Raw genomic sequence first — 141744 nt, 5'->3', positions numbered from 1 at the left:
AACAATGTTTAAAAGTAACCTTCTTTTAATAATCATGCCCATCTATCAACCCTGATACTGTCAGACTACAGTGGAGACTGTGTGTATTTTGAGGCCTAAAGGTCTCAGAAGACTCGGTACAGATCGAGGAGTCATGAGGCCTTCAGAACAACCCTAACGTTCGCTCATGAAGAGCTTAAAGAGTAAACAGATGAATCAGGCTCGATCAGGGGCTCTTATCTGCATTGTTTTCTCACCCGATCCCCTTAAGATCTCCAGTACGCACCAGAGCGTGTGTTTGCTGTCATCAGCTTCGTGCGTTTTCTCTGTTTGTTGTGCGCTTATGTACGGTAGGGTAGATGATGTCTTGTTTCTTCATCGAATGAGATCGATGACCCTGCTATGGTGTAGAGATAAGGTTAATCATGAGCCTTTCTGACAGCACTCATTATTTCCCAGCCATTTATCTTCAGGGATGAGACAAGCTCTTCATAGTCATCTGTGTTTAGTATATGGCAGTTCAGTCCTGTGAATGAGCACAGAACGCCTTCTGTATTCCTATAGTCTGCATGTGTAAAGTACATGTGCCTGTGAGTTTGAGGAGAGATAAATGAGAGCATTCTGGATCCGCATTGTTTGTGTGAATGTGTTGACATTTGGTCAATACAGTATTGGCATTCCAGTTAAGCAGAGGATTAGGCTGATAACAGTGTAGTAAATAGATTGTTTGTTGTTCTGCACACCATAAATCAGACAGTACTACCAAACACACAGAGATTAAAGTTTAGTATCGTCGTAATAGTGGAGAAAAAAAACAATTGTTTTTGCAGCATGGGCATGGCTATCAGGAATATAGGTCATGTGTTCATTTATTTAATAGGCTATGGTCACTTTTTAAGCAAATTTATTGAGTTTAGCCTAAGTATGAAATCCTAATTTGAAATCTCTCATGAGTAAAATAACTTCATTTTATATGATTTAGCTGTATCTCCAACTTCATATGATGTGTAATTTTGTAAAAATATTGGATTATCTATGCACTGCTTATTCTCATAATCAGGGGTGTTAACATTTAATCATTAATGTCGTTTCGCAAGGGTTAGAAGAAATGATCATCTATATGACACTAATGAAATCTGCTCTCTGTTCGGTAGAGGTTGGAAAAGTTATGAATCAAGAGATAATCAGTGTGCTATATAAAAATATGTTCACTAAATGAAATGGACATTGGTAACTCTTTTGAATTACTTGGTGAAAAGAGATGATTAAAAGAAGGGAAACAAACAATTAATGCAGTTTTTTACTTTAGATTCAATTTTATTGTCATTGAGATCCAGTTGTCATCTAACCGTAAATGTACATATCAATAATTTATAAATAAATATGTTCACTGTATGTGTATATTTACAATAAAGACTACTTTAATAGAGTGCAAGGTTATGAGGTGGAGAAGCATTGTCTAGGTCAATGCGAATGAACATGGATAGAGATTGAAAGAGCCGTTAAAAGAGAGAGTTGTGTCAACTCCATTCACTCCAATTGAACAGTTTTTACAGCAATGATGGATCATGGAGCCTCTCTTAAAGGAATAGTCTACCCTTTTGCCATATTAAACTATGTTATTACCTCAACTTAGATGAATTAATACATATCTATCTTTTTTCAATGCGTGCATTGTACAGCGCGTTGTGAATGTGTTAGCATTTAGCCTAGCCCAATTCATTCCTATGGTACCAAACAGGGAAGCCACCAAACACTTCCGTTTTTTCCCTATTTAAAGACTGTTACATGAGGAGTTATACTTGTAAGTATGGTGCCACAAAATAAAACTTTTTTTTGGTACCATAGGAATGAATGGGGCTAGGCTAAATGCTAACACATTCATAACGCGCTGTACAGTGCATGCATTGAAAAAAGTTAGGTATGTATTAATTCGTCTAGGTTGAGGTAATAACATAGTTTAATATAGCAAAAGGGTAGACTATTCCTTTAAATCCTCGAAAGTTTCTGTCAGCCCCATAGAGCCGCAGCAGAAAAGATTGAATGGTAACACTTTATATGAGGAACACTTATTGATTATTAACTATGACTTTTGCCTTAGTAAATTTACTGCTAATTAATAGCTAATAAGGTAGTTGTTGTAGCGTTTAGGTTTAGGTATTGGATTGGGTTCAGGGATGTACAATATGGTCATGCATTACAAGGCATTAATATGTCCTTTATAAGCACTAATATACCTATATGTAATAAGAAACTAGTTAAAAGTGAGATTTGGTCCCTATACTAAAGTGTTACCGATTGCATGTAAAAAAAAATAAGATTGCATGATTACTACATCTGAATTAAATCACTTGCATCAATACGTCGTAGTAGATAGTCAGGCTAGGACAAGCTATTGGATAGGGTTCTTTCAATTGTACATTGCGTTAATGCAGATTCATCTATTATTGTGTAATTACAAAGAATATTATATGTGTTGGTGATACAAAGTGCATATTTATGCAAAAAAAAAAAAATTTAGTATCTGAATTAAATTAACTGCAATAAATTAATCTTGTAATAAAATGCATATATTATTAAGTTCAGGGATGAATAAGAATTGAAAGTAATAAAGATGACATCTTCAATCAGATGTCAATAATAACAATAAGAAGAAAACGAAAATTAAGCAAAAAGGACATTGAGTTTTATTATAATTTACAATAAAATAAATAAAGATGTGCCTAACGAGTCTTTTTTAGGGGTCAAGCCCAGAATGGGCGAGACCCCTATTGGGATTGTTAGTTTTCTTATTATTATTATTATCTATTATTCTTCTTCTTCCGCCATTGCGTCTATGGCAGCCCATAGAACCGTACGTAGGAAAGTTATGAAATTTGGCACACTCAAAGAGGACATTCCAAATAGTCAACACACCAAATTTGGAGTGTCTATGTCAAACCCAATAGCGCCACCAACAGTCCAAATTTTCACTTACATTTTTGGTTATAACTTCTGACCCGTACGTCATAGAAACGCAATTCTTGTTTCTTCTGATTCCTTGGCTCATGCCGATTCGATTTTGTCCAATTTGCGTAAAGAATGGGTGTGTAGCATCTAGAGACACTCATGGCAAAAAGTTATGGAATTCGTGTCGATTCGCCAATCCGTTTCCGTATACCGCGTCAACGAATTTTACGCAGAGTGCGTAAAAACGGATTTGAGGCTGTATCTTCGCCAAAGTTAAACGTATTCACACGACACTTGGTAGTTTTGATGGCAGTCATGACCTGACGGTTCGTGCCCAGTTTCATCACAGCGCCACCTAGTGTTCATGAGATTTGAAAAATGGCTATTTTTGCTTATAACTACTGCAAACTTGAGTCTAAAATTATACAAGTGCTATTGTTAGATTCCTTGAGGCATGCCGAGTCAAACGATACCAAATGGTTTTCAGTCGGCCATTTTGGGGGTCGGCCATTTTGATTTTTAACTTTTTTTGTCGGAAAGTTATGAAATTTGGCACACTCAAAGAGGACATTCCAAATAGTCCCCACACCAAATTTGGAGTGTCTTTGTTAAACCCTATAGCGCCACCAACAGTCCAAATTTTCACTTGCATTTTTGGTTATAACTGCTGACCCATACGTCATAGAAACGCAATTCTTGTTTCATCTGATTCCTTGGCTCATGCCAGTTCGATTGCACCATATGAAGTCATTTCCGTTATGCTAATTATTTTGATATTTTGAATTGTTTGTAAAACCTACTTTTTTGAACTCGTCCTAGAGCTTTTGTCCAATTTGCGTAAAGAATGGGTGTTTAGCATCTAGAGACACTCATGGCAAAAAGTTATGGAATTCGTGTCTATTCGCCGATCCGTTTCCGTATACCGCGTCATAACATTTTACGTAGAGCGCGAACAAACGGATTTGAGGCTGTATCTTTGCCAAAGTAGTTATGATGGCAGTCATGACATGAGGGTGCGTGCACAGTTTTGTCACAGTGCCACATAGTGTTCATGAGATTTGAAAAATTGCTATTTTTGCTTATATCTAATGCTAGCTTGATATTAAAATTATGGATTTGTGGCTATATCTTCGCAAAAGTTTTGCACATTAATGTGTGCATTGCCAGTGGTTCAGTGGTTAGTGTAGGTTGTCTACAAATCGGAAGGTTGGTGGTTCAAACCCCAGCTCCACCTGACCAAGTGTTGAGGTGTCCATGAGTGGGACATCTAACCCCAACTGTTATATGTCATCAAAGTCATGAACAGAGGGTGCATGGAGCGGTTTGTCACAAGGCCACCTAGTGGTCACGAGATTTGAAAAGTGACTGTTTTTGTTTTTATACTGCAAAATTGAGTCTAAAATCATGAAATTGCTATTGTTAGATTCCTTGAGGCATGCCGAGTCAAACGATACCAAAACGTTTTCGGATGGCCATTTTCAATTACAAAGCATACCAACTTTTTCAAACTCCTCCTACAGCTTTCATTTGATTGGCTTGGATTTGGTACACACAATCTAGACTCTAGACAAAAAGTCATAAAAAGATTTTGATAGACCAGTCAGTTATTGTATAGCGCATCAACAAATATGATGGCGAGCACGCCGAAATGGATTTGAGGCTATATTTGCAAAAGTTCTGCATATTGATTTGTGTATTTCCAGTGGTTCAGTGGTTAGTGTAGGTTGTCTACAAATCGGAAGGTTGGTGGTTCAAACCCCAGCTCCACCTGACCAAGTGTTGAGGTATCTTTGAGCGAGACATCTACACCCCAACTGCTCCCGATGAGCTGGATGGCTCTCGCATGGCTGACACTGTATGAATAGGTGAATGTTTAATAACTTGTAAATGTAAATTGAGGGTGCATTGAATGTTTTGTTACAGCGCCACCTATTTCATCAGCAACATTTTTTGAAAGCCCTTGTAAACTTTTCAGTGCCCCCTAGTGGTTAAGAGTTTTGAGGCTTTATCTCCAGATCACTTTATTGTGTGTACACCATATTTGGTGGGTGTCATCACAATCATGACCTGAGGCACCATCTATTGTTTTGGTGCAGTGCCCCCAGTGGTCAAGTCATTTGAGGCTATATCTTAATATTGGTTAATCATATGTATATCAAATTTGGTGGGTGTCATCACAATCATGACCCGAGGCACCATCTATTGTTTCGGTGCAGCGCCACCAAGTGGTCTCAAGATTTGAAAAATTGCTATTTTTGCCTTAATCTACTGAAAACTTAGATCTAAAATCAAAACAGTCATTACTGATACTTCATTCTGTGCCCTTTTTGGCTTGACCCCGCCATCGCTGCTTTGCAGCTATATTTTAAATCTTGTTCTTTGTATATTTTTTAATCAATTTCTTGATTATTTAAAATGAAAAATCACAGTTCTTTGCCTCTAGGAACTATCTGAAGTCTACATGAATCGCATGATGCTCAAGCATTTTAGACATCCGTTGTCTTTCAAAGGCTCTGGATGAGATACATATACAGAGTCCAGTGAATTAGCAGGGCAAGTGGTACAATTATCTGTACAATTTAGGAGCAGCTATATATACATTTGGTACCAATGTGTACCTTTGAGGTACAAATATGCACTCTTTAGGTATGAAGGTGTTGTTTTTAAAAGGGGTACCGCCCCTGTGTTATCGTGTGTGTGTGTGTGCACTACATAGATGTTTTCTGCAATCAGTGCAGTTTCATAACCTTGAATGTGTGGACTTGTGTTCTGATGCACTGTTGTTTGTGTTAGTTTGTTTGCATGTCATATTTATTTTAAAATATGGGTCAGGCATTTCATTGTGTGGTGTGTATTTATATGTGTAGATGGATGGATGTCTGCATTGATTATCAGCATGTACTGTATCATTAATTATGTAGGGACTGCTCTCAAGGTCACAGGGCTGGAAATTTAATTACGCTGCCACTTTATTAAGTGGTCCATTTAAAAATGCTGAATCGCAGTAATTAATTTGGGGGGCAGTATTCCCACAGGAAATGAATACTTTCGCTCCTCCTCCCAGATTAAGGGTTTGTGTGTGAATGTAAATGAACATGCATAGATAATATGTCATTTCCTATGTGGTTTGACAGCTGCTTCATATGTGAGTTGTGGTGTTTATGCTATGGCAGGTTTTTCACAACTCTAGGACCACATAGACAAACACTCCGTCGGTCTAACACAGGGAATCGTGTTTGGGATCAACACAACCAGGATTCCACCCTGTAGTGCATTTCATGATGTTTCTTTGTGTTATAGTACACCAGAATTGTTATAAACTAGCTCTGGAAGAATTACTTTAACCTTTTAAAGGATTTCAAAGCATGCACCTACACTCAAAAAAATTATTCAAGCCCTTCTTAGAAATGACACATTAAAATTGTGTTCAATTAATTAAAAATATCTCATTAAGAGCAATAAGTATATATATTTAATTAGTCTAACACAAAATGAATATGTACTATAATTTATTGATTTCTTTTAAATTGCGTTAACACAATTAGTTTGAGTCTGGGTTCTGGAAAAATAATTTCCCAGCATGCTTTGTATGCAACTGCTTTTGGAGAGTAATTTTTAATTAAGTGTTATTTTATGCATTTTTAGGTAAAGAGAAAGATTAAAAGTGTTTAATGTCTGTTTATCTTATTGATTTAGAAGTGTTTGTGTATTTTATTTTTTTCAAATTGTTTGGTTACCATCGTGCAGAAGAGTGGCGCTTGTGGTTAGGTTGTGGATGTGACGTATGTCTCTCAATGAGCACTAATGCCTGTTTGGAGATCAGTCTTTTCTCACATGCTCATCCAGAGTATCATATGTTATTATTATTAGCATGCTAACATGTGCTTATGCTAATTAGTATGATATAAAAACGTTTTATATAAAATATCAGAATTGAGTGATTCAGACTACACTACATTGAGTTATTCAAACTACTCTAAATCGAGTTATTCAGACTACACTAAATTGAGTTGAGGCAACTAATTGAGTATTGCCATTTACTTTAAATTGAGTTGGACTAACTCAATATATTTTTATTGTGTGAAACAGTTTTTTATGAGTTAGGGGTACACATTCATATTGGATGGAAATCCTGCCCACAATTTTATTGAGTTAATTAATGTGTTATTGTTCTAATGCAGAAATTAACAGGTTTACTCTTTTATACTGCTCCACTGTTTCCCAAAGTGTGTGACATGATCTGGTGTCTTAATACTAAACAAAACACCCTATAAAGTTCAAGGATTTATACTGTTTATAACATTTGTTCTGGGTTTTAGTCCAAATCTCTGTTTTTAAAGTATAAGTAAAAGTGTTGTTATATGGCACTATATTTGTGCAATAGACAGGTTATAGGCAGCAATGTTTCTCATACTCCATGCATTTAACACACCAACTCTGATGCTCTGAATGTGGATAATAAATAGAAAATAAATGAATTCAGTCATACTGATAAATCATTAGCATGTGTTTGTGGTTTTTATTGTTTACTATTGTGTATTCTTCCTTATTGTCACACATTGTCATTACACAAGATTCTTTTCATTACACAAGATTCTTTTAAACTTTGTGGCATTAAAAATAGCAGGACGGGTTACAATTAACCCTAAAACTGAATAATGTCAGAGGAGCAGAATAAGTGGAGGTTAATCTGTCCTGCTCCAGTGGGGGAGGATCCTGCAGTCGTGTTCACAACCTAACAAGAGAAAAAACAACATCATGGTGCTTGTGGCTGCTGAGGATGACTTTTGGTACAATGGACAGACAAGCAGTCATCTGCAACTGGGAATAAAACAAAACAAAAAAACTACATTAATGAGGGGTTGACTTAATACATATTTTTATTAAAACTGAATAAGTTTAATAATAAAGGCGTTTCATGAAGGTTTTCCTCGACTTTTTCAAGAAATCATACTAAAAATCATATTCGGGCAAGTGTGTTATCAAGCGTTTTGATTTTAAACTTTAAAATCATACTTTTGACATAGTTTCATAAATTGCATTCATGATTCAAATGATAATAAAATGTTATTTTATTTTATTTTATGACATTTTGTTCTATGTCAATGACAGCTTTTAGTAAACCAAAACAAATGGCCTCAAATTATGTATTATTATGCAGTCTTAATGTTTGAGAAATATCCATTTTGTGCTTAATCACTCTGTTATATGGCAATGGGGAAATTAATTAGGCTTATCCCAGTCTCAGGGGCATTGTTGTGTTAATTGTTCTCATTGACTCGCATAATTATTTGTTTGCTGATCAAATTTGCATACTCTTGAAAATCCTGCTGATATATGGTCTAATGATTGCTGATAAACTCCTACTGTCTGTAACAGTTCATATGTTGTTAAATGCAACCAGATGTATGAGAGAGAGAGAGAGAGAGAGAGAGAGAGAGAGAGAGACTCTTAATGAAAATCAGCTTAACTCATGATTCATGAACAGTACATTGGTAGCATCCTCCCGCACTCTCTGGTCTATAAGAAGGGCCCTTGTGTTGCATGTAAATGAGAGATGCTCTGAGAGAGGTCAGAGTTCAGAGGGTGAAAGTTCCCAGTGAATCACAGGTTACTGAGGTCAGTGAGGAACAGTGTTGTTCGCAACCAGATACATTCATTTTTACTCACCCATGTGGTTTGGACAAAACTATCTGTTTTAATCTAACACAGGATCGTTTTTAAATTGTTAAATATTTGTTGTAATTAATTCCTGTGTTTAGTTTAAATCCAAATCAAAACTAGTTAGAAAAAAACAATTTCCTCACAGCAAAAGTAAATCAAAACCGTAAAAATGAATCAATCAACTGCAACTTTGTTTCTTTCCATTTTAAATATATTAAAAAATCTAGCTGACCGCTGAGAAAAATACAGAGACAGCACATCAGGCAAGGATAAATCTGACTTAATCTTACTCATTTAACAATATTGTTGCAGTTTCATTAGAGAGAGCCATTACGCAGCAAAACAAGAATTGAGATGCTAAATAAATGTTAACCAACTCTGCATGCCAACAAATAACTGAAGAAATGCATCAAATTGAGAGAAAAAGCAAAAGGTTTAACGCAAATGAAGTCTAAATAAATCTGTGGTGTAATGTTCACGTATTCTGATTTCTAAAGTAATTCAGTTTGACACAGTAATTAAATGAAGGAAGCAGCTTCCATTTCTGCCGGCCTCTCTGTATCCATCATCGTTTAAAACTCACCATCCTCCACTGCACACAAACACACGCTCAAGAGGAGATGAATAAGCTAAACGAATGCCATTATTCCAACACGCAGAGAACAAAACCATTGATCAAATTTGATGCGTTGGTTTGTGTTGAGCCCACATTCTCTCATTGTATCCAAATAATTGCATACCATGTTTTCATCTATTTACCAGGTGCCTTATTTGCATTCTCTTAAAAATGAAATCATTGCATGGATGTGTCATTTCAAAAATCTCAATAAACACTTCCATTCATTATGAAATATCAACTAAAGCACGGTGAAAATCTCTTCTAAACAATGATTTATCTGTGTTTTTCTATGTGTAGATGCTTATTCGGGCATCTACTGGCATCTTCATTTTTCTGTGTTAAGTATTACTAATGAAGAGCTGAATTTATAGTCTCATTTTGGTCTTTTGGTTGATTCTGTAAGCTGTAGTCTGCCCTTTCTTACTATAAAAATGATCAGTCAGTAAATTTAGTTAGCCTAATCTAAAGGAAACGTATTATTATTATAAGGTTTAAACACTGTTTTTTTGTGTGTCAGAAGTATACAAATTAATACAATAAAATGAGTTGGTGCATTTGAATTATAATGTCTGGGATAGAACATTTATTAATATTGCAAAATCTTTTTATTTTAATTTAAAAAGGATAGCCTATACCCAGGCCAGTTATTTGTTAAGCCTTAACTGAAATTTTGTAATATACATATTTATAAACATAATACATATTAACTTCAGTTTTCAATTTTTTTCTATAATTATGAGTACATTAGCATCCAACGAGGAAAATGTGTACTCTGCAGCCATCTAGTGGTATTTACTGGCAAACGTTGTGTGATCGACTTAATAAGGCGTTGTGCAGATTGTTCAGCTTGTAGCATCAAATATCGCGAGAGCCATTCAAAAGAACAGCTTTCGAATCGGTATCGCGGTACTTTGATGTCATGCTGACCAGACTGCGCAGCGCAGCATAGAGTCTATGATCATCACATCTAACACAAAAGGATTAAAACCATTATTTTATTGGCATATGTTATCCAAATAAATACAAATGTATTTAAAAGCAGGATACTATTTTTAATTTTTATTATCGAAAGACCGACATACGTAAAGATGCGTTTTCTCCTACAACTTTGGTACTGGAGCTTTTTGTCCCTCGTCTGTTTCCGTAGCTCGATACGTCCAAGTTTGGAAATTGAGGAAGTGCGCAGACAGCGGGCAAATCACAAAGCATCACCAAACATCCAACGGTTTTTTAAACAGTTAATTCACTTTCACACAGAAATACACTATGGCATATCAGCTTTACAGAAACACGACACTTGGGAACAGTCTACAGGAGAGCCTCGATGAACTAATTCAGGTAAAACTACTGAATCATAAGAATATTATCTAGCTTCAGTGCTAGCCAGCGCACTTTAATGTGTGATAGACAGATATCTAAATAAATACGATGGAATAGTTGCACATCCAGACATTCACGGTAATTTGTTTATTATATTATTCTTTCGTGCCAAAGGCTGTTATTTGTATTGATTGTAACGTTAGTGTTGAAGGCAGCCCATGGTAATGTGTTGTGTTTGTTAGTAATTGAGTGTTAGCCAAAGCCAGCTGTGATTGTAATTGAGCTGCTCTTTGGCAGAACACTCCGACAAGAACAAGTAACGAAACTTGTTTTATAATCAGAGTCATTATTTTAATATGTTTATTATGCTTACTTGTAATATGTTTAGCTGTTTGGGACATCAAGAACTGTTTGGGTTATAACACAAAACAGACTGTCTGTGTTTAATAACAACAGTCTCACTGTCAGGGTAACATACTTTGATGTTATGAAAACATCCATGATTGTGTCCAATACTATCAAAATTGAGGTAACGTACTTAAAAATGTGGCTGTATGTCTTTCAGTCAGTAATGATGCACCAGAAGGTTTAGGAGGTTTAATCGTGTCTAGGTAACGTTACATATATATTCTCTCAGTGTTTAAAAACAATTAACAATCTTTTTTTCATTCCACAGACCCAACAGATTACTCCACAGTTAGCACTCCAAGTGCTCTTACAGTTTGATAAAGCTATCAACACAGCTCTGGCCAACCGGGTCCGCAACAGAGTCAATTTTAGGGTAAATCTGTTCTGTTTTAAGACCTGGTATAAACACATGTTATTTGTTCACTCAATCCATTATAAAGCACCCTTAAAACAGTGCCTACTTTCCTGTCGAGCAATCAATGTGCTAAGACAAGGGTTGTAAACATGTGACTTATACATTAGCTAAAAAGCCTATTGGGGTACGGACCTTTTAATATACAGATAGCACAGATTATTCACTTTGAATAAGCGTTTATTAGGTAAATGCACCAAAAAAATGTTTTTTTTGCAGTGTTCTGTAACAATTAAATGCAGGTCTATGCCTTTTTTTCAATTAATGGTCATAGTAGACAGGTTTGGATGCTAATACCATGTGTAAAGGGGCCTAAGGTCGTACCGTATGTAAAATTAAATCTAAACTGTTCTTTTTTTGTCCACAGGGATCACTGAACACATACAGATTCTGCGATAACGTTTGGACATTTGTTTTAAATGATGTTGAGTTTCGAGAAGTGACTGACCTGGTCAAGGTGGACAAAGTAAAAATTGTAGCATGTGATGGCAAAAGTAAGACAAGAAGAAATATGACAACCTGTTTTTATTGCTTGATTTTTGTATTTTCTGGTATTTGGATGTATTGTTACCTCATGTCGTATTTCTCTGTAGACACTGGTTCTAATGCAGCTGAGTGAGAAAAAGCGAGAGAGCGAGGAAGAGAGGAAATTGCTGGCTGATGGAAAGGATGAAGAGAATTAAAGACAAGGCACACAGCAGCGAGGACTGTGTATATATAATTTATTACAAGAAACAGTTCTCCAGCCTTCATACAAAAACCTGCTCAGTGGAGGACTGACAAAAGTATGGAGCACACAAGGCCTTGGATGTCACGTGGATTTTTTTCTTTTTATATATAAATATATATAATTTTCATAGAATTGCCAATTCTTTTCAGTTTGTTACAATTTAGCTTATTCTCTAATAAACTTGTTTTAAAGGTTGCACATTTCTCCATGTTTTAACTCTGTGGAACCCTGGATGTTAAAAACTCACACTTTTATTAGTTGCGCATACCATTGAATGCTTTAAAGCCACCAAATTAGGACTGATTAGCATAAATTAAGGATAAATCAGTCAGAGGCGGAGGTGCCTTTAAATATTCTATTAAAATATCACATTAATTTAGTGTTTTTATTTACTAGGCACAGCTTTTTTTATTGATAAGTGTGTTAAGAGAATTCTGTTAACAATGGGGATGATTAAGGTTTAAATAGTTGGTTAAATAATGCCACTGAAGTGAAATCATGGTCAGGATTTCAAAATGTAAAAGTAATGTTGTTTCTTACTAATAACAAATTAGAAAACATACAGTATGTCATTTGCAGAATTGATTCCATCACCTGGAGTTCAGTAAAGGATAAACTGTTGTGTTTGGATTACGGATTGATGTGCAAATATGTATGCAATATTTTTGCTTTAGTTCTTAAATATTTTAATTTCTGGAAACTTTGAGCATCTCCAGCTAAATCTATTTCCTGGTCTACTATTACTTATCAGGTCATGGCTTAGCTATGCATAACTGTACTATATTTAGCATTAGACCCATTGTTGTTTAGACTTTTACCCAAAGTAGATTTACCTTCAATCACCATTTATTAAATCTCATGCATTAAAGAGCATCACTCGTAGGGCATCTCCATTAATCCTGATTACACACTCACATACTGTAGCTGAGGAAGAGCATCGTACAGTTTGGATTTCTGTGGCTTGCTCCAGTGGGACATTCTCAGAGGAATTCTTAGTTGTCAGTTTTGTTTAGTAAGGCAGGGTGGGATGGACATCAGAAGGTCATAAACTTGTGGAAAAAGCATCTGGCTCTGTTATCATGGAAAACAGAGGATTTGGAGGAAGAAGAGGCAAAGAGGGTTCATTTAAGCGTGCATCTATCAAACGTACCTCATCTGGCTCTCAGAAGGTATGAGATCTTTATTAGCTATAAACACCCCCAACTTTACCCACCACAAAGAACAAATTAACTTGTAGTGGAAAAGATGTGGGTTTTTTTCTTTTTTCGGGAAAGTAAGTGGTGTCTTTTGCACTCTTGGGCTGCAATGCATGCTGGAAGATTTGACAGATGTTGAAAGTTGATATCTAAAAGTTGCTTTTAACCCTAAACAGTAACTTGTGCATAGTTAAAAAAAAAGATGCCTTCTCTGTTGTTATCTTTAAAATAAGTAAATATTTCAGACTGTCAAATACATGGGCGCTCTTGTGAGAGCTTGCTAGTAAAACCGCACATATGCATACGGTACTGAACTTGATTTCTGCATTGTCCTGTAATCTCTGGTAATGGCAGAGTTATGAGCACTGACCTAGGTGCTTTAAATCCCACTTTGATTTTAATTCTCAAACTTATGTAATTAATGGAAAGTTCTGTGAAATGAGACCAAAAGTCAATGGTAGTCTTTCCATTCCCATTTTACTTAGAAAACCGATTACTTTTAGTTGCCTTTTATATTATAGTAAAAAAAATATTCAGGAAGTGTTGACTGGGGCAGTTTTATTTGCTTATTTTCTGAACAGAGCTCATTTATTTTAAAGGGATAGATGTCCATTAATATGAAATTTGATGAACTTAATTTTACTTATAGATTTTAGGAGAATACCTTTCTGGGTTTTTTCATTTTGTTTGATTTGGCCAAATTCATGAAGCTATTGTGTTGACTGTGGAAAAAAATTTGAATGGTGTTTTTGAAGCATACATTCAAAGTGAATTTCACCTTGAATAATGCAGAATTACATTACAATGACTACAAATAAATGATTGAGAGGTTGAAGAGAGCTCTTTTCCCCTCCTGGGAAATTCCACATCTGTTTCTGTTACTAAACCTTTTAGGATTTGGCAGAATATGCCCAAATCCAAAGATGTCAAAAGCTGCCGACAGATGTCTGAACACAAATCTACATGAACATGGGACAGAGGCAGATTATGTTTCTGCTCTTTGTGAATGAGAGAGCTTTTGCTTAATTTGATTCCCATTTGAGTTTAATATGGTGATGCCACAGTAACATTAGGTTGCAGGTCACCTCTCTGTAACAGGCAAAAACTCGCTTGCAGTTTCCAATACAAGCCGTTAGCGTGTGGCAAGAATCTTAGATTTTCATTTGAAAATTAGCACTTGAGACATTTCCATTTTTCATATGATCATAGCACCATCCTCAACAAATAACGTAATAAAGAGGTGTGGAGGGCATATGGAAGGGATTTGCAGATTAGAGATGGCTAGAGGTCCCCTCATCTCATAGTGGGCTGTAGTTTGGTGGTATTTTAGTAAATTGGTTCAGTGAAGAGGTTCAACCAGGGATAATCTTCAACAGTGGCCATGGGATGTTGAGACTGAGGTCCAACACAGTTCAGTTTAATAACAATAACCACCTCTTAATAAATAAAGGCCCCAGGCAGTTGAGATTAGGAAAAAACAGACAAAAAAAACAGGTCTATAGCAGACTTCATCAGAGGTCATTTGAGCTGGCATTACGATGTTACAGCATTGTGTGTTCACGCTCGTAATTATGGTCCTGTCAGATGTTTTACTGGAGGATGTGGTTTCAATCCATGGTTGGGTCAAAAATTGACATTTTCTAGGTTCAATTAATCACAACAGTTTGGTTTGTCCATATTTTATCCAAGCAGGTTGAAACAAACGCATCATTTCAGTGTTTATTTAAATAAAAATTCTGTCATTATTTCCTCATACTCATGTTGATCCAAACCTGTATGAGTTTTTTTTTTTAACACAAAAGAAGATATTTTGATAAATGATGGTAACCTCACAGCTGACGGTACCTTTTCAAGTTCACTTTATTTATATAGCACATTTAAAACAGCCATAGGACTGACCAAAGTGCTGTACAATAAAAGAGTTTAAGTAAAAACACACAGAGCAAATAATACTACACTCTAAAAAACCTTGGGTTGTTTTTTCAACCCAACTGCTGGGTTGAGCCAGTTGGGTTATTTTGTTGGGTTGTTTTATCAGTGTTGGGTAGTTTTTGTGTAACCCAACTTGTTGGGTTATATGTTGGGTATTGAAGCAGAGCCAACTTAATAGATACATATAGCTGTTTCTCAATATTACTTTCTCTAGTCCACAAAATGTATTTTAAACATAAGTTCAGGCGAGAATATATATGTATAATGTTCAAATTTGCAGTCGGTTTGTAAAGTGAACGCCAATTTTAAAGTTTAATTTCAAAAAGTCGGAATGTTACCGGCGCGACCACCGGGTGTCAGTGTTGTTCTTCCCCAGAGAGAACTCTTCTCCCTTCCCCCACACAGACACGTCAGACTCCTCCTGCCACAGCACGCTACCTGACGCGGGAATTTAACATCACTTCAGGATTCATAAACGGTTTTTCATCGACTTATCTTTGATTTATTTGAAGGAAAAGGTTTGTGTCATTGTTTTTAATAATTTAAACTATTTCTGAATGCAAAAGTATGCAAAATGATGGTTCACAAGACATAACTCTTATTAAAAGTTTTATTAGCGTCCGTTGGCTAGTCTGTAATGCTCAGTAAATCTATATGCTTGCTTTTAAATGATTTAAATATTTCGTTTGATCAAACGTTTTATGAAATATGTCTAAAATGGCTTGTTTTAATAATTTTAGAAACGTTAGAATGTAACGTATTCTAATGGTTTAGAAATTCAGTTTAAAACAGATAAAGTTAATATGAGGAGGAAACGTGTACGTTTTAAATAAATAATCGTTTGTTGTAAAAGTTGAAATCAAACTGATGCTTTTAATATCATGTTTAGATCATGAAACTTTAGCCTTGAGTTCACAGACAGGGTGTGAACTCTCATTTGGTCTGTAAGTTACAGACATTTTTATCTTTTTCAAATGTTTTTGATGATGCCCACTTAAATCACAGTTTTGGCTCTTTTCCTCAGACCCTGATGGATAAAAGATGGATATTTTCTCCTGGAGAAGCTAAAACAATGTCACTTTGAGGTTCTGATACCAGCTTTTACAAAGTTATTTACAGGTAACATGAAAATGCACTTGTTTTTTATTATTTAAAGTGATATGTTTATAATACAATGAGGCATGTCAAAGCATTTCTTTATTAAGAATCCCTGCTTATTTTGCTGTGAGTATGTCATTTTCAAAAGTAGGAAGGTTGCACGATTAAAGGAATAGTTCACCCAAAAGTTATATTAAACTCATGATTTACTCACCCCCAAGCCATTCGAGATGCATATGTCCATCATGTTTTAGACAAACACATTTTGAGATATTTTAGAAAATGTCTTAGATCTTTCAGTTAATCAAATGTAATGTTACAGGGTCCACTCCTTCACGTCCAAAAAATGTGCATCCATCCTTCACAAAAGAAATCCAAATGGCTCCACGATGATAAACAAAGGTCTTCTGAGGGTAATCCGTCCCGTTTTTTTGTAGAAATATCTATATTTAAACTTTATAAACAAAAATAACTAGCTTCCAGTAATACCGCCATCTTAGACTCCTCTGTATTCAGGACAGCTCTCATCTTAAATGCGGACGCGACCAAGATGGCGCCATTAGCAGAAGCTAGTTATTTTTGTTATAATTCTACAACAACACTGCACGGATTACCCTCAGAAGGCCTTTGTTTATTATCGTGGAGCCATATGGATTTATTTTGTGAAGGATGGATGGAAATATTTTTGGACTTGAAGGAGTGGATCCCATAACTTTACATTTGATTAACTGAAAGATCTAAAACATTTTCTAAAATAACTGAAAATGTGTTAGTCTGAAAAATGATGGACGTATGCATCTTGGATGGCTTGGAGGTGAGTAATCATGGGTTTAATATCATTTTTGGCCCAACTATCTCTTTAATTGTATACAATTGTCAAGCCCATCTCATCGGTAAAGCCGGTTCTGTGATTAGAAGTAAATTGCCATCATCTGAAAACAGGTGAAGTACCATTTACTACACGCAGCCGTAGTTCACTGACAAGCTAGCCCATATAGCATTCATTATCGCATAAATTTACATTAAAGTTTTATTGAAAATGAATGCATGATTTGTCATTTTCAGAGTTCACAAGACTTCTCTGTGTTATTCCCTGACCATGCCGAAAAGCTATTTGAAACCTGGGCACTGCATTTTACAGACAGAATCCTGCAACTTCCCAGCCAAGAACCAGGAGCATCAACAAATCACCTACAGGTACACTTGGGAATACAATTGTTGTTTGCTGAGTATTATGACAGTAAAGTTACTAATTTAACCACTTACCTGTCACTCCACCCTTTTGAGTGGGGGGTGAAAAGTTGATGTGTAGCTTCAAATTAATATAACTTTGGCATTTTTTGGTCTAAAAGACTAATCTTGGTCTTGTTTTAAAGAAGACAATGTAAGGTTTTTCACTGATGTTTCTGGATGTGAAAATATTTAACAGAAAAATTGTTATAGCAGTTTAAATATATTATAATAATTAAAAATAATGCAATAACATATTAATTTGATAAATAAAATTATAAAAATGAAAATTTTTCACAAAAGTAATAATGTAAACATGAGGCCATATGTCTCAAGCAGTTGTGATCCAAATTTTAAGATAAAATCACAAAAAATGAGGTTTGTGTAACACTTTTAGTGGTTTTACCAACAACGGCCACTAGATGTCAACGGTTTGCTGCATTCTCTTGTCACAAATTGATGAAATACTGTCACTGCATTATTATAACTGCTAAAACGTTTTGAAATATGAAAACTACATTCTTGGAGCTTTCCAATGATATATAGTTTGTCAACATTTTTTAAGATTTATAATATGATATTAGAATTATGAATATATAAAATTAATATGCATTCCTATGGGGGGTGGGGTCATGTATCTAAAAACTGTCACTACATTATTTCTTTCATCAGATGACCTTGAAATATAAAAACTACATTCTGAGAGCTTTCCAGTGATATATAGTTTATCAAGATTTTTTAGGTTTACAGTAGGGGTTTAGTGCTAGACATATGTAAAAACAAATTGGGCCTACATGTTGGCCTGTGACCTTTTAGAAATTGACACTCACTACGTCATTTCTTTCCCAAAATTTTGATGAAATATGAAAACTACACTCTAAGAGCTTTCCAAAGATATATAGTTTGACAAGATTTTTTAGGTTTAGGACAGGGTATTAGTGCTATACATATGTAAAAACAAATTGGGTCCACCTGTGGCCCGTGACATTTTAGAAACTGACTCTGACTACGTCATAATTTTCCAAAAATTGTGATGAAATATGAAAACTACACTCTTAGAGCTTTCCAAAGATACATAGTTTGTCAAGATTTTTAGGTTTAGGATAGAGTATTAGTGTTATAAATATGTAAAAACAATGTGGGCCCGCTTGAGGGCCCGTGACCTTTTAGAAAATGACTCACACTATGTCAATATTTTCCCAAAATGATGCTGACAAATGAAAACTACACTCTTAGAGCTTTCCATTGATATACAGTTTGTCATGATTGGATAAAATTAGTATGCAAAACACTGAAGTAATTGTAGGCATCCTACCGGTGGGATAATGCCATTTAGCAGTACATAAATGTTTTGAGGCGCACTCTCTTTAAAATTGAATCAATTACTCTCCCTACATAATTTATTTTATAAAACACTGCTGAAATATGTATTCTAGAGGCTTAGACCTTTCCAAAAATATATAGTTTGTCATGATTTAATAAACATTTACATCCAAAATATTGAAGTAAACCTAGGTGTTCCTCTACAGGAACAGTGACAGTTAAGTGGTTTAACCTAAACATTTTTCTCTACAGAACCCCATGATGATATTCCAACTCCTGTCTACAAAAGTGGGAAGAAAATCTTAAGTTTATGTAAGTAATGGAAGTATTGCACACTTTGCTTTGCAAGCAACCTAAAACATTTAATATTTTGTTTGTGAACTAGCAAGAAGACATGTTTACAAGTAGGCATAGAGTTAAAACTCGGCCAAGAAAAATGTTCTTTTACTCGCAACTCTAAAACATTAACTTTAGGGACAAACGTTAAAGGAATAGTCTACTCATTTTCAATATTAAAATATGTTATTACCTTAACTAAGAATTGTTGATACATCCCTCTATCATCTGTGTGCGTGCACGTAAGCGCTGGAGCACGCTGCGGCGCTTCGATAGCATTTAGCTTAGCCCCATTCATTCAATTATACCATTTAGAGATAAAGTTAGAAGTGACCAAACACATCAACGTTTTTCCTATTTAAGATGAGTAGTTATACGAGCAAGTTTGGTGGTACAAAATAAAACGTAGCACTTTTCTAAGCGGATTTAAAAGAGTAACTATATTTTATGGCGTAATAGCACTTTTGGGAGTACTTCGACTCGGCGCAATAACACCCTCCCTCTCCCATTATGAGAGGGAGAAGGGGAGCGGACTTTTCAGGCGAGTCGAAGTACTCCCAAAAGTGCTATTACGCCATAAAATATAGTTCCTCTTTTAAATCCGCTTAGAAAAGCGCTACTTTTTATTTTGTACCACCAAACTTGCTCGTATAACTACTCGTCTTAAATAGGAAAAACGTTGATGTGTTTGGTCACTTCTAACTTTATCTCTGAGTGGTACCATTGAATGAATGGGGCTAAGCTAAATGCTATCGAAGTGTCGCAGTGCGCTCCAGCGCTTATGTGCATGCACACAGATGATAGAGGGATGTATCAACTTTTCTTAGTTAAGGTAATAACATAGTTTAATATTGAAAATGAGTAGACTATTCCTTTAATGTCCAGCCCTGTATTCATTACATAATATATGCTAATAAAGTGTTGGCTATATTAAGTAATAAGGGCAAGTATGCAGGTTGTTGCAAAATCTAAAAAATCGGGCTTACTGCCAGGTAAAGTGACGTGGCAGAATCTGAAATTACTGTGAATCTGAGTTATTGGCATGAACAAAGAGTATATTGTAAGGTTATTGAAATAAAACAGAAATGTATACATTTCATTACAATTAAACTAGACACTACATTTGTGTGTATGAAATATGAATTGTTTGGTTTTGTATAATAATGCTGCATCATGCATTTAGCGTCTTTGCCTGCATTCTAACAAGTGTTTGTCTGTTTTCAACAGGTTGGGACCAACATGGTTGCATTCTTCTGAGAGGCTGAGGTGACAAAACCATTCCCATTTGTCCTTGGATTGGAAGATGACGATCTCTGCCATCAAGCCTTCGTTGTTTTTGACAGACAGTCACTCCAGCAATACACCCTCCTTGGTGATGTTGACATGCTTTAAACTTTTTTTTATGTTTTGGACATTCATTTTACTAAGCAGTGCACATCAGTGTGGGTGTTTTTGAAGACTGTTGTTTACGAACTCCCAAGAACGGAATCCCTTTCTATAAGAAGTCTGTGTAGTTATTTGTCATGCTAGGGTGATAACTCATGTTGATCATATATTGACTGTTTGTGCAACTTAGTGTTGATCTTATGTGTTACATTAACCATTTCTTATTACACGGTTCTCTAAAATGCTAGATTCTGATTGGCCAGTCGTGACATTCTACTTCTGCTCAAAACTAAAAACTCCAATGCTGCAAATCATTTTGACAGGTACAGTTTTATATTACACAAAAATTAAATATCAATGTCTATTAATAACATATCCGACATTAAATTTACAAATGATTAAACCAATGTGTTTGTGACATTTGTCCTGAAGAAACTGTTGGGGCTTTTTTCTGTGATGACCTGCTGCCAATACATTATCCCTTACTTGTACAACTTTTTACTTGATCTAATTGTAATGTTAACCGGGTATCTGTCATTTTAGATTGTGAGATATAATACTAATATATTTTTTTATTAGAAAGTTGATTGTTTGTGTAGGGCTATGTACTCTTTTATTGTTCATGTGCAATAAATATGCTTTTTCAATTAAATCTATGCTTTGTTATTTATAGACACCACAATGAAAGGTATGAAAGCAATTTAAACCACAAAATTTCAGCTTTAAACACATTAACCAAACGTTGGGTTGTTTCAACCCAACAAAAAGTTATTTCTACCCAACAGATGGGTTAAAAAATCAACCCAACTGGTTGGGTTGATTGTACAACCCAACTTGTTGGGTTAAAATAACCCAGTGTTGGGTTGGTCCAGATTTAACCCAACGTTGGGTTGCAAAACAACCCAAGTTGGGTTAATTTTAACCAAACGTTTTTTAGAGTGTAAGATAAGAAATAATGGTAAGAGCAAATTGAATAAAAAAACAATATAGTAATGCACAAAGGAAAAAGTACTAAAACAAGAAATAATTAGAACAAATTAAAATGAAAAGGAAAATTATTGATATGCCAAGGAAAACAGATATTTTTGGCGACACCACAACGTAGAGAGTTGCAATAATCTATGAAAGGTGATTAGGGCATAAGCTGCCATCTCTAAGGTTTTGTCAGTTAGAAAGTGCCTTTTGTTTGATTAAAAACTTAATCCAATTACAGTGGAAACTTATTTATCTTAAGGACTTGTCTAAGGGTGTTTTCACACCTAGTTCATTTGAGCCCTCCATACGCCCTCGGAGCAGTTCAGGGTGTATATGTGATCAAACCAAGTGACCTCAGACCCCCTAAAAGGACCCCAAAGTGAACCGAACTCAGACCACGTGGTCTGAGTACGATTCGCTTTTGGGTTCTTTTGTGGTTCGAATTCTTTTTGAGATGTGAAATCAATGAGGTCCCGGTCCGGTCCGCTAGTGTTGTATAAAACAAGCAAAAAAATCTGCCAATGGTAATGGGGTAAGCTATTTTTCTTGATTTTTTCTTGAATTTAGTGTTTAAGAAAAAGGTTCAAGATTTTCTTGCTTACCCCATTGGCAGATTTTTTTGCTTGTTTTATTCACAAAATCACTTACATTTTATATTTTTGCTGAAAAAACTAGACTTATATTCTTGGGTAGTTTTGCTTATCAAGAAAAAGCATCTTCATTTAAGAATTTTTAGATATTTTACTGAAAACAAGACAAACATACTAAGACATTTTTTTCGTGAAAATAATTTTTTGCAGTGCACATCACTAATTTATTTTTTATCATTAGCAGTTTATTCAGGTTTGGCATATGTTGGTATTGTTTAAGGATTGTTTAAGTTTCTCCCAATGACAGTTTTTCTAATTGTATTACTAAAAACACCTGCATTGTGTTAAGTGGAAGGCAAGCCATGGAAAGACAGTTCAGAATAAATGGTTAAGTTGATTTCAGCACTTTATTGTTTGTTCACCTTTATTTGCTTATATACAAAGATAAATTCCCACATATCTGCAATGCCTTTGATTATTTTATCAACTTCTCTGATGGCACACACACACGCACGCACACACAGACAAACAGCGCCTAATCATATGCATATTCCACATTTTATCATAAGTGTTTTAATGCAGTGACTTGCAATGGTCTTGGTCTTGACTTGGTCTCTGCCTGTCTTGGTCTTGGTCTTGACTCTGTCTCGACCCTTTAAAGTCTTGGTCTTGTCTCGGTCTCGGAGTGTCTTGGTCTTGGTCATGACTTGGTCTCGGTTTAGGTGGTCTTGACTACAATGGTCCGCTTCGCGTGTCATTTTGACATTGTATCAAAATCAACTGCTGCACAGAGAGATGGGGTTTTAGTTCTTATGAAGTTGTGATGTGAAAAAAAGGGTCTGAGATCACTTCAGATCTAAAGAGGAACAAAATATGAACTCTGTCCTCATTTGAGTCCACTATATTGTGAACACCAAAAGGACTGAGGTCACATTCGGCTAGTTCCTTTTCTGATTCACTTTAAGTGAACTGTTGGTTCTTTTAAAATGAACTATATGTAAAAACGCCCTAAGAAAACACCCAAAGTCGAGGTTGGTGTAGGACCAAACACAATCACCTCAGTTTTTTCGTCATTTAAAGACAGAAAGTTTGCGGCTTTTTACCTATTGACTTCCATAGTACGAAAAACAAATACTATCGAAGTGAATGGTTTCCGTCAACTGTGCTTACCATCATTTACCAAAATATATTTTGTGTTCAACATAATAAAGAAACTGATACAGGTTTAAAACAACATGAGGGTGAGGAAACGATGACAGAATTTTCATTTTTGGGTGAACTATCCCTTTTAGTAGATTTGACTGTATATTGTTCTAGTCAGAGAGAGAATGCTTTAGATGTTTTTACATTTTTTATGTCATTATCTAAACTGAATACATTTTCCCCAAGTGATTTACAGGCCAACTGTTAACACACATACATTCACATGAACTGTAAATACTGCATATGTAAATATAATCAGTTGCCCTTACAAATGATGCTGTTTTATTGTGCTTTTCTTATCAGTCATAAATTATTTCAATAAACAGATAAATTGCCAGTTTTCTCGATCACTCTTGTTTACAAAAACACTAAAAAGAACTAACAAAGATTTAGGATATCTTTTGGCTGAAATGACAGTCTAGTTTAAGTGACTAGTAAGTACATGTTTGAACCAGTTTAAAGGCAAAAATGTATCTTCTGTGTCTTACAGGTTCAGCGGGCATGGATTGAAAGAACATTTTTCAAAAGGGAATGTATTTGCATATTCCCCAGCAGAGAGCCCAACAAGTCAGTTCAATTTGTTTTTCTCTGTATAATTTAGATTATTCAGATCTAAGTGATCAAGTTAATAACTTTAACTAGTGCTACATGAAAATATATAAAATACTTTGATTAAGTTACTTGTTCTTGAAAACACTGCAGTAAACGTTTCAGCTCTGGTTGCTCACGGGTGCTTTTGCGGTAACTGTTGCAGGTGTTGTTGCGGTCAGCTTGTAAACCTGCATGTGGCTATTCTTCCTGGTTCCACCAATAAGAGTGCAGACGAAGGTCAGGGGGTACAGACTGATCCTCCCCATGAGAAATGGTCCATTGCTAAGCACACACAAGCCACGCCCACTGACGCATATGGCATCATTGAATTCCAGGGAGGAGGCCATGCCAACAAGGCCATGGTAGTCCTCTATTATAGTTTATAAGAACACTTAATCCTTAATATTGCCCTGAGCATTGGAGTCACCATCACTTTTTCCCCTCTGTTCAGTACATCCGTGTATCCTCTGATAGTAAACCTGATCATCTTCTGCATTTAATGGTGAAAGAGTGGCAACTGGAGCTGCCCACCCTACTTATATCTGTGCACGGTGGCCTGCAGAACTTCGATTTGCAACCCAAACTCAAGCAGGTGTTCGGGAAGGGTCTGATAAAAGCAGCCGTCACCACTGGGGCCTGGATCTTTACTGGGGGAGTTAGTACAGGTGATTAACTCAATTGTTAAACAAAAACAGCAGCAAAAATAAGATAAAAGCGAGTTACTATTGTGGAAGTCATAGTATTAATCAACTAAAACCTCCCTCATTTTCCTGATGCTTTATCATGTGATTTAAGTGTTAAGCAATAAATTGCATGTGACTCCACCACATGACGTGCATTACCAAATCATGTACAATACTTCATTTCATATTACACAGGAGTGATTCGGCATGTAGGAGATGCGCTGAAGGATCACTCCTCTAAGTCCCGTGGGAAGGTGTGTGCCATTGGAATTGCACCTTGGGGCATTGTGGAAAATAAAGAAGATCTGATTGGACGAGATGTAAGGCCTACCTGTAATTTCACAGGAACTTGTACTTGTTCTGCATACTGTTTGGGTGTATTAGCAGTGTCTTCTGTGTTTATGGTTTGACCAGGTGACTCGACCGTACCAAACCATGTCCAACCCCCTCAGCAAACTTTCTGTGCTTAACAATAGCCACTCCCACTTCATTCTGGCTGACAACGGCACTCACGGAAAGTATGGCGCTGAGGTCCGTCTGCGCAGACAGCTGGAGAAACACATCTCCCTGCAGAAGATCAACACACGTAAGTCAGCGAAACAACTTTTACAGGACAAACTTTGTTGAAGATGTAATAATTATTAAAACTAATATATGAAAAAAATGCCTATAATAAAGGAACAACTTTATAAACTGTTGTTAGAGTCCATGAATGTTGGATTGGTGAAGAAAGAGCCTATCTGTGACCTCCTGGGTTTCCCTTTGTCATCCTATGCCTGAAGTTCCCAACGGGCAGGGACGGCAAAGGGAGGTCCAGCCGTCAACTTATACTGCAATCAAATAACCATTTCAAGTATCTTTTTTATGTCTTATCAGGTTTGTACATGAGTACATATTTGTGTGTTTGTACAGGTCTGGGACAGGGGGTCCCTTTGGTGTGTTTGATCCTTGAAGGAGGGCCGAATGTAATCTCCATTGTGCTGGAGAGTTTGCGCGAGGACCCTCCTGTCCCTGTGGTGGTGTGTGACGGGAGTGGCCGAGCATCAGATATCATTTCATTTGCTCACAAGTATTCGGAGGAGGATGGGTGAGGAATACATTGATGATGATTCACATTTGTTTTGCCTGTTTAATATGTTTTAAGTTGTTGAACAGTTATGAGCACATTAGTGAATGCTTTTTTTTATAAAAGTGTTTTGGTGCACTTCTTAAATACCTTTTTACACTAACTTTCCTTTGCAAATAAAATGATCTCAGTCTTTAATGCATTGTTCTGGCACAGGCTGATAAATGAGAGCGTTAGAGATCAGCTTCTAGTGACCATACAGAAGACATTCAACTACAACCGAAATCAGGGACAGCAGATTTATCTTATGGTGATGGAGTGCATGAAGAAAAAGGAACTGGTAAGTGAATGAAAAATTACAAAATAACGCAATAAAGAAAACTTTGTGCCTTTTGCTATATTATACTATATAATACATGCAATTTTTTATGGCGCTGATAACAAAACATCATTGTTGGATTGTGTTATTTTACAGACCTGATAATAACAATCATTATCATTTGCTTTTTTCAGATCATGCATTATCCTGTCTCATATTTACAACAAATGTTTTAATTTCATCCCATTGAGCACTTTTTGTTACATAAAGATATTCAATGCTGTGTGATCTCAGCCACTAAAGTGATACACACAAATTTTATATTTGTAGTCACGTTGGAATCAGTTGCTAACATAAAAAATAAACATGTTTGTGCATTCTTACTCAATTCTTCTATGTGGCAATTCAGTGCCTTTTTAAAGTTTAAGGTTTTAAGAAAAATTCCACTATTGCAAAAATATGTTGTTTATTGTTCGTGAATTTTGCATGATGTAATAAAATGCATGTGTTTTGAAACAGTGGGGTGGTTTCCCGGACACGGATTAGCTTAAGCCAGGACTAGGCCTTAGTTTAATTAGGAAAAATCTAGTTTTAACAAACATGCCCTACAAAAAACATTACCTACTAGGGCACTGATGTATTTTAAGATCTTTCAGTGCAAGTTGTTTTCAGTTTGGACAGCTCTTACTGTACATTTATTTTAGTCTAGAACTAGTCTAGTCCCTGTCCGGGAAACCACACCAGTAAGTTCTAATGGCAACTATTTTTTTTTTTTGCTTTCGTTCAACTTTTTCTCTTCTATCATTTGATTTATGTCTATGTAAATATAAAGATATATACAGTACATCCATGTTATCTATACCAGTGGTTTTCAAACTGGGGGCCGCGAGATGGTGCCAGGGGGGCCCTAGTTTTATGACATTTTATGAAATACATTAATTTATCATGAATTCTGTGTAATTAAACCTAAAAAAAATAAGGCTACTAACCAAAAGCACTACTTATTTGTATAATTTAATGTTTTTTTATAAAAATGTTGAGCTTTAGAACAGTTTTTTGTCACAATTTTTCTTTTGGGGGCCGCAAAGTAATGCACCATACACAAGGGGGGCCGCACGCTGAAAAAATTTGGGAATCACTGATCTATACCATCCCTATACAAATCTAAAAACATCACAACAATCAAAATACATGAAACACATCCACAAAAAAGACAAATACATGTCTCTGTGTATTTAATGTGTTTATATTACACTCAAAAAAATTGCTGGGTTGTTTTAACCCATTGTTGTGTCAAATAAATAATTATTTTTTTGTTAATTTGACCCAATGCTGTGCGTGCGTGTGTGTGTGTGTGTGTATATATATATATATATGATGAACAGCATAGATTTATGCCAAATTTACTGCCCTAGTACCAGCTTTTATACTTTTTCTGAGAGTGTACAGTCTAATTTGTTATTATATGCATTTGACACAATTTTTACCATTGTGTTTTAACAGATTACAGTGTTTCGCACAGCCTCCGAGGGTCAGCAGGATATTGAGATGGCCATCTTAACTGCTTTACTGAAAGGTAAAAAGCGTGAGCATTCGACAGTCACATAATCTATACTAACAAAACAATTGGTTTTGCATATGCAACTTTATAATATTTCTTCATTTTTATTTTTATTTTACTGTTCCTCACTATAATGGGTGATTTTTTTTCTTTGGGTGTATCAGGCACAAATGCCTCTGCTCCAGACCAGCTGAGTTTGGCTTTGGCCTGGAATCGAGTGGACATTGCTCGCAGTCAAATTTTCGTCAATGGACAGCACTGGCCTGTAGGTGATGTCATACACATAGATACATGGCCCATAACACACAATTTGCCTGCGAGTGCAGTCCTTTTTAAAAAAAAGTAAAATGATGAACTAATGTGACCTAAGTTTGTTTATTTAATCTATGTTGTCAGCCTTCTGGGTCCCTTTCGACAACGTCCACAAATCAGCAAGATAAACCAAAGAGCCCAACCGCCAGCCGTGCCAGCAAGGGTAAACCTGTCAGAGGCAAGAAGGGCAAAGGTGCCAAAGGTAAACCTGAGGCTCCTGAGGAGACCGACCCCAGAAAACTGGAGCTGCGTAACTGGGTAAAACATTCCCTTTAGTCACTTTTACTTTTGTGTATAATTCAGAATGCAAGGCAGTACTTTTTGAACACATCTGTATACTGTTGGTTTCAATTTTGTGCATATGTGTGTTAATGTGTTAAATAGGTCCATTCTCTGGAGCAAGCCATGATGGACGCACTCGTGCTTGACCGAGTGGATTTTGTGAAGCTCCTCATTGAAAACGGCGTCAATATTAACCATTTCCTCACGATCCCGCGGCTGGAAGAGCTCTATAACACGGTCAGCTTGCAAACATGAAACATTTAAGAATCACATGTGCTCGGTCTGTTTGCAGTATTCCCTTTACTGTTACAAAGATGCAAATATAATGACAACACGGTGATGTGTCCCACATTTCCAGCTATTAAAGCTTTCACTGAACTCTAATCTACTCATTTTATGCAATATGGGCTTAAACGTGTCATTTGTGTGTTCAGCTTTCCATTACTGTATTAGTAATCTGTTGTTTAGAAAAGAGCACTTAGTCTGCGTACATCTGTGTTTTAGTAAAGCTTACTGAGCTTTTCTTTGAACTATGTACTGTGTTTTATAAGTCTTTTTGTATTTCAGAGATTAGGACCGATCAACACACTGCACTTTGTGGTCAGAGATGTGAAAAAGGTACATTTTATTATTAGTGTTGAGCTTGTATTTGATAAATGTCCCAGTCTGTGAAAACCACTTTTTAAGATTTACATAAAATCATCTTATATGTAATGTATGAAAAAATATCTTGATATCTTAAATATTGACATAATCTTGACATTTATTATTATGAGTCACATCATGTCAAAGACTGAAATCATAGTGAAATCAATGACTGAAATCAAACTTTGATGCAAATTGTATAACCCAGTTATGAGACTTTAGCCTGGCTTTCACAGACAGGGTCACATATTTTAAGTTCAGCTGTTAATACAGTAGCATAAATATATGTTTTGAACTTTTATTATCTCTTTGTTTGTTACTTGTAAACTATAGTAAAAAAAATATGATTTTAATCTCTTAAACAGTGTGTAAACAATGTGTTTTTTGGTGTGTGTGTGTGTGTTTGTGTGCAATCCTCATACATGCTCCCATAGACTGACCTTGCGCAATGTAACAGTATGTACAAGGGTTATTTTATGGCATTATGCCATTAATGTTTCTAGGGCAACCTACCACCAGATTACCAGATCACTCTGATTGACATTGGGCTGGTTCTGGAGTACCTCATGGGAGGAGCATATCGATGTAAATATACAAGGAAAAGCTTTCGTACACTCTATAATAACCTCTATGGACTAAAAAGGGTACGTTATCACAGCCTTTAATAAACTTTTACAAATTAAATATATACAAGAATATATAAATATTTATTAATCATATATTATACTTTAAATAATATTTTTTTCCTGCAAACACACAAAATCTTCCTTTTAGTTTCCACATTTTAAAGAGATATATTGCTTTTGCACTGTTTATTCCAAAGTTTCAGCCATTTTTATTTAATAATTTTTACTATTGATAGTTCTTTAAAGATTTTAAAAGCTCAAGCAAACATCTGACTGACATTCCTCTGTTCTTTTGCAGCCAAAAGCACTTAAACTTCTGGGTATGGAGGTAAGAAAAGTCACCACTATCTAGCAATGTTTCCCAACATGGAGGTCAGGGGCCACTAGGGGGCCTCAGCTAACTTCATTTAATTACTTAAAATAAAATAAAACAAACACTAAAATAAGTTAGAACTAATATATTTTGTTTTGTGATTGTGGGGACAATTATTGTTGTGGACATTGATGCGTGAAGTCTAAATAGGCGAGAACTGCCGCAACAGATTACTTTTGTACTTAAATCCTTGTAAAGTTAAAAAGAGACCTCTTATATTTGATTTCCCGAAAGACAAAGTGGAAAAAATTTGAACAAGATTTCTCACTTTTCCACTTTTTCCAAAGGTAAAAGAGGTTCAGTTTAAAATTATTAATGATATTTATCCTTGTAATGAGTTTCTCCGACACAGATTTAATATGGAATGTAATGAGTGCACTTTTTGTGAAGCAGACATTGAGTCTTTGGAACATTTATTTTATTTATGCAATTTTTCAAAGAAATTCTGGGATCCCCTTTATATTTGGTTAAGTTTGAAATATGTAATACCTGACTTTAACTTTAAACAATCAAATATTTGTCTTTTTCTATGAATTACGATCTTGAATTTTTGGTGAACAATGTTGTGCTGTTGGCCAATAACTTCATACACAAATGCAGATTTTTTAAGAATCCTCCTACTTTCGTACTTTTCCATAAAGATTTGATGATCTTCTTTAAGTCGTTAAGATTTGTGTATAACAAAAAAGCCCTTAAATTGTATAATCTTCTTAAGGTATTTTTTGATGAGAACCCCCTTGTCTAAAATCTTTTTTTTTTGTGTTATCTGTGTTTATTATGTTTACTTATATTTTATGCTGCTATTTGGACTTCTTTGCAAACTATTAAGATGTGTATCTTGAATGTTGTTTGGTTTTTTGTATGATTGTTTAAGCAATAAAAAGAAACCTTTTGTACTTAAATTTTCAATCTTGTTTCTTCAGGACGATGACCCAAGGCCCAAAGGGAAAAGGAAGATGAAGAAAAAAAAGGAGGAAGAAATCGATATTGATGTTGATGACCCTGAGGTCAGTCGGTTTCAGTATCCCTTTCATGAGCTGATGGTTTGGGCTGTGCTCATGAAGCGTCAGAAGATGGCGCTGTTTCTCTGGCAGAGGGGAGAGGAGGCCATGGCCAAAGCTTTGGTCGCATGTAAACTCTACAAAGCCATGGCGCATGAATCTTCACGGAGTGAACTTGTGGACGACATCTCACAAGATCTCGACAACAATTCAAAGTAAACAAATCCTTATATACTGTAACATTCAAAAAGAATATTCACTGTGATTTTAATTGAAAAATCTACTGGGATATGGTATTGTTATTGTACTGTAGGGTAGATTTGCTTTAATTGTTGTAAAGTTATGGCTAGCCAGAGTAGATCCGGTTCTATAAGCTCATTGGTCAATAGTAAATAAACACTTTACCAAGTATCACTACGCGAATCTCGTTATTTTGTATTACTTTTTGTTGCAAAGTAACGCTCTGTGAGGCTAATAACTTTTTAAATGCCCTTAAAGTGGACATTTCACAATACTTTTTTAAAATTTCAAATAAATCTTTGGTTTTCCCAGAGTAAGTATCTGAAGTTCTAGCTCAAAATACCAGATAATTTATTATAGCATGTTAAAAGAACACGCCCAGATTTTGGGAATTTAGCTTATTATAACGTATCCCCCAGAGTTAGATAAGTCCATACATACCTTTCTCATCTCCGTGCGTCCCGTAACTCTGTCTGACGCAGCCCCCGCTAGCTTAGCTTAGCACAAAGTCTGGAAGTGAATGGCTCCAGCTAGCAAACTGCTCCCAATAAGTGACAAAATAACGCAAACATTTTCCTATTTATATGTTGTGATTTGTATAGTCACACCGTGTACAAATAACAAGGTGATATGAGACACAGCGATCTTTTAACACTATACATACTGGGAACTATATTCTCAGAAGACGAAGTACATGGGCGGAGTGTTTTGGACAACTCTGACCGAACTCTCTGCTCCTCACCAGGGGCTTCTCGGGTGCTGCGAGCAAATCACTCCGCCCACATAGCAGTGCAAAAAAAGTTTGAATGTTAAAAAGCAAAAATGCTTTTGAGTCTGTGCCACAAGAAATAATATGGTATTACTGGTAGTGGTATGGTATACTTACTAGTAAAATTCCTAGATAAACTGCCATAAAAAATTTGTCAAATAATGGTCCCAAGCGGTCACTGGCAGTACTCTTTAAGAAGAAGGTCCTAATTTAAATCATTTAAGTACATTTGGCACCAATATACTTTTAGATAGGTCTACTTATATGAACTCACTAGGTGCAAATGTGTACTTTTTGAAAAGTGAACCACAACAGTAACAGCCATTCATTTGACAATTTGTGTGTACTATAGCATTTTTGAACCTTATCATAGTGAATTTTAAGGGATACCACACTAATTACTATAGTATACACTGTACAATTTACTACAGTTTACTTTAAAGTAGACAACAATATTTTTCATACGGGATATTGCAAAAATTTGTGAGATCTGAAGGGGACTGTACTATCCCCAGAATCTGGTAACTTATCCTTATATAGAATGTGTTTTTATTGACAAAAAAAGTAAGTTTTTGTTTGTTTTTTGCTATTTTCTATATCACACACAATGTCCCATACTTTTCTTTCAGGGAATTTGGTCAGTTAGCATATGAACTACTAGATCAGTCGTACAAGCACGATGAACAGGTAGCCATGAAGCTGTTGACTTATGAGCTTAAGAACTGGAGTAACTCCACCTGTCTCAAACTGGCTGTAGCTGCCAAACACAGAGACTTCATAGCTCACACTTGCAGCCAGATGCTGCTCACCGACATGTGGATGGGATGTCTGCGGGTGGGGAAGAGCAATGGACTCAAGGTCTGCAATAAAACGCACTACATTCAATAGACATTGGCTTTGAATGTAATTATTTTTCATATTTGTATAATTCCATATCATCTTCAGGTGATCCTTGGAATCGTCTTTCCTCCCGCCATCCTTCTCCTGGACTTCAGGACTGGTGACGATCTGTCTTATCAGAACTCCAAAGACAAAGAAGAGCTCAAAGACAAGGAGGATGATAACAAATCTGGCAAGGTAAAGTTATGTGCATACAGTCAGTGGCGGCCGGTGACTAATTTTTTGAGGGCGCTCGATGCGAAGTTCGTCACAACATGTATGTAGCCTGTCATGTGTGTGGTTTGTAATTTCAAAATATGTGTTCTGCGCGTCGAGTGATCCCATGTGCATCATGTGCATTGTCTCTTTTATCATAAATGGTTTTGACGCGTGTGCAGCAGGCACTTATTTTGACAAAACACATGATGCACATGCTTCACGACCCAACAAACACATATTTTGAAAACACAAGCAACAAACATGACCCTCCGAACACATATTTTAAATTTGCGCCCCTCGAATGAGCCGTCACAGGCCGCCACTGCATACAGTACTTATACTGTGGATCTTAAAGGGCACCTACTATGGCCTTTTTACAAGATATAATATAACTCTTAGGTGTGCCCAGTCTGTGAAGTTTCAGCTCAAAAAACCCCACGGATCATTTATTATAACATGTCAAAAATTACCCTGGTTGGGTGGGAGCAAAAACGTGCTGTTTTGATGTCTGTACCTTTAAATGCAAATGAGCTACTGCTCATCACTTCCTTACAACCAGACAGTGAGTGCTTTCAGTTAAATAGATCTGATTAAAACAGTCCGAGACAATAGTATCTAGTGGACAGAGTACAACTCGCTAAGGGTGTAAACTATGGTAATGCAGGAGTGTAAGTGGGTGGGCCTTTATCAATGTGACCTCACATTGATTAGAGAATCAAAACGGCACGTATAATGAGACTGCATTGGTTTAACAGGGATTAAAAAACAAGCAGCAGGTGGATTTTTTTCATGGTAGGGTGGTTGTGTTCACACACTGCCAACACACATTATTTCCATGTAATAGTGGATTTTGCATAATAGGTGCCCTTTAATGACGTGAAACTCTCAGTTTCTGTGTTTATTTTCAGGATGGCACTGTAAGCGTAGAAGCAACATCTAAAAAAGGTGATGAAGAGGATGGTAAAAAACAGAAACGTGTTCCCATTGGGAAGAAGATTTATTATTTTTTTAATGCACCGTATACCAAGTTCTGGTTCAATACGGTATGCAAACTTTCGAATAATATAAATAATATATCCTAGATTGAAAAGATAATGATAAAAAATTATAATAAAAATGTATCTCCTCCAGACTGCTTATCTGGTATACCTGATGTTATATAATTATATCATTCTGGTGAAAATGGAGAGATGGCCATCCTTACAGGAATGGATTGTCATCTCCTACATCATCACTCTTGGGCTGGAAAAAGTTAGACAGGTTAGCTACACAAATGTTTAAATGGTTTTACGGTTTGATGCTACATTGAGCGTTGTTACATTTGTATTTCCTTTGTTTCACACGTGTTTGTGTGCAGATTTTGATGTCAGAGCCTGGAAAGCTTAAACAGAAAATAAATGTTTGGCTAGAAGAATACTGGAATATCACTGACCTGGTGGCCATCTCCGTGTTCCTTATCGGGCTGTTGCTGCGCTTACAGAATGAGCCTTACATGGGTTACGGACGGGTCATCTACTGCGTTGACATCATCTTTTGGTACATTCGTGTCCTTGACATCTTTGGTGTTAACAAGTACTTGGGACCGTACGTCATGATGATTGGTAAAATGGTGAGAACTAAAAGATTAACATTAATTTAACTGGCTCACATGCTTTTATATGACCAATATCATATAATAATAATAATAATAATAAACTTTATTTTATAAAGCGCCTTTATAAGCAGCTTCTCAAAGCGCTGTACACAAGCTACACAACACAAACACAAATAATACAATAGCATCAACAATCAAAGGCTAATTTAAAAAAATAAGTCTTAAGTCTACCCTTAAAAATATCATAGCTCTGGACTTCCCTAAGATCACGAGGCAGAGAATTCCAAAGAACAGGAGCATATGAAGAAAAGGCCCTGTCACCCATAGATCGCAAGTGTGTACGGGGAATAATCAACAAGTTGGATTGCGAAGCTCGAAGTGTCCGTGTTGGGATATAGGGAATTAATAATTCAGATAGGTAGTCAGGAGCCAAACCATGCAGTGCTTTATATGTCAGCATCATAATTTTAAAATCTACTCTGAATCGGACTGGGAGCCAGTGTAAGGACTCCAGGACCGGAGTAATGTGATTGCAAACCCTGGACCCAGTCAATATCCTGGCGGCCGAGTTTTGCACATATTGCAATCTATTGAGTGAGGATTTTGAGATTCCAGCTAGAAGGGCGTTACAATAATCCATCCGAGAGACGACAAAAGAATTCATCAGCTTTTCAGCTACTGAAAAATTTAGCATAGGACGTAATCTTGCTATATTTCTGAGGTGAAAGAAGGACGACTTTACTGTACTCTGAACAAAAGAATCAAATGATAGCCCAGTATCAAAAATAACTCCAAGATTCCTCACTTTAGCCTGAATAGCCAAAACAGAGCCATCAAGAGACAAGGGTAAGGAACCGACTTTAGAAATCTGATGACGCGAGCCAATTAGCATAACTTCAGTTTTACCACTATTCAGACACAGAAAATTTTTACTCATCCATTCCTTTATCTCAGAAACACAGCCAGAAAGAAAATCAACATCAAGATGTTCACCAGATTTTGAGTGTATATAAATCTGCGTGTCATCAGCATAAAAGTGATAATGGAGGCCACGCGATCGCAATAATTGACCTAGTGGTGTTAGATAGATATTAAAAAGCAGAGGTCCCAAGACTGAGCCCTGAGGAACACCAGTTAGAACAGGGCTAACCTCAGACCTGAAACCGCCCATGGAAACAAACTGCGAACGATCAGTGAGATAGGAGTGAAACCACTTCAGAGCTGTGCCGGACACACCGAAATCTTGCTCAAGACGATTGAGCAACAGACTATGATCCACAGTATCAAAAGCTGCTCTTAAATCAAGAAGGATTAGAATAGAAATAACACCAGAGTCAGAAGCCATCAACAGATCATTGGTCACTTTGACCAAAGCCGTTTCAGTACTATGGAATTTACGGAAACCTGACTGTAATGGTTCAAACAGGTTATTAATTGTGAGATGGTTACGCAGATGAGAGGCAACAACACGCTCAAGAATTTTTGCCATGAACGGAAGATTTGAAATTGGTCGAAAATTATTAAAATCATCCAGAGAGACATTTTCTTTTTTTGGTACTGGAGTTACAGCAGCAATCTTTAATGCTGCTGGAACCTCCCCCATCTGTAACGAGTCATTTATAATACTGAGGACAATAGGGCTCAAAACATCGAAGCAAGATTTAAATAAACTTGTGGGAATAGGATCAAGCAGGCAAGTGGAAGATTTCATGCTTGTTACCTCCCTTTTTAGAGCCTCAAAGTCAAGATGTAGAAAATTGGTGAGAGGAAAACCAGTGAACCCAGACAAACCAGGTAGTGAAACAGTTGGAGCAGATACAGCTGAAATTTGTTTGCGGACACTATCAATTTTAGAATTAAAAAACTTAAGAAAAGAGTCACATAGCAGTTGAGAAACAGGCAGAGTAGCAGCAGTTTCAACTTTAAGCAGTGTATTTATAGTTTGAAACAAATATAAAAAATAATGCTGTTTTTTTAATGTGTGTGTGCAGATGATTGACATGCTGTACTTTGTGGTGATCATGCTGGTGGTCCTTATGAGTTTCGGCGTGGCACGTCAGGCCATCCTTCACCCTGACGAGGAGCCAACGTGGCGCCTGGCGAGGAACATCTTCTACATGCCCTACTGGATGATCTATGGAGAAGTGTTTGCTGACTCGATAGACCGTAAGACTAGAATTCATAGTAAGATTTTGTTTCCTGATTCATGTGTGGGTGATCCATATCATTCTCCTGTGAAAGTTAATGATTTGTGTCTCGTCTCATTTTCATGTCCTCATTTAAACTTCAATGGCATTTGTCCTCTACTGACTCATGTGTGATGCGCATGTGCCAGTGCTTGTGAGATTTTGAGGTTTGCATCTTTTTGTCATTCCCTGGTTGTTTCTTTGCCGCTTAGCGTTGTGCCAAAAAAATGTGCTTAAAATAAAAAGATGGTAAATAGTACTACAGTAATATGTACACATAACTTGTAATAAATTACTTGTCTGTATGACTGTCATAAAGTAATTGCAAATTATCTTTTTCTCTTTTTTTTTACATACTTTTAGTCTATGCAATGGAGATCAATCGTGAGTTAAATTTTTTTATTAAACAATTATATTTCATTATCAAACACTGCAGTCACGTAATAACAAATTCATCATAGTTTTGTCATAATCACTGTTTTGTGTGTATTAGCACCTTGTGGTGATAACATGTATGATGAAGATGGGAAAAAGCTTCCTCCTTGTATACCCGGGGCCTGGCTCACTCCTGCCATCATGGCCTGCTACCTGTTGGTAGCCAACATCCTACTGGTGAACTTGCTTATTGCTGTGTTCAAGTGAGTCACATAAATAAACAAAAAATATAACAAGAACCTTAGCGGTGTCCTAAATAGCCCCATATTCACTATTCCCTACATTTGTCCACTAACTTAGAGGTGTCAATGAAAACGAGTGAGTAACTTCGGACATGGAGTGCCCCAGAAGCTCTGTGGGGCACCATCTTGTATCAAGACACAGGAGTTTAATTGGCACATGTCTCACAGTAAATGGGTAGCAGCTAGCTGTTGAGTGTACATCGGTTATAGACTCGTTTTTGCGGTGCATAGAATTGAATGAGTGCCCATGATAAAATGTATAAAATCGCTCATACTGCAAAAAATGTCCTTCTTACTTAAAATTTTTGTCTTGTTTTCAGTAAAAATATCTGAAGATTCTTAAATTAAGATGTATTGTCGTGATGAGCAGAATTACCTAGGAAAATAAGTCTAGTTTTTAGACAAAAAATAAAATAATATTTTAAGCAAATTTGCCAATGGACCAAGAAAGATTTGCTTAAATTAAGTATTTATGAAAAAAGTAAACTTATTTCAATAAAAATTTTTCTTATTCCATAGGCAGATATTTTTGCATGTTTTAAACACTAATTAACTTAAATTTTATATTTTTTTGTCTAAAAACTAGACTTATTTTGCTCATCAAGAAAATACATCTTAATTTAAGAATTTTTAGATATTTTTACTGAAAACAAGACAAAAATACTAAGTAAGAAAGTCATTTTTTGCAGTGCATTTACAAGCAGACATCTCAGAAACACTTATAGGGTTTTGCATCTGAGCTCTTCAAATCTGTTATTAACACTATAATAGTTAACTCGAATATCATTCCTTTAACAGTAACACATTCTTCGAAGTGAAATCCATCTCCAATCAAGTGTGGAAGTTCCAGCGCTACCAGCTCATTATGACGTTTCACGACCGCCCGGTGCTGCCCCCTCCCCTCATCATCTTCAGCCACATATACATTGTGTTGAAATGCCTGTGCTGTCGCTGCAGGAAGAAACAGGAAGGAGAGCTGGATGAGAGAGACCGCGGGCTGAGTTAATATTCCTAAGTGCTGTTTATTGCTGCTTAAATGAATAGTCGATTTCACACACAAAGCCTGTAACCTGACCCAAAAGCCCTTTATCCACCCAAACAGATGAAAAACCAACAGATTACTAGAACAGATAGAGATTCTCATACTACAACTGGCAGCTGTTTTTTGTTAAGGGTTGCAATACGGTAAGAAAAATCAAGCAATTGGAATGCAATTTAAACGGTTTCATGTGTGAAAATGACTAATGATATAAAGGCCGCATTACTCTCTTTTTCCTTTTAAAATTTCAAGCATCTAGCATCACTTATATCTATACTTTTTTCCAGAACTGACCCTTAGTCCAGAGGAATTGAAGGGTCTGTATGAGTTTGAAGAGCAGTGTGTGGAGGAATACTTCAGAGAGAAAGAGGACGAGGCACAGTCTTCAAATGACGAGCGAATCCGAATTACAGCCCAGAGGTACTGTGTGAAAAACAAACAGTGTATCTGCCATTTAGATTGGTTCACAGAGTTATGAGTTATTCCTCTGGATTGCCTTTACAGGGTGGAGAACATGTCCATGCGTTTAGAGGAAGTGAATGAAAGGGAGCACTCCATGAAAGCCTCTCTGCAGACAGTGGACCTGCGCTTGGCTCAGCTGGAGGAGTTTTCCGGCCGAATGATGTTTGCTCTTGAACGACTGGCCGGGATTGAACGATGCGAACTGGTCCGCACCCGATCTGGAAGCTCATTAGTATTGGACCAATCCGGCTTGCATCGCCGTAGTAGCATTAACAGCGCCGATGGCTACAGTTTGTACCGCTTGCATCTTGACACGGCAGAAGACCGTGCAACGGCTGAGGATGCATCAGGAGACAGAAAGAGCCAGACGGTACCAGACAATCGTGGCAGTATTAGTAGCAATGAGCCCCTTCTCAACCCTCAGCAAGTTCATTCCTACGGTCCCACCTTGGATGTGATCCCTCATCAGCAGAGGACCCGCTCAAAATCCAGTGTGGACATTTTTATCTCTCCTTGTGAGTCACAAGATGGGGGCCTGAATTCCGAACCCCTAATAGTCCCACATGCTCTGCCCGATTGCTCGTTCCAGTCTGGAATGGTGGTAAAAAGGGGGAAATTGGACACAGCACTCTCACATCCTCTGGAGAGAGCACAGTCCCTGAGACATCACACAACTGAACCACACATTAGCTCACTTTGTTACACAAACAGATCCCAAAGCGGTACTGTGTGCACTTCCAAGTTTGGAAGTGGTCAGGGGAATACATGGGCTTCAGAGCCCCAAGGTGTACAGGATCAAGCAAGTAGATCTCCAACCTTAGGTCGCTGGCCCCCACGCTTCGATTATAAAGTTCATCCATCCTCATTCCCTCTTTCACCTTCAGAGAAATCGAAAGACATAGAAGATGAAGAAGAGGCTTTTAGAGAGGCAATGAGGATGAAAACAGAAACACATGTTGATGAAAGGAAGAGAGACATGAATGAGTCTGAGGCTAATAGCAGAATGGACGACATCAAGACAGAGAGAGAAAAGGAGAGAAAGGAGATGACAGACTCAGATCACTTGTATGTAGCAGAAGACAAAATGTATCCTTCTCTCAGATCTAAGAGTCTGAACACCAATCCACGAAAGGTAAAGGCTGTAAGAGACATCACAGAGAAGCCTCGGGCAGCCAGCAGCGTTAAGGACCTGGCTGGGGTCTTTGATGTCGGCACCAATGACCACATACACTCCAGAGAGAGAACAGGCACACAGACATGAAATCTCATGGGGGATTTGTATCTCCCATAGCAAGATGTTAAATCACGGTAAATAAAATGTAAAAGACAGTGCAGTTAAAGGGATGTATTATTTGCAGCTTATTTTAGCTCCTTTGTTATTTTAACTAATAGAAACTATTTAAATACATGAAAAGAGAGACATTTGTCATTTTATTCATGGAGTGTTAATGAAAAAGGGAGTTTAAATGTATGTCGTAAATGTATGAAGTGTCACGTTTTTTTAAATAAAGGGACATTTATCTTTAGTAGTAAAGGTGTTTCGAACTGAACTGTAAAAATATGCATTTTTGTCAAATCAACATATATTTTTATGTTACTTTAAAGAGCACCTATATCATTGCTTAAAAACGTTATTTTGTGTATTTGGTATAATACAATGTATTCGCATAGTTTATGGTTAAAAACATTTAAAATATAATTTTCCACATACCGTACATTTTTGTAGCACCAGATTCTCTTCCTGAAACACACGGATTTGAAAAGCTCTGTGTCCCCGATTGGCCAGCTTATCTGTACGTTGTGATTGGTCTGAATACCTCTGATGTCAACTGGAAATGTGACGCTCCTTAACACGTTTGAAAGATTCGCTCACAATGCAATGCTAACAGGAGTTAACTTACAGGCTGTGAGTCCGAAGCGGGAGGAATTATGATAATGTCGGTCTTGTCTACATCAGTGGTTCTCAAACTGGGGGCTGCGAGATGGTGCCAGGGGGCCCCAGTTTTATGACATTTTATAAAATAAATTAATTTATTATGAATTCTGTGGAATTAAACCTAAAAATAATACAAGGCTACTAACCAACAGCACTACTTTGTAATATTTCAATATGTTTTGTTTAATTAAAAGTTTAGTTTTAGAACAGTTTTTTGTAATAAATTTTCTTTGGGGGGGGCCGCGAAGGAATGCGCCGTACGCTGGGGGGCCGCACGCCGAAAAAGTTTGAGAACCACTGGTCTCCATCACCAATCCAGGCAGTAAACTGTTGCCTACAATCCGTGTGTTTGTAGTCCAAGAAAAGAGATTTACATTGGAGATGATAACTTGCGTCATCATTTACTTTGGGGTTTGTACCTTTTGCATATGGTTAACATGTCCTAATACACACTTACACACCAAAGGAAGTGTAAAATCGTGACTCTGACCATTGGTGCTCTTTATCTTAAAAATCTAAGTTAAACAATTTCAACTTGATTTTATAAGTTATGTCAACTTTTCACAAGCCAAAACATAAAATAGTAGGTTTACTTGACTTGCAAAACCAAGTTGTTTAAATGCTGCATTTTTTTACACATCATACCTCTTGCCTTTTAAAGGTGCAGTGTGTAACTTTTAGAAGGATCTCTTGACAGAAATGCTATATAACATACAAAACTATATTATTAGTGGTGTATGAAGACCTTACATAATGAACCGTTATGTTTTTTATTACCTAAGAATGAGCCATATTTATCTACATGCATCAAGGGTCCCTTAACATGGAAGTCGCCATTTTGTGCCGCCATGTTTCTACGGAAGCCCTTAACAGACAAACTTTTTTATTAAGTTGTTTCCGACAATGACGTGTTTGTCCTGTGGCAGCTACCGTAGCTTCTCTGTGTGTTTTGGTGAACTGAGCAATTCACAATCTCACTGCTAGATGCTGCAGAAATTTACACACCACACCTTTAACATTATAGTTACATTGTGCCTATATGACGAAAGAATTAAGGACCTCAAGATAACTTATAAAAGATATTTTATTATTTTTACATCATCAGTTAACACTGACATATTACAGAACAGACAAGAAAGTCAAGGAAGACATGTTAGAAAATGGGACATAAAAGGAGCATTAAACAGTTAAGACTTTGTTCATTTAGGAGGTCGAGTGCCGTCACAGTTTCATTGTAAAATATGCAAATGCGCCTGCATGCATATTCAGATCATGACAACAGGGCCATTAAGTTAAAATGGCATGACTTTGAGCAAGAATTTTGTCAATGGAACTCAAGCAATCGTTCACCTCTAAACATAAACAGTAGACTGAATCATTTTGTTATTTTAAAGATTTCAATGATATCTAAACCTGGCCCACATGGTAATCTCTGCAAGAAATTGATCCCCTGTCATTTACAAAATTCTGATCTCCTGCCCCTTCTGAGTAGTTTTATAATAAGACTTAAGTATCATAGCTCGTTTCAGCACATTTTAATTTGTTCAATTCCACACATTTTTCCCGAAATCAGTGCAAAAAAACAAATCAAGTGCATCCGTTCTGTCCATGCCTGGTAATATATCTATAAGCTCATGGGATGAGAGATTCAGGCTAGTACAATCCTGCATTATTTTAAGACAGACAGACTTTAGAGGCAGGCCCTCAGTGGTTTATGCAGTGAGGAGGTTCTACGAGAGAACCACACACACACAAGTAACAGTGCATGACAGAAAAAATACCATTGCAATGGTACTGTAAACACTACATGACCTCACGTTCAGAGTCTTATAAAAGGTGGATTTAAAAAAAGACCGGAATACTGTGATGACATGAATATGAGTTAGAAAAATAAGTATCAACAATACATCAGTCACACAAAAGCACATGCTTTAGGTGGCTTTTATGCAGTGGTAAGTAAAAGATGCATACGTATATGCGTAGAGTATAAAAATATAATACCATTAGTAAATGTAATACTGTATATACTAATATACAGGGCCTAGCTGGCTGCTGCTTCAACAAGCGTTATAAAAAAATGGTCTTGATCCATTCTCGTTATTCTTTAGTACTGTTTAAGAGATTAAAGAAATTTTGACTGCGGAAAAAACAGTATCCAATCACAGTTTGGATAATGTCTGTTTACTTACTGTTAATGGCATAAGGTGGGTAAAGCGCGGGGGAAGACTGCAGCTCGTGGAACATTGATTTTGATTCCACAGTTTATTGCGGCTTTGGAAGAGTAACACAAAACAACAAAGGAATCGTATTAAACTATATATAAAATGGACTTCAATACAACAAAACATAACATTCAAAATAATATATAAAATATATATATTGCATGTCCTTCATTTTGACCAATACATTTAACTATCCAAAGTCTTCTTTTATTGCCAAAAGCCTGCATAATAGCAAGAGTTTAATATTCTCTAATCTTATTGGATATTTTTCTTCAACAAATAGTGACAAAGCAATATATCAATGTAACTACAATTCAAATTTTGTCTAATGAATTATTAATCATTCGGAAAAAATAATAAAGTAGCTCTTTAGAATTCCAATCAGGCTACATTAAGCTGAAATATATCCATACTGGGTGGACGAATGATGGATATTTTGGTTTAAAGGGGACTTTTAGGAGTCCTTTTTCTACCGTAATCTTTCAGGCCTTTAAAATGTGTATTAATGAGAAGGCCAAAGCTCTCAGCAGCAGCTAACAGCTGAAAGTCCAGTGGTACTGTAAACGCTCACACAGACGCACACATACTGAGCTCACGCACGCACGGGAAAATGACATCGTTCACACAGAGGCCGCGGGAGCTGGCGGGTTAGAGCAGAGTGCAGCGGAAGAAGCTGGGCTTCTTGGATCGATTCTCTGTGATTTTCACTGCTCCTCCACCTCCTGAAGGGTTATTCTCATTCTGAATGCAAACAGGCAAGCGAAAAAAAAAAACTTAGCATTAGTGTTGGATATAAATGCACATGATTCATTTAAATTTTGAGTGACAAAGTAAAGGCTTTTTATATACAAGCGGGACTTAATATAACAGTAATGATATTAACAGTATGCTAATGTATCTTACATAAGATTTTAAACAAAGGTTGGATTTTCTAAAAGCATTCTCACCATTTTTCTATTTAGTCTGGTCATGATGTCTCTAGCAAGTGTGACAAAGGCCTAGCATTGAAAAACAAAGGCATAGGATCAGAGATTATAATACTTTCTAAAGACAGTAATATTAGGTTCTCCATTCATTTCAACAAGAAAATGAACCCCACCTCTTCAACATTTGTGCTGGATTTTGCACTGGTTTCCAGGAACTTGATTCCATAATCAATAGCTAACTATATAAAGAAAGAGACACATTAGCCTTATTAATGTAACGTGCTTTCTTTGTCGTATTGTAGTAAGATTTATTAACAGAAGAGATACAGTACTAATACTTTAGTCATTTAAAAACTACTATACCTTTTCTCCTCTTTCTTTTGAAACTTGTCTCTTGTCATTCATGTCACATTTATTGCCCAATACCATCCGTTCTACATCTGATGATGCATTCTAAAAAAAACAAACAAACAAACAAACAAAAACCAAATTACTTTAAAAGGAAAGGCACTAGTATCAAGCCCTTGATGTTAGAAATCACAAGTACAGCTGTATCTTGCTTTAACACTTAAAACGTTTTATACATAAAACCGCCAGTGGGTAAAATTTACCTATGCACATGACTACTGTTTTGTTATGGCTAAAAAACTTATTATGTCACTGTATTCACAATGTCTTGAGTCATTAATTATTTTTTGTCATGAACTATGTTTTTTGTCCTGTTGTTTTATGTTCAAGGCTATTTTAAGCAGGCTAGACTTTTTATCAGTGAATACGGGCTAAACTGCAATGACAATGAGAATTGGAAGGAAACAAATACATATTTATTTAATAAATAAATGTCATTAATTGTATATTTAGACACCCAATGCTATTTAAATACTAAAATTAGCCTATTTAGACAGTAATAAGCAATAATAAATTCAACACACTGCATACAATGCATGTACAGACGAGTTTCATCGGATGCACGTGCGTTGTCACGGTTACACGTCTGGTCGGAACTTTACTTCCGGTTTCTGTTTGTGTAATCATCTGACTAGTGGCATGTGGTGCTTTCGCACTTTCGGCGACCCGAGTCTGATTCTCGGATCGTGGTCATTGGCCGATCACATACCCCACTCTCCTCCCTGTACTTTTCTGTTCCGTCACTGTCGTAAATGGCTAAAAAATAACTTTATAAAAAATATAACTTAAAAAAAATAAACTACTCTAAAAGGACTTTCTTGTTATTGAGTTTATCGGAAGTTACGTGTGTTCCCCCGAAATCCTTTTGTTATAGTTGTTACTGCTGAAACCATCTATAATGCAATGACAAATTCAAGCACATTTTTACCCAATTCATTATTATTATTATTATTTTAATTATTTGTAATTTGAGTAAGACATTGTTAAAATATTAAAACATATACCCTTTTACTGTTTGTACACAATGATAACGTGGCAGCGTATGCGTGCGCATTTAGGCAACGGAAGTATGGCAAGAATCAGCAATGAGGCAACACAGACAGAGAAAATTATTTTAAAAAGTTGACTTTATCAACTTTTTCAACACAGCTACCAGATCCGTGTACTAAAGTGGAGTGGATAGTAGACGTTAGCAGATGGCCAAAAATAAAGTTGCCAGATACATAAATATGTATATTAGTAAATTATCAAACGCAACAACCAGACATTTTGATGCTGGGAAACTTCTGAGTTGCTACCACGTTAGAACCAATGGGGAATAACACCACTTCTGTTGCCTAAATGCGCGTGCAGGCTATTTGATCACATGAGCTGTAAAAGGGTCTATAAGTATTGCGAAAATGTCAGCAAAATTATAATCGCATTAGGTAAATTTGACCCACTGGCGCTTACAGGTATATTTTTTATCTTAATTATGTTTAACAACAGGGGATTGTAAATTAGACAATATAAGTAAAAGTCAATGATTGGTAGACTTGAATACTTTATTGAAAATCTATATGTACATTTGAAAAACAGCAATGTGTAAATTCTACCCTGTGGCGGTTCTAGTGTCAAGGTTATTTTATCGAACATCTTTGTCTCACCTCCTCAATGTTCCTGATCCAGTTCTTAATGTTGTCAAATGATTTCTCATTTGTGATATCATACACCAGCATTATTCCCTGTGGACGAGACAGAAAAGAGCAAAACTTAAGTATTAATTAAGCGTATAACAATTATTTAGTCCATAAAGGAAATATGCCTTACCATTGCTCCTCTGTAATATGCAGTAGTGATGGTTCTAAACCTTTCTTGCCCAGCTGTATCCCTTTAGGGAAAAATTAAAACACAATTGTGACCCAGTCCTTTTCTTTTGTGATTGACTGATGATTTTTGTTGACAAAAATCATCCTATATAAATGTAAAGAACATTGTCAAAAACAATTTTATTCTTATTAGTTCTCATTTTTAATCCACTTAAAAAATTGCCACATTTTATTTTATGCAACCATTCGTAAGCCCAGTATACACCGTGCGATTTTAAATAGTCCTTTAGGATTGTTATGCCGAGTTCAAACTGCACGATTTTCAAAGTAGTCGGGTCACAGGTCTTTTCATACTGCATGACTATCTGGGGTAGCGTTCAGTCACTGCTGTTTTTACACTGCACAATGGATCGGCGACAGGGGTTTTCACACGGCATGACTTTACCATAGGAAGAATCGCCGACAACTTTGTCCCAGTCCGCAAAACAACGTCTCACAGCCAAACGAACAAAGAAACAATGCAAGGTCGCGTGTGCAAGACCGGAGTTCTCACGTGACACTGCAGATTATTAATATTATTATAAAAAAATTGTAGCCCGCAAGAAGCTTGCCATACAAACTGCATGTGCGCTCATTTGTAGCAAAAAGAAAAGCAGCCCCTTTCTTAACCAAATGCATGCTTGCTGATATTATGGGCTGTTCCTCCCTGAACTTCCAGCTGTCCTGTATGTTGCTCTCTCATTGGCTGTAGGTCATGGACGATGTTATTTTCAGTCAAAACACATTTCACACGGCATGATTTTGAATCACAGACTGGTCCAGATATTTAGCATGCCAAATATCTCACGGGTGTCGGCAACTCGTCGGCGATTCTCTCAGATCGCGTTTTTGATAATTCACACTGTGTGATTGTCACTTGCGTGCACGAGCACCGATTTCCCTGTGATTTCGGGCATTTGTCTGCAATTTCTCAAAACCTGTCAGCGAGTCAAAATCAGGGCTAAAATCGTGCAGTCTGAACTCTGCATTATTTGCCACAATGTGCGAACAAGATCGTAGTTAAATCTATGTCACACTGTATGATCTCAGTTTCCATCAATGTCAGACTGTACAAGTTTAAAGACTTTTAAAAATCGGACGCACGCAAACAAACACGTCCATAGTTTTACATCATCAGTCGGTGATGGCTGGGCGAACACACGTTGAAATGAAGGCTAGCAAACCGAAACAACATCGAGCGTTAATTTTAAACATGACTTGTCTCGAGGCTGCTTCCTTTTTTATCCCATCATAGTACAGTGGCGATGTAACATTGTACAAGCACTCTTTATCTCTCCATGACACCTCCACAAGTTTCTCTTTCTCCTGTTCAGTCCACCTGGCTCTTTTCGACATTTTGGCTGCTTTCCACTCTAGTTTTAGACACCCACTCTCAAACTTCCCTAAACACTTCCCCTCAGGGGAATCCCTGTCACCATTTTAAGGTGCGTTCCACTTGGTCAAGTGGACTAGGGAAGTTTATATGAACAGACCCTCACTCGCTCGATTTTGCACTGTTCAAATGATGGAGGGTTAAGTAGTTCACATCTGTAAGTTAGGGTGTTCCATTTGAACCAACTTCAAGTGTTCCACCAGTAGTGGGCACTCGTAAAACGTAAACAATGACATACATCCGAGTAAACGAAACTGAAGGAACGTCATAAAAAAGAACTGGAACACAACCCTAGGCTGTTTCTCAATATGCGTTCTTCAGCAATCTTGCGTCCTTGTGTTTTCACTCTACATCTAACTGTCGAAGTTCAATTCCAATTCTCAAGAACGCAAGTACAGAGGACGCATGAAAATACCCGGATGTGTTCTTGATATCGAGGATGCTTCAAATGCAGACTTGCGCACTGAAATCGTTTTACGCCCCAGAAGTCATTGCGGCAAAATAATGGCGGGGTCAGGTGACCAACTGGAAGATCTCTCACATCTCAATTCTCACAAGTGCGTTCTGTGTTCTCGCAACCTCCTGAGTTTGTTCTTCTGAGGTCGCCTGGCAAGACCGATTTCCACGGGAACGCAAGTCCGTTCTTCGTGTTCTTGGAATTGAGAAATAGCCCTAGTAGTCTGCGGTGGTTTGATGATGTCGCACCAACAGCTTCATTGAGTTCTGTGCTTCTATTGGTTCTTGATCTGACAGTTGTTGTGGGAAATGTCACACAGCAGGATAGTGTCTCAAAATTTCTGACACTGCCAGAATTTTGTCGGGGGATAATTTTGCATAATCGGGAATAATCGCAACGGTCATTAATCGGCCTGTTTAGCGATTAAAGACTGCAGATTTTAGCCTAGGATTCCAGATATCTTTTAGGATATCAAAATTTGTCTCAGCTAAATTCTGGCTGAAATCACACAGTGTGCATTCGGGCTTTACTCGTGTAACTACTCATGTAACAGTCTTTAGATAGGGAAAACATGGAAGTGTTTGGTGGCTTCTAAATCCATCCTTGTTTGGATCCTAAGGAATAAATGGGGCTAGGCTAAAAGCTAACAGAGTCATGACGCGCTGTGCAAAGATGAAGTGCATGCATTGAAAAAAAGATAGGTATGTAATAGGGCCGGGACTCGATTAAAAAAATTAATCTAATTAATTAGAGGCTTTGTAATTAATTAATCTAAATTAATCGCATTTTAATCACATATAAATATTTGACCTGAGAACATTAAGAAGTAATTTTTTTACATGGATTTTTAGTATACACTCTTAGAAATGATGTGTTAATTTTATACACATCATTGTGCGGTAAGCTTTTAACACATTATGTGTAATTTTAAGACATTATGTGTCATTTTGTGTTGATTTTGTGTTCAAGTATAAAACATGTTGTGTTAAAAGTAACACAAAATGTGTTGTTTCAATAATAACACAGAGATGGGTGGATTCCAGGATGACGCAGTTTGTTGTCCCAGAATCAACACTAATGTGTTGTTTTGACTGTCTGTGTTCCGGTACCTATTTGCGCGGATCCCCCACCTCACGTATAAAAACAACAAAACATAATATACTATATAGCCTATATTAAAATTAAAATATAAAAAATATATTATGCACATTTTTAAGTTGCACATCGTTTATAGTTTTCTTAAGTGGGATTCAGATGTGAAAAGCGCTGCGTAATGTACGCGCTTTTAGTCTTACCATTGAAACTTAACAAAATTAAAAAATAAGAGGTGATATATAGCTTTAGCCTACATAAATGCTTGTTTCTTTAATGTTGCAAGATCCTCTTCAGGTTTTCTTGCTGTTATGTTTATAATAGTTCATTGTTCAGAGTTCATATTGATGATCTTATAGTCCATTTAAAAATGTTCTTACAAACTGACTCTATTCGTCAGAAAAACACCATTTAACTTTTTTCCTTTACCTGCCGTCGCTATTCTCTGTGCGTGTCCTCCGTCAAAGTAGCCTATTAAAATTAATATGAAGTTGATTTTTGAAAGTCTTAAGCACACCGCAAATCAAACGTGCTGCTATATGCTCTAAATGCGCGTGTAAATGTAATTTCTGGGGACTGCCAAGCTGATTTTTAAGTGATATAGGCTACTCATTGCATGTTTTGGCATTCGGTAGCATATGCATCAATGAGATGCACGGTGTTGCTTTTAATGTTCTTTTTAATTTATATTCACAAAACCTAACAACAAAACATTGTTTATAATTAGTAGACAAATTATTTGAAACGAAATTCATTTTAAAGTAGCAAACAAAACTTAAATTAAACTCGCAATAAGCTAATTAAATTGAAACAAAACAACATTACAACAATATTTAAACCCAGCAATACTCAAACATTAACATATAACAGACATTAGGATACATGTTAAAATAATCTGTAGTTTGTTGGTAGATGTTTATTGGGCAAAACCTCCGTTGCAAACCTCCATTTACCAGAATAAATAATTTTTACTTTGAAACTGATGCGTTGTCCCGTTAAAATCAGCTGTTCGTTTAGGTTCCGTCTACTTTTATTTAAACTGCAGCACAACTCCGGAGTTCTCGAACTAAAACAGGGTCTGCAGCATTTACGAATGACTCCGTTAATAAGTGCGATTAAAATGCGTTAAAATGTTTAACGCGTTATTTTTTGTGTAATTAATTAATCTTAATTAACGCGTTAAAGTCCCGGCCCTAGTATGTAATAATTAGTCTAAGTTGAGGTAAGAACATAGTAAAATATTGAAAAACTGCACTGAGTGAGGTCAGTCGAAGACTAAAATCAATGAGTGATGCTCCTTTGATGCTCCTAATCTCATAATTAGCTTGGATTTCACAGGCAGGGTCACATTTTGAAATATTGTCTGTACAAAAAGATATTTAATACAGTGAAACACTGACTTGATATACTTCTTACCAGATCTGAAGCTTGATTTTCTTTCCATCCAGCTCAATTGTTCTGATTTTGAAGTCAATTCCTACAATGTAAATGTTTAGATTTTAGTAACAGTCTAATAACAGTCGAATAAAACACAATTGCAACCATTATACTTATGAAATATTTGCACAGTGGCGATCACAGTGTGATGACAATATGTAAAACAGACTCATCAGGGAAAACCCAGCACAAGGCTTTCCAATGAAAAGGGAATAGGCACGTTTTGCATGTTTTCGTGGCGTAACCCTAGAGATGGAATGTGTAGAAAGGTCAGAATGTCGTAACGTATGCATAAGCTGGTGATTGTTGCCCCTTCAAATCAATGCCTACTAGACGGCTGCATCGTTGCTAAAGACAGGCTTTACAAATGTATGCAAACTTGTTGCATTCAGTAACAACAGAACCCAATCCCAGATTATGGCAATTAACTTGGCAGTCTATAATGAGCACCAGCAGAGGCATACAATCTTGCCACCAATGAAAGCTCGGACAGGACATGGGGTGGGAAGTGACACAGCACTATTGTCCATGGCAATAGGGGAAGTCTGTGGCATAACAATGACAAAAGGTCAAGGAACTCTCGCTCAGTTTCTCACAGGAAATGACATATTGGACCATGATGCAGATAGGCCTACACCTTAACGTCAAAAATACATAACTGAAGGGCCTAATAACCGTCTGCTGTAATAGTCCACATTTAATGGATGTGTGTACTGTATGTAAAACTTCTTGTATGCCTGCCCTATATATAGGAATGTTTCATATTCTAAGAAAGACCTAACTTACTGATTAAAAAAAAGTTGGACTTTAAAAACAAAGATAAGAAAGTTGACAAAGATAGTGGTTGGTTAAATGTTAGCAAGATGAGTAAAAGAACTAAAAAGCATGTCCAACTTAACATTAACATTTTACATTACAAGCATGGCAATCAGATGAAAATATGAGATATGCTATCTGTGACATCACACAAATCCAAGTGTGTCAATCTTGGTTTTGTCACTTTAGCATTAGCATAGTGTGTCATTCTTTAACCCTTAAGTGGTCAAATATCAGTCTAAACACGTACATTTCTTTATAAACCCACAAACTAAAGATCACTCCACAAAGCTAGCATACAGCTAACCAGACCAGCTGCTTTGCTAGTTCGACAAATACGGGAAATTCTTGTGTCTTTGTAGAGCTGCAGATAAAGCACTACATCCATTTGATTTATACATTTAGTAATAACGTTAAATATATGCTCTGTCACTTTAAACAGCACAATAAACGACGTGTAGACTAACAGCTCAGTAACAGTCTGTCACATCTTCGGCCTCTTCCTGTCATTTCAACACACGCATTACATCTAAGTTAAGCATGTAAGCGCTTATTTCACCTCCCATGGACGTACAACAATAAACATTACCGTAGTGTATATACACAAAACAAACAGTGATGGTGCGATAAAACTGACCTATAGTTGAGATAAAAGTGGTGTTAAACGCGTCCTCGCTGAATCGAAAAAGTAGACACGTCTTGCCCACCCCACTATCGCCGATCAGCAGCAGTTTGAACAGATAATCGTAGGTTTTCGCCATGTCTTGTTCTTTTCTATCTGGCTACCTTGTTGTGGTCCGGTAGCAGAGTAACGGTATTCACCTAACGGACCATAAAAGATGCGCTTGAACTTCTGTGAACACAGCAGTGAGGAAGAAGCTGCTGGGCGTGTCTCCACTGACGTCATCCCGAAGACATGAGCGTCAAGCGTCAAAAGGGAACAGAAACACACTAGGCGGGTTCGACTTTTGGCAACGCTGCGCATATCGAACCGCTATTGATATCAGAGCACCGCGAGAGCTATGTTTTCTAATCGCTCTCGCGGTACTTTTATGTCATACGACGGTCAGTTTGCACAGGGCTGCATGAAGTCGACCACGCCTATTTTTACTAAAATATTGGGGAAACACCCAAACTTTTGGTTTTGGATGATTCATAGTAATTTACCTTGCCATACTGCCCACAAACATGACAGGTTATTTAATATACCCTGCTGTAGTAACGAAAGTTTTAGCAAAATTACGCTACTTTTGCTCGGTTTTACTTTTAAATTCTTTATGTATCATGAAAATCCACTTGAAAATTACTTTTTGCTATAGAAGGCCTATTTACTTTTATGTTTACCATAGTTAATATCTACCCTTATTATAGGAGTATTGTGGCCAATTACTATTAAGCTTTTCCCATTTAATTCTTTTTTATTTTTTTATTCACCCATACACCAATTATGTTAAAGTTATTGTTGAATTAAATGTTTTCAAAATCCATTTTGTCATAATTCTTATTTTATGTTAGCCTACATTTCACCCCGTGGGAAATTTTAATGTTAAATCTCACCTCAGGGTATGTTACAACAAACCCGGACTGAATTGTAACACTTTTTTCTCTTGTTTTAAATTAAATCATGGATTTTTTGTTGGTGCTGCAATAAATAATAACTACATAAACACTTGCAACTAGTTTGAATTACATTTTGAATCCACTGGCTTAAAGAACTCCAAGATACAGGCAGAATTGAAGAAAAAGTTACAACTATCCTCGGTCTCCCCTATTTTTTAAACATGTAGTTGTTTATCATACAATTTGTTTGTAAATAACCTAATGACTAGTTTTATTTACTAAACAATCCCAAAACATTTATATAAACCATTTCTTTTGGTATTTCTAAATGTCTTTTCCTGAATATTTGTATAAAAAAAAATTTTTGGTGGGTCCAGACATAAGCAACAGGGAAACTAGTTTGATGCTGTGTAGATTGTATGATTTTGGATGTACAACAGCAACACCTGCTGGAGGACCATTCTACCTCCAGAAGATAAATCTCAACTGTGACAATTTTTTGTTCCAGTAGAAGATTAGCTCAAGAAATGAAACAAATAAAAGATGAGCAACTTGAAGAAGTCGTAAGAATTTTTTAAGAGAGGTTGATGTGATTACATTTAGTTTTGTAATTTTTGTAATCGTTCTAGTTCCACAGGATAGCACTATTTTGCTAGAAAACACCTTATACCTTTCGATATGGCCCATCTCTCATCATCCCTGTGCTTCAGAAAAGTGCACAGACTAACAGGTAAGGAACTTAGTTTGGAGGGGACTGCTCAAAGGACAATGCAAAAGGCAGATTTGAATAAAGATGGAAAGCTCTCACTGCTTGACTTCAAAAACATGATCTGTAGCACCTGATTTCATCAAGTGAGTAACAATGCAGTTTAGCTTGTGTGTTGCCATTGATATGTTCAGCAAAACCCTTATCAATTTGTTTTATGTTTTACCAAGCTTGATCTTTCAAAGGAAGCAGAACTTTGAAAGCAGTTTGTGAAAGAAAGAACTTAACTTGCCCATTTCAAGACGGCAACGCAAACTATCTCTCACTTGAAGGATTAACCTTTGCATACTGCTGTACAAGCCTAGTCATAATAAGAAATTGTGGGGTATATTTTCTTGTTTTCTTTATAGAAGTGTAAATTCTTGTTATAAATTCTAAATACATTTATTTACTTCAAGACTGGTAAAGTTAACTGATTACATCAGAAGAATTTAAGGACACCTGTTGGAAATGCCTTTCAACTTCACTTTAAAGGAGACAAGAAGTCGTCATGCTCACAGCACAAACTAACCTTATACAAAACACTTACTCAGGTACTCTCTGTGTTATGGGATGTATAGACAACTGTATTTCATCATACACACAGTGGAATACCTTTTCATTTTAGATTAGAGTTAGTATTGGAGTAAATTTTGAACTTTTAGGCATACAAAAACTGTACGGGTTCGTAAAAATGGCATATTTTCCCCTTAAGGGGAAAGATGTGACAGATAAGAATAGAGATGATTTGAGCAGTTTAATTAATATAGTTTATTCAAATACATTTGCAAACTATATTTTATCACAATAATCAAGTTAAAATAACTTTATTTACAAAAACAATTTTCATCATTTTGGAACTGTAGAAGATTCTCAAGACAGAATGATTGTTATACAGCAATATGAAAATAATGACTGAATCATATAGAAAGGAAATGTAATAGCTTGCATTCATGCATTCATCTGCAACTGTAGCAGATATTAAAATACAAAAATCCCTTTATACTTTTACACCTTTATTGTCATCTTACTTTTTCTTGCTTTCCGCGCGCAATTTCCACCACTTGTGATTCTGTAAAAAACAGTTGTTGCAGTTTTTTACACAACATGTACTGTAAATTACTGCATTCATGTGTATACTTGTTTGTAAATCTCACCTTCTTCTCTGTGTATTGTTGCATTTCCTCCAAACTTGCATATGTGTTGCTGTCTGACTCCGGGACATCACAGGTATTGCTCCCGTGGATTTCTGCTATGTGCTCATAGGTGTCATTTTCACATCGGTCAGGTATGACTTGATAGGTGTTTTCAGCTGAAATGGTTTTGTAGTTCGTCGTTGTAGGATTGTCATATTCTGACTCAGGTTGGACCTCCTTCTTAGCGTGCACCTCCTGGTAGAGTGGATTGGGCTGCAGTGCAATCTGGACAGTATGTGGCAGCTGGTCATCTCCAGTATGGGCTTTTGTAAAGCCAATGAAAGCATAAGAGCTGGAGGGTGAAACTGTGGAAGGTTGCGCATGGCCGGAGGATGAAGGGTTAAAGGGTTCAAAGCTCGGAGCCTGTGGCTCTTCAGTGTTTTCATTGTGGAGCCAGTTTGTTAGGTTTGTTTGTATAGGGGGAGTTTTTCTCTCCTCTGGCAGCTTTAACCAAGAATCACAGTCCTCAGGGTCCCAAGAATCCCTCCTGCCGCTACCAACTCTCTCTTCAGCCCACGTCTTTCCAGATGTTGTTGGTTCAGAGAAGCTCTGTTGATCGTGACAAGGATGTGAACCAGCAAAATCAGCGCTTAAAGAATTCCGAAGTGGTGGGTTTTTCTTTGGCAGGGTTGGTATCCTTATAGCCTGGTTATACAAGTTATACATACAGAAACATTTAAGCACCAGATATGTTAACAATTTACATCACAGTAATCTGAGACAGGGAGGTAACCAAGGCAGTTTATGCAGTTACCTGTGAGAGGCTGTTTCTGTCAAAGGAGGTGGATGTAGTGAGCTTGCGGCTGCTTTTGGAGGGTGGGACAGGAGATGTCTCATGATGAACACCGCTAGCTTGTTCCCACAAACTTCTTAGAGCTCTTACACTAACTCCTAACGTAATAGTGGGCTTAATTTGAAACTCGTCGTAAATATCATTTTTGGGATCCTAGAAGAACGAGAAAAGGACAGTTACAATTCAATACTGATCCTGGTTTCCAGCATATTTTCCAAGTATGCAATGCTCCACCTTTTCGATAGATTCAGCCTCTGTGATGTATGAAGTGAGGTACTCTCCAAAAGGCTGGATGGGTGTGGTTGTAAAGTGATCTATCAGCTCTGTGAGACTGTTATGAGTGGTGGAGTCACCAGAGACGATGAGCTGTCCGGTTTTGGTTTGATTTATGACAAAATGCCGACAACGATCCTGTCCTCTGTCAGAACACAGTAAAGCAGTCAAAACAACACAATTACAACCAAAATAGCTGATATTCAACAGCATTTCTTTCTCTACTGTGGGTAAGTAAAAATTAGTAAATTACATTTATGCATTTGGAAGATACTTTAATCCAAAGTGCATTACATTGTATCAGCATGTTTGTTGCCTGGGATCAAACCCATGACCTTTTGCACTGCTAACGCATTTGAGCTACAGGAACAAGCAGATGAGCTACAAGAAAAGATTCTTACTTGTATGAAAGTATGTATCCAATGCCTTTTTCACTGAGTCTGATAAGGAAACAGCCAACATTCATGTCCCTGAGGTGATCTTCTGCCTCCCTACAAAAATAACAGTTACCGAAGTCCACCACCTACTGTATAACCCATTCACTATCTCATTTACATCAGAGTACAATTCATATGAATTTTTTCGCATGCTATATGTTAAACTAACGCACTTAACTTTATTATCTCATTAGTTCTTACTGTCTAGAGATGAATCCTTTAAACCAGGGTAGAAAACTTCCATCACACAAAAGTAGCGCAGCCTGAGTGTCCACAAACCACCTGATGATGTCTTCCCTCTGTCCTCCATCCATAGTAAGTTCTCTTTCCACTCCCTGCATACTTTCCATCTGCTTCCCAGATATCTTCATCTTTTGGTACATGGCAGCCTCTATTTGCTCCATTTAGAGCATCTCCCTCTTTTGTCTTGCAATCGAAAGCCGAACTGCACAGCACACATCCAACAAACTCTGTTTTCAAACATTCATAGCATGATTCCTTCAGTGTGACAGGAAATCTGCCTAATTTGCCTATTTTCCTCATACGTAAATGTGTTAGCGACCAACTGATAAGGGCACTATTGTTTCAGTTTATCGGCACGCAGTCGGTAGGCCTTGCTGGTTCTGTGTAATCTTGTTGAGCTATCTTTGGCTGCTTCTGTTTGAGCTGTATATAAATATGAAAGATTACCTGATTTGAATCAGGAACTAGGTCGGCACTGAACATTGACTGGCCTATATTAACATATATTTGAATATTCTCAAACGAAATAGATATTGAAAGGTTTATTTATTGATGTGTCTAAGTATAGATACATAGTTTTTATTCTGTCAGGTATAGTTAGTAATAGCCATTCATAAATTCAAAATCATAAAGACATTTAAAATGATTTCTCAACAGATCAACTGTTTGGTGCAAAACAGGAATATGGCTTTCAGCAGGATAGGGTAATGTCAAAATAAACAATCACTTCTGTCAGGATTATGGACTTGTGCTGGCCACTAGAGGCTCCCATTGCTATTCATTTTTATTTTTATTCTGCCCTTATGTCTATGTGTACAACACAACTTTTTGTTATGTTTATGTGTACAACAACTTTTTTATGTCTAATTGTGTATGATTTTCCTAACCTGGACTTTTTTTGAAAGTTCCGTGCTGCATTTGGGTCCCTCGTATTATCCTGGGTTAACCTCTCTCTCTCTCTCTCTCTCTCTCTCTCTCTCTCTCTCTCTCTCTCTCTCTCTCTCTCTCTCTCTCTCTCTCTCTCTCTCTCTCTCTCTCTCACACTCTCTCTCTCTCTCTCTCTCTCTCTCTCTCTCTCTCTCTCTCTCTCTCTCCATTACCTGGCACATTTCATAGTATTTACATTTTACATATTTGCATTTAAGCTAAAAATTACACACTTTATTTTTGGATTTCAAATTAAACAAAACAGCTACACCAGACAAATTGAGCAGGATTTGCATAATGGGCTGCATTCAAATTCACTCTTACTTGCAGGGCAGTTATTAAGGTTGACAAGTGTAAACATTTTCCCAGGCTCTGACAAATTACTATCAGGTCCATGATAATCTTGCAACATATACGATATACATACAATAAACAATATTGAATATATTCAAACAATTACTTGAATACAACTCTTCTATAATTCACATGTTAAGGGACTTATTACAATGACCAAAACTAAATCAGCTTAGAAGTCATGTGTTAGAAGTTTATAGTTTATGTCAGCAGTAAACATGTTAGAATGAGACAACAGAGTACATTGATTATTTTTACAGCTCTCTATCAGACTGAAACAACATAATGTGACCAGAAATCAGTGCCTTGGCCCAGGGCCGGTTCTAGATATTTGGAGGCCCTAGGCAACATTTATTTTGGAGGCCTCTCACACCCCTCTAACTTTCAGATTAATGTGAAATCATTTAAGCACTACAGTGATTAAACATGTTTTCCCTATTACTTTTCTGTTTTATCAAGTTAACAAATTGATTAAATTAATGTTAAAATTTAATTGGAAATTAACCAAAACCACATGTGTTAAAGGCAGGTCAACTTGTTGTTGTGGATGCAGTAATTTATTTAAAACACCAACTTTTGGGGATAAAACAGGATAACAGTTTTGCTTTCTCCAAAGAGTAAAATTAAAAAGACAACACTACATTGCAAAACCCTAACTGTAAAAAACTACAGATGAACACCTCCTAGAAAACTTTTGTTTTTTTATTTTAGCTGGGTATGAAGAGGAATTCCCCTCTTACTGAACCAATATACAGTATAAAGTTATTTATTAGACTATGTATATATTCATATGTATTTCAATACCTTTTATACCTTAAGTCAGTGGTTCTCAAACTTTTTCAGGGTGCGGCCCCCTTTGTGTACGGTGCATTCCTTCGCGGCCCCCCCAAAGAAAATTTATGACAAAAAACTGTTTAAAACTTCACATTTTAATTAAACAAAACATTAAATTATACAAAAGTAGTGCTGCCTTATTTTTTTTAGGTTTAATTTCACAGAATTCATGATAAATTAATGTATTTTATAAAATGTCATAAAACTGGGCCCCCCTGGGGGCCCCGTACCCCAATTTGAGAACCACTGCCATAAATATCCAAACAAATCAGCAGCCACTGGAAGTTAAACAGACAAACTACTAAGCAGAGTTTTTTTATAAATATGCATTATGTTTTCATGATTTGAAAACAAAAATAAAGTGTAGAGGACTTACAAAATATACAGACAGTTTACTTTAGGTAAGGGCAGTTTTGTTTGCTGTTTGACTTTAAATACAAAAAATTTTAACTGTACTATTTTAATAGTCAGTTCACCACGTGATTCAAAGTGTCCAAACAGAGTCAGCAGCACTCAAGTTTGATCTGTCCTGAACTGACATTGATACACAGAAGAACAATGCTAAGTTTATTTTTAGAAAGCATTATTTCAAAATACCTGCATAATGTGCTGAACTGTCTTTGCATGCCACTTTTGCATGAAACAAAGGACGTGATAGCCGCTTTCAGTGTCACTCAAAGTCGGTCAGCTGCAGAGATTTGAATGCTGTTCATCTAGGCTTCTTTAACTTCATGCGGCGCTGCAAGAACTGACAGGTGGATGATATCAAAACACAGCGAGAGCGAATCGAGAAATCATACAGAGGAGTTCTCATGTTATTTTGATGCCATCCGCCTGCGGTTCTTGAGGCAGCGGCGCCGCATAAAGTCGAACTCACATTAAAACTTTATCTATTGCTTGCAGTCAGTAGTGATTGTCGGACTAGCGAACATGGATTTAGCAGTTATGGAGGCCCCCCTCCAAGCTGAGGCCCTAGGCATTTGCCTACTCTGCCTAGCGCCGGCCCTGCCTTGGCCTCCATGGCTGCCTAGTCGTGGTTCTTCTTAATGTACACTGGAAAATGTAATACATCTTGGAAAATGTATTAGCATGTGAAGATTTTGTCTGACCAACAGGCTATTTCCTGCACATAAGAAAGTAAGAGGTAAGAAAGATAAATCAGACCATCTGTTTGAAGCAACAACCTATATAAGGTAATTTAGCAGATATAATTTCTTGTACACTAATAAGTAAAATGAGAATGCTATAGGCCTACTGTACAGTATGTGTAGTAGGATTATCCAAGCAACATCCTAAACATTATTTGCATTATATTGCCAAGTCAAATAGTGTATTTAATACAATATATCTGTCGATGGTGACTTTATGCTTGCTTTGCGTGCTAATTGTAACCCTGTTAGTTAATCTGACAATTACTGTTTGTATAAAAAACTAACTGCATATATAGGCTATTAAGGTTTAGTTATTTTTGAGTTTGGGGACAAGTCTGTTGTCGTGTGTTGCCGTCTTTCACATTCAGCTGCAGCGCTGTCAGTCAGGCACGAGATCAACAGTTGTCGTGTCCTCTTTTAGAAACACGCTCGTGTCCTACGTAGCTCTGAGTAGAATACGCGCGTGAAAAGATTCAGAAAATTACATTTATCGGATATGACAGGTAGGTTACTTTTACTTACCTGTTAAGTGTTAAGTGAATTTATAAGAAATTATATTTTAACGGTTGACGCAATATGAGAATCTTTAAAACGGAGTGCCGCATTATCTCATTACAAAATGCTAACTGTTACTTGTTGAATGTTGTGAAAGTCAGATGTACTACACGTAGTTCAAGTTAAGTCATTATTTACTGATAAAACTGCTTTTGAGAAATAGGTCTCGGTTTTGTTCGTTTACATTTAGTCTAAATATAGGCGAGGACTCATCCTTATCTTGCACACATGAAGGTTCTAAAACTGTCTGGCCGTCATGAATGAACTATTAGGTCACGCGATCTATTAGATTTGTATATCATGTTGTAATTCCAATAGACTGATATGATATCTGTTTCTTTATTAAGACTAGAATGGCTGTTTTCAAACAACAGCAGGTTGAACATTTCTACGAGATTGGAGAGGAACTTGGAAGGTAATTTACCTTTATGCTGGTCGGATGTTTTAGGCTACATCAGGGCCGGCCCTGGGCATAGGCGGAATAGGCAAATGCTAAGGGCGCCGCCGACCCCTTGGGGCGTCCGTGCGCCAAAATTATATATTTTTTTAATATATGTATATAAACATTTAACTATAAATGTTTAATTTTGCACAAGAAAACAGCAGTTATTAATGAATTATTAGTAGCATAGTATCTCGGAAGATCATGCTGTTAAATAGCTCTGTGGCTATACTGCACTGAAGCGGCAGTTTAAAATATAAACCCAGAAATCAGCCAACGTCAAGAACAAGAAAACGGAAACAACAATCAGACAGAGACGCGGAATTTACATAATGTTACACAGACCATGTTTAAATTTCAATGTTTCTACAAAGAAATACCAACTTGTTCACTTTGTTTGGTATTAATAAGCTGCGCATTGGAGTGCTGGCCGCGGTGCTGAAGACGCGCTCGGACGGAGTACTGGTGGCAGCACAGATATTTACGTGCAACCTATTGGAAACTATTATTCGTTATTATATAATTATTATTCGTTATTTTACTTTATTACTTCCACTTTAGAAGAGTTCAGCACTTTTTTATTTTAATATTTCTCTTTATATAAATACTATTTTGTACTTAAATCTATAATTTCATTATTTTACTAACCCAACTAACTCATCTGCGCTTTCCGATAGGTTGCACGTAAGGGGAAAAGTATAGCTTTCTTCCCATTGAGAAGAGTTCTGCACTTTTAAACTTTAAAAAAATATCTCTTTACAAAAAAACTTTTTTCTTCTATTTAAAAGCTGTTATTTCGTTATTTTACTAACCCAATTAATGACTCCTCCGCTTTCCAATAGATTGCACGTAAATATCTGTGTATATGTGCCATCACGCGTCTTCAGCACTGCGGGGAGCAGCCAGCACTCCAATGTGCAGCTTATTAATACCAGACAAAGTTGGTATTTTTGTCCAGAAACATTGAAATTTAAACCATGGTCCGTGTAACGTAATTTAAATCCCGCGTCTCGGCCTTATTGTTTTTTTTTTTTTGTTCTTGACGTTGGCTGAATTCTGGGTTTATATTTTAAACTGCCGCTTCAATGCAGTATAGCCACAAAGCTATTTAACAATGAGCACAATCTCCCGCGACACTACAACATGCTACTAATAATTCATTTATAAGAGCTGTTTTCTTGTACAAACATTAAATATTTTAAGTTAAATGTACAGTGTAAAAAAGACAAGATTTTAACAATGTCAAGATCAAATGCCTGAGTAACAGGGTATTGTGTGTATGTGTGCATGTGTGTGTTTACAGAATATTTATTTAAGTTTATGAACAAAATTATTGGAACACAATTATGATTCTGTGATTCTAAAGGGCACCAGGTGAAATCTTGCCTAGGGCAGCAAATTGGCCAGGGCCGGCCCTGGGCTACATTATAATATGATTACTGCATTTTAGGAAAGGACCTTTACAGTAAGTGACACATTAGAAGCTGTTGTTGTTATGGCTTTTTACTTGTTTTGAGTCTTTTTGTAGACTATTGGGAATTTACAGTGATATTCTGATATAAATCTGAAATATTTATCTGTGATTCAGGTTTGTGTTAATTTTACTAAAGCTTATTTATTTTTTCCTCCTGCATAAGACAATTACAAATACATTATGGCTTATATAGCCTACACATTTTAAATGTTTTCTCTGGTTTTTCCAGAAACATGAAATAGTTGTTTATCTGTTTTTCTTTAATGTTTCTGTTTTTCAGTGGGCAGTTTGCAATTGTTAAACAATGTCGTGAAAAAAGCTCAGGCCGGGACTTTGCAGCAAAGTTCATAAAAAAGCGTCAGAGTAATGCCAGTAGACGAGGTGTGTTGCGAGAAGAGATCGAGCGGGAAGTCAACATCCTGAAGCAGATACACCATCCCAATATTGTAATGCTCCATGATGTGTATGAGAACAAGACAGATGTGGTGCTGATTTTGGAGCTGTGAGTAGACCTTGCATGTGTGCTACTTCAAAAGACTTCATTATTACAAAGATATGCAGTAAACATGCTGTTGTTACAGTAAATGTTCATGAGAATTATAGTAAAATTTTTATAATGTCTGTATAATGATAATATTTTTCACTGTCTGCTGTACATTTACGTTATAGTTATGCATTTGGTGGATGCTTTTTATCTAAAATGATGACTTATGATGACCATTCAACATATTTATTTTATCAGTGATTTTTTTTAATGCAGTGTTAAAGTTTTTACTATGTTTAAATTCGATTATGTATTTTTGTAGGGTGTCTGGAGGAGAGCTTTTCGACTTTCTGGCCCAGAAAGAGTCTTTGAGTGAGGAGGAGGCCACACAGTTTATTAGACAAATTCTAGAGGGGGTGCAATATCTGCATACAAGGAATATCGCTCATTTTGACCTGAAGGTACACCTGTTGGTCTCAAAAAGCTGAGCAGCCATAACACATATTAACCATTTGTATATTTGTTCAAAAGCATGTCTGTATGTATGTTTGAGTGTTAGTGTACTCCTGTGCGTATCATGTTTATTATCTGGTTGGCAGCCCGAAAACATCATGCTTCTGGATAAGAATGTTCCCCTGCCCCGAATCAAACTCATTGATTTTGGCTTGGCCCACAAAATTGCTGAGGGGGTTGAATTTAAAAACATCTTTGGAACGCCAGAATTTGTTGGTATGATCTGTCCAAAGCTTAATGTTTGCAGCCGCACTGACATATTTTTGTTTATTTTTTACTGCTTGGTATTTCACTGTCTTGTTGCTTAATTTTCAGCTCCAGAAATTGTAAATTATGAACCACTGGGACTGGAAGCAGATATGTGGTAAGATCAAGTGAGGAGCTCAAATGCAAAAACCACTGTTACCTCCACCGAAAATGAGATGATGATATTAACTGAATGCTTTTGGCACGTTTTATATGTTCATCAAATACCTTCGCTTCAAATAAACTTAATCCTGCCCTGAGTCCATTTATAAATGTTGCTTTGTTGGCAGAATCCGTCAGTTTTTCAACAAAGTCCTTAAAAAGCTTAAAAGATGAATTGGATGAATGATGGCAACCATGGTTCACATTCAAACATGGGTCCTTTGTGTGAGTACTTGGACCTGAATACAACCCAAATGTGGCAGTGCTGTGGATCACAGCGCCCCCTAATGGGTGGTTCAGTTTCTTAATTTTTACATTCTGATTTAATTATTTGCAGTGTTTCTAGTTACATTTTTAGTGATTTTGCAACTGTTTACTGTGTATTGTCCAAAGAAGTGCATTTTTTTAGAAGTAAAGCTTTTTTGCAAAAAAGCTTGCATGTATTTTGCAGCATAAAAATAAACGGTGCTAAATGGCACCAAAAGTGGTTTTTGGCTCGTAATCATAGGAGAACCATTTTAAGTGCCATATAGCACCAATGAAGTACTTGTGTAGCACCGGTGTAGAACCATATAGTGCTATGTAGAACCATATGTGGTGCTAAATGACCCCTGTATGGTTCTTCATAGGTGCGTTATAGGTGCTATATAGCACTAAAAATGCACCGTTGGTTTTTAGAGTGTAAGATAACCTTATTCATAACCTTTTCATTGCCATTAAATTGAAAATACTGAACCTAAACACAAGAGTCTGATAGAAACGGCCCATTTACAAGAAAACTTGTCAGGCGCACTTAGAGGTTTTTGCATCTGAACTCCTCAATTGTTAGTGTAAAAAATAAACATCTCAATTATTTGTTTGTGATGTCTTTATAATTACACTAAGTAAAATATTTCTTTACTGTTATAGGAGTATTGGTGTTATTACATATATTCTGTAAGTACACATGAAGATTGCAACATGCATTATTTCTTATTTTTTAACTTACAACGTAATTGTTATTTTAGTGATATTTCCCTAATAAGCTTTCTAACTGTAGGTTGAGCGGGGCGTCTCCTTTCCTAGGAGAAACAAAGCAAGACACACTGGGAAATATCTCGGCCATGAACTATGAGTTTGACGATGAGTTCTTTGGCCACACCAGTGAGCTTGCCAAAAATTTTATACGACAACTGTTAGAAAAAGACACCAAGTAAGTGCATAGGTATATCTGTGTTAGGGTGTGTGCTTTGTGCTTGTTATAGAGAGTAAACTGCGATGCTTTTAATATAACTAATATGCTAAAAGTTACCATAAAAATTATGTATTACAGAAAAAGACTCACGATTCAAGATGCCCTGAACCACCCTTGGATCAAGGTATGATATGTTGTATGCATCAATAGTTGTATAGGACCATGCATGTTGTATATTTTCTAATAAAACTCTCCCCATCTGTCCGTTTTCAGTCTAATGAGCACAAGGACGAGGGCAGGAAAGCTCCAGAGAGAAAGAGAGAGCGAAGGCAGCTGAAGACCAAACGACTCAAGGAGTACACCATTAAGTCCCACTCCAGTATGCCTCCCAATAACACCTACGTCAACTTTGAACGCTTTGCTCAAGTGGAGGAGGAAATCTCAACCATGGAAAGCACCTTCTGCCAACTGGCCTCGACCCAAGACTCCCTGCAGGAAGACATTGATGCTATGGTATCCATCTACAACGAGAAGGAGATGTGGTACAAAGAGGAGAGCGAAAGCATCCGACATGAGTTATCCCAGCTTCGTTACGAGTTTCGTAAAGTCGAGGCACAGAGGAAAAGCGTCGAGGAAGACATGAAGAGCGTGGATGCAAGCGTTAGCAGGGTTAGTGAGCAGTATAAGGAGAGGCAAACACGGTTCGATGCCCTGCAGATCGAGCTGTGTGCCGAGCTGCAGTGGGTGCAGGAGGTGGTGGCATCGTTTCAGGTCACTTTCCCGAACTGTAGCTTTAGCAGTGTGTTTAATACTGATGTCAATGAAGCACTGAAAGAGTTGTTGAATAGATCTTGTGGAGGAGATTTGCTGACAGGTAGCAACTTGGACCAGCAGAGATAACATTCATAAGACATTCATAATGAAATAATTATCGATATATAAACACATGCAAGTTAAACACTCTGGCTGGACTTGAAGAGTCTTAAAGAGCAGTTATGCTCAGTTGGAGAAGTTGTATACATGAAATATAAGATGCTATTATGTATATCCATGCTTCAAACTAGCTTACCAGTTTTAAGTTTAAGTGGTCAAATATTATTTTTTTCAGATTATTGTTTTCAAATGCTGCTACAAAACTCATTTGAATGATTTTTCCTTGAGTTTCACTGTAAAACATACCTGATCTAATGATGTGAGATTTTACATTGTTTTTTCTTAATAAATAAATAAGATGGTCTGTAAATTTATTAGTTTCGTAAATCACCGTGTTTACAGAACATGGTGTCCAATGTTAGTTTACAAGAACAACCCAAATAAGGTTTAAATGTCAAGTGAAATCCAAGTTTACTTAAGTCAAGTTTAATTAAATCCAGATAACTTATGTCTCAGTATTTTTTTATATTTTTGTACATTCTTCTTTTGTGGTGTTTCATAGCAGTGTGCATTTACAGTATTTAAAATAATGTTATGGGATTTAAGATTATATACAATAAAATTGAATGTACAGGGGGCCAACAGATTGTTCTACACAATTGACTAGATTAGTGCGACAACTGAAAGCTATGTTGATTCCTGCTCAGCTGTTGGGGGAAGCTTATGTGAAACTTGGTCACTGTACAGCTGTTATTTCATAACCCTGTGCCTCTAATATCTCTACTAGATTATGCTTATATCTGGTAAGTAATACAGTAGGCTTTAAGGTTTATAAGACTTGGCAGGATCATGTAGGCATTTTCAGGTTTATTTTATTTCAATAGCTTTATCATATTAAAAAGCAGATTACAGACAATTTGTCACACAGACTCATAAAGGGCTCTATAAAGCTGGATCCTTTAGTAATTTAATGATTTTAAATCAAAAATTGACTTGTTTTGCTCTTTTAAACCACATAGTTTTTTCAATCGGCGGCAGCTGCTGCTGATAACCAGTTAGTAATGATATGTAGGTAACCTGAACAAAGAAAGCAAAACCCTAGATATGTTAAAATGATTTTTACCTTCCAGATAATGTATTTTCCAAAAGTAGAATAATATCAGAGTCTATAGACACAAGCCATGTGGTTAGAACAATGCCAGTAAATATTTGTTTTTGCTCTAAATCAAACCATTGTTTTTGCCTTTTTATTTTGTCCATCAGGGGGCACTATTCACCTTTCCAATTTGGTTAAAATCTTTTCCATAGATCAGGGCCAACTTGAGTGGCATCAACTGGGAACCAGGCTGTGAGACTACAAGTAGAGGGGAGCCAATACTGTAAAATTTGTGGGGCTCATCCTAGTCCAAGACTCAACTGTATGTCTGAGCTGCCTTAATTTAAAAACATCTTTCCCTGCCATATCTTATATTATTGCCATTCTTTTGTCTCAAGATGCACACTACTAGTATTGTTTTTGTATGGTATGTTTGATAAAACTACTTAAATGTCATAATATAATTAAGACTAAGAAAACTGCCCCTGTGTGTGTGTACCTACCTAGTAATCCCTACAGTAGGGATAAAGATAATACCGGAAAATACCAGTATTTTTTGTACCTTATGGGGACATTTTTTGTTCCCCGTGAGGAAACAGAATTATAAATGTGTTTTTTAAATCTAAAATAGCAAAAAGTTTTCCGAGAGAGAGAGAGAGAGAGAGAGAGAGAGAGAGAGAGAGAGAGAGAGAGAGAGAGAGAGACTCTCTATACCAGTGGTCTCCACTGCCCGTGGGCACTGGGTTGCCCGCACAGAGTCTGTGAGGCACCCGCTAAAGCACATTCTATTAATAGTCTCAAATATAAAATGCATTACATATTTTTTCATATAAGCTTGGCTACTTTTATGCATGTTAACATTTTAAACAATGATAAAACATATCAACAAGTAAAATAAAATAAGTAAAAAAATATTTTTTTGAGCAGACTATATCAAAAAGTAGCCCTCCAGATGGTTTTACTTTAACCATGGTAGCCCTTGCTCACAAAAGGTTGCAGACCCCTGCTGTATAGTAGGTAATGGTCTATAGCACATGTGTTTGCTGAGATAGTTCTGAAGAATATTTATCTGAATGTGGCAGTAAATATATACACCCTTTTTTGAAGTCATTATGCACACCATGTTGTTTCAGGAAATTGTGGCTAAAAATATGGCATAGTTATATTTTTAACCTATAGTGGGCAAAACCAAAACTGTTTTGTCTGGTAGCAATATTGTGTGTGTATTATTAACTGTATAGTAGAAAGCTATCATTTACATTTAGCAGGTGCTTTTTTCAAAATGACTTGACTGAAATAATACAAATGAGGGAGCATTCAACATTTTTCTTAAGGAGTTTTAAGGAGTCAACAAGCATAAAATACAAAGTTGTGTTTAGCCATAATAAAGCTAGGTCACAAGCAGAGCCTGAGGCTTTAGTTGCTGTCATAAGCAGAGACTTTAATGTTTTGTTAAAACGAAAAAGCAGTAGATACATTTTGTGTATAAATAGAATTGCATCTCAAATTATTTCAAATAAACATATACATGTAATATTTTGTACACTACACTGCAAAAAAAATGACTTTATTACTTAGTATTTTTGTCTTGTTCTTAGGACAAATATCTAAAAATTCTTAAATCAAGATGTCCTAAGAAAACAAGACAAAAGTACTAAGTAATAAAGTGATTTTTTGCAGTTATATAGCATGTATTGTGTAACAGGCATCGTTTTCTGTGTGTAGACCAGTGGTTCTCAAACTTTTTGGCATGAGCCCTCTTTATTTAGGGTGCATCCCTTTGCGGCCCCCTCAAATAAAATTAATGACAATAAACAATCTCAAACTTAGAATTTAATTTACAAACAAAACATATTAAAGTAGTAGCCTTATTTTTCTGAGGTTTAATAACACAGAATATTTGATAAATTAATGTATTTTGTAAACTGGGGCCCCCTTGGCACCACTTCGTGCCCCCCAAGTGGGGCCAGCCCCCAGTTTGAGAACTACTGGTGTAGACGCTCGGGTTTGTGAGCGCTGTTGCCCTGTGAAGCGGGTTATGAATGATAGGGAGGGACTGAACATTGAATCTGCTGCTCACTGCACAGCAGCGCTGCTGTCCTCTCTGAACTCTCAGTATTCAGCCTTACAAGATCCTCAAGCAAGCGATTACAAGCTTTCTCTATCACGAACTGTCACATTCAGGTATCGAGGAATCATTAATAACCATGAAAGACACTTTCGCCCATGCACTGAATAGGCCTTTGGCAGTTTATGGTAAGCTTCAGCCTCACCTTTCAGTTCTTCATTACCACAACAGCCGACAAGCTCAAGCCATTTCAATTGTGATTTTATCGTAAACGTTTTAAGCTTGCATTTGGAGTGAACGGAATATCCCAAGTTTAAATCCATGCGTTGGTCTTTGTTAGGTGATGTGCATGCTTTCACGGTAAAATATCAGCAGCTGGGTTGACTCAGTCAGTGGCGGAGGGGAGTTGATAATAACAGTCTGACAACCAGACACAGACAGCTGCACGTCGGGGCTAATAAGACAAGCTAACGTGCTATTGCTAAACGGTCATACGTGTACTGGGCAGTCGTTGCAATTTGACATTTTGCACGAGACTTTATTAACGTAAACATTCAATCTAGTAACGCAGCATGAGATATTATGTTGGTAAATAAGTTAACTGCATTGGATTAGCTTAGCTTGCTGGCTTCTGTTCTATTAGCTTCTGTCATGCTAACAGGCTAACGCCTCTAGTTGTTTTACTCACAGACGTGAACACATAACAATTCACTTTGGCATGAACGCATTATCCTACTTTTAAAACCCAATTACAGATGTGCTGCTTGTCTTTAGTAGCTACCTATTTCAGCGGAAGCAGATGTTGTCTGGAGATTCAGTGGGTTAGCCTATGTGATTCAGTGGGTTAGCCTGCTGAATGATTAAGCAAACCGCAAAATTGTAAAAATTAACCATGACAATGACCGGAAACATGAGATGTTCAGATAGTTAGATGAAACTCGTCATGTTTTCACAGAAATACAAAGTTGACTTTGTTGACAGGATATGTGATGTGTACGATAGAAAGATGGGTTAAAATAACCTACATTACATGCTGCACATTAGCTGACAACTAGCTTAGATCTTCACTTAAGATGGATTATGCAATTTAACTGTTAGATTCACGAAATTAGTACTGATGTTTAAATTTATGAGACAATGCTTGCATTGAATAACATTTGACTGCTCTACTGCATGCATAATATTCTTATAAGAAGTGTATTTTAAGATAAAGCAACTGTGATCTATAAAAAAGTGTCAACCTACAAAATCTAAATTTAACCTACTTATGAAAGTTTGCTTACTAGGAAAATAAGTTAATAATCAATGGGTTGACCCAAGACCTAGATCTATTCACATGTTTGTGCTAAGAACCTGTGTGAGGCTGTCATTTTGCTGAACGTACCACCTGCCAAAAAGTACTTTGGCAAGCTGACAGGTATGTCATCATCACAGGCTCTTCCAGACTTAAAAAGACATTAGTTGTAGTTGCATAAAAATTAGTGCTGCACAATTAATCGCATCGCAATCGCAATCGCGATGTCAGCCTGTGCGATTATATGACAGCAAAATGTTGCAATTATATTAAATAAATAAATGTGTGGACTTTTAACACAAACTTTCTGATAACTGTTTGATGATTTTCCTTGCCGTTTAAAAAAAGAAAGAAAAACGAGCAAAAAAGGCAGTGCATGTGTGGCATGCACGTGTGTGGTGTGCGTCGTCACTTATACCAGAGCGAAGATGGATGCAGAGGAGGTTGACAGTGATCTGGTAGCTAAAAAAAAAACTTTACGTCTGTTGTATGGTGGTATTTTGGATTTAGGATTACTGACACTGAGCAGTTGCTACATCACGTGGCAATACGAAAACATTTCTAGTTTTACAAATACACATTTTAGCTAAACTGTGTGTGGATTTTCCTTAAAACCCATCAAGTTGACTCATGATACCATTTAGTATAATCGCACATCGCAATATTAGCATCAATAACCGCAATGGGAAAAATTTCCCAAATCGTGCAGCCCTAATAAAAATGCATGCATATTTTATCATTGCTTTGGATAATGCTTAGCTTTGAATTAGCTGTATAAACTTGTCCAGAGATGGATATCTAAAAGTGTTTTTTTTTTTTTTGGCTTATTTTGTGTTGGTTTTGCTTTATTTGCTAAGCCAGGAAAACAAGTTTCTCTGGTAACATGTGTGTTGATTTTCTCTCCCTGTTTAAATCTCAGATGTGACTGTGCGGGTGTAAGGTGGCACAATGGCTGCGATGATACCGCCAGTAAAGCTAAAATGGCTGGAGCACCTCAACAGCTCCTGGATTGCAGAGGACAGCGAGTCCATCTCCACCCGTGAAGGTGTTGCTCAGCTGTACGGCAAGCTTCTGGCCAATAAGGAGGTGGTTCTTCTCCCTCAACAGGTGCTATGTCTAAAGGGCCCTCAGCTGCCGGACTTTGAGCGGGAGTGTTTGTCCAGCGATGAACAGGAGCATTACCTGGACGCGTTGCTGGCCAGTCAGCTAGCTCTTGCCAAGACGGTCTGCTCGGACTCGCCTTTCGCCACCGCCCTACGCAAACGCCTGCTTGTCTTACAGCGAGTTTTTTATGCACTTTCCAACAAATACCATGACAAAGGCAAGGTCAAACAGCAGCAGCACTCAACGGAAAACACTCTCGGTTCTGCCGACTTACAAGCAGTCAGTGAGCGACCCCGCTCGAGCACAGATGCCCTTATTGAGATGGGCGTGCGGACGGGTCTCAGCTTGCTTTTTGCTTTGCTCAGGCAGAGCTGGACGCTCCCACCGGCTGGTCCAGGGATCAACCTCTGCAACGATGTCATTACTACAGCCATCGAAGTAGTGGGCTCCCTTCCACCACTTTCATTGGCCAACGAGAGCAAGATTCCACCAATGGGTCTGGACTGCCTGGCACAGGTGACCACGTTTTTGAAAGGAGTGACCATGCGAAACTCAGGGGCGGATGTTGTGGGAAGGAGGCTGGCGTGTGAGTTGCTCTTAGGGTTGGCGGCACAAAGAGGATCACTGCGCTACCTGCTGGAGTGGGTCGAGATGGCGCTAGCCGCATCGGCCTGTGTCAGCAGCCTGGAGCCCAGCCAGGCTTTACAAAGCCAGGAGGGATTGATGGGATATGACTGCTTCATGAATATTCTAATGCAGATGAGACGTTCGCTGGTACTTGCTCACTATACTTGCTCACTTATTCAGCAATAGCAGTCACAAGCGTTATATAGTCTCAGATATTGCTTATGACACTAGTGAAAATGCTAAAAACACAGCTTGATAATGCTGTAGGGCTGTCACAATGATTAAATAATCACCTCATCGTGATTTTTTAAACTTATCGTAATGATTTCAGATCACCGCAATGATTGCACATCTCTCTAAAAAACACAAGAGGGAGCTGCAGCGTCTGTATAAACGAGCCAAACGCGATAACGTGATACATTGCAAAGCCATTCAATACATTGGAAAAAACAGCATTTAAAGAAATGCTGCAAAACTTTGATAAGCAGTATAAACGGCCAGGTAAAACATACATTTCCAAAACAGCTATTCCAAATGTAGGGAAGTGAAGGATGCTATTCTTAAGGATCTGTAAGGAATAGATTTTCTTGCAGCCACTACAGACACTAATATGACCTTAGTAGGATTGGCTACTATTTAAGGCCAGTTCTGGTATAGTTTATTTTGATTTTTCAGACACTTAATTGTGCATAATTCTTATAAAGATTTTTCAGTTTTAAAAAAAATATTCTTTAAAAAATTACTTAATTACTTAAATATTAATATTTACTGCCAGGTAAACCTTGCAAAAGATTAAATTTTAAATAATCGCAACAATGTGTGAAAATTATCTCATAAACAAACAAAAAAAATGTATGAGAATAAAATGTCTAAGCAATAAAACAGACAATTAATCGTCATAACCGTTAACGTCCTAAAACACGCAATTAATCGTAATAATCATCACAATTTATTAGGCAATTAACCATCAGCCAAATTTCACAATCGTGACAGCCCTATAATGCTGCTTTGATTTTTCTTCGAATTTGTTTAGGGTTTGCAGTTACTGTTGTTGAGGACACATCACAGTTTTGTTTATAGCTGTACTGACTTATGTTTTGATTATACTCATGGATGTTTGGTGTTGTAGGGTTCATCTGCTGATCGTAGCCAATGGAGGGAGCCGACACGCACACCCGATGGCCTCTGTTCCTTATATGAGGCTGCACTTTGTCTGTTTGAAGAGGTAACGGATACATAACATTTTCGTATAGAGCATAAAGATATGTGAAGCAGTCTGTGAAGAACTGTTTTCTTTATAAATCACACTACGTAATATAAAGAACATTCTTTGAAAATATAAACTTGAAATCTTGAATATTGACTTTAGTAAGATAATGTCAAAGATTGAAATCAATGTAAAATCAATGATTCAGGACATTGTGTCGGGAATGGTACACTATGTTCCTGATGATTTGCAATGTTTTGCTTATGCTAAACATGTTGTTAGTCTGATGTCCAACCTCATGGTCTCTATCAGACTATAGAACATTGTTTTAGCTGGCTTTAGAGTCTCCAACACGCCTTCCAGCAAGCCGTGGCCAAGAAGTCATTTGATGTTTTTTATCAATGCCTTTCTCTTTTCCATTACCACATAATGTGTGAATACTAAAGCACCATCTGAACTGAGCCACAGAACTCATTCAGAGCTGTCATTGGTCTTTTGGTAGTCTCTCTAACTCCTTTCAGGGTCTCACTCTAGATAGATTAACAGTTGCGCATACCAATTTCTATTTTTTTTTATGAACACCGATGGTATTTAATGGCTTAGAAATTGTATATCAATCTTCTGCAATGTCTGTTAATTCTGTTTTTATGGAAGCTTTTAGTGTGGTCTTTTTCTTGATGATGTTTGATACATTAATTTACCAGAATGTGGACCTTGGAGCTGGATGATCTCTGTTTAACTATTTATGTGACTTCTAACCATTTGTCTGCACCACTTATTAGTTGTGTCATATTAAAGGGGATGAATACTTAAAATATAATTTATTAAGAATTTTACATTTGTAGATACATTTGTAGAGACCAGTTTTTAATTTAGTCATAAATGGAATATTCCTGTGGTGCTAGTGGGTTCACACAGAATCACAAAACTATTGTTTTTCAACACTTAAAGGTGCCACAGAATGCACTGAATTTTTTTTTTAAATTGGTTTAAGATCTACATAGAAGGTATGTGGCTTTATCAAGTGCAAAAATTATCCAGAGATGGTTTTACATGTCTATTTACAACCCTAGGATTTGCCTTTAAAATTAAATGGTCTATTATTACCTTTTTTGAAAGAATCATGAATAATAATATTGGAGGAAACAATTGTGTTTAATGATATATCATTATCAGGTACAGAGCTCTTATTATTCTTCTATGCCTAGGTAAATACAGCTTTACATTCTACGGCACCTTTAAGGGTAAAACATTGCCATTAGATAGACAAACAGATAGTCCAGCCCCAAACTCACACCACAACTTGAGCCTTTTGGGCCATTTTTGTTCTATTCAGTGCTCTGAAATGAAAAATTCTTGTAAAAACTCTATCTGATGTTATAGGTGGGTCGTATGGCTTCGGACTACTCAAGAACATGCGCAAGTCCGGACAGCATTCAGGCGGGTGAGGCGGCTATGGTTTCTGAGACCTGCGAGGTGTATGTGTGGGGTAGCAACAGTAGCCACCAGCTTGTCGAGGGCACTCAAGAGAAAATCCTGCAGCCCAAACTAGCTCCCAGCTTCAGCGATGCACAAACGGTGGGAAGCGTCCCAATATTAACTTATCAGAAGTTACCTCTCTGTGCCCATAATGAATGATTGTCTACCTTTCTGACCAAACCTTCTGTCTTTTCTAGATTGAAGCTGGCCAGTACTGCACTTTTGTCATTTCCTCTGATGGCTCAGTCCGAGCATGTGGGAAGGGTAGCTATGGGCGCCTGGGACTGGGAGACTCAAATAACCAGTCCACTCTTAAGAAGCTGACTTTCGAACCTCACCGTGCCATTAAGAAAGTTTCATCATCCAAAGGCTCGGACGGCCACACGTTGGCCTTTACCAGTGAGGGGGAGGTGTTCAGCTGGGGTGATGGAGACTATGGCAAACTGGGTCACGGGAACAGCTCAACCCAAAAATACCCCAAACTAATACAAGGTCCTCTACAAGGAAAGGTAGAGGTCATGCAATTATTATTTTTATTTAACTTATTTTTAAGTTTAAATGATTTACATCTTCTGTGTGCGTTTGTTATTGTGTGTTTGTAGGTGGTGGTTTGTGTGTCAGCAGGTTATAGACACAGTGCTGCAGTCAGTGAGGATGGAGAGCTCTACACATGGGGAGAGGGGGACTTTGGTAGATTAGGTAAATTTTAACTGTAATATTTCTGCTGTATATTGTTATCTGTAATTGTACAGATTTGTGTTATTGATTATGTTAATGTTAACTTTATTTAGGTCATGGTGATAGTAACAGTAGGAACATTCCCACACTAGTTAAAGACATTAGTAATGTTGGTGAGGTGTCCTGTGGAAGCTCCCACACCATTGCGCTGTCTAAAGATGGACGAACTGTCTGGTCCTTTGGAGGCGGAGACAATGGTGAGCTGCGCTTAACCTGTGCAACTGGTGCTACTGAGCAGATTATTTTATGGGATTGATGTTACTTGCCTATGCAATGTGTACAGATGTGCTTTTATTACTTTTTGTTCAGGTAAACTGGGTCATGGAGACACCAATCGTGTCTATAAACCTAAAGTGGCAGAGGCGCTTCAGGGAATGTTTATACGCAAAGTCTGTGCTGGCAGTCAATCATCTCTGGCCCTCACCTCCACTGGTCAGGTATGACATGTTGCTCCATTCAATATTTACCATGTTCTGGTTGCATTTGAGTCAACATGAAACATGAATTAAACATGAGGATAAAATGTAGGGCGGCACTTGATTTCACCAATTGAAAACTGATTGGATTGTAAAAAGAGGGGAATCCGAGATAGGTTTTAGAGTAAGCCAGGACTAGCCTTAGTTATATTAAGACTATTAAGTAGTTTTTATAAGCATACAGTACAATAAACGTTACTGATGTGAGACTTAAAGGAGTAGTCCACTTTATAGATGGGGCCCATTGACTTACCATAGTATTTTTTTTCCTACTATAAAAAGTCAATGGACCCCATTTTTAAAGTGGACTACTCCTTTAATATATTTTTTAAGATTTTAGTGCTAGCTGTTTTCTATCAGCATGCCATTTAGTCTGTGGCTAGACTTAAGCCCTGTCTGGGAAATTGCCTCTTTATGTTGACTGAACATCAGAACAAAGTATACTTATTTACCATTCAATTATGTGTTTCTTTCACAGGTGTATGCTTGGGGCTGTGGTGCATGTCTAGGCTGTGGTTCATCCGAGGCAACAGCTCTAAGGCCAAAACTGATAGAGGAACTTGCCACAACCAGAGTAGTAGACATCTCAATAGGAGATAGCCACTGCCTTGCTTTGTCACATGGTAAGACATCACTGTAAATCCATTGAACTGGATGCATTTTGGTCTCTGCATAAATATATGCAATATGATTAACGGTTGCAATTGGGAAAGCATTACGTATATTACGTATGTATATACTTCACTGTACTGCAAGTACTACAGTGTATAATAAACAAACCAATGCAGTGTGACTTATACAACATATGTAAGCTAGGTTTATGTTTCTCCTCAAATGTTATATTTTTACTTTTAGTCTGTTGCATAAAGTATTATGGGTAATAATAAGGTACTGCTACTAGGTTATTGAGGTTTCGTTTAGCTGTACGGTGCATATTGTTTGTACTGAAATTTGAGGGAGGGGTCAGATTACTAGTAGAGAGTTATTTGCTGAGTCAGAGCAAGATAAGGCCATCGAGGGGCCATCATTCATGCCGTCACAGACAATTTGACGCTGTGTGCTTAAACAGAATGTGCAGCTCACGTCACGTGTGTTAGAAAAACTGTTAGCATATGCTTGACTTACACACCTACAGTTCAAAGTAAGACTGTGTCTGTTCACAGATTGTTTCAATCGCTTATAAATGCTGAATCAATGATGTGGGTTTGAAAGGTCTTCTTTTATTTTATTGAAGACAATGAAGTGTACGCCTGGGGTAATAACTCCATGGGGCAGTGCGGTCAAGGGAACTCCACTGGCCCCATCACCAAACCCAAGAAGGTGATTGGATTAGATGGAGTGGCCATTCAGCAGATCTCTGCTGGCACCTCCCACAGCCTGGCATGGACTGCTCTTCCTAGAGACAGGTTAGCAAAACCTTTGAACCCCAGATGAGTGGAATTGATTTCATAACCTCTATTTAAAAGAAAGATAAAGAATATTTTGTACTTTGTGGTATTTAAAGGCATCATATTTAAAATGAGTCTTATTCAAAACTTCTCTGTATTTATGCCTGACTTGCTCTTTCTCATTCTGTCTTATCATTGTAGTTTCAACACTTTCAAATCTAATCTAGTCTGTTTGTGTAACAGGCAAGTCGTGGCCTGGCACAGGCCGTACTGTGTGGACCTGGAAGAAAGCACTTTCTCTCACCTCCGCTCATTTCTGGAACGATATTGTGATGGCATAAATAATGAGATCCCACCGTTGCCTTTCCCATCCTCCAAGTGTGTATTCTTCCCCACCCTAGTGCAGTTTGTTTCTTTTATGCTCAAGTGTAGACCATTGATTTTGGATAGAGTATCATTACTGCTTCTGCTTTGCTAATGTGATTGAGTTAAAACAGGTTATAATCGATAAAAAGCATCCTGAAGGTAATTAAATATTGAATATGTGCTTTCTTGCGCAAAGATTTTCAGAGTATACTTTTGTTTTTTTGCCAACAGGGAGCATCATACCTTCTTGAAACTCTGTCTGAGACTCTTATCCAATCACCTGGCTCTAGCACTGGCAGGGGGTGTGGCCACCAGCATCTTGGGGCGACAAGCGCGGCCACTACGCAATCTCCTCTTTAGGTTGATGGACGCATCTGTGCCAGATGAAATTCAGGAGGTTTGTGTTTCTTTCTCCGTGTACATTCATTGTCTCAGTAAATTGAATGCAACACATGTAAGACTTTGGCCTTTTTTGTCTTCTTTTTAGGCTGTCATTGAGACTTTGTCAGTGGGAGCAACAATGCTGTTGCCTCCACTGAGAGAGAGAATGGAGTTACTGCACTCGCTCCTTCCTCAAGGACCAGACCGCTGGGAGAGCCTCTCTAAAGGACAAGTACGTTCGTTTGCCAATTTGTAAGGAACAGATAAGTCTAAAGTTAACTTTTAAAAGTCAGTGGTACTCATCTGTATGTGTGTTTCTGTCACAGAGGATGCAGCTAGACATAATTCTCACAAGCCTGCAGGATCACACCCATGTGGCGTCTCTGCTGGGCTACAGCACTCCTCCAGATGCCCCTGAGCCTCCTGCTCAACCCTCCGACTCTACACATGTGCCTGGCACACACTCGGATACACATCCTGACACACACTTAGCAGAGATCCTTATGAAAACTCTTCTTAGGAATCTCGGCTTCTACACGGTCAGTCCCTGGCACATCATGAGCTTGTAGATATAGGGTGCTTCTCAATTCTTACTTTTGTATCTCTTTTCGAAGATGGAAAAGTCGAAGCATGAAGTAAAATGGAATATTTTTAAGTTTAAGTATTTTTCTCTATTATCAAATTATCAAGTGCATTAAACAAAAAATATTAAAGGGGCCATGGCATGAAAATCTGAATTTTTCCATGTTTAAGTGCTATGATTGGGTCCTCAGTGCTTCTTTCAACCTAGAAAATGTGAAAAAGTTCAACCCAGTAACTTAGTTTTGGTAAACCATTCTCACAAGCACATGAAAAAATAGGTTGTTAAAGTTTGGCTCTCCGTATGATGTCATAAGGAGCTCTTATTATTATAATACCACCCCTTAATCTGCACTATCCAACCACAGCACCGCCATTTAGTGCAGAGAAAAAGAGAGAGAGAGAGAGAGAGAGAAATAATTCACAGCAAAATTGAGTTTCAATTTCAGCAAAGTTTCAATTGCACTTCAACCTTTCATTTGCATTTAAAAGGACACACACCCAAAACGGCACATTTTTGCACACACCTACAAAGTCTCAATTTTAACATGCTATAATAAATTATTTATATGGTATTTTGATCTAAAACTTCACATATGTGCTCTGGGGACACCAAAGATTCATTTTACATCTTAAAAAAGTCTTGTGACATGACCCCCTTAAACAAGATAAATACACATAGTTGAGTAATAGTTCACAGCCTCGTTACATTAAAATCAAAAATGACATTGTTAAAAGTGCTCTAAATTATGATATGTGCCTATACGTAAATATTAAATATACTGTCTGAAACGAGTCTACATGAACAATAATTTAATGATAAATACTAACATTTATGCATGTTTGAATATGATTTAAAGATGCAACAATGTGAGAGGGAGGAGATTTATACATGCGTCAGGTTTAATCAATAAAACACTTCGGCATAGGATTCACTCGTGTACTCCTCATTCCTCGCCTCCTTGCAGTGAAGTTAAAGAATTGAGATGTCTTACATGATGCCGGTGTTTGATCGGTTTTCAGTCATATGATGTAGAACGTAGGAGCGAGGAGTTGAAGAAGCATATTGAGAAGCACTCCAGGTATCACATCCATTGCAGGAAATTTGCATGCCTCACAGATTTGACATATGCGACTGCAGATAAAGCATAACAAATAATATATCCGTACACTCCTGGTTTATTTGTTAAGTAATCAAACTTCTCATTCTTACAGTTTTCAACATCAGTCTGTTTTGCTTTGTGTTAACTTACAGGACCAGGCGTTTGGAGAGCTAGAGAAAAACAGTGATAAGATCCTGCAGGAAACATCCTCTTCTGATAGCAGCCAGCCTGCTCATCTGCATGAGCTGCTTTGCTCTTTACAGAAGCAACTACTGGCCTACTGTCATATTAATTGTGTTACAGAGGTACAAAGAAAATTGCATAAAGTACAAACTGGCCATGCTGTGTGTTTTAGTGTGCTTGAGCGGTATGATGTTCTTCTATGTTTGTCAGGACTCCAGCAGTGTGGCACTCCTCCATAAACACCTGCAGTTACTGCTGCCCTATGCCACTGATATCTACAATCGATCTACAACTCTTTTGAAAGAAAGTTCGGGGAATGGCAGCGTGCGTGAAAAGCTACGAGGTATAACAAATGCATAGACTCAATCTCACTCTTACATTTTTATACAGATTGGCTTGTTTCTAACAGTCTCTCTATGGCTGTCTGTGTGTGATTGTGTAGATGTGATATACATGTCCGCTGCGGGCAGTATGCTGTGTCAGATTGTGACGTCTTTGCTGTTATTGCCTGTATGGGTTGCACGCCCACTGCTCAGCTACCTCCTAGACCTTCTTCCACCGCTGGACCGTCTCAACAGACTTCTGCCTGCCGCTGCTCCTCTGGAGGAGCAGGAGCTTCAGTGGCCTTTACATGGTACTCAATTCAGATCTTCTGGATCAGTTTTACAGCTGTAATTAAATGAGCAAGATTCAATGTTTAGTGTGGTTAAAGATTTTGCAGGATGCATCTAGGATTATTCATTTACTATCACTATTGTACTTCCAAACAAGGCATTAAAGGGATACTCCAGCCAAATATCAAATTTACCTCATGATTTACTCACCTTCAAGCAATCTGAGAACCAAAAGTCCATTATCTTTCAGATGAGAACATTTGGAGTTATTTTAGTAAATGTCCTTGCTCTTCCAAGCTTTATAATGGCAGAAAACAGGGATCAGGGAACAACTTTTTCAAAGCCCTTAAAAAGTGCATTCATCCTTCAACGAGGGAATCCACATGGCTCCGATGGTTTAGTAAAGGTCCTCTGCGGTTAATTGATGTGATTTTGTAAGAATAATATTCAAATTTCAAACTTTATAAACTGTAATAACTAGCTTTTGATGATGGCGCATCTTGGAGAGTTTTAGCGTAGTGAGTGTTCTTTGCCATGGGTACATTGCGCAGTGAATCGCGTGATGGTGTCGTTACCGGAAGCTAGTTATTATAGTTTATAAAGTTTAAAATATGGATATTTTTCTTACAATATTGCATCATTTACCCGCAAAAGACTTTAATTAACCTATTGGAGCTGTGTGGATTACTTCTGTGAAGGATGAATGCATTTTTTTAGGCTTGAGAAGTTGTTCCCTGATCCCGCTTTTCTCCCATTATAAGCTTGGAAAAGAAAAGACATTTACTAGAATAAATCCAAATTTGTTCGTATGAAAGATGATGGACATATGTATCTCGAATTGCTTGAGGGTGAGTATATCAGGGAGTAATTTTGATATTTGGCTCGAATACCGCTTTATACCAAGCACATTGTCAAAATGCTATACAAATAAGATTTAAATTGTGCTGTCATTCATACATCAAATAATAATGTTTTTCTTTTCCTGTCTTCCTGTAGGAACCCCAGATATGGTTGATCCAGCGTGTGTGTCAGGACTGGCACAGTGCTGGGTGTGGCTGGTAGATCTGGAGCGTACCGTAGCCTTACTTGTTGGACGCTGTCTTGGAGGAATGCTGCAGGGAGCTCCGCCCTCAACAGAAGAGCAGCACACTGCCCATTGGCTCAAAACACCACTCTTCAGTAACGGCTTAGAGACTGAGATTCCCCAGCTTGGTATGTACAATCACACATGCTGTCAAACACTTCCAGAACACATCGATCATAGCAGAAGCATATGTGTGTTTGTACAGGACTAACAGGATCCTGACTTAAATGAACATTACGGTCTTAATGCACATTCCAGCTCTTATAATGAACAAATCTGTGCATGTTGTTCCTAAGAAAAAAAAAGTAATGTTTCTTATCAAAGCCAAATAACTTTTTTCTCATTCATTATTGCATTTAACTTGGAAATAACACATTATAGAAGGTCAATGGGTTGTGAAAGCTGTTTCATGTTGATAAATGTGCATATGTTTAAGATGCTTGTATCAGCTCTTTGCTGGAAGTGGCGCTCTGTGGGAATGAAGAGCAAAGACCGTTTGACTGTCAGTTACGTGCTGATATGACTGTGCTGGTGGATTTGGCCCTTGGTTCGACTAAAGAGCCCACACACAGCCTGTGGACAAACATGCAAGACTATGGCATCAGCAAGGGTATGATATCACACAACCTTAACACAATGACCCTGATTTATCTTTGTTTTAATTTGCATTTGTTCATATCTATTCTGTTGATACAGTGTGAATACATGCTCATTTAGTTGTGTGTTTGTAGATTTGGATAGTGCGTCGCTGCCCAACGAGGCTTTGTTAGACACGGTGTCCCGCTTCGTTCTGGCTGTACTGTTGAAACACACGGGGCTTCTGGGACAGGCGTGTGGAGAGGGGAGGTATGACCTTGTGTCCAACATCATTACAGCAACACCAGAGGTGCTCAGTTAAGATTGTGCGCACTACTGAAACATTTTGTCTCTTGTTTTGCAGATACCAGCCTTGTAAGGTGTTGGCAGAGGTGTATCGCAGTGTTTATAAAGTGCGCAATCGCCTCCTGGCTTGCAAGAACATGGAGCTTATCCAGACCCGGTCATCGTCCAGAGAACGCAGAGTATGAACTCACACACTCGCTTCTTATTATGCATACTAATTGCTGGGGTCGAATGTCTGAGTTTGATTAGAAAATTAAAAGTGATATTTCGTCTTTGGTATGTCCCATTTTGCTTTAATGACAGCGATCATGATCCAACCCTGTTAACTTCAGATTTTCTTGCTTGCACAATGTCACAGATTTACTTACATTTAATAAGTGACCTAGCTAAATCCATTTTCTTATCCTAAAACTTGAAAATAATATAAAAAAGTTGGCCTGACTATTGGACTTTACAGTATGTATAGTAATCTCATTGCTTCTACTGTTTGCAGATTTCTGATAATGTGGACTCAGTTGAAATGGACCCTCAGGAGCACTCATTTACCCGCACCATAGACGAAGAGGCTGAACTGGAGGAGAGAGACAGAGAGAGAGATAGAGAGGAGGGACACCAGGAACAGGAAGATGATGAGGAGGAGAGAGATCATGAGGTCATGACTGCAGGAAGTGAGTACAGACTAATGTGATAAGCATGTGTGTGTGTATGTGTGCTGGTGTTGGCTGATGCTTAGGGTGGCAGTTAAGTTTGTAATTCATGTTTAGCCACATGACCGCGTTTTTCCTCTAATATAAAGATTTGTTATATTTACATTTAGTCATAAAAAAGATGCTTTTTCTTCTTTTAATTCATCCCCATTCTATGTTATCCTATGCTAAGCAAGGTCTGAAACTTGTATTGTGAACACTTTTTTTGTGTCTGTTTGCCTTTTCACAATGACTTGCTTCTTGTATTTTTCACTTTGTAAGTCGCTTTGGATAAAAGCATCTGCTAAAAATTTAGAAGATGCTCATACAAAGCAACTTAGTTAAACAGTAACCTGAATATGGCTTACTGAAATACAATATAATAGCATTGTGTAGTAACCAGGCAGCCATAGACGATTTATAACAAGCTCACGCTTCTTAGCTGCTTCCCTAACCTGGCCGTTCTGTGTCTTATGTCTTGGCGGACACAGAAATCTTTCAATGTTTCTTATCAGCACGGGAGGCAGCTCGCGGAAGAGACCGGGATCGACCCAGCAGCATGAGCGTACAGGAAGAGCCGACTCAGCCTGATATGGAGCGTAGGAACAGCACGGCCCCTCAGGAAGGACAAGATCTTTACACCACCGCATGCAATGCTGTCATCCACCGCTGCGCCATGCTCCTACTGGCCGTCAGCACACCTCTTGCTCACAGCAGTCAGCAACAACTGGTGGGTGGGGCCAATCAGGATGGAGGCGCGTTCATGACGAGGCAAGTGACGTTATTTAAAATTTAATCATTACATCAAAACAGTGGCGGATGCAGAACGTGACATATGGGTGGGCATGGATTAAGTCCGGGTGGGCCTGAATCTATGGGTGTTACTTTTGAATAAGAAACTATAACAAGTCTATAAAATTCGTCAAAACTTCAGGAATCACAAGCGTATTGGTGAGAACACTAATTTAAACAGCATACACACACACCCGAACTGCACGTCACATTTTTGACATTATTGATATACTTTAAATTGTAATGCAACATGACATTAATTAAGCCTTTTGGGTAAAAACAAATTATTGGGGTGTCATAGCCTACAAAAATGAACCTGTACACAGTGACAAGAAATATAAATGAACACAAAAAACCTAATACTTTTTAAAATAGCCTATTAAAACTGTTTAAATAAATTAAGCTACTAAATGCTTAAAATGAAGCTTCTAACATCATATTCTCTTCATGCAAATCACTAAAAATATATTTTCGTTCTCACATATTTAAGTTAACTTACTAAATAAAGAAAGAAAAAGGGAATTGCTAGAATATTGTTAGACTCTGGGGTTAAACGAAATGACAAATAAATAAACATTTAATATACTTTTTGATGAGCATAAGAGCAAGCGGGTAGCCTACTCGTGAAGAGCGGAGCCGAGGAGCGCGCATATCAGACGTGAACACGAAAGGAATAATGGGTTTAATTATGCTTTCACTTCATTTCCTGACAGTTTCACTTTGTTAGTGGGGATAGTAATGACTAACAAGATGACACCGACCGAATTACATACAATATAATTACCTAACTAAATCTGAGAGAATGCAAACACATTACAATATTTTTTCCTCCGCCCGACGGGCAGGGCGCAGATACATTTTTGTAGCCCGACAGGAATTCGCCATAGCCCCGGGTCGTCGGGTAGCGATTTTGCGAGCCCTGCATAGGTTTGTTTTGTAGAAAGACTTTCTTTAAAGTGAATTTCGTTTTGTATAAATTGTATCTTAATATTAATCAATGTTTAATCAAACAATTGCCTTGATTTAATAAATAAGAAGCAAACCAAGAACGTCTGTGGTGTGGATTGAAGTGAACCCACTATTCTGCAGCCTACGTCTTTCTGCTTTTAATGCATTTCTTAAATTAATGTCTCAATTACACAGTAGGCTTATAGGTTGTTATGATAGGCTATTTGTTGCTTAAAAGCAATAGGCTATATTGTATAAAGTGTAGCAATAAACGTGGCGTGACTTAGTGCTGAGTTAGAGAGCTGGTAGGCTATATCAAACAACATCTGTGATCAGATCTTTTCTTTCTATTTTTTACCCCGCTGTCATATTTGTTTATGTTATTGAGAGGAAAGTGCGCAGCACATATTGATAACGTGTTGTTATTCAAAATACGTTTTCCACTTGCTTGCAAAAAAAGTTCTCAAAGTGATCATTGCTGAAAGCTGCTCGGGAATATTTTTCTCATTAACACCATAATGTAACGTAACATTCAACTTCTTTATAATAGTTTTTAAATAGTTATCAGGCTTACTTATAATTTTACTGTTTTTAACATAACATGCAATAGATAAAATACACCATATGAAGTAGTATCCATGTCTAACTATACAGAGTAGTATTTTTTTTACATTTCTGATTGGGCGGGCCACGCCCATAGCTCCGCGCCTGGATCAAAACATTAATAAGCATACCTTAAAGGTGGGGTGCGTGATTTTTGAAAAACACTTTGGAAAGGGTAGTTGGTACCAAAGCACACTTATAGCCAATCAGCAGCAAGGGGGGTGTCTACCAACTGACACCATTGCCTGGGTTGCGTATGTGTGGGGCGGGTCTATCAAAAGAAGGTCCGGATTCTATTGGCGTAGGGGCGTGTTTGTTTAGGTGATTTCAAATATCAACATTGGCTCTTAGAGATCATGCACTCCGCCTTAAATCGCTTACACGGTTTATCCTTAGCTGCTATATTCTACTTCTTATACTATGTATTGATTTTCAGTGTTCTCCTCTACATCTACTCATGTAAAGCTGCTTTGCAACAATTAACAATTGTGAAAAGCGCTATATAAATAAAATTGAATTGAATTGAATTGAATTATTAAACCATACATGTGTTTATAACCGGGCTACATTTTAAGATCTGTTTCTAGGTGTTTCTGTTACCTCCTCATGCTGTGCTACTGCTTTTTTCGCATACCCATATGCCTGACCTACTTTATCCAGTTTAGACCTTGTGTGCTGACCTTATTCTGAAGCACATTTTAAATACTGACTAAGTTGCAATTAGTTTAAAAGCAGTGGTTAGTGAATGAAAAATGCAGTTGATTAGTGATATTGTTAAATATCTGGGTCATCATTATGTGTTATGTAGGCATGCTCCAATTATGATTTTTCCAGCCGATACAGAGTACCGATTTCTTGTCGGTATGAATGATTTTCTCTGAAAGGTGCAGTGTGTAATTTTTAGAAGGATCTCTTGACCGAAATGCAAAATAATAAACAAAACTTAATTATCAGGGGGTGTATAAAGACCTTTTATAATGAATCGTTATGTGTTTATTGCCTTAGAATGAGATGTTTTATCTACATACACAGAGGGTCCCCTTACACGGAAGCCGCCATTTTGTGCAGCCATGTTTCTACAGAAGTCCTTAACGGACAAACTTTTTTACTAAGTTGTCTCCAACGATGACATGTTTGTCCTGTGGCTGCTACTGTAGCTTCTCTATGTGTTTCAAAAGCAAGATGTGAGCAGTGGACTGAGCCTTTGGTTGCAATTCGCAACCTCACCACTAGATGCCGCTAAAATTTACACACTGCACCTTTAAAGGCGTTCTAAGCGAATCTGTGTGTTGATTTTTTAAATGTGTTTTCAAACAAACTGAGCGTAGTTAACTCCTCCCCTTTCTTCCGTGCTTTCATGAACGCGCCCAAACCCAACCCCCAAATCCTTCTTGGCGTTTATTGGCTGGAACACTTTGTTTTGTTTTGTGGTGCTAGGTTTGGCCACTGTGTTTATATTGAAGTTTGTAGAGCCTGGGCTGTCTACAGAGATCGCGTTTTTTTACAGTTTGATCAGCGGACAGGCAGCAAGCAGATAGTGAGGAGATGTTTGCTGTATGTCACAAAAAAATTTTTATGGTCTAAAACGCGTCAATTCGCTTAGAGCGCCTTTAAATATTATTGATAAATTAATTTGGTTACTGTAGCTTTAAAACCTAAAAGAGATCTTTTCCCTCTCACGCTGAATGACAGGTTATCTGTGTGCGCTCGTTGGGTGTACACGGACAAGAGCAGCTGCAAGTAAAACGAAAATGTAAACTGTCAAAACTTTTAAACGCATACAAACAATAAACTTTAATTGAAGATGTAAAGTCTGCTATAGATTTGTGTTGTATATGCTGTTTAATGGGATGTGAAGACGCGTTGCACTGTTAGCCCTGATAGAAAATACACATATCTCTGAAAAGGCAGAGAGAGAGAGAGGTCCAAATTTGCATGTCACACATGAGCAACTGGCAAAATTGGCCAGTACCGATCGAGTCATTTAATGCAATGATCGACCGATACCGATCTGCGAATCTGCCAATCGATCAGAGCATTCCTAGTGTTATGTGAGCTCACAGGAACATTTCTCTATTTGTAATGTCGTTTGTGTAGGAGCGAGAGCCTGTCAGCAGAAAGTCGGTCTATCCAGAGTAGTCCCAGTTACAGACTCACAAAATCCAGAAGTGAGTCTGATCTCTCTCAACCAGAGTCTGATGAAGAGGGATACTCACTGGTGGGTTTCACCACACACACCTCCTGCTATCTTATCTGCTTTACTGTATATATTGTGGTTATATAACCTGATAACTATATAACTTGTGATCTGTTTCAGAATGCGAGGAGGAATGTGGATCTGGATTTAGCTTTTAGCCCTAAAAAAAGAGGTAACAGCTCCTCGCCAACACCATCAGTCCTCTATGTGGCTCAGATCTCTACTGTCAGCAATATAACCTAATCGGGCCCGTAGAAAGAGTAGTTTCATATTTGCTTCATAATTGATTTAAACTTGTAAAAGGGAACGTACATGTCACGTCTAAAAAGGCATGTTAAACGAGGGTCAAGCTGCTCGCGTGGCGTCTTCTGTTGCTAAGCAACCATAAGCTGTGCTGTCTATAGTGCCGAGGAAAACCAATTGCATGATTGGATTTTATTCACCCATCTGCACCTCACGTCAATCACCTCACGAAGCAATATTTCTTTGTTTATAATAAGCATCAGCTAAATGATGAAGACTTCTGTTTTGAGTATATGTGTTACTGTATGATTTATCATATTTCTTTCTTGTGTCTTTTAGACCTTATCTACAGTTCTCCAGATTCTTCTGCTGACTGGTTCGGGGGTCGCTCTGGCCGTGAAGGTCTGTACAGCTCTTCTCAGTCCTACGGGGAGTCGGATTTCGATCTGAGCCACTCGCTCAGGCTTCATGCCCTCATCGAAAACATAGTAAACTTCATCAGTGGGGATGTTGGAAATGCACCGGCTTTTAAAGAACCAGAAGAGAGTGTGTCCACCAACCCGCAGGCCATTATTACAGCCATGGGTCAACAGCAGAGCCGAGCAGAGGTATGAGAACATATTGCCCCGATGTGCAAACTGTGGAAAGTAATATATTTCATAAGATGTTTAGGTAGTGAAGGTAAAAACTGGGGACGCCCATTCTGTTTTTTGCCTTGCATTGAATGTACATACAGTATGCCACAAATGATCGGGTAAATTGTATGCGTTACACAAGCTATGTACATTTATTTATTTACCAACTACATTTTAAGGATTAAGTAACAAAACATTTTTAATCTATTAAGTTCAAGCAGCTCCTTTGTGTTATAGGCTACTGCACTTCGTTCCACTGCATCAATTTATTTCAGATCTATTTTTAACTTCTCTTCACAGTATGTTCATGTTTTAATGTTTTCTTTAGTTGCGTCTGGAGGCCCTTCATCAGATTGTGGTGTTGATTTCTGGGATGGAGGAGAAGAGCAGTCAGGCAGCTTCTGGAGGAGTAGCCGGACGCGCAGGTTTCAGTTTTCATTCTGCCTCTCTGCTCACGTCGGTCAGACTACAATTCCTGGCAGGATGTTTTGGCCTGGGTGCCGTCAGCTGTGGGGGATTGAAGGGAGAGAGTGTCCAGCTGCACCACTACCAGGTAATAAATACATCTGTCTAAATTGATTCAGAAAGAAATCTGGCAAAATAGTCTTCATCTGGAAATCATTGACTATACTTGCTGTACATTACACAATTCAGTTTGTGCTTTATGCATTGCGAAAAAAAGCCTGACAGGCCAAAGGTTATGATAGATTTGAATTGTACATTAAGGGATGCATATAACGTGCTTTTACTTTACTTGTAGGATGGAGTGAGAGCAGCCAAGAGAAACTTACAGATGGACATTCAGACAGCTGTTCATAAGATATACCAGCAGCTGTCTGTCACATTAGAGAGAGCCCTGCAGGCTAACAAACATCACATAGGTAATGTATTCAAACACACATATGTTTGCATGAACTTTATTAACGCTGAACATTTATTCACAATTATGTTTTTCCAGAGGCCCAGCAGAGGCTGCTATTGGTGACAGTTTTTGCTCTAAGTGTGCGATATCAGCCTGTAGATGTGTCGTTGGCCATCTCCAGCGGTCTCCTGGATGTTTTGTCACAGCTGTGTGGCACAGAAACTTTACTTGGACAAACTCTGCAGCTCCTGCACAAACCTGCAGGCTCTCAGCTCAGCACTGCTCTCAAAGTGGCCAGCACCAGACTGTTACAGATACTGGCCATCAGCACTGGGTATGACACTGTACACTAACAGACGGTTAACTTCATGATTATTGTGTGGAGGAATTTAGCCTCGCTTTAAGCCCTTCTGTAGTGTCTAACATTAGTTGTAATTGACGAGCTCAGATGCAAAGCCCTCTAAGTGTGTCTGACATGGGTTTTTTTTGTAAATGAAAATTGAGTCTTAATGGATTCTGCCAACAAATTGGTATTTCTGTATTTGTTTTCAATGTTTATCACAGTTTTGTATAGTATTTTTGACATGATCAACAAGCAAATAAAATCCTTAGTCCCTTATATACTGTGACAGTACTTTATGGATTTGCAAGCATGAAAACAATGCACCTAGCAAGTGCGCAATACAAGATGGATTTCCTCACCCCCACTCTGTTTTTGTGTTTTATTAGGACATATGCAGACAGGTTGAGTCCTAAAGTGGTCCAGGCACTGTTGGACCTCCTTTGTAGTCAGCTGAAGACTCTGCTATCTCAGGCTACCGGAAGCACACTCGGCACAAATACAGAACTGCAGGAGAAAGCAGACGACTGCGCAGATGCTCAGAAAAAAGATTTTCGAGGTATGGCTATCAAACATGTACATGCACATTCACACACCTGCACACACTCATTAAAGGGACACTGCACTTTTTTTTGAGAATATGCTCATTTTCCAGCTCCCCTAGAGTTAAACTTTTAATTTTGGAATCTATTGAGCTTATCTATCTCCGGGTCTGGCGGTACCACTTTTAGCTTAGCTTAGCATAATCCATTGAATCTGATTAGACCATTAGCATCGCCAAAAAAATAATCAAATAATTTATTTTTTCTATTTAAAACTTGACTCTTCTGTAGTTACATCGTGTACTAAAAGTTGTGATTTTCTAGGCAGATATGGCAGGAACTATAAAATATAAAATGGCAGCAGGAGGCGCAATGATATAACGCAGTGCCCGAGAATAGTCCCCTGCTATTGAAAGTTACCAAGGCTATTTTCAGGCGCTGCATAATATCATTGTGCCAGCTGCAGCCATGTTACGGCAGCAAAGTCCTTGATTATTACGCCAGAATGAGAGTATAGTTCCTAGCCATATCTGGCTCAGAAATTGCAACTTTTAATTTTCCGTTGGTCTTAGTACACGATGTAACTACAGAAGAGTCAAGTTTTAAAAAGGAAATATATTAAAACTCTTTGGTTATTTTTTAAGCGCAATGCTAATGGTCTAATCAGATTCAATGGATTATGCTAAGCTATGCTAAAAGTGGTACCGCCAGACCCGGAGATCCGCTGAATGGATTCCAAAACGGTAAAAATCAAATGTTTAACTCTATGGGAGCTGGAAAATGAGCATATTTTAAGAAAGTAGAGTGTCCCTTTAAATCTGAAATATATTCTGTCGTGTGGTTTTATATTTAGTTTTGTTGTGTGTGTGTGTGTGTTTTTTTTTGGTTATAGCATTATTACGTAAGAGGCACACTGCCGAGCTGCACCTTGGAGACTTCCTGGTGTTTCTGCGTCGAGTGGTCTCTTCCAAAGCAATCCAGTCCAAGATGGCCTCTCCCAAATGGACTGAAGTCCTTCTCAACATCGCAGCTCAGAAATGCTGCTCAGGTAAAATCATCCCATAAATATAAATGGCAAACAGATTGTTAGTATTGAAAGTTAGTTAATTGTCTGCTTTTCAGGGATTCCATTGGTTGGTAATTTGAGGACACGTCTGTTAGCGCTGCACGTTCTGGAAGCTGTACTTCCTGCTTGTGAGAGCAGTGTGGAGGACCATCAAATGACCCAGGTATGACTCCACACGCTTCTAGTGTGCTCTTTCTTTATATAACAATATTTTATTGTTGAATTGATTTGTGTTGTAGGTGGTGGAGAGATTGTTCTCGCTACTCTCTGACTGTATGTGGGAAGCACCTGTTGCTCAAGCCAAACACACCATCCAGCAGAAAGAGAGAGAGCAGGAGCTCAAACAACAGGTGAGGGAGATATAACCACTTAGGCTTACACCTGCCACTGCTAAAACTCAGCATTTACCTCTTTAAGATGTCATTAATCACATTATTGTTGTCATCGTGAATTTTTATCAGGGTGAGACAGAGGAGGAAGAAGAAAATTTACCTATTCAAGAAGTGACTTTTGACCCAGAGAAGGCACAGTGCTGTGTGGTGGAAAGTGGACAGGGGCTGACACATGGCAGTGGTGGCAAAGGTTACGGTCTGGCCTCCACTGGCATTTCTTCAGGCTGTTACCAGTGGAAGGTTGTACAAACTTAGTGCATTTTTCATCTTTAATGTAAAGCTGCTTTCAAACAATGTAATATTGTAAAAAGAGCTATGTAAATAAATTTGTGCCTTTGGCTGGACCACAAAAACAAGTTTCACAGGTTATCTTAGGTTGCACAGGTATATTTGTAGCAATAGCCATCAATACATATTTAAACTATAAAGTTATTAAAAAAATTATACCCAAAATAATTAGGATATTAAATAAAGATCATGGTCAATGAAAATATTTCCATCTGTAAATATGTGAAAATTTTATGTAGCATTAGTAATGTGTTGCTAACTGTGCTTTCACACCAAACGTGGAAAAGGGCGGAAAGCGCAAGTGATTAAAATTCAATTACGAGTCAATGCAAAGCTGCGAATAGGCATCCTGTGGCGTAGTACGTGCAAATGGCGCATTTCGTGCGAATTGAGTGTTGCCGCGGAAAACACGCAAGTTGAAAAATTGGCGGATATTCGTGCCACGTTAACCAATCAGGAGCTTGCTCTAGTAGTGACGTGATTACAGGAAGCGAGCGGAGTCGCAGAAGCCCCTCCCATTACGCGAATTTCCGCTTGAATGTCTCGAATGACTAGAATTTCTCCAGTGAATGAAGCAAGTTGCAAAATGTCTACCGCGTCTGGTGTGAACGCATAGTAAGGACTTCATTTGAACAAATTTATAGGTGATTTTCTCTATATAGATTTTTTTACACCATCAGATTCCAGATTTTCAGTTTTATCTCAACCAAATAGTTTGTCCTATCCTAACAAAACATATATCCATGGAACGCCTATTTATTCAGCTTTCAGATGATGTGTAAATCTTAGATAAGCAAGTTGGAAAATTTTGTGTTATTTCTTTGCAGTTCTACATTGTGAAGGAGAATCGTGGAAACGAGGGCACATGTGTAGGCGTGTCACGCTGGCCCGTGCATGATTTTAACCATCGCACAACGGCAGACATGTGGCTCTACCGAGCGTACAGTGGCAACCTCTACCACAATGGAGAGCAGACACTCACCTTGTCCAGCTACACACAGGGAGACTACATCACCTGTGTGCTGGACATGGAGGCTAGGACTGTGTCCTTCGGGAAGAATGGAGAGGTGCAGTCACAAACACAAACAGCTGCGTTAGTTGAGCTGTAAAACACATGTACCCAAATGTCTTTAACTATCTCATAAACTTTATCATGTTTATATGTTAAACTATGCTGCTTTTTTGTCAGGAACCCAAACTGGCTTTTGAGGATGTTGACGCTACAGAACTCTACCCTTGTGTCATGTTTTACAGCAGCAACCCAGGAGAGAAGGTAAGAAAAAGAAGACGACGACAAGGAGACTTAAACAATGGCACTGACCTTATGTCTTTATCTACAATAATGCAAAACAACTTGATCTATCTCTAATTGCTTCACCCTACAGGTAAAAATCTGCGACATGCAGATGAGGGGCACACCCCGTGACCTGTTACCCGGCGACCCCATGTGCAGCCCCGTCACCACCGTCCTTGCAGAAGCCACCACCCAGCTGGTCCGTATCTTACACCGCTCTGAGCGCTGGACCCAGACCATCAACCACAGCATCCTCCAGCGCTTCCAGCAGATCAGAGGCTGTCTGCGGGACGGAGCCTCTCCTGCAGGGGCCACCAGACTGCGGAAGAGCCGCTCGGCACAGAGCCGAGATGAGCAGGATGAGAAAGAAGAAGAGCGAGAGGAGGAGAGGGGAAGAAGCGGACGACACGCTTCGGCCGAGCTGTCGGAGGCACACCTGTGGACACTGTGCCACCAGGTGTGGCCGGTGTTGGCTGTAATAGGGGGAGTAGATAGTGGGTTGAGGATGGGGGGACGGTGTGTGCACAGGCAGACAGGGAGACATGCCACTCTGCTGGGTGTTGTGAAGGAGGGGAGCACTTCAGCCAAGGTGCAGTGGGATGAGGCGGAGATCACCATCAGGTGAGACATGGGTGTCTTGTTTGTCTGGTTTATTGCACTCCGGATATTAGATCTGTCTGTAAACTGAGGCCACTTCTTTTACCTCGTTCCTACCTCCCTGAGGTCTCCCATTCTTTGGGAATCTCCCTAAGTTCTCTGTCCACTTTTTCTTCCTCCCTGATCATTTCATTGCTTTTTTCCTATGCATTAGCTCCATGACGTTGCATGTCCCTGACCCTCCTCCCTGCCCCCTCACTTTCTCTCTCTTCCTCTTTCTCGTTGGTTTGTCACTCCTTGTCATTGAAGCTTCCCCACTTTTTGGTCGCCCAGTGACACGCCACTGTATAACTTGGAGCCGATCGAGCCTCTGCCGTTCGACGTATCTCGTTTCCGCGGGCTCACCGCAGCTTTGCTGCTGGACCTCACGGCTCTTGCGAGCTTCCAGGACGACGGACCCAAGCCCACCTCTGCTCGCCGGCACGAGCGCAGACACCGGCACGAACCCCAGGAGGAACGCGAGAGCGAGCCACGCACCAAACCGAAAGAGGGAACGGGGGACCTGCGCGTATCCCACAGCCTAGATGAGGTTCGAGCCCGTGCACCTCCCAATTCCCGCTCTGAGAGTGAGCTGGCAACCTACACGCATGACGGCGCGCAGCAGGCTCCAGCAGAGGGACGCCGCAGGCTGCAGGAGACGACGGTGTCGCGGGGAAGCTCGCAGGAGGCAGCTGCACAGGTGGAGGTGCATGCGGTGCAGCTGTCGTACCTGTATCTTGGTGCAATGAAGACTTTGAGCGTACTCCTGAGCTGCAGCAAATACGCAGAACTGCTGCTGATACCCAAAGTGATGCCGGATAGTGGCCATAATGCAGATTGTGCCAGCCCTGGCGTGAGCATCTGTCAGGAGGAGGCGGAGCTGCGATCTGCTCTGCAGTTTCTGATGCGACACATGGTGAAGCGGGCAGTAATGAGGTCGCCCATTAAAAGGGCACTCGGGCTGGCGGACCTGGAGCGTGCACAGGCCATGATCTATAAACTGGTGGTCAATAGCCTACTTGAAGAACAGGAAGGCCAAAGTGCCAAGCCAGGTAAAAGTCTTAAAAGCTTTAGGTCAAATTCTCAAAGCACACAGTTTTTCTCACAACCTATGTTTGCAGTCGATACAGAGTGCGAGGAATTAGAGGGAGACCAGCAGTTTCAGACTCCAGTCACCACCTCCCCCTCGGCCTCCAGCAGCACCTCCTTCATGAGCTCCTCACTGGAGGACACCACCACAGCAACCACACCCGTTACCACAGCAACCACACCTGTTACAGATGCTGAGACCGCACCAGCTTCAGAGTCACCTGGAGTGATGCCCCTCAGCCTGCTCAGGTACTCCCACACTGGCCCTTTTTAAGAGCGTGTGAACATTAAATTTTACTTTTCAGTCTGTTTGTCGTGATTGATCTTTATGTGTGTGTGTGAGCAGGCAGATGTTCTCCAGCTACCCGACAACTGCCCTGCTGCCGGTGCGTAGAGCGCAAACACCTCCCGTATCATCATTGCCCACCTCGCCATCAGATGAGCACGGCCGTAGACAAAGCCTAACATCACCTGAGTCCCAGCCTGCCAGGACAACCAGCAGAACAGGTACAAATGTATATGTAGCACATCATTGATGCAAAGGGGTGACGTTCAAGGTGTTAATATTCCAATTAAACTTTGCAGACATGTATGTCTCACTTGAGCGTAGTCCTGTACAAAACAGCTGTGTCTGTGTGTGTTTGTTTGCATGAAGCATTATCAGACCCCAGCAGTCGTCTCTCCACATCTCCACCACCTCCAGCCATCGCTGTTCCACTTTTGGAAATGGGCTTCTCACTCAGACAAATCATGAAGGCTTTGGAAGCAACAGGTACCTTGACCTCTTCTTGTCCTCTGGATAATCATGTTTTTTTCAGTTTTAAACGATGTTTTGTCTTGGTCTTTAGGTGCACGGGGTGAAGCAGATGCTCAAAACATCACTGTGCTTGCGATGTGGATGATCGAACACCCGGGGACAGCAGACTCAGAGGAAGCTTCGGACCCCTGCTCTGGTGCTGCGGGAGGAGGTAAGAGCGCAGAGAGGAGTTATCTGCGCTCTCCAGGAGACATCCCGAATGCTGATGCTGCTGAGATGGAGGAGGGATTTAGTGAGAGGTATTTTGCGAATCAAATAATAATTTGGTTTTTTTTTGGCTCTCCAAAACTCCCTAGACCTATGATCTGGCCCAATGTCATCAATGCTGAACATATGTGGTTTTAGTGACCTTTTTAGTTTCATGTAATAGTGACATTTATTTTTAAAGGAGCGGTGAATCAAATACTCAATTTTAACTTGATAATTTGTTATATAAGAGGTCATCATACTTAAATGAACATCCTGCAAGTTTCAGAACTGAAAACGTCCGTGCTACTGAAATATAACTGTTTTTGGCACCAAGCCAGTAAAACAAGCCAGTGTGGAATTCGGAAATCTATGACGTCAAAGTAGAATTGAAGCACCGCCCCATAGCCAAATACAAGGACCACTTTTGAAGTCCCGCCCACAGCTTCGCGTGACACACATGTGTCTCAACAAGTAAATATGTCTTTAAAGATTGACAAATGTAACCAAAATGACTTTTAAATACATTTTTTTCTGAGAGACTTTTATTTTGACGCGGTGATCTGTTATGATAGACTGGAAACGCATTTTCGGTTGTGGAAGAACCGCGTGGGAACAACACAGAAGCTAAATACTTTAATTCGGAGGCTTGGAACATAACATTAAATGCCTGGAAAAAGTTTGCTTTTTAAGAAGTTCCAGCTCGTGTGGGGAGTGTTTGTTAACTTTGGTTACACGGATTTATTTGCAAAGAAGTCGATGCTGGATTTGCAGAGAGACTGTGATTAAAAGCAACACTTATATTGGATCTGACAACAATGACACAGCATTATACACAGTAAGACATTTTACTTTATTTAAGTTACTGCGTTTCACTATTGCTTTGTTAGAAGAGATCGCTTGATATGTCTGTTGTAACATCCGTGTCTAAACACGTATGTTTGACTGTTTTAATGTACTAAAAACATTAAACGATTAATAAAGATACACCACTTAACAACACGACTGTAATTCAACGGTAGAAATATTCAGTGTTATTTATAAAGAAGGATTTATCAGCCGCAGTTTAGATTCTGATGCCCGTTTACTGTGTTGTATACGGTAATTTAGGCGAGTTACGTTTGAAAGGTCAAACACTCAACAAAGCTTATTTTTTATCATATAACTGTGGTATTTAACATTACGTGAATGTAAAAGCAACCTCACAAGCACAATCGAATTATACAAAGTTATTGATAAGGATTTATTAGCCGCAGTTTAGATTCTGATGCGCGCTTACTGTGTTGTATACGGTAATTTAGTCACGTCGAGTTTTGTTTCTACTTTAATATACGTATTGTCATTTATGTGTATCATATTTAGCACCCAGAATCTTTTGTGGCTCAAACATATTTGTGTTCGGCTGCTATTTTTATCACATTACTGTTTTTAAAACATTTCCCCACATGTAATGACGGAGAATGAAGCCGTCCAATCATAGCAGTGGGTGTTTACGTCCAGGTCTTCAATGCGGCCCGCCCCTTCAAACGAACCATTTCTCCAGACAGCCACTAATCCATGTTACAAAATAGCCTATTACTTATTGTTTTTGATGTTTTTGAATGTAAAAACCACGCGGACATCAGAAGTAGACATCAGGCAACAGTATAAAACAATAAAATCGACAAATTCACCGCCCCTTTAAATGATATATTACAGCAGTTTTAATCTCCTCCTTTATAGTCCTGAAGGTCTCGATCAAGATGCGGCCTCAGCTGGTCCCACTCCCAGGAGCCGCTCTGCAGCAAACAGGAAGCACCGCTTTGATCTTGCTGCACGCACTTTGCTTGCTCGTGCAGGTATGTCAATCATCAAACCTGATCATCTTTTGAGCCCTCATGAACGCATCAGTGATCCTGTGTGTTTTTTTTTTGTGTGAAGCTGGACTGTACCGTTCAGTGCAGGCACATCGAAGCCAGGCCCGTCGAGAAGGCTCTGCTCTGCAGCAGGAGGCTGGACCTCTCGGGGCGCTTTACGACTTTAATCTAGATGAAGAACTGGAGCTGGAGCTGGATCAGGAGGCCATGGAGGCCATGTTTACTCAGGAACTGGCTACCGACTCTGACATTCTGGGAATGTGGATCCCGGAGGTACTGGATTGGCCAACATGGGTGTGTGTGACAGCAGCCTGGGGCTGCAATGCTTTATTACTCACATCTAACCCCACTGCACTGCTATTTACGCAAGCATTACATTCTACATTAACACTAACTTGTTCGTATTCTTATGTTAACCCTCATAACCAGACTTTGAAAGCTGTCCACTAACACTGATGCATGCTTTGTTGGGGCTCTGTTTCAGTGCTTATCGCTGTTCCACTGGCCTTCATTTAGATTTGTGTGTTGCATAAAGTCTAACCCATAGAGCCGAACTGACGTCAGTTTTGTGTTGCCTTCCTGCACGCTAGCACGTGTGTGAGTCTGAAGATCGTGATGAGGTGGTGGTGTGCGAACTCTGCGGGGCGAGTGTGTCCAGCTTTAACCAGCATATGAAGAAAAGTCACCCGGGCTGTGGCCGCAGCGCCAACCGCCAGGGTTACCGCAGCAACGGCTCCTACGTGGATGGCTGGTTCGGTGGGGAGTGTGGAAGCGGGAATCCTTATTATCTGCTCTGTGGCAGCTGCAGAGAGAAGTACCTCAACATGAAGAGCAAGATCAAAGGACCAATGCCCGAGAGGTGAGGATAAGTGCATCTGTGAGTGTACAATCACATGCGTTTATTGTCATATGATAATGAGTGACGTTCATCCCTGATCCCTGTTGTTTAGGTATAAAGGGCATGCACCAGACCTGCTGGGAAAGCAAGAAAGTGTGTATGAAGGTATCAAAAGCTTTCCTCTAGAATTATTCAAGAACAAACACTTAACGCTTTGGCCTAACCAAACTGTATGTGGTGTTGTCCCGCAGAAGACTGGGACATGCTTGATGTGGATGATGCCGAGCGGCTGACAGGCGAGGAGGAGTTTGAGATGCTCTCGGCTCCACTGGGTCTCAGTGAACGGAGACCCGTCCCCGAGGCCGTCCACTTTCCAGACACGGACCCTCTCGGAGCATCGGTTGCCATGGTTACCGCCACCAATAGCATGGAGGAGACTCTATTGCAAATAGGTAAGATAATTACATCCTTATTAATGGCTTTTCAGACAAATTGACGTTCTTAATGTTTCGATGTATAATTTACTCTTTACACAGGTTGCCAGAGTTCGGTGGATAAAAGCTCATCAGGTCGATTGTCTCTTGGAGAGCAGGCGGCTGGTCTGCAGACGTCTGCTGATCGTCTCGTGGCTCTGAAGAGAGTCACTGCAGCTGCACAAGTTCTGTTGGCCAGAACGATGGTCATGAGAGCACTGTCGCTGCTGTCAGTTAGGTGTGTGTGCTGCTTTATGTGTCTCTTTATATGATATGTGTATATTGTGTGTCTGTAAAATCCAGGTTAAAGTCTCATAATGTAATTATTAGGAGCATCAAAGTTTGATTTTACTCCTTGATTTTAATTTCAATCTTTGATATAGCGAGAGCCGATCCTGGCCTTCTGAGGGCCCTAAGCAACTTTTTGAAGGGGCCCTGTCACTACGGTCATAAAAACATTCACTGTCTTTGCTTAAATTTAGCGATAAACAAAATGTTGACTAAAACACGTGTTATCTAGTAGCTGTACATTTTTGCAACATGTAGCCTATATACTGTGACACTCATCAGAATACCTCCTTTGACACGTTTTCTGAATCCCTTAATCTGTTACATTAGTACTTAGAAAAGAAGGTCCACCGTCAAACATATTATTTTTTAAGAGATGTAGAACATCAGAGAAACAAATTTAAAATTATGAATAAAATAAAACCAAAATGGCTGTCAGATAAACTATAACAAACAACTAAACAGATTTTGTTTTAAAACTAAGTCATGATCAGACTCCACAGATAAACATACCAAAATACATAAATAATTCTCCTAAGTATTCAAACATTAGACCTAACGTGCATTGTTTTAAAATGCTAACAGGAGTCACACAACATCTTGCATGAATAAATGCAATGCGCTGCAGGAAGTTAAGGACAAGGGGGGCCCCTAGTGGTGCGGGGCCCTACACAGCTCACGTAGCCTGCGTATAGGAAGGATCGGCTCTGGATATAGCTTAACTCAGTCAGTATTAAAGATACCAAAGTTTAATTTTCACAGAATGTGATATTTTATGTAAAAAACATTTATTATTATGTAAATTAAAAAATATTGACTTGAGCTGGTTTTCATATATTTAAGTATACTGTATTTATATATCTATTTGCTCCTCAGCGGGTCTAGTTGCAGTCTGGCAGCAGGATTGGAGTCTCTGGGCTTAACAGACATTAGGACTCTGGTGCGTCTGATGTGTTTAGCTGCGGCGGGAAGAGCCGGACTTTCCACAGGTCTTGCGTTAGGTCCTGGATCCTCTGAGCGCCCACGAGGGGCCAGCAAGGCCACCAAACCCATCTCTTGTTTGGCGTACCTCAGCACTGCCGTAGGCTGCCTGGCATCAAACAGCCCCAGCGCTGCCAAACTTCTTGTCCAGCTGTGCACTCAGGTTGCCAAATGTTTTCATAAACATCTACCAAACCTATTTCCAAAGGCCCTAGAATGTGTAGTAGATACAGAAAAAGAACCACATTTTTTATTCGTTAAGTCACAATTATATAGATATCTCCATACCTACTAGAGAGTTAAAAGTGATACATCTTTTTCCCCTGTAGAATCTGATATCAGCTGCCACAGGGATGAATCTGACCACAGTGGATGATCCAATCCAGAGAAAATTTCTGCCAAGTTTCCTAAGAGGTGTGGCTGAAGAAAACAAGCTGGTGACGTCACCCAATTTTGTGGTGACCCAGGCACTGGTGGCCCTGCTTGCAGATAAAGGTGCCAGACTTCGGCACGGCTACGATAAAGCTGAACTAGAAAAGAGAGGTCAGTAATCATCCAGCCAACCGCTTAATAATGTATTGTGCACATGTTTGTCTGTTTGTCCAGTTGTCTATTATAATTTTTTTTCTTTGCATACTGGGTTAATTTGATTACAGATGTTAATTTGTTTGTTTTGGCAAACTCTCACACCTTTATTTTCTCATTTTGTGTGTGTGTCTATCTGTGCGCATGTGTGTGTTGTGTTTCTCGTCTACGGCCTGGCTTTGTTCTGCTCGGTCATCGCAGGTTTAATTTCCCCTCTCTATGCCCACCTTTCCTGTGCCCCCCTTGCTGTAGGCCCGCTGGAACTGGCAAATGCTCTTGCGGCATGTTGCCTTTCGTCCCGCCTGTCGTCGCAGCACCGCCAATGGGCCGCGCAGCAGTTAGTGCGCACACTGGCTGCTCATGACCGAGACAATCAGAGCCACCCGCAGACGCTTGCCGACGTGGCAGGAGACCTGCGGAAGTGGTCCACCTTCAAACTAGAGGCTCATCAGAGCAGGGTACAGTTAATCTAGGTTTTAGTTTCATTTCAGTTTTTCAAAGCTAATCTCCTGAACCCAGCAAGCTGTTTCGTTGCATGCTGCCCTAAGTCTAAGAGATAGTATTTTAACCATCATTAAACCCCATAGATGAATATTTATTTACACTCCTTATAACTCCTTAATAAATATTGCTCTCTTTCTGGAACCACTCTAGTTTAGACTCCAACCAAAACTATTGGTACGATATTCCCTCTAGGGGAGCTGGAAAATTAGTATATTTTCAAAAAAAGTGGATTGTGTTTTTTGCTTTCATCAGAAGTCTTAGTGGTTAAATCATTTGGTCTCTTGTAGGTGTTTACATGTGGGTGGTGTAGTAAAAAAGGCCTCCTGGCCACCAGCGGAAATGATGGAACGGTCCGCGTTTGGAACGTTACCAAAAACCAGTACACTCTTCAGCAAACATGTGTCTTTAACAAAGCGTAAGTTTCTCCCTTACTCCTACTTGGATGTATAACAGCAATAAGCCTGTTCTTCATATTTAAAAACTGGAAGCTGTAAGGTAACAGTTACTATTCTTGTGTTTTGTCAGTGATGATACTTCTGAGGAATGTTTGAATAACTTGGGGTCACCAAGTGATCCAAACTTTGCACCAGTGGCCTGGAGTGTCAGTGGGAAGTATGTGGCTGCTGCCATGGAGAAAGCTGTTAACATCTGGCAGGTCAACGGTAAGTCAGGATAAAGCTAATAATTGAGTTATTTTATCGTTGTGTTAATAATTTTCATAATATAATAGCGTTATAAGTATACCCATAATATCAGGGTTTAGTGCTAGGTCAAATATGTTTATATGGCATGCTTTAAAGTATTGTGTATGTATTTCGTGTTTTCTCTGAAGGTGGGAAAGCCACTTTGGACCTGCAGCCTCAATGGGTATCAGCGCTTGCTTGGCCGGAGGAGGAGGCGGGGTCTCTCTGGGGAGGAGAACCTCGAGAGCTGCTATTGGTGGGTCGGATGGATGGGACACTGGGCCTGATTGAGGTTCTGGATGATTCTAACATCCAGAGAACTGAACTTCAGCACTGCTTTAGGAAAGATGGTACTGACATGATTAACATTCAAAATCATAAGATTATACTTGAAATGTCATCTATAAGTAAACCTGACTTGTGTATCTGTTTGTGTTCTCAACAGTGGCTGTGATGCAAATTGCATGGTACAGTGAGGACCGCCCCTTTGCAGTTGGATATGCAGATGGAAGGCTTCTGATTGGCTCTAAAGAGCCTTTAGAAAATGCATCTGTGGTGGTCATAGATGCTCACAAGGTTATTTTGATCCATAATATATAAACTAATACATACTTTGAACAAATTTTTTTACTAAATATGAAAAAAAATCTTTGTCACTTTTGTAGGAAAGCATCTGTTCATTGCACTGGGCTCCAGGTGGAGAGGTGTTGCTAAGCTGTGCCAAAGAAGAGATTGTACGTCTGTGGGCAGGGTCAGGATCAGGTTTGGGCCAAAGCTGGACATGTCTGCAAAGTATCCCCCATCCTGCTGTTGTCAATGCGGTTGCCTGGTGCAACCTGCCTGGTCAACGGCCTAAACCTCTCAACATGTTTGCCACGTATGTCCAAACATATATTCAGCAAACACATTTGAAGATTGTATGATCTAATTATGGCTTAATGCATGAATATTTTTATGTATTGCAGATGTTGTCAAAACGGCCTTGTGTCTGTGTGGACGGTACCACAGGAGCCTTCATCATACTCGCAATCCGGCACTCCATATCCTGATGCGTGGTGGGAAGCAGAATCCAAATCCAAACTCATGGTATATTATACTTAGCATCTCATTATTTTGACTTTGCTAACTGTGCTTAATCTCTCGAGATGTTTTACGGCTAATGTAATACGCTTATGTTATGCTCTCCAGCTGGACCCACAGCGGTGTGAAGGAGCAGTGTGCGTGTTCCAGCTGCGAGGACACATGACTCCCGTTCGGACGGTAGCGTTCAGTCCAGATGGGCTGGCTCTTGTGTCTGGGGGGGTTGGTGGACTTTTGAACATTTGGTCATTACGGGTCAGTGTCTGTCACACACACATCTTTATAAGAATGTACAAATTAACCCACCTAAAAAAATAAAATGAATATTGTTTTCACCCGCAGGATGGATCAGTGTTGCAGACAGTAGTTGCTGGATCTGGAGCGATTCAAAACATTGTTTGGATTCCTGATGTAGGTGTGGCGGTCTGCTCCAATCGCTCAATGGTAAAAGAATCCTAATTGTTTTATTTCATCTTCAATGATTTAATAAGCATTGCAATGATTTCTACAAACACCAAAGAGATGTTGCTTAACAACGTCTGTGTTTCTTCTGTAGGATGTGCTGGTTGTTAATTGCTCAACGGAGTTCATGGCAACCAATCACGTGTTAGCAACCTGCCGCACAGCTCTGAAAAAACAGGGCGTTGTAGGATTGAACATGGCTCCGTGCATGAGGGCCTTCCTGGAGAGGCTTCCCATCATGCTTCAGGAGCAGTACGCATATGAGAAGGTATGCGCACAGTAATACTGAGAATTGTATTGGTTTATCAAATGTGGTTATTGAGGTCATTTCTAGTTTTTCCAATCACATTTATCTGTGTGCCTCAGCCTCACGTGGTGTGCGGAGAGCAGCTTGTCCACAGTCCTTACATGCAGTGCCTGGCGTCTCTGGCCGTGGGTCTGCAGTTGGATGCTCTTCTGTGTCACCCACCCGTCCCGAATCACTTGGCCCACTGCCCACCTGAGCCTGGCATCTCACCCGCTGTCGGATCCTGGGCAAGCAGTGAGTGGGCGTGGCTCCATTGCTTCTCCACCACCGTTAAAACAGCCGAGGCTCTCGCACGTGGACACACCTTTCCTGAGTCTTTTATTGTACCGGATCTGGAACCTGTGGCCAAAGACAAACTAGCGCTACTTATGGTGAGAGTGAATACAGATCAGACTGCAATCTGTATGAAATTATTTAAAAATGCTTTCTAGTTATCGTGAATTCTGTATTTGTATTATTTTGAGACTATATATTGTTTTCAATGAGATCTGATGCACGTACCTGTCTGTGAAAACCTAGCTAGTATTTTTTAGTGATTAACATAAAATAATTCTACGTAATGTTAATAACATTCTCTTAAAGGGGTGCATGATCTCTGAAAGCCAATGTTGATTTGATTGAAATCACCTGAAAAAACACACCCCTACCCCAATAGAATCTGGAACTTTTTTTTGATAGACCTGCGCCACGCATACGCAACCCAGGCAACTATGTCGGTTAGTACAGTGGTTCCCAAACTTTTTCAGCGTGTGGCCCCCCTTGTGTACGGTGCATTCCTTCGCGGCCCCCCAAAGAAAATTTGTGACAAAAAACTGTTCTAAAAATCAACATTTTAATAAAAAACCATTAAATTATACAAAAAAGCAGTGCTTTTGGTTAGTAGCCTTATTTCTTTAGGTTTAATTACACAGAATTCATGATAAATTCATGTATTTCATAAAATGTCATAAAACTGGGCCCCCCTGGCACCATCTCGCGGCCCCCCTGGGGGCCCCGGCCCCCAGTTTGAAAACCACTGGGTTAGTAGACACACCCCTTACTGCTGATTGGCTACAAGTGTGTTTTGGTAGTCGGCCCGACTCCCTTTTCCAAAGGTTTTTTTTTTCAGAAATCATGCACTCCACTTTTAAGATTGATATTTTTAATGCTAACTAGGTGAGGCCAGGTCATGTGAAAGGTCAGAAACGTCAATGCTGCAAATCTCATGTATAGATTATGACACTTTAGCCTCGATTTCACAGACACGGTCACATTAACTTAATGTTAATAACTGTTGTTAAATCATCATACACAGGACAACAGCAAATGGGTGTCTGGGATGGATGAGCAGATCATGTCTTGGGCCACTTCCAGACCAGAGGTGAGAGCAAATACCCAAAACAAATATTAATACATTATCACGGTTCAAAATTGATTGAATATACTGTGTCTTTAAGGACTGGCACCTCGGAGGGAAGTGCGATGTTTTTTTATGGGGCGCTGGCAGACACGGGCAGCTCGCGGAGGCCGGACGGAACATTCTGGTGCCAACTCTCGCTCCCTCTTTCTCACAGGCCCAGCAGGTTTGTGCATCTAAACATAAACACACAATGAGATTTTACATGCTGTCGTAGCTTATGGCTTTATTTACTCATTTGTGTATTGTCAGGTTATATGTGGGCAGAACTGCACGTTTGTGATTCAAGCTAACGGAACGGTGTCCGCATGTGGAGAAGGAAGTTATGGACGACTTGGACAAGGAAATTCAGATGATCTGCACGTCCTCACTGTCATATCGGCGCTGCAAGGCATGCAAGAATTACTTGTATAAATTTTGGTTACATTTTGGGTGACTGATCACAGAGATGCAGTCAAAGATGAATGATGAATGACTAATCTAAGATTAATCTTAATACAGCTATAATTCAACATTTACAGAATGCACTGAAATATTTAGATTAAAGTGATGTGCATTTCTGCAGGATTTGTGGTGACCCAACTGGTAACATCCTGTGGGTCTGATGGCCATTCGATGGCTTTAACTGAAAGCGGAGAGGTGTTCAGCTGGGGAGATGGGGATTACGGGAAACTGGGCCACGGCAACAGCGACAGACAACGCAGACCTCGGCAGATAGAGGCACTGCAGGGAGAAGAGGTGGTGCAGGTAAGAAACGATGCACATTTATATGCTATTTTATTTACTTAAAGGCGGGGTGTATGATTTTTGAAAAACACTTTGGAAAAGGGAGTTGGGCCGAGTACCAAAACACACTTGTAGTCCAGAAAGCAGTAAGGGCCGTGTCTACTAACCGACATCGTTGACTGGGTAGTGTATGTGTGGGACAGGTCTATCAAAAAAAGGTCCGGATTTTATTGGGGTAGGGGTGTGTTTGTTTAGGTGATTTCAAATATCAACATTGGCTTGCACCCCGCCTTTAACCACGTACCTCTAATAACAAGTTTTCATTATCTTGTAAAGTGTTTAAGGATATTATGTAATTGTGTGCAGATGTCATGTGGCTTCAAGCACTCAGCTGTGGTGACTGCAGATGGAAAACTTTTCTCCTTTGGTAATGGAGATTATGGCAGACTTGGGCTTGGTAACACCTCTAACAAAAAACTGCCAGAGAAAGTAAGCGCACTGGAGGGCCACCAGGTCGGACAGGTAAAACTAAATAATAACCTTGCCTCTGAGCTTTTATAGCTATTGTGTTTCTATTCATTTGCATTTATATGAGTAGGTTGCATGCGGGTTGAATCACACTCTGGCTGTATCGGCTGATGGAATGACTGTCTGGGCGTTTGGTGACGGTGATTATGGAAAACTGGGACTGGGAAACTCCACAGCCAAATCATCTCCACAGGTACTTGTACATGTTTGTGAGAACCCACTCGTTGACACAAAAACAATAAAGCTTAATACTTTATCTTTTACATGCTCAATAAACCTGGTCAGTCTGTCATGAAGAGTGTGTGTTCTTGTTTAAAAGAAAGTAGACGTTCTGTGTGGAATTGGAATAAAGAAAGTGGCCTGTGGGACTCAGTTCTCTGTTGCTCTGACCAAAGATGGAAACGTCTACACTTTTGGGCAGGGTAAGTCATGCACACATATGGATTTACATTTGAAGGTGCATTTGATTAAATTAAAATAATTTATATAAAAACTGAGGAGCTCAGATGCAAAAGCAGTTAAAATTCACCTCTATCAAAAATGAGATAATGATATGTCATCAAATACTTTTGCTTCAAATCTGCTTAATCCCGGCCTTGGAGCATTCAGAAATACTGCTTGGTTGGCAGAATCCATTAAGAGTCCGATAAAAATGCTCATTTAAAAGAAAAAATGTCTGACGCACTTGGAGGCCAATCACACCAAAAGCTTTTATGGAAGTTGCAGGCGCCTTTTTTGAATGATTTTCTATAGGCAGTGAGCGTTATGCGCAATGTTTATGCGCGCCGAAAACGGCTTGCGTTTTTTGTCGCCTGCCACAGCACGCGTTATTTGAAGGAGCGCTGAGAGCGGAAAAGCGCCCGATGTCATTCGCGTCTTTCCATTGTCCAATCGAATAAGGGGAGAGGCGGGCTTTCCTTTGTGATGACGGAAGTTTACAGTTGCTTGAAACAACCGGACTGAACTCCCTTAGGGGCTAATCATCACACCAAAAGCGCTTTAAACGCTTGGAAACGCAAGGCGCGACGCACTGCCTTTTTTTAAAAAAAGGCAGTGCGTCCCTGCCCATACAGTAGAATATCATTCAAAAAAGGTGCCTGCAACTGCCATAAACGCTTTTGGTGTGATTGGCCCCTTACTGTCTCCTGTGTGTTTGTGCACCTCTCATCCTCGATCAAGGTCTGAGCAAGGGCCCGCTTTTTAAAGTTCCTGCTAATATGACAGCTGCTTCGGTGGTTGCCTAGCAATATAAAAAGCCGCTCCGCACTCCTTTTTTAAGTGACCAAAAAGGCATTGCGGCGCACCTTGCGTTTCCAAGCGTTTAAAACACATTTGGTGTGACCCCTAGAGGGTTTTGCATCTGAGCTTTTCATATCTTCACAATATAGGATAGTCTTGTAATCTTCTATAATCTTCTAGACTGATGCAATGATTTACATTTTGTCCTGATTTCTGCATTAATGTTTTTAGATCGTTTGATTGGTCTGCCGGAGGGCCGGGCACGAAATCATAACCGACCTCAGCAGGTCCCTGCTCTGATGGGCGTGTTCATAGAGGACGTAGCTGTTGGGGCGGAGCACATACTTGTACTTTCATCAACTGGAGATGTTTATGCCTGGGGCAGCAACTCAGAGGGACAGGTGTGTGTTTATGCGTGCGTATAAAGGAGGAAGTTTAAGCCACATCCACACAAAGCCAGAGCTTTCCCTATCCTTATATTTTCCTTGTTCTAAAAATAAGTCATTAAACACGGTGTTGTCTCAAAAAATATCTGTGTGTACATAAAACCACTGAAACCGTCTCAAATTGATGTAGTAAAACATGCCAGACCAAGATTTGAGACCGTAAATCTGCGACAGAGATGCACTTAAAACGGAAAAGAAGACTTGGAGCAGGCGCATAAATCTTGTTGTTGTCCATAATCATTTGTTACTCACCTTAGTAGCAAAGGTGTTAATGATGCAGATCATTAACACTTTTAACATCTTTGTGTTCATAGCTGGGCTTGGGCCACACCAACCATGTGAGAGAGCCGACCCTCCTGACTGCTTTACAGGGCAAAAACATCCTACAGATCTCAGCAGGGCGCTGTCACAGCGCAGCATGGACCGCACCACCTGTACCACCACGTGCTCCAGGTACAAACACATCCACGCTCGGTGTGCATCTGACAAACCTTTTAAAAATAAGCACAGGTTTGACTTCAGCTAACTTGCTGCTATCATCATCACGCACCTTTATCTTCAGGTTCATCAGTGCCTCTGCAGCTGGGTTTGCCGGTGTGTGTGCCGCCTCAGTACAGTGCTTTAAGAGAGGTCAGTATAGAGGCTCTGAGAGCCAGGCTGCGCCTGCTGTACCACTTCTCTGACCTCATGTACTCCTCATGGAGACTGCTCAACCTCAGCCCTAACAACCAGGTACACACTTTTTGTATTCGCATCTATCATCTAATATTCACAATGCATTTTAATCTGTTAGACACACAATCTTATGATCAATATGCCATGTCTGTGAAAAACCAGCTAATAGTGTTAATTTCGTCAGACGAGACGAGACGAAATATGTTCGTCAACGACCTTTTTTTCCATGACTAAGACGAGACGATGACGAGACTGCACCAATGTCCAAAAACGCTGACTAAGACTAAATTAACATGCATTTTTGTTGACGAAAAAAGACGAGACTAAAATGTTTTGGATAAAATAAAAACTAAGATAAAATCTCTCTTCATTTTCGTCTACAATCGTCTCTGCTACATTTTATGCAATGAGGTCATATTTAAATGTGAATTCATTCATAAAAAGACTGCGTGCTCTTATTATGAAACTGCGCGTCTGTCATAACTCCAAACGAGCTCGCGCTGCCGCTGCTGAAGTCTCCATGTGTTCACAATATGTCATCCGTTTACAGTTTTAGTCCACAAACGTATTACATATGAGAAATATTGATATTTCTCTGTTGTTTCCATCGGATTTTGTATCAAATAATCTTCATATGGTTTTTCAACAATTGCACACGCAGCGATTCTACTATGGAAAAGGCATATGCGATCAGGTCAGTAAGAGTCTCATGTGTAAAATGAGCCCACACACATTATGATTAATATTTCACAAACAGCTAAAAAGTTTAGTGTTATGCAGCATTGTGTTGATGTTTTTGTGTCGTATTCTCGTGCACTTGTCTTCAGTAAGACGGCTTTGTCTTTCTGATCCACATTCGCTATTTACCAACATTGTTGATGTACCTTATATTATTCAAGTATTCTGAATGTACAGTATAATGTGAGGACAAAAGCTTATTATAAGTTACTGGTCGCTGTCTGGGTGCTTCCCTATCGCCCATCACTGAATGAATGGTGACGCAATTTACACGCGATAGAGATACGTCACCGCCATTAACAAAGTTGCATTCAACAAAATCATTCAAAAAGTGTATTTTGCAGAGGTGGAAAGTAACGAATTACATTTACTCATGTTACTGTAATTGAGAAGTTTTTTTGTGTATTTTTACTTTTTGAGTAGTTTTTAAAATCTGTACTTTTACTTTTACTTAAGTATGTTTTGTTTAAAGTATTGTACTTCGCTACATTTTAAATCATATCCGTTACTGAGTAAAAAAATATTTTAAAAAGCAAAGTGATAAAGACGCGCAACGGATGTAAATGGGCGGGGCCCGGGGAACGCGCAAAAATAACCATGGAGACGGACGAGACAGGCGCGCGCTAATGCAGACCTGCCTCAGTTTAAATCTTATGAAAGAAACCCCTGGTCATATTTAAAGAGTAACTAAACCCCAAACCAACTTTTTTTAGTTAATGATCTGTAAGAATGATGCTTTATTAGTGCTGTTCATTGATTTTAGTAAGTTTTTTGACATTTGGATATAAAGTGTTTCAATACTACAATATATGGTGTAAAAACGTCTGAGTGCTGCCCTCTTGAGGTTGAACGGTGGCTACTGCAGTTGAATTTTCCTATTGGATGTTGGGTCCAAGAAATGACTCGTGACGTAAGCAGGTTCAAGCTCACCACGCCCTTGTTACGATCTCACCACACACTTGATACGAGCTTAGTTCGTCCCCTCTATCTCCGTTGGGATCTGCCCACTTTTCTTGCATTTTTCAAATATTGCAGTGGGTGGAGTCAGCCTCTGACCAGGGGTTTAGTAACGCTTTAAGCGACCACTTTCCACTGACGCGAAGCGAGTGTTTCATTTCTATGAAAGGTAGGATTCATGCTCTTAAGTACGAAATTGCACGACGCGTTTTTAATACCATGCGCATTATCTTCCGAGGTCTAGCAGCTTCGCGTCAAGTCAAACACAACTTCAAAACGTCCCCGAGAATGCTCATTAGACATTGCAGAGAGAGAGAGAGAGAGAGAAAAAGAGAGCGAGAGAGAGAGAGAGAGAGAGAGAGAGAGAGAGAGAGAGGAATAAAGGTCATCAGGTACCCAGGTCAGGGAAGTAAGAAGATAATAAACGTGTCAAATGTATATAGACATGGCACTCATCTCATTATATGCTCATTTAAACTAGATATATAGTTTAATAAAATAATGTATGTTACCAGCAATACATCAATTACAACCTTACTATAGTGATTGTATTTACAAGCTGCTGACCACCTTCAAAAGTGCATAACTCACCTGTAAAAATCATTAAACAATTCCATAAATGTTTCTTACTTTAAAAAAGCTTTTTATTTTATTAACTATTTGTTATTGCACTTTAATTGTAAAGATGTTCCTACAATTAAAAACAACTAGTTTGAGATGTGTATTCCCTTGTTGTTTTTGAACTATACTAGAATCCTCCACCTCTTCCCTCTTAAAATGACTTACTTTTTACTTTTACTTGAGTATATTTTTAGACAAGTAACTTTACTTTTACTTAAGTAAAATATTATTAAAGTAACTTTACTTTTACTTCTTGAGTACAATATTTTAGTACTTTTTCCACCTCTGGTATTTTGTCAGGTGATTATGACATTTAACCAATTTTTGAGATGTGTGTAACACTATTTGACTGAAATGGTTATCAGAAATAATCTCAGAAATAATTTATTTAAAAAAAAGACAAAAATGTTTTAACTAAAACTTGACTAAGATATATTAAGTCTTCTTTTGACTAACATTAGACTAAAATGACAAGACGTTTAGTTGACTAAAACTAGACTAAAATGATGAGACTTTTAGTCGACTAAAACTTGACTAACAAAAAAAGATATGCACAAGACTAAGACTAAGACTAAATTAAAAATAGGTGACAAAATTAACACTACAGCTAAAATATTTTTTTTGTGATTACCTGTTTTCTACATAAAATCATCTAACATCAGTGGGGGCTCGTGACTGCTCATCCGTGGGGCGCAAATTCAAAATATGTGTTTGTTGCATCATGTGAACCACGTACATCACGTGTTTTGTCAAAATTAGTGCCTGCTGCATACGATTTAAAACCGTTTATGATAAAAGGGGGTCTCATGTTTACAAAATACACACAAGACACTCCCTTAACAGTAAACTCTGATTATGCATGAGAATATTCGAGTATCTGGAAAACTTGAGCATCTCTTTTATCATAAACCCTTTATGGGAACTTCGCATCGAGCGCCCTCGGAGAAAGAAGTCACCGGCCACCACTGTCTAACATAGTGTTAAAATGATTCTGTGAAAATATAACCTTACAAGATACATCACTGCTATTGCTATGAATTGAGGAGATCTCACCTCGGTCAATATGGCGGCTCTAGCAAAGAAAGTCCCGCCTTCCAGTAAAAAAGAGCCAATCATCAACCGTTAAAGAATTACATTCTCTGGTGGAGGGGCTTTGTACAGACTGTCATGTTCATTTCGACAGTTCCTGTCGATTGTTTGCGCATAATCTCACAGACAGGGTCACATAATTTTGCTTGTGAATTCATCTGTGCATTTGATCTGTTGCAGAGCTGCACGTCACGCTATAATGCTGGAACATGGGGCATAGTCCAGGGTCAGCTGAGGCCCCTGTTGGCCCCTAGGGTTTATACACTGCCCATGGTGCGCTCCATCGGTAAAACCATGGTGCAGGGGAAAAACTACGGCCCACAGATCACAGTCAAACGAATCTCCACGAGGTCAGTCAGAATTATAGCCAGAACCATGTAGATTTAGTGCATGCATTATCTTAGGTGTTGACCGTAATAAATTTCTTCTTTTTTTCTCAGAGGGAGGAAGTGTAAACCAATCTTTGTCCAGATTGCCAGGCAGGTTGTGAAACTGAACGCATCAGATTTAAGATTGCCATCCCGGGCCTGGAAAGTCAAGCTTGTGGGAGAGGGGGCGGATGATGCGGGGGGAGTGTTTGATGACACGATCACAGAGATGTGTCAGGTAGAGTAATCCTATGTGACGTTTACTGCTCGGCTCTTGTCAGACCTATATCCCTAAATGTCAGGAACCCCATAAGAAATGACACAAAGTGTGTTTGTGTGTAGGAGCTGGAGACAGGAGTGGTGGATCTTCTCATCCCTTCACCCAACGCCGCAGCAGAGGTGGGATACAACCGAGACAGGTGAGCAAACACTTATCACTGTTGCTTTTAAATAATGACTTATTGGCTGAAATGTCAGTGTGTTTGAGTCGTGATCTCTGTGTTTTCAGATTCTTGCTGAACCCCTCAGCCTGTCTTGAAGAGCACTTGCTGCAATTTAAGTTTTTGGGTATTCTGATGGGAGTGGCCATTCGCACTAAAAAGCCTTTAGACCTTCATCTGGCACCGATGGTGTGGAAGCAGCTCTGCTGTATTCCTTTGACCCTGGAGGATCTGGAGGAGGTGGATCTGCTCTATGTACAGACCCTCAATAGCATCCTGCACCTAGAGGACAGCGGCATCACGGAGCAGAACTTTCATGAGGTCGAGCGGCCATCCACAAAATACACAAAACCGTATTGAGGCACACAAATGAATCCAAGATTACTGTCTAGCGACGTAAAAAGATTGATTTAAATCGAGTTTAGGTTTTAAGGGCCCTTATCAGTCCCTCTAGAAAAATGTGATTATGCGATCGCATGATTCAATGCATAATCAGCCAAATTTTGCATATTTATGTTTAAATACGCCGCACTTTCGTCGCATAAATTGCAGATTTCTGCTCACAAAATATGCGGGGCTTGCATGATTTCATAATTCCCACATTTTCATAGCTAAAAGTCATATATATCTTAGCAGAAAGTTGAAAAATGTTGCATTTACTTGAAACATGCGCAGCCATGTCTCGTTGTGATGGGAATGTTAGGAAGTGAAGTAATTACGCGACATGAACATCAATGAAAAACTGCAAAAAAAAAAGCATAAATATGCTGCATATTCCAACACATTTTTTAAGATCAAGGATTTTTGCCCGCAACAATTACAATTTATTTTTGCTTTTTTCTGGAAGGACTGGCATATTCTGCAAAATCTAGTTACACAACCACCCTACAATGAAAAACATCCACCCACTCCTGCATTTTTTGAATCCTCATTAAACCTAAACTCATTAGACATGCTGTTTAGATTCTCTTGTTAATGTGATGTCACACTAACAAACCCCGCCCATAGCCATTGACTGACTTTTTAACTATACCCAAAAGCGTTTCTAAATGTGTTTGTTAGCACGTTGTAGCACCAATACAGCTAAAGATACTATTATCCCAGACTGTATTCATAGGAATCTGATCTATTTTTAACTGAAGGCAGCTTATTTGCATTTAAAGCGTAACTAAACCCCTGGTCAAAGCTTGATTCCACCCACTGGCAATATTTGCAAAATGCAAGAAAAGTGGGCAGACCCCAACGGAGGTAGAGGGGACTGACTGAGATTGTAACAAGGGCATGGTGAGCTTGAACCTGCTTACGTCACGTCGTACTGCAACATTCAGTAAGAAAATTCAACTGCAGTAGCCACCTTTCAACCTGAAGATGGCAGCACTCAGACGTTTTTACACCATATATTGTAGCATTGAAACACTTTATACCAAGCGTGCCGCACAAGCCCTGAAAAGTGAAGCCAAAACTTCTCGATCGCACCCCAGTGACTGGTCCCAGTATAGGTCATAAACCCCGCCTCCCCTATGTTATTCAATGGGACTTGAGGCCAAATAAATAATTTAATTACACTTCAATTTTCTTTTTTCTGAAGCTGGTTTCTGTCATGTAGTTTTATTACGCTGATGTAAATTCAAGTGTTTGATTTTAAAATATGTTTGTTTTTAGTTTAATTTAATTCTATAAAAACGGTGGTGACACGTCATGATTGACAGCTGTGATATGTGCATTTTGCGAGGGCGGGGCCTTGATTTCGCTGCTTTACTTCCTGCTCACTACTGATTTAAAGTTACTTAAATCAATGAACAGCACTAATAAAGCCCCACTCTTACAGATCAATAACTAAAAAAAGTTTTAGTTACTCTTTAAAGATAAAATTCTGCCCAAATAGGGGCATTTTGGATGTGGTGTAACAAATTATCTGTTTGGTATTTTGAACTCAGACTTCAGGCACATCTAGGCACACCTGAGACTTATATTACATCTTGTAAAATTGACACAATAGTGTCATTTACTGACAGGTCTTGGTAAAAGAGTGATTTTTGTATTTCTAGCTAAACTGAGCAACACTGGACATAGTAAACATAAAAATCTCATAAATTTGGATGTGTTTTTTTCTATAATAGATGATCCCTCTGGATTCATTTGTTGGTCAAAGTGCAGATGGAAAAATGGTTCCCATCATCCCCGGTGGAAACAGCATACCTTTGACCTTCTCCAATAGAAAAGAATATGTGGAACGTGCCATTGAGTATCGACTCCATGAAATAGATCGGCAGGTGTGTGTGTGTTTGACACAATTATGTCAAATTGTACGTATCCTAGTCTCAGATTTGTGGGAATTTATCCACGCCTGCTGTTAGAAGGCGTTTACTTGTTATCCAATCTGTGCGTTACTCACAATGACAATACATCTCTCTTCACAATCCTCTATTTACGTGTCAGGTGGCAGCGGTACGTGAGGGCATGTCGTGGATTGTGCCCGTTCCCCTGCTCTCTTTACTGACAGCACGGCAGCTGGAGCAGATGGTGTGCGGGCTGCCGGAAATCAGCGTGGAGGTCCTGAAGAAGGTGGTCCGCTACAGGGAAGTGGATGAGCAGCAGCAGTTGGTGCAGTGGTTCTGGCAGACGCTGGAGGAGTTCTCCAATGAGGAGAGAGTGCTGTTCATGCGATTCGTTTCTGGACGATCCCGTCTGCCGGCCAACACCGCAGACATCTCACAGAGGTTTCAGATCATGAAGGTGGACCGGGTAAGATTGAGTGTGTGTTTTTGTATACATAGAGGTGTATTTGCGCGTATATTTTTGGTAATGCATGTTGTTGTTTTTTCTTTCAGCCATACGACAGTCTTCCCACCTCTCAGACGTGTTTCTTCCAGCTCCGCCTCCCACCTTACTCTAGCCAGTCGGTAATGGCGGAGCGGCTGCGTTACGCTATAAATAATTGCCGTTCTATCGATATGGACAACTATATGTTGTCCCGCAATGTGGACAACGCAGAGGGGTCGGATACAGACTACTGACACACACGTTAACGCACAGTTTGAGCTGTGTAAGACTTTGTTTAGGATTCGGTGCAGGCTTTTATGATTTTTATTGTTCACAAACATTTTCACTTAAATACATAATCCAGTTTTTATTTTCACATTTGTTTCTTAGCAGAACCCGCATGGGCCACGCACTCTGTTTACACACATGTATATTCATTTTCTCTAAAGCTTTTGCCTTTTTTCAGGATATTCTGCATGAAAGTGATTTATTTTAATTTGTATAGAATAATGGGGGAAAAGAATATTGTACATTGTGTATAATGCTTCGTTAGGAAATTGTTTTACATGAGTATCTGTATTTATTTGAATTTTTGAATTGCCTACACCAGGTTTCTTATGTCAAAAGATGCAATAAATGTTTCGGTCTAAAAATGCCTTTTACTTGTATCATAAAGCAACAAATGATGTGTAGCGGTAACCTGTTTATGAGGCTTTATCAGTGGTTCCCAACCTTTTTAGCCCCAAGTACCCCCACGGCCCTATCAGTAAGGCGCAAGTACCCCTTCATCGAAACTAAACCAAAGTTGTGTTTTAATGAAAAATAATTAGTAATATTAATCAATTAATTAATTTTAAACATTAAAGTAAAAAGCACTGACTGATGAAGGCATGTTTATTTGTCTTGAGGTTTGAAACCAGAGCGTACTGTAGGTAAGAACTCAGTCTGACATTATTATGAATTGTCACGCAGTCATTCGGAAAGTTTTGTGGATGCAGACATTTAATATACATTGATCTGCAAATAAGCAAACCTTTTATCACCAAAACCGGCCAGATTTACTAACAGCCAGCGCTTGTGCAAACCATAATTTTGGCGTTAAATAATGACTGAACTTACTAAAGTGGATAATTAGCTCTGAAAAGGTGTTAATTTAGTAAAATTGTTGCATATGCGTTTGTAGAAGTTTTCCTTTCTGACACAACATTAATGGGAGTAGAGTATTTAAATTTAGTTTGCCAGAGGAAAATATTTTTCAAAAATATCATTTGCCGCTTGTTTGGAATTGCGCTCTCGCACAGTTTAGTAAATCTGACCCTAAATATACTAAAATCTCAATTGAAGTACTGCTTTCTGATAATTTACGTGTGCAGAGAATTTAAAATGTTCTATGAAAAATATAAAGAGAAACAAAATAAACTTAGTTTTTAGAAACGATAACTTTCAGATAGAAACGTTCATAATGGAAAGAAAGCGCATCCTGGTGAATTTCGGAAACTAGACGACTGAGCTGCAGCGGGCAGGCATAAGATTCATAAAAACACATTTGAGAACAAAGTCGCAGCAACTCAAAAAGACTGTGTTTTTTAAAGTTCGTGGAGGCTTGGAGCTGCATACACATTTAATCTACACACTGAAAAAAACAACTTGTAAATTTTACTTTTAAAAAATCCTTGTAAAAATTTGCACAAACTTCTTTCAAGTAAAATTTACTGCTTTTTTAAGTAAAACATACCTTCTAAAATCAAATAAAATGTACTTAATAATGCATGATAAAACATGTTAAATAATTAAGTAAATGTTAGTTCATCATTTTTTTTAGAAGTTGGATTTATTTTAATCGTTAAGGTAAAGTCTATTAATCTGAATAATTGATTTAACTTGATTCTGAACAGAAATGCACACAAACTGTGTTTTTGACATGCATTGTCAGCCCTGTGGAGAGAATTATAATATAATGTTCTGAACAGGGTTCATTTAAAGAAACACTGATCACCTGAACGGTTAGCCTGGTTAGCCAGACCTACATCAAGATGTAAGGTCTGGCAACTCTTCACACAAACGGCTCAATGCAAGGGGCGGGATATAAGGTTGTCCCTCAAAATGCCTCTGCACGCAATAGGATAGCGCTATGACGGATCAGAGCAACGAAGAAGGTGACGTAGTTACCGTAACCAGTCGGCAAAACTCCAAACACATCTTTCTTGCTTAAAAAGGACTTCAGTAGGGTTTATTTGCTCTTCTCTCAAAGAAAAACAAGTATAAGTCCTCCAGAGTCGCGGCCAAAGCCGCTTCAAAAGAAAGCTGTTCGCCAGCAGCAGCAGCCATTTTCTGTTTTCAAGTAGGAACCGTTGCAGCTCTGTCGTCATCATGTTAAGCCCGCCCCACAGACGCTACACACGATGTGATTGGCCTGACCAAATTTTGGTTTTTGGACCGGTTAAGTGTATTGTGAGTGCCTAGACTAAACCCTGGCAGCAAATATATTTTGCGGCCGCTAGGGTGCGTCTAGATTTCTAGGCTACTGAACGGTGACTTCACAAAATTATCATTTACAGCAAAACAACATCAATAATATAAAAGCGTAAACCTTTATGACATTTTACAAACAAATATTTAAGTAGTTAAAGTTCTTATTCTATGATAAAGCTTAAAAAAAATCAGGTGCAAAGGATGGTGGGTATTCCTTACAACATGTGCAAATACATTTTTTTAGTTTAATGGATTTAATAATTTTAAGTTAAATGAACTAAGATTTTTTTGCTTGAATCTGCTAAAGTTTTTGATTAAAATTTACTTAATTATTTTAGGACTATGTGCAGTGACTATAAAACAGTTAAATAATACAAGAAAATATCTAATACGACTTACAACTCACACACAGCTCATTTTTTACATGAATTAAATGTGTATTTATCATCATTTTACTTAGGAAAATCAAGTTCTCAATAAATTTTAATATTATTATGTAGAAATTATGAGAGTTAATCTAATAAATACTACACCAAAAAGTTCGTTTTTTCAGTGCAGGCATTGCCTTTGCGATCGACCTATTGGGCACCTACGGAAGAGGATTAGGGCCACTGGTGAAATTTTTTTTTGAATTCTGACTTTAATCTCAGAATTCTGACTTTAAACTTGCATAGTGACACTTGTGAAGTGTTTTTTTCCATTAAAGTAGCTTTGAGATTAAAGTCAGAATTCTAAGATTAAAGTCAGAATTCAAATATTTTTTTCACCAGTGGCCCTAATCCTCTTCCGTAGGCACCCCTGTTTTAGGTCAAAGACTGGACAAACAAGAGACATTTTTATTAAAAGTAAATGAGATCAAAGCAAAATATAAATCTATTCATGTACCCCAGGTTGGGAATCACTGCTTTAAATCAACAGACATCAAGTGGTGCTAGTTTAATCTTTCATTTGTATTTTTTCCAGATTTTTTATGTAGGAGTGTAGTACAAAAACTGAACCATTTACAACAAATCTTTAATAGGTGAGATTGAGGTTGATTCATTATTTAATACACACAAGTAATAATTCCCCAGCTGCTTTATAAGCAACAGAAAAAGTAAATTCATGCAGTACAAGTGAAACATTTCACGAGCAAAATAATGTGCAGACTACAGTATAATGGATTTGATCTTAAGCTACTTTAATGAAAAAAAAACACTTCACAGCTAAGTGTCACTATGCATGACCGTCAAAAATGCAACAATATAAAGTTCTCAGGTTCCAGTAATTATAAGTGTTTTCATTTAAGGAATGGCCAGTACATTTATCATCTGGGCTGTTTAAACTTGTGTAGCACTGGGTTGGAAATAAACAGTAAACAAGACCACCACTTTAGGGGCTCTGAGATGGGTGTCGGAAAAAGCTAAAAAAAAAAACTGTGGGTGGGTCCAAAACATTTACTGAAGTAGATGTCTTTTAATTAAACAACTGCTTTTATAGCCTGTTAATTTATAAGGCCTTTAAGTGAGCCAAGTGGAATGGATTAAAGCTTGGAAGTTAAAGCTGTAGCTGAAACGCGAATGGAGTTGAATTCATTAGGATATTCCTCAGTGGAAAGGATTTGACTGATGGTGCTCTCATAAGTGAGCAGACATATGCGCTAAATTAGAGAAAAAGTGAGTGGGTCCAATATCATTGATCTTAAAAAGTGTGCGGGTCTCGTCCCACCCACATATAATGGTTCTGACGCCCATAGAGATGGGTCTTTAAAAAGTCAAAGGTTCAAAGAAAAGTCAAGTTCAGAGACACGTGGATTAAATAGAAAACACAATGCTACATGTCCGACAATAAAATGGTGAATAATGCCTTACAGGAATGATGGGAGGAAAGTGATAGCTTTACTGATCAGTTAAAATTACAGAAAAAAGATAACCCACCTTGCTCAAACCATCTAACAGTGAGAATCAGACTTGAAAGCAGCTTTAGACGTTTACAGGATTCATTAGTATAAAACGCACACGGTCTTTTGCTTATATACAGAACAGAAAATGGAATAGGATTTAAAGAAAGTGCCGGATTTGCAAACGTACGATTTCTGTTAATCTGCAAAAATTCTTATGCAGACTAACCAAACCATAAGCTTCCCAGTGAATAGAGTTCAGGGCCGCTGGCAATGTTGTTGGCCTATTGGCTCAGTGAGCCTGTCTTTGGAGAAAGTCCCGTTTGTGGTTGATGGGTTATCTAGGCCTGTGGTTGGCCAGCAGGAAGTCTTTATCTTTACAGGTGAGGCAGAGCTTGAGGTTCCTAAAAGAGCCTCCGGCCCATAAGTACGCCCATGTTGCCATGATGGACAGTAGGATGTAGGTTGGGATCAGACTGCCCTGATAGTGTGGGTTCACAAACGTCTGTAACACACAATAAACAAAGCCTTTAATTCAAGGGAAAATCATGTGATGCATTTGTGATCAGTATTAAAGGCCAGTCTGTTTATACTCTCGAGTTGTATAATTCATTGTATGATCTGCGGTCACTTACCAAGCATGATACTAGTAGATGAGTGATAACCACAGCTCCAAGAGCCCACCATCTCTGTCGCTCACACGCCTCAAAGAATACAACTCCCCAAAACATATGCAATAAGATAATGGCCAGTGTCATAAAAGCTGTGGATAAAGGGCACACACATATACAGCTTAATAATACTTTCAGCCACAATAAAAAGAAATCTCTGGGTTTAAACACAAACTGGCATCTCATTACCTGAGGATATAAAGTAATGCTGAGAGTCTCCATGGATGCCGACCGTCCCCGGACCCAAAGAGTCAGAGAGTATGTTCGCCACCGAAAAAGCTCCACTCATGAACCCAAAGCCCAGGCCAGATACTGCAAAACAGTCACAACAAACAGTTTAAACACCAGCCAGTCACATCGCTACCAGCGGCAACATGTGATTGATGTATACCATATGCCAGCTGCCGCATGGAGATGGGCATGGTGTCCTCCTGACTGAGTGCCAACAGGCCTTCATTTGCTTTCCTGCAAAATAACAGATGATGATAACAAAATGTCTCCTACGCTACACCGACAATCAATGCCAATGTAAATCATCGTATTTTTTATACTACATTAAACATGTTGATCCATTCAAACACACAGAAAACAAATTGTGAACTCTTACTTCAGCAATTTGTAGTAACCAAATCTGAAAGCCTCTTGGAGAAGTACAGAGAGCACCACACCAAATATAAGCAGGCCTCTCTGCTGGGTGGCACTGTCCTTGTTGCTGATCTGAACTGTGATGAACCACACAAGAGAGGACAGCAGCAAAGACACCAGCCAAAAAAATGCCCTACAGCAAACAACATGATGTAACGTGAATTGCCACATACTGCACATACACATAAATAAGCATTAGTTGAGAAATAGTTGGAAAAGGAGTAGTTCACACTAAAATGTACATTTTGTTTATATTTACTCACCCTCATGCAGTACCAGATGTATATAAATAACTTTCTTCAGTTTAAAACAAACATTAACCTACTGGAGTCAAATGGACTACTTTTATGTGCATTTGGAGCTTCAAATAATTGAAGACCATCCAAAAGCATTACAAAGACAAGGAGTTAATCTGTGTTCAGTTGAAGAAAGTATGCTATATATATCTCAGATGGCATGAGGGTTGGTTAAATGATGACATCATAAGAAATTTTTCAATTGACGTAAACTAGTACTTTAACTAGTTTAAAAACAGTTAAAAAGGTTGCATTTGTTAACAATTAGTTAAATGCATTAGACAACATGAACTAACAATGAAAAATACATACATTTATTAAATCAAGATTGGTAACTGTTAACATTATTTAATGCTTCATGAACTAACATGAATAACTGTATAACATAAACTAATGCATTTATTGTTATATTGTTATAATATGACACAAAAACAGTTTTGTCCTAATAATGACAAATAATGGCAATGGTTTTGATATAGGGTATTTTGGGATTGCATTATTATACTTACATTAAATTCATACAATGAAAGTCTACTGACATCTGTAAAGCTACTCTCTACTAAAAGAGGAGAAATTTATTTTTGTATTTCCAAATGCATTTTCTTCTGCATATTTCTATAAAAAATAGTTTGTTGGGTCCTGAGAAAGATTATACCTGTCTAAGTGGGTCACGGAATGAAAAAGTTTGTGAATCACTGGCTTTAAATGGCAGTGGTAAGAAAATCCTACAGCAACTGGCTTTGGTTAAATGATTCAAATCAAGTTTTAGGCACTTAGAGCAGGTTGATCTCTCCTTAATAAATTTAATTTCAAAGGTGCTTCCTCATTCCTTGGTTTGCCTGGTGGTACTCAAATCTTCCTCTCTTTAAAAACTTTTTTTTACAAATTGATTTATAATTTAATGAGCTAGTTTGCCCTGTACTTATATCTTATACATTTTGTCAATCGCAAATCTCAGTGAATTTAGTGTATTCACTACTCAGTAGTAGTAAATTCACGCTTTTCATACAGCAGATGTAACATTAAGGTAAGTCTCAGGCCAGATTTAATGCTGTATCACAAGACTTGATACCCGCACTGAGCCAGCAAACCGATTTATGACTTGATACATACCCTGCTATGAGGAAAATCACTTTCAGCGGATCCCGGGCGATTGTAAACAGGAACAAAGAGATGGCCGGGCCGAAAGCGATGAACGTACAGCCGAAAAACACCGCCACTGTCATGATGGTGGAGCTCAGCTAGCCTGCTAATTCACTCAGAATACCGCACCTTCACACGAATAAGTGCCCTCAGAGGAGATCAACACTTTTCATCCATGAAAGAATATATAATGCTGTCAGCCGGTTCGTATAAACCACATTGATAGACAGACAGAAAGCACTAGTGTTGTTTTCTTCGTGAATAGGGGTTCGGCGCTACGAACCGATCATACTTCCGGTTCCTGGTCATCACGTGATCGCGTTTCTAACATGCTCATTTACATTAAATTTCATAAACAATAAAATACCAGATTGTTTACTTTATTAAAATGTGTAAAAATTGTATTTAATACTACGCTTTAGGTAAATCTGTTGTTTCACTTTTTGTATCATCCCACATTAAAAAAATACTTCAGTATTTGAAACTTTAGTATTTATTTAATTAAACTGTAGTAAACTGTGGTATACTATATGTTTTGTATTATTAAAATTTTGAATTCATCAACTGTAATAAATACTGTAGTATACTTTAATATTTACCATTCACTACAGTTTCTTATTTACTATAGTAAACACAACAGTATAGTACTTTTTCATATGAGATTGCATCATATTTGAGATAGAAATATTTTTCCTGTTCATGTTTTTTTTCTGCAAAAAAACCTTGAAATTTAAATACATAATATTGAACAATGGCCAAAATGTTTACTTTTAAGTTAGAGAAAATGTCAACAAAGTAATTCCTCATATTTATACCATTTCTCAAATAGCAGGTTGATCAAAGTACAGTAGGCCTACTTCCAAATGTAGGAGTCATTCACTCATTTCTCTTAAGACATTTAAAGTTATTTAATATTAAATACATAATACATACATGAAAGGCACAACATCCACCAAATAAAATATCATCTATGTGCGTTGCCTAGATCTTAAACTGAAACCTTACTACTCACTCATCCTCAATTTTATGTTATCAAAATAAATATTATCTATCAATTTATTTATTATTAACTTATTAACACACTTTGCTTTAATCAAAACTTGTGCAACAGCTCCATAACAGCAATAGTGGTGCTCTGACCAAAGATAAAAGCTCCGATGACGACACTGACCACACCCCAACCTGTCAAGAGGGTTCTGAATAAGACAGAAATAAAGACTGTGTAAAGGGTGAGAATTAAAAGCAATGTTTTGAAAGCATAATATATAAATGAAGAGGAAAAGATCAATTATTTAACATAAAGGAGCCAGCAAATTAAAATGAAATCACTTGGCTCTCTATAAACCCACCTTATCCTGTAATTTATAGGTTCGGTCTGCATGGCAAAGATAAGGCACATGCCTGTAAAGAGTAAGCTTGATCAGTAACATCTTAATCTCCGAGTATATGTTTGTGTGTGTATGCAGGTTAGAATGCTGGCTGGTGCAATGTGGGACGTTTAGCTGCATCTAGTGGTAAGAATTGCAACCAACAGCTCACCCCTCTTTTTCGAAATGCATATTGAAGTGAAGCTATCCACCACAGGACAAACATGTCATAGTCTTAGACAACATAGTAACAAAACGGGATCTATAAAACAGTTTGTCCATGTAGGGCTACTGTAGAAACATAACGGCACGAAATGGCAACTTGTATGCAGATAAAAATGGCTCATTCTAAGGTAATAAAAACATAACAGTTTTTTATTATTTTTATTAAGCTAAGGTCTTTATACACCACTGATAATGTAGTTATGCATATTATATTGCATTTCTGTCAAGAGATCCTTCTAAAAGTTACACATTGCACCTTTAAATGGCTCAGACAGTATTGTATCATGGAGTGTCTCACCAGGAAAAATAAAGATAAAGAAGGCACTAATCCCTCCGATGACACTGATGATCTCACTCATGTCTGGTACATAGACGGCAATAAGGAGTGTGATAGCGATCCAAAGAAATGTCAAAATGACACGGCACCGACACTCAAACACAGAAGTGATTAAGGCCCGTCTTCCCCAGAGGCGCAATACAAGTGAAAGAATTACAGACCTGTGAACAAAACGCAAGCATTGGCACAGTGTCTGTATGCAACCAGTAAACTATGCAGATAACTTTTATTTGTCGTTTACAGTACCTGCCCAACAGCAGTATTATAGGATAAATGGTAACGATCGAAATTCCAAACAGCAGCCTAGCAATAATCATCACTACATCATCTCCAGGATATGACATCAGGATATCTGAGGCTACTTCCCGTCCAAATGTCAGAAATCCAAACACACCTGCAGTATTGTGACAATTTGTCAGTCTGTCAATGTAAGAAAAGCATGAAACAGTTTTTACAGATAATGAGTTTTAAAAATATGGACATATCAAGACTCACCTGTAAGAGTATAAATTAAAAGGCAGAAAATCATCGAAGTTACTGAGATGAAGACCCAGTGTGTGATTTTTTTGTTCTCCATGCTGCTGTATATAGCAATAGATGCTTCATGACACTGTAATTTAAATAGTTAAATATCATACACTTAAAAAAAGGTTTAAATAATCATAATGTTACAAATAATGGTACTAAATGGTTGCATATGCATAAGAAATTATGCACAATCAATGTAAATAAATAAAGCTATTTATACAATTTTACCTGAAAACCAAAACAAATAGTTGGAACCACACTGAACATGGAAGCCCATGACACCAAGCTGTTACAAACACAAAACATAAGCACAAATAAATGCTTGATATGCACTTATACAGATATACACAAAACATACGTTGGCACATAAAAACACACATTCACTTTCAAAACTCACCCTTCGCTGTGTTCTGGTGTAAGGTCAGCACTGTGCTCATCTTTTAGGTAATACTTTACAACCACAGCCACGCTCAGGTATGTTGCAGCCAGAGTCCCCAGAACACTAATAAATTATACACATAAAGAAACTTAGATGACAGAATGTAGATTAAAGTAGAGGAAGTGATGGGAGAAGAGTCCAAGCAGTACCATGAACTGCAGTACTTTTCACCAGACCTTTAACTGGTAACAATATTGGGGTGCAAATATTTAGGGACCAACATAAACATATTTCAGCTTTTAGCACACACCTGGTGTATTTCTGAATGCCAATCTCTTTGGGTATTGAGAGTGGGAGGATGATAATGAGGCACAAGATGAAGAGTGCGAAACGATGATCTGTGTACCAATGATAAGGCATCTCTCCTTCTGTAGTGCCAGTCACCGCCTCATACAGAGACAGGCACACTGAAGCACAACACATTTAAATGGGGACATGAACTGTGCATTAACTCAACATTATAAGAAAATAGGCATATACACACAGTGACTTATATGTGAAGCAAAAACAGCACACATATTCTACACAACTCACACTTATCCAGTTGATCCTGAACAACCACCAAAAAGGCGACAGAGATCATGAAGAGGTTGAAAACATAGCAGATCTCACACAGATGTCCAATCCTCTTTCCACACACCTCGCGCACCACATCGTGATACGTGTTTTGCCGACTGATCGATGAGGCATAGCCAAGAATGACCAAGCCACTGATCAGAAATACCAGAGACACCTGAGAGAGGGAGGGAGAGAGAGAGAGAGAGAGAGAGAGAGAGAGAGAGAGAGAGAGAGAGAGAGAGAGAGAGAGAGAGAGAGAGAGAGAGAGAGTTGTAAAATTGCAAAATGCACATAGCTCTGCTACATCCAAATTATCAGCAATGTGTTGAACCTTATGTGGGTTGGCTAGCAAGTAACCTCTAGTTTTCAGGAGGCCATTAAAATCCAACGAGCAACCTGACACATAGTGACCACACCGCAACAGTTATGGCACTGTAACTCACAATCAATGCGATATTTTTCTGAAGGGCTGCCCTGAATAAAGGAAGGCTTTTTCCACATTGAACATATTAATTTCTCTAAAATAGGCTACATATAGGTTAATTCAATGAGTGACAAAAAACGTATAAAATTAAATAAGGAAGATAAGCACAACAAATATAATACAAATAAGCTTACAAAAACACCCAAATGCTTGTACATCATTCCCTAGACTAAAAATGTATTCAAAAAAATTATAGCATGATAAAAAAATAAGTTTAGGATTTGAAAAGGTAAGAAATGACTCAATTCACTTTTTACAGTGTTGTACCTGGCTGTAAGTGCCAGTTTAAAAATAACAATCTGTCAGAATTATAGTACAATACATACCAACTCTACACCGATGGCTGTATTCACACCACCTGCCTTCTCAAACGCCCATGGAAAGTTCAGTAGTCCCGCGCCGAGGGCAGATTTAAGCATAATGAAAACAGCGCCAAACGAGCCGAGACGTGGGATGTCCGAACCCCGCGCAGGTTTGGATAGGAGACTGATGCTGCGTATACTCTCCCGGGCCAGCTCCTCCATGATCAATTGACTACCTCTACCCGAATCTTAAAGATTTTTAGCCTTTATATCTTATGTGCTTTTTCTGCTCTTTAAAGAGTAACAATAAAACAGGAAGCTTCCTACTAATATCATTAACTTATCCAAAGCATCCGTACTCTCGTCCAAAAATCCCCTTCTAGTTAGGCGACCTATAGGCTGGCTCAAGTAAGACCCCTTAAATATGTCACTCTATAGTGAGAAATGTTGTAAAGACTTGTTAGCGTTTGTAACAGTGGGCTCCTAAATGTTTTCTTCCCTAAAGGTGCATTTTAGGAGAAATTTGCTTTAGGATGAAAAGAGCGACTTGTCCAGAACAAAAGGAATTCACGTTATTTTTAAAGTTGAATGTGGAAAATTTAATTAGCGTTCATGTTGCGAACTTGCGACCCTGTTTTAAACGCATGTGTAAACATTTGACGAATTTACTTGAGGCACGTGTCTCCATGAAGAGGCAAAAAAAAGGTTAATCTGCAAGCGTCCGAAAATGTACATCATGTAATTTATAAATCATTCGGAAATAAGATATTTATTTATTTATTTAACTCTTATGCTGGATGTAAATTAGGTTAGTTTTTTAACAGATTATCTCTTAACCTTAACAGATTATCTCTTAACCTTCCAATACTGTTTAACAATGTTTTGTAATAATATAGGCAAATTGTTATTATTAACACATCTTTGGTGTATTTATTTATTTAAGGTAATAACCAGAATAAACACCTGGTATTTAATAAACATCATAATAAATCACTTCAAGAGTATTCCACTGCTACCAAAAATATCATTTGGTACTGTCAGAAGGAAATGGGCAAAAATGAGGGAGTACCCTTTTAAATGGTCCTTATATGTGCCATTTAGGTACCAATATGTATCTTTGAGGTAGGCTACTAATATGAACTCTTCGGGTTTAATGGTGTAGGGTACTTTTTAAAAAGATACTGCCCCAGTGTCTTGTGTTGGGATCTTTTTTTTAACATGCCTTCTGACAGTGTATAATTAGGAAGAGTAGACAATACAAAATAGCCTATTTTATGTTTGCATTTTTTAATAGACTGATACATTTGCAATCAGTATTGTACACTGTATGTCATGCAAAAAGTTACAAGCACCAAGTTATGACGGTCTTCATCGTCACATATCAATGTGATGATCTACTACTGTTCATAATTTGATATCTAGAACAGTGTTTATCAACCAGGGGACTATTTAAAATAAGATCAAAATAAGATAATAATGCATTATTTTATTATAAATATTATGATATTTTTGAAAATATATATTTTTAGTTAAGCTCTAAAATATTTTTTTAGTAGGAGGGGGCTTCTAATATTATTGCATACTATCGGGGCTTTGAAGTTAAAAGGGTTGCGATCTAATAAACTGTATCTTTTAAAAGTTCAGGGAACCAGGGAACGTTTAGCTGTGTGTCATGTCACGCCTATCTGAAAGATGGCGGTAGAGCATAACTCGCAGTCTCCTCCCGCAGTCTGCCCACCGAACAAGATCTAAACAGCTTCGAACTGAAAGTTATGTCTTCTTAAACACGTGGGTTTATTGAAAATGCCTGTCGACACAAAACGTATTCGTGGACCAGAGGAGTCGCAGTCCCCGCTACTTTTTCTTTCCCCAGACAAAGTTCCTGAAGCCACAAGCAGGAAAGGTGTCCGAGGTAATGGCGATGTCCGGCCCGTGTTTGCGCGCTGCGGACTTATCAGTCAGGCGAAAGGCTCGGCTTACCTCGAGGCTGGAAACACCAAAATCATATGTTCGGTCTACGGTCCAAAAGAAATTGAACGCAAGGACGATACAGACATGAAAACCGGTCGCCTTGTTTGCGACTTTAGACTTGCACCGTTTTCCTGTGTTAAACGAGGTGCCTGGATCCAGGGCAGCGAGGAAAGAGACCTGACCGCGGCGTTGCTGGAGAGCCTCCAGCCGGGAGTTTGCCTGCACAAGTATCCGCGCTCTCAGATCGAAGTTAATGTCATGGTTCTGGAGAATGACGGTTCGGTTCTTGCACACGCGGTTACCTGCGCCTCGATGGCCCTGGCGGATGGTGGTATTGAAATGTACGATGTAGTATTGGGCTGCACTCTGCGACAGAATGGAGACTCCTGTCTCGTGGACCCGTCATACACGGAGGAGTGCGGGAACTGGCAGGCGGGATACGGGGAGAATCAGGGATGTGTCACCGTATCTCTGCTCCCAAATCTAAACCAAGTGTCTGGTTTGAATGCAGAGGGAGAGATGAGGGAAGAAACGCTGACAGACGCCGTGAGAACATGCATGGACGGCTGTCATAAACTCTACCCGGTGGTACAACAAGCGCTGATACGGGCTGTGAAAAGAAAAGCCCCCCCACCAGAGAAATAAACTTTCTCAACATGGCCTTATGGTTTTGTACCTTTGTTTTTGCATTTGTAATAAAATAACATTTTAAATCGTTCAAATGATTATATTTATGTTTCCGTTCCATAGAAGCTGGCATGGCATTTAAAAGAAAGAAAAGATTCTTCACAGCGATGCCATAGTTGTTTCTACAGTCAAGTCCTCTGGACCCCCTCCCAGTAAGTTTTAGATGTCTTCATATATAAAACAAATGATTCAACTTACCAGTCTCCTAAAAGAAAGTTTCAAATGTCTCAATATTTAACACACTAAAAAGCTGATGAGTGGAATCAGATGTTTTATATAAGGAGACATAAAAAAAATACTGGGAGGGAGAGGCAGGACTGGGGAACCATTTTGGTTCCTTTAAGAACTGTTGCTTACCTTTTTATAGTCTAAAAAATAACCTTTTGTGAAACATAAGTTCCGTTTTTTAATGGAACCATTCAGCCAAAAATGGTCATGTGGCATCACGAAGCATCTTTATTTTTAAGAATGTAGTATATATAGATATCTTTATCCTATTTAAATCATGAAGCAGAAAAAAACTAGACGGATGACAGATGATTTGCTACAGCAACAAACTTTAATAATCAAAACCTAAAATCACAGAATAATGGAATTCCTGACTTTAACTGTGATGGTTAAAAACAGTGCAATGAGTTTGATTAGTGTCACAATCAGCAATTAAAATAGAAAATAGAAAACATATGGATGAGTTTAAAAAAACTGGCACTTTTAAAATGAGATTTTTCATAATAAAGTACTTTTTATTACTTAAATGCGTTGGCAAACAAACTATAATACATTACCACACTGAAAAATCGGCCCTGTGTAAAGTAAAATAGAGCTCTTTCCTTAGCTTTGCTGAAGTCATTGTACAATGTGTAAATGTTATGCATTATTTCAAAATTTCTCTTTTTGAGTTGCTTTACAATGTTTTTTTTAAAGACATATATTACTATGTAATTAGATTAAAGTATAATTGTATGTGGCAGCATACACAGAAATTAGGTAATGAATGTGTATGAGGGACAACATGCATTTTATCCCTGCATTGTGTTGACAGTGCTAGGCACGTTTCAGTATAATTTTTGTGATTTCTGAATGGCTTGCAATTCTCATTGGAATGCCATAAAAACCGGTCCCAGGGGTAACATAGACCATAGTATGTTCAGAGACACGGTAGAGTCCGCAGAAAAATGGATTTGCCAGGTATGCCAGGATGGTGAGGGGGAATATCTGACCAGCATGTGTGTGACCTACACAAACACAAATTTGCACTTTAGGTCCATTTAGGTCAAATTTGTTGAGTTCCAGCAGTTTGTTTCTTAAAACAGCATTATTAAAAACATCCTCATAAAGACCACAACATAAAACTAGGCACAGTACCTGAAAGTACCAAGCTGATGTCTGGCCTTTGCTGGAGAGCCTGTTTTCCAGCATGGGGTTGATGTGCGAGCAGAATAATGGGGCTCTCTGCACTGCAACCACTAAGAGCTTTCTCAACATCCATGCCATGGCCTGGGTATCTTTAACCAAAGCAACAGCACTGATATAAGCCCAACGGAAAATCGTATGGAAAGCACTGGATTTGTTTATATTCAAAGAGTCGCTAGTAGTTTTTGATTACTTCATATTGTACTAACCGTAGCATGCGTGCCTCAAGGTCATCAATGCCTGCAAGGCAAATCCAGTCTTGAGTGTTTTCCGGGCGAAACACTTTAGCGTGGCTGTTGTGAAGAGGTTCAATGCCCATTGAGCGCATGAGTTCAAACCAGCTTTCAACATCAGCGGTGTAGTAGTCATGATTGCCTTGAAGCCACACAAAAACGTGTTACACATAAATCAGGCATTTTCTATACCATTTATGTCGTATTTATACTATGACTTACCTGTGGCAAAATAAGATCCAAGTCGAACCTTCATCTGTCCCAGTGGTTCTGCAGCGTTCCTCAACCGAGCTACCTGAGAGTCTGTCAAATCACCCACAATGACCACAACATCTACAGAACACAAAGTAACAAGTTATGCTGAGTACATTATATTAACATTTAAATATGACATTAAAACCTCATCATGTTAAGATGCAGTCACCTGGATCCAACTCATTCACCATGGTAACGATGCGCTGCAGTTTGGTGCGACCAATCGTGGGTCCCAGATGTATGTCTGACAGAAGCACCAACTTGAGTCCATTCAAAGACTCTGGAAGTTTCTCCATTGGGATCTCCACCTCGACTACACGGGGAGGCTGTGCTGCATTCACCAAGCCATACACTGACAATATTGCAGTTACTATTAATGCCAACACTACCTGGCTGGTCGAGCCACTTGTTACCACATCCTCACCACTTCGTCTGCGTGAAAGCAGCCTGCGAATGCGATTTAAGCAGCCAAAAACCACCAAGAAGAAAAGCAGGATTACAAAAATGCCCAAACATGAAAAACTAAGTAATGAAAACCAGTGAGGTTCCGTGTCCACAAGGAAAAACATGCTTAGGTAACTGGCATGAACGAGAATGAGAAACAGCAGGACAACAATACGCCAGCATCTCTGCGGGAGTGAAGGTGCACCTCTGGTGCTACACAGTCGTCTCACCACGCGCTTCCAGATGTATAGCGAGCCAATGAGCAGGAGGGAGCTGATGAAGAGGAAGAACTGAACACGAAACAATAAAGCACGCGTGTCTTTGTTAACCCGCTCTGAGATTAGCGTCCTGGATATAAGCATAGAGAAAAACACAACCCCCGATGCGATTCCCACTTTCCCTTCAGCGGAAAGGCGACCGAACCCAAACATACTGGCCACCGGCATATGCTCGGTCATTGACCCAAGCGATGACTATAGCAAATACTGTGCGGTCATTTTGAAGAGCATTCTTTAAGTTTTAAGAATTTTAAGAGTTTTCGTACCTTTTCAATTCATAGTACAGTAAGTATACAGACTCCTTCTATAACATGTACGTTATTATCCTAACTGGGTCAGTTAAAGAAAAACATTACAGTAGGCTACTTCCGCAGATGGCCGCTGCTTGACAACACGAAGACTGAAGTCATAGCTCCCGGACGGTCATACATAAATTGCTGACTAATATATAAACTGTCCTCTAAATCATTCACGTCGCTCTTTCGCACATTTAAACATATACACACCCTTTAATTTTGTTTCTTTCCTAGCTTGTCTGCGAAAGGTAAGTGTGTGCGATAATATCATTGGCTCGTTACATTAAAGAGGCGTGGCTAATGTGACGTTATTCATCTGGATTGGTTAGAAGCTTTACTATATTTTATTATAGCTCACTATAATTTATTTTTCATGTTAAGCATAAATTTGACAAGGACTTATTGAACTTGAGGGTTTCATTACAAGTAATATCCCAACCACTACCTAAAACATAATTGATTCATAAAATTGATCATTCTCCCATGTTATGAAAATATTTGCACTATTCTGCATTTATCAAAAAAACTACCAAGTAAGCCATAAACAATTAATTATATTCAACGTTTAAAACATGTCATCCTAACAACCAGCGGTGGAACAAACTAGTTAGGTAATGTTTTATATTTTTAAACTATACATGCAAAAAAATTAATAAACAAACCTCTATATTTATCAATTGAATTTGCATAGCGCTTAAAACATATTACCTGGATCCTCTACATTTTAAATCGACCACATTCTAGATCCCCCCATCATACTCAGTCCTGCTAACAACATACATAGGTGCGTATGGAGTGCAGTAGTCCAGCATTGAAAATCAATGAAAAAAATTGAAAAACATTCTGCATCAATCAATCAAGCTTTTGTTTTGTTTTTTACTCGGATACAACACTCATTAGAAATACAACGTTTACAGTTCTGTTTATATTTGTTAGAATTGGAACAATAATGAATTACGAACAGGTAAGTATGTAATATATGCCTTTATTTAAACACAGTGCTTATCAAGTAGATTCATTTGCAGCAATGCTTGTGTGTGTCGCAAGGCTTCTTCTCCTTGTCCTTGCACGCACTTTCACAGCCCTTCGCACCTTTGCTGCATTCAGACGAACAGCCAGTGCCACCTACCGAGACGAAAATAGGAAATTTGTCTAATTCTGTACAACCTTGCGGCGAAGTCATTTTAATAACCCGTGAGACTGTTAATCCACTCACCTTTCTTGCATTTAGTGCAAGTGCAATTCGTGCATTTGCAGTTTTGCCCGCAGTTACAGGATCCGGCTGCAAGGCGGACATAGGTGTTACATGTCTCAAATGTGCGTAGTTATCGAATGTTCTTATTTGTAAAACAGAATTTCTTAACTACCTATACAAGATGTGGTTTTAGATTATTTTAAATACTTACTCTTAGAACAGTCACATGGGTCCATTTTTCAACCTTAAGTCCAAAAAAATCTGCGATGCTCTTTGTGGACGACTCTGGCACGTATAAATAAATATCGCTTTTGACCTGCGTCACTATTACGTGTACGTCATGTGAGCGCGCTCGTGGATGAACTTCGGTTCCTAGTAACAGAGAGTCACGTGGGCATCCGAGACAAAACAACTGAAGATTTGATACATGTAACTGTTGTATTTTTTAATAATTGATATTAAAGGGATAGTTCACCCAAAAAAAAGAAAATTCACTCCCAAGTTTTTGCAACATGTATACATTTCTTTGTTCTGATAAACACAATGGAAGATATTTTGAGTGATGTTTGTTTGTAACCAAGGCGATCATGAGCCTCATTTACTTCCATAGTAGGAAAAAAGAATACTATGGAAGTGAATGCAACCATTCCTTAGATATATTCCTTTGTGTTCATCAGAACAAAGACATTTATACAAGGTTTGTAGCAACATGAGAGCGAGTAAATTATGACAGAATTTTCATTTTTGGGTAAACTATCGCTTTAATAATAATTACAGGCGTAAAATTACAAAGGGGAAACATATTAAATGTAGGGACAAATCAGGACACAGTCACTGCTTGCTGCTAATGTTTTCTCTTTTTTTAATGTAAACATTTCATTGGTCAGTCAGAAGATTAAAACCAGCAGTACAGTGCTGTACACCCCAAGGGAGGAAAAGAGAACATTCAGTGCACCAAACAAAAAATCCATTCACCGCAGAGAGAAAAAAAGAGGGGTAAACTGGAAAAGAAATCTGGGTTAAGTAACAGGTCATAGGTGAATAGACTGTGCATGCATTAACACACACATCTGTACACACTCACATATTACACAATCAGAGTGAGATAAAAAACTGACAGTTTTTTCACCTAGTAATTCAGTAATCAGTTATATATGACTTACTGAATTACTGTAATATGCATACTTATTTCAACCTAACATCTGTAAGCTAGTTCATTTGTATTCATAGCCCGTATTTATTGTATTTGATAGGTGCAGAAAGTGTGGTGCTATACAAAATATGTATATACATGCGCTTATAGTTTAATAAGAAAAATAATAAACTACAGCATTATCTGCACAGAAATAAACAACTGAAACTTTTTAAAACTATTTGTGCTCATGTTGAGTGAGAATGTTGTCAATATCACACTTTGTGCTTCATTAGCTGTAAGGCATTTTATGTCACAGCCTGAAGCCAGTGAGCACAGACCCATTAACAATGAAACAATGCTTGGTTCTCAAACAACTTTGGCTTAAGAGCTGCCCCTGGACAACATTCAGTTTATGAAATGACATTCAGCCCAGCCACATGATTAGTCATCAGTCACTCAGTATTTCACAGATAATTTTAGATATAAGGTTTTTTAAAAGCCCTGAAAGTCTGCCAACTGAACATAAACAGCAGAGAAGTTTGTGTGTTATTATATGACTGACCCTCACACACATGCACTCATGCTTAAAGCATCTATGCCCGGCCACACACATTTTTTGCTACACATGCATACCCATACATTATTTACTCCCGCAATGTTCTTACAAACTACAAAAGAAATAGTCAAAGAAAGGATCAAATATTCTGAACAAACAACAAAACTAAAATAAAACAGGGGTGCCTTGGCCAAAGTCACGGGGTGCCAGTTCAGTCACTCACATTACCATATCGAAGAGCAACCAGTGGATCTGGAGCTCAGTAGAGGCCACACCCACGCAGGTTATTGGCGATGATGATGTCAGTGACAGCATCAAAGACCACTTGAATGTTTCCTGTGTCGGTAGCACAGGTAAGATGACAGTAAATCTCTTTATTAGGAGAGCGATTCTTACTCTGGAACTGAACCTCTACATATGCAGTTGCAGCTTCAAATGTATTTGGACCTGTAGGAATGATAAATAGGTTATGAATTCTGGAGTCAAACACTTTTTTTCCACTACATTTCTTTTATATCATTTTTATACCTGTGTATTCTGGGAAGCAAATATTCAGTGGAGATTTCACAATCTTTTCTCCAAAAAGGTCCTTCTTATTGAGGAAAAGGATGATGGAGGTGTCAACAAAGAACTTATTGTTACATATGGAGTCAAAGAGCATAAGAGACTCATGCATACGGTTCTGTAGAAAGCAGAAGGAAGATATAGATTAGCATAATTTAAAGCTGATTTTATAGCTTATTATAATTAAATACAGTAGGATTCCTTTATAACTGATAATTGCTATTTAAGATTTACCATCAAAAGATATTTTTTTAGAGAAAAAAAATGCAAAGACAAAAACTTATATTAAATAATATTAATAGTTTATCAATAAAATATAGCACATATATTTATATATAATAGACTATAGCCATAGTAAACATAAGTTTGAGTCTAATAGCTCACTGTGGTCTCATCTTCATGCAGCATTTGGTCGTATCCACTCAGTGCAACACAGAAGATAATGGCGGTCACATCCTCAAAGCAGTGAATCCATTTTTTTCTCTCTGATCTCTGTCCCCCTACATCAAACAGCCTGGGGACAACAGATCACACACTTTCAAAACAAATGTAAAGCCATGTACGGATGTGGGCACACACAGGATGCCCGACCAATCTAACTTACAATGTACAGAAATAATACAAAATAGTTCAACAAAAGTTGTAGCTTATTTATTTTTACACTGGTATGAAAACTGTGTTGTGAATTTAAGAAAAGAAAGAAATCTGTGAAAATAAATCTGCGTTTCTCCTTTTGAGCTTTAATTTAATTGAAGTAAAACTATTTAAATGGGGGGGGGGGTACATTATAAAATAAATGTTTTTCTCCAATACAAACTGGACATAACTTTTGGCACCCCTAGAAATCTTTTATGAATAAAACATTTCTAAAGTATTACTAAACTTTTTTTTTAGCACACCAAGGTAAATAAAAACTTGATGTTGTCCAGTCCAGGGGAATAAATATTAAGTAACACAAAGCCCAAATCCCCTTATTCATTCATCACAATGGGTAAACCCAACGACTATATGATGTTCAGCAAAAGATTGTTGAGCTACACAAAATAAAATGGTTAAACAATAGAAAAATCTATTTCCACAATCAGGGCAATAATGAAGACGATTTAATCGACTGAAGATGTTGTAAATCTGCCTGAAAGAGGATGTATCATCTTAATGCTCAGCAAGGAGAGTAATTTGAGAGGCCAAAGCCTCTCCAAGAAACACAGATGGAGAACTTCAGAAATCAGTTAAATCCTGGGGTCAGAAAGCTTAAAAAACCTCCATCACTACAAGTTGTTTGGGACACAGTTTAGGAAACAAATCCTCTGCTCTCATGTAAAAACAAACTCCAGTATATTAGTTTACTGTACTGGAGCTTTAAACAGGACTGGGTTCTGCAGTCATATGAAACAAAAACAGTTTTTTGGCAGCATGAACACAAGATGGCTTTGGTGCACACATATTGTGGATCTTTATTGTTCTGAACCTACTTTTATACCAGAGGTCCTGGAGTTCTTATTCAGAAACATGGCGTCATAGATTATATCAAATACCAACAGATTTCAGTCAAAACCTGACTTGCTCTGCTAAAAATCTTATAATGGGTTGTGGTTAAATCTCCCATCAAGAAATTGGTTCAAAGCAAACATCAAAATAAAAAAAAAAATGGGTTACTAAGCAACAAATCAAGGTCCTGCCATAGCCATCCAAGTTCCCTGACCTGAACCATACAGAAAATGACTGAAGAGTAGAGAGCAGCAAGTTTTGAAAGATCTGGAGAAATTCTGTATAGCGGAATAATCTAAGATCACCTGAAATGAATTCTTCAACCTCATCAGACATTATAAAAGAAAACTCATAGCTGTTATCCTTGCAAATGGAAATAGCAAATAGTAGTAATTAAAGGGGGGGGGGGTCTATTTGAGAAAAAAAAAATTATGATGTGATCCCCCCACTTTCAAATATTTTTTATCAATGAAACATTGATGCCTGATAAAGATCTTAATCTTAAAATTTGTAGATTAATTTTCACAGCTTTCTTTGCTCATATTTACCAGGGTTGCCAATATTTTTGTCCACACCTGCACTCATAGATCTTTAGCATTAATGTACAACATTTATGTACTGTTTCTTTTTACAAAAAAAGTGCTATACGCTATTTGTTAAATACACTATTGTAAAATGTAAACTAATTATAAAACAAAAAACACTTATATTTTAACCTAATAATTCACACAAGTCAAAATCAAAAACCTAAAAATATACATACCTAAAATTGAGGTTCTTAAAGGAGAAATGTGTTTCAACAATGCCAGTAGTTTTGACTCGAGTTCTAAGAATATCCTGTTCAGTGGGAAGGTAATCTGGAGATCCAATGCGTTGCAAACTGTCCAAGTAACTGAAACACAGAATGTGCACACACACATTTATGTATTTAAAAAAAATTCCATATGTATTTGTAAATGTTTATAAGAATACACCATATTGTGCATGAAAGGGAAAAATTAATATGTTTTTTGTTATTTAGTATACAACCTTGCGTGTTTAACATTACAGCTGATTGTGATATAATCATTTTATAACCTCATTGCATTGTGTATATATAAGAGAGAGACTCACTATTGGGCAGAATCATTGAGCTGGTACTCTCGTGATCGGCTGAAGCAGGCCTGAGTTCCAGAATCAGACCATAGACGTATCATAGCAGCCAACAGTTCTGCTGAGAATGGCTCAGTGTCCTCCATACGAGTGACCACATCAAATACCAATTTAGCATCCATCTAAAACACATGTAAAGACCCATATTTAAAAAAAAAAATATTTGAACAACTTATTAACTGCATACAGGTGTACAGAATAATGTTCTAACTAAAAGTATGGTGCTTTTAGTGAACACTATGATTTTTATAATTTCAACCACTAGATGTCACTGTGTCTAAGCTTCTGAGAAGTCTTCAGTCAAGCATAGGTCATACAATATAAGGTTCATACTGAAACTCAAATCAGGTGTGCACTGGTACATTAACAGCAGAAAAAAATGTATGCATGCTTTGTCCTGTCTAATATTAAGTTTTTTTAAAGGTTTTTCAGGTTAACTTATATCACACCATTACACTGCTGTTTAGAGTTTGGCTTATTAGCTCTTACATTGCATGTACACGAGTGTAAGCAGGTGTGTATACATACAGTTCTGTCCTTTTCTCCATACTCTATACCAAGAGTCTCCACTGCTCGCAAGATAGCAGCAAGGCTCTGAATAGTGTTGCTATAGACCACAGTTTTGAACTGCTTTACATCATCTCCAGAGAACCCATCTTCATGGATAATCCTGACGTAAGGACACAACAGAGAAAAGCCATTATAGAGACACACATACTGTATATAAACATGAAAGACAAGACAATACTGACAATAATGTGCACATGTTCATTTATGCTTTAAATAACTAAAAAAGCTTTGAAAATTTGAGTGAAACCTTTAAATGAAACTTAATATAAAAATCTGATAATACGAAACATCTTGTATTTTTTAGCTGTTGGTCCTTTTAGGTATGGTAATATGCAGCATGCAATACTTGCATAACAGTAACTAATAGTAGGTTAAACTGTGATAGTGCCCATAAGAGTGAACTAAAAACTCAATTTTATATTGCATGTATGTTGTTATTTGTTATAAATGTTTAAATGTGGATGCTTTGATTTCCAAAATTGTGTAATGTTGAAGTACTGATATAACATTGAATTAAATAAATCTATTATTAAACAAAAATGTAGTGTGATTTGAACCTCTGTATTTATGAAAATGCAAGGGTAGGTGCATGGCAAAGTCCCAGTAAATCCGTTTAATGGGCGGATAACGCTAAACGAGACTGCGAGGATCAGGCACTAAAAGCCACCCATTTAGATTAATAGAGAGAAAGAGTCTAATACATCACACACAAACTCCCTCTCTCTCTCTCTGTTTTAGTCAAACACAAATGTCTGTCACATTGGACACATGCCTTAAACGGAAAACATTCAGGAACCTTGGAAAATTGTCCAACATGAACAACAACAGGCTTCACTGCACACTTATTCACAGTGGGACAGACAAACGCACAGCGGTGTCTCATGGGGTTGCTTGTATTTCAGCACCAGCACACTGAACAGCGCAAACCAAACACTTCTCAATCTTAAACTGCCCTCTCAATGCCCAAACCCTGTAAAGCAGCCCCTAATATCTTAAAAGCTCACTTACTTCATCTGTTTGACGATGGTGCTTTTGCCTGACTCCCCGCCGCCTGCGAAGACACGAGCTGTCAATGCTGTTTTGCGCGCACACACACACACCTGCAGTCCTTATTCAATTCACTCACTCTTAATAAAGCAGTCAATCTGAACAACGTCTTTTTTGCGTGACTTACCGAGCAGGAGTAATTTCACATCTTTGGCTGCGTTCATTCCATCTTCTTTAAGGTTTTTCTCGATGGCTCTGCTCCGCTCCAGAGCCGCGCGCTCATCTGCACTTAACGTGCATCCCATTGCGAGAGTCGGGACGCGCGAGAGCTGCAGCCCAAATATCCGTCTCTGTCCCACACTCTCCTCTCGTGCCTGCTCAGTGTGCCTGTCGTTGCTAAAGCATCCGAGCCGAATTAAGGTCAGGGACAGGCTCGTACCTCGGCCTCTTGATTGAGATGAGGTCGTCCTGCTCGCGCTCCGAATCGTTGGTGTCTATTGGGTGGCGGCCAGCACGAGCTCGTCTCATCCTGTAGTTCCCTCCTGATGCGCGAGGGGCAAACCCCTCTCTCATCGACCTGACGTCACTGCAAGAGCATCATTCTGCTTTTGTGACAGCCTTTTCAGTTATTTGTGTGATGATATCATACAATTTTTTCCCATTATTTTTTTTTTTTGACTAGTGATGAGTTGCTGTTACTTAGAAAAACGAATTTAAATTGCTTCATTTGATAAGCTAAATTGTAGACCAAATTTAAAATAGTATGTTTAAGTGACTTGAAAGGACAGTTTTATTAGGCAGCAACACAACTCATTTTAAGGGGACATTTCACAATTCTTTTTTTAAGATGTCAAATAAATCTTTGGTGCCCTCAGAGTATGTGAAGTTTTAGCTCTTAATACCATATAGATCATTTATTATAACATGTTAAAATTGCCACTTTGTAGGTGTATGCAAAAAATGTGCCATTTTTGAAGTGTCCTTTAAAACGCAAATCAGCGT

At 38.4% G+C, this 141744-nt stretch overlaps 11 protein-coding genes and 1 long non-coding RNA gene across 18 annotated transcripts; 6 read left to right on the top strand and 6 right to left on the bottom strand.

The window, feature by feature from the left end:
• Window positions 1-10363: 10363 nt before the first annotated feature.
• gtf2a2 (general transcription factor IIA, 2) lies at window positions 10364-12276 on the top strand. Its single transcript, XM_065267664.1, has 4 exons — window positions 10364-10549; window positions 11208-11312; window positions 11719-11845; window positions 11945-12276. Exons 1-4 carry the CDS (start codon window positions 10478-10480, stop codon window positions 11968-11970), a joined length of 330 nt encoding a protein of 109 aa, XP_065123736.1. The 5' UTR covers window positions 10364-10477; the 3' UTR covers window positions 11971-12276.
• A 3343-nt stretch (window positions 12277-15619) lies between these two features.
• Window positions 15620-21035, top strand: LOC135749236 (uncharacterized). The gene is made up of 4 exons (XR_010532322.2): window positions 15620-16328; window positions 17373-17504; window positions 19113-19172; window positions 20424-21035. It is a non-coding gene; the product is annotated as an uncharacterized lncRNA (long non-coding RNA).
• A 3792-nt stretch (window positions 21036-24827) lies between these two features.
• Window positions 24828-40473, top strand: trpm1a (transient receptor potential cation channel, subfamily M, member 1a). The gene is made up of 23 exons (XM_065267827.2): window positions 24828-24944; window positions 25039-25210; window positions 25537-25711; window positions 25907-26030; window positions 27513-27585; window positions 27735-27835; window positions 27967-28140; window positions 28267-28401; window positions 28732-28782; window positions 29313-29453; window positions 29734-29763; window positions 30732-31024; window positions 32448-32676; window positions 32764-32895; window positions 33825-33959; window positions 34048-34176; window positions 34274-34525; window positions 36502-36676; window positions 37060-37080; window positions 37190-37334; window positions 38172-38374; window positions 38700-38832; window positions 38917-40473. Exons 2-23 carry the CDS (start codon window positions 25060-25062, stop codon window positions 40133-40135), a joined length of 4221 nt encoding a protein of 1406 aa, XP_065123899.2. The 5' UTR covers window positions 24828-24944; window positions 25039-25059; the 3' UTR covers window positions 40136-40473.
• Window positions 40474-41876: 1403 nt separating this feature from the next.
• On the bottom strand, window positions 41877-52308 carry rab8b (RAB8B, member RAS oncogene family). Its single transcript, XM_065267825.1, has 8 exons — window positions 52046-52308; window positions 50572-50632; window positions 46176-46236; window positions 46013-46090; window positions 44322-44411; window positions 44132-44197; window positions 43980-44030; window positions 41877-43773 (listed from the first exon to the last, which is right to left on the bottom strand). The coding sequence occupies exons 1-8, from the start codon at window positions 52167-52169 to the stop codon at window positions 43681-43683; spliced, it is 624 nt and encodes a 207-aa protein (XP_065123897.1). The 5' UTR covers window positions 52170-52308; the 3' UTR covers window positions 41877-43680.
• A 2194-nt stretch (window positions 52309-54502) lies between these two features.
• Window positions 54503-56869, bottom strand: sh2d7 (SH2 domain containing 7). Its single transcript, XM_065267858.2, has 6 exons — window positions 56614-56869; window positions 56377-56466; window positions 55937-56120; window positions 55664-55855; window positions 54871-55554; window positions 54503-54785 (listed from the first exon to the last, which is right to left on the bottom strand). The coding sequence occupies exons 1-6, from the start codon at window positions 56814-56816 to the stop codon at window positions 54741-54743; spliced, it is 1398 nt and encodes a 465-aa protein (XP_065123930.1). The 5' UTR covers window positions 56817-56869; the 3' UTR covers window positions 54503-54740.
• Window positions 56870-59784: 2915 nt separating this feature from the next.
• On the top strand, window positions 59785-66208 carry dapk2a (death-associated protein kinase 2a). 2 transcript variants are annotated; one of them, XM_065267765.1, is made up of 10 exons: window positions 59785-59914; window positions 60824-60891; window positions 62673-62894; window positions 63199-63337; window positions 63476-63605; window positions 63705-63753; window positions 64707-64733; window positions 64837-64989; window positions 65110-65155; window positions 65245-66208. In XM_065267765.1, the coding sequence occupies exons 2-10, from the start codon at window positions 60830-60832 to the stop codon at window positions 65869-65871; spliced, it is 1455 nt and encodes a 484-aa protein (XP_065123837.1). In that variant the 5' UTR covers window positions 59785-59914; window positions 60824-60829; the 3' UTR covers window positions 65872-66208. The 2 variants fall into 2 exon arrangements, with proteins under 2 accessions (XP_065123837.1, XP_065123836.1); XM_065267764.2 differs by lacking the exon at window positions 59785-59914 and adding an exon at window positions 60284-60424.
• A 2768-nt stretch (window positions 66209-68976) lies between these two features.
• herc1 (HECT and RLD domain containing E3 ubiquitin protein ligase family member 1) lies at window positions 68977-116825 on the top strand. 6 transcript variants are annotated; one of them, XM_065267566.2, is made up of 78 exons: window positions 68977-69196; window positions 71222-72180; window positions 73163-73258; window positions 74624-74818; window positions 74917-75228; window positions 75322-75418; window positions 75511-75654; window positions 75767-75894; window positions 76412-76556; window positions 77168-77339; window positions 77565-77699; window positions 77919-78084; window positions 78175-78300; window positions 78395-78607; window positions 79903-80055; window positions 80144-80276; window positions 80376-80567; window positions 81544-81759; window positions 82068-82241; window positions 82363-82477; window positions 82572-82692; window positions 83007-83181; window positions 83715-83970; window positions 87640-87760; window positions 87860-87911; window positions 88322-88590; window positions 88946-89170; window positions 89378-89498; window positions 89576-89813; window positions 90209-90378; window positions 91254-91409; window positions 91484-91590; window positions 91667-91777; window positions 91889-92059; window positions 92935-93174; window positions 93297-93380; window positions 93493-94022; window positions 94308-95089; window positions 95159-95375; window positions 95473-95633; window positions 95782-95898; window positions 95975-96182; window positions 97852-97967; window positions 98050-98279; window positions 98576-98844; window positions 98936-98988; window positions 99075-99275; window positions 99360-99534; window positions 100461-100728; window positions 100895-101108; window positions 101352-101608; window positions 101942-102069; window positions 102180-102316; window positions 102487-102687; window positions 102783-102913; window positions 103003-103214; window positions 103303-103423; window positions 103526-103672; window positions 103760-103861; window positions 103974-104147; window positions 104246-104557; window positions 105481-105546; window positions 105623-105748; window positions 105835-105973; window positions 106148-106329; window positions 106675-106830; window positions 106907-107029; window positions 107156-107258; window positions 108307-108476; window positions 108836-108974; window positions 109084-109253; window positions 112782-112951; window positions 113042-113207; window positions 113312-113388; window positions 113478-113730; window positions 115530-115682; window positions 115849-116154; window positions 116241-116825. In XM_065267566.2, the coding sequence occupies exons 2-78, from the start codon at window positions 71251-71253 to the stop codon at window positions 116424-116426; spliced, it is 14607 nt and encodes a 4868-aa protein (XP_065123638.1). In that variant the 5' UTR covers window positions 68977-69196; window positions 71222-71250; the 3' UTR covers window positions 116427-116825. The 6 variants fall into 6 exon arrangements, with proteins under 6 accessions (XP_065123638.1, XP_065123637.1, XP_065123636.1 ...); XM_065267565.2 differs by having other exon boundaries at window positions 83691-83970; window positions 94332-95089; XM_065267564.2 differs by having other exon boundaries at window positions 83691-83970; window positions 98050-98258.
• Window positions 116826-119565: 2740 nt separating this feature from the next.
• Window positions 119566-123586, bottom strand: aph1b (APH1B gamma secretase subunit). The gene is made up of 6 exons (XM_065267665.1): window positions 123249-123586; window positions 121802-121972; window positions 121586-121659; window positions 121384-121506; window positions 121159-121286; window positions 119566-121028 (listed from the first exon to the last, which is right to left on the bottom strand). The coding sequence occupies exons 1-6, from the start codon at window positions 123359-123361 to the stop codon at window positions 120861-120863; spliced, it is 777 nt and encodes a 258-aa protein (XP_065123737.1). The 5' UTR covers window positions 123362-123586; the 3' UTR covers window positions 119566-120860.
• Window positions 123587-124041: 455 nt separating this feature from the next.
• On the bottom strand, window positions 124042-128138 carry slc38a8b (solute carrier family 38 member 8b). The gene is made up of 10 exons (XM_065267737.2): window positions 127543-128138; window positions 126709-126907; window positions 126425-126581; window positions 126133-126237; window positions 125964-126021; window positions 125703-125817; window positions 125454-125601; window positions 125169-125368; window positions 124628-124679; window positions 124042-124474 (listed from the first exon to the last, which is right to left on the bottom strand). The coding sequence occupies exons 1-10, from the start codon at window positions 127738-127740 to the stop codon at window positions 124372-124374; spliced, it is 1335 nt and encodes a 444-aa protein (XP_065123809.1). The 5' UTR covers window positions 127741-128138; the 3' UTR covers window positions 124042-124371.
• A 1051-nt stretch (window positions 128139-129189) lies between these two features.
• On the top strand, window positions 129190-130211 carry exosc6 (exosome component 6). Its single transcript, XM_065267574.2, has one exon. It carries the CDS (start codon window positions 129322-129324, stop codon window positions 130132-130134), a length of 813 nt encoding a protein of 270 aa, XP_065123646.1. The 5' UTR covers window positions 129190-129321; the 3' UTR covers window positions 130135-130211.
• Window positions 130212-130716: 505 nt separating this feature from the next.
• Window positions 130717-134109, bottom strand: tmppe (transmembrane protein with metallophosphoesterase domain). The gene is made up of 5 exons (XM_065267569.1): window positions 132247-134109; window positions 132045-132155; window positions 131799-131964; window positions 131542-131681; window positions 130717-131411 (listed from the first exon to the last, which is right to left on the bottom strand). The coding sequence occupies exons 1-5, from the start codon at window positions 132977-132979 to the stop codon at window positions 131221-131223; spliced, it is 1341 nt and encodes a 446-aa protein (XP_065123641.1). The 5' UTR covers window positions 132980-134109; the 3' UTR covers window positions 130717-131220.
• Window positions 134110-135135: 1026 nt separating this feature from the next.
• Window positions 135136-141395, bottom strand: gnao1b (guanine nucleotide binding protein (G protein), alpha activating activity polypeptide O, b). Its single transcript, XM_065267572.2, has 8 exons — window positions 140930-141395; window positions 140764-140806; window positions 139714-139855; window positions 139147-139307; window positions 138797-138925; window positions 136930-137059; window positions 136510-136663; window positions 135136-136428 (listed from the first exon to the last, which is right to left on the bottom strand). Exons 1-8 carry the CDS (start codon window positions 141045-141047, stop codon window positions 136241-136243), a joined length of 1065 nt encoding a protein of 354 aa, XP_065123644.1. The 5' UTR covers window positions 141048-141395; the 3' UTR covers window positions 135136-136240.
• Between the last annotated feature and the right edge of the window lie 349 nt (window positions 141396-141744).

This window comes from Paramisgurnus dabryanus, chromosome 2 (genome assembly GCF_030506205.2).
Source record: "Paramisgurnus dabryanus chromosome 2, PD_genome_1.1, whole genome shotgun sequence".
Classification (NCBI taxonomy): domain Eukaryota; kingdom Metazoa; phylum Chordata; class Actinopteri; order Cypriniformes; family Cobitidae; genus Paramisgurnus; species Paramisgurnus dabryanus.
The sequence above is the reverse complement of the archived record's forward strand: the minus strand, read 5'-3'. Positions and strand labels throughout refer to the sequence as shown.

Bases quoted from the DNA above. Each gene is read 5' to 3' on its own strand.
- aph1b (XM_065267665.1), bottom strand. From the start codon at position 123,361: ATGACAGTGGCGGTGTTTTTCGGCTGTACGTTCATCGCTTTCGGCCCG. The intron at 121,973-123,248 runs GTATGTATCAAG...TGTTTGCTGTAG, and splicing joins GTGATTTTCCTCATAGCAGG to GGCATTTTTTTGGCTGGTGT. The intron at 121,660-121,801 runs GTAAGAGTTCAC...GTTATTTTGCAG, and splicing joins GGTTACTACAAATTGCTGAA to GAAAGCAAATGAAGGCCTGT.
- herc1 (XM_065267562.2), top strand. From the start codon at position 71,251: ATGGCTGCGATGATACCGCCAGTAAAGCTAAAATGGCTGGAGCACCTC. The intron at 93,175-93,296 runs GTGCAGTCACAA...CTTTTTTGTCAG, and splicing joins CCTTCGGGAAGAATGGAGAG to GAACCCAAACTGGCTTTTGA. The intron at 99,276-99,359 runs GTAAGATAATTA...CTCTTTACACAG, and splicing joins GGAGACTCTATTGCAAATAG to GTTGCCAGAGTTCGGTGGAT.
- exosc6 (XM_065267574.2), top strand. From the start codon at position 129,322: ATGCCTGTCGACACAAAACGTATTCGTGGACCAGAGGAGTCGCAGTCC.
- rab8b (XM_065267825.1), bottom strand. From the start codon at position 52,169: ATGGCGAAAACCTACGATTATCTGTTCAAACTGCTGCTGATCGGCGAT. The intron at 46,091-46,175 runs GTAAGGCATATT...TCTCGTCCACAG, and splicing joins CATATTACAGAGGAGCAATG to GGAATAATGCTGGTGTATGA. The intron at 44,031-44,131 runs GTGGGGTTCATT...TTTCAATGCTAG, and splicing joins CCAGCACAAATGTTGAAGAG to GCCTTTGTCACACTTGCTAG.
- trpm1a (XM_065267827.2), top strand. From the start codon at position 25,060: ATGTCCAACCCCCTCAGCAAACTTTCTGTGCTTAACAATAGCCACTCC. The intron at 33,960-34,047 runs GTATGCAAACTT...TATCTCCTCCAG, and splicing joins CCAAGTTCTGGTTCAATACG to ACTGCTTATCTGGTATACCT. The intron at 34,526-36,501 runs GTGAGAACTAAA...GTGTGTGTGCAG, and splicing joins TCATGATGATTGGTAAAATG to ATGATTGACATGCTGTACTT.
- gtf2a2 (XM_065267664.1), top strand. From the start codon at position 10,478: ATGGCATATCAGCTTTACAGAAACACGACACTTGGGAACAGTCTACAG. The intron at 10,550-11,207 runs GTAAAACTACTG...TTCATTCCACAG, and splicing joins GCCTCGATGAACTAATTCAG to ACCCAACAGATTACTCCACA. The intron at 11,313-11,718 runs GTAAATCTGTTC...TTTTGTCCACAG, and splicing joins GCAACAGAGTCAATTTTAGG to GGATCACTGAACACATACAG.
- slc38a8b (XM_065267737.2), bottom strand. From the start codon at position 127,740: ATGGAGGAGCTGGCCCGGGAGAGTATACGCAGCATCAGTCTCCTATCC. The intron at 126,908-127,542 runs GTATGTATTGTA...TCCCTCTCTCAG, and splicing joins CAGCCATCGGTGTAGAGTTG to GTGTCTCTGGTATTTCTGAT. The intron at 124,475-124,627 runs GTGGGTTTATAG...TGTCTTATTCAG, and splicing joins CCTATAAATTACAGGATAAG to AACCCTCTTGACAGGTTGGG.
- sh2d7 (XM_065267858.2), bottom strand. From the start codon at position 56,816: ATGGAGCAAATAGAGGCTGCCATGTACCAAAAGATGAAGATATCTGGG. The intron at 55,555-55,663 runs GTAACTGCATAA...TTGTATAACCAG, and splicing joins ACAGAAACAGCCTCTCACAG to GCTATAAGGATACCAACCCT. The intron at 54,786-54,870 runs GTGAGATTTACA...TGTTTTTTACAG, and splicing joins AACAATACACAGAGAAGAAG to AATCACAAGTGGTGGAAATT.
- gnao1b (XM_065267572.2), bottom strand. From the start codon at position 141,047: ATGGGATGCACGTTAAGTGCAGATGAGCGCGCGGCTCTGGAGCGGAGC. The intron at 139,856-140,763 runs GTAAGTGAGCTT...TCCTTACGTCAG, and splicing joins ACCATCGTCAAACAGATGAA to GATTATCCATGAAGATGGGT. The intron at 136,664-136,929 runs GTGAGCTATTAG...TGCTTTCTACAG, and splicing joins TGCATGAAGATGAGACCACA to AACCGTATGCATGAGTCTCT.
- dapk2a (XM_065267765.1), top strand. From the start codon at position 60,830: ATGGCTGTTTTCAAACAACAGCAGGTTGAACATTTCTACGAGATTGGA. The intron at 63,338-63,475 runs GTACACCTGTTG...TCTGGTTGGCAG, and splicing joins TCGCTCATTTTGACCTGAAG to CCCGAAAACATCATGCTTCT. The intron at 64,734-64,836 runs GTAAGTACACAT...TTCTAACTGTAG, and splicing joins GGTGTTATTACATATATTCT to GTTGAGCGGGGCGTCTCCTT.
- tmppe (XM_065267569.1), bottom strand. From the start codon at position 132,979: ATGACCGAGCATATGCCGGTGGCCAGTATGTTTGGGTTCGGTCGCCTT. The intron at 131,682-131,798 runs GTTAGTACAATA...CTTTGGTTAAAG, and splicing joins CTTGAGGCACGCATGCTACG to ATACCCAGGCCATGGCATGG. The intron at 131,412-131,541 runs GTACTGTGCCTA...GTGTTTGTGTAG, and splicing joins CATCAGCTTGGTACTTTCAG to GTCACACACATGCTGGTCAG.